General features: G+C 38.2%; 1 long non-coding RNA gene across 2 annotated transcripts; it reads right to left on the minus strand.

Moving 5' to 3' along the window:
- Positions 1-13,016: 13,016 nt before the first annotated feature.
- On the minus strand, positions 13,017-98,542 carry LOC132010165 (uncharacterized). 2 transcript variants are annotated; one of them, XR_009402184.1, is made up of 4 exons: positions 98,290-98,542; positions 43,011-43,055; positions 30,048-30,247; positions 13,017-13,342 (listed from the first exon to the last, which is right to left on the minus strand). It is a non-coding gene; the product is annotated as an uncharacterized LOC132010165 (long non-coding RNA). The 2 variants fall into 2 exon arrangements; XR_009402185.1 differs by lacking the exon at positions 43,011-43,055 and having other exon boundaries at positions 98,290-98,532.
- Positions 98,543-144,179: the final 45,637 nt, after the last annotated feature.

The raw sequence follows: 144,179 nt of genomic DNA on the forward strand, positions 1-144,179 counted from the left end.
CCTATATGTGGAATCTTAAAACACACAAACAAATAAACAACAATAAAAAAGTGAGATCACAGATACAGAGAACACATTTGTGGTTGTCTGAGGTGGGAGTGGGTAAAATGTGTGAAGGGGATCAAAAGGTACAAAGTTCTATTTATAAAATAAATGTCATGGGATATAATGTACCACATGCTGACTATAGTTAATAACATTGTTTTTGAAAGTTGCTAAGAGAAAAAATCTTAGCAGTTCTCATCACAAGAAAAAAAAACTGTAACTATGTGAAGTAACAGATGCTAACCAGACGTATTTTGGTGACCATTTCACAATATATACAAATATGGAATCATTATTTGTACATAACACTAATATAATATTGTATGTCAACTGTATCTCAACAAAATGGATAAAATTCTCAAATTAAATAAATGAATAAATAAATAAATAAATGGGTTATCTTAGAGATAGCTTTATTTTTTCCCAATAGCTGGCAGTGTGAGCAAATATTCAAAGTTATTTTGATCTCTCCCATTTCCTGGCTATATCTACTCCTATTTTCTCCAATTGATCTGGCCCACAACTTCTTATGATACTTGATTGGTCTCATGATGCTTACTACACTATGGGAACAGATAACATGATAACCTTTTCCTGTGTTAGAGAAGGGTATTCCGACAGACCTTTTTTTTTTTTTTTAATATTTTTTAATTTATTTATCAGAGAGAGAGGGGGGTAGAGAGCGAGCACAGGCAGACAGAATGGCAGGCAGAGGCAGAGGGAGAAGCAGGCTCCCTGCCGAGCAAGGAGCCCGATGTGGGACTCCATCCCAGGACGCTGGGATCATGACCTGAGCCGAAGGCAGCTGCTTAACCAACTGAGCCACCCAGGCGTCCCCCAACAGATCTTTTTTAAGCCAAAACCTCTTTCACATTGCAATACTTGGTCCTCCTCTGTGTTTGGTTCTCTCTTCTCATAACCACTACATACCATGACATGCAAAAGGCATATTATAGGGGCAAAACTTGCATCCTAATAACAACTACCAAGTAGTTGGAGATGTGTATTTTGTGCTCTCATTCATAGGCTATTGTAATAAATAGCAGATGATTCATTCCCAAAAGTCAATCTGCAGCTAATGTAGAACTAGATAAACAGGAATTATTTAGGTAAGTTTGTTGAAAACATATTTCTATACAGCATTCCCTCAAAATTACAATTTGTAGATTTGAGTTCTGGTCTGACATTGTGATTTGTTTTAATTTCTTTCAACTTTCCAGGTTATTTTGATCTGCAGACCAACTTGGAAATCATTCATTCATATATATATTTTCGTATATAGCATCTACCAAAATCCCAAAAAGTCTTCTGAGGATCCAGACTCTCCTGATGTCTCAGAACCAATGGTATTCCTTGGAATTTCTCACAAGATCAAAACTGAAATTAAATTATCTACATATAGTCTAGGAGGAAAATTAAAGCCAAACATTTTGAGACAAAAGAAACAGGTTATCACTGCTGACTCTGCTTAATAGATTAAAAATTTTTCATGTGTCAGAAGGCTCCACAAAAGTCTAACCTAGAAGGAAAAAGGAAAGACCTAATAGACAAGAGAAGCATGACTAGAACCCAATACCTTAAAAGGGGAACTCAGTCCAATTCCAGCCAAATGTCCCAATTTAATTCTTGCTCAACAATGTATTTGAAAATATTTTACAGGGCGCCTGGGTGGCTCAGTGGGTTAAGCCGCTGCCTTCGGCTCAGGTCATGATCTCAGGGTCCTGGGATCGAGTCCCGCATCGGGCTCTCTGCTAGGCAGGGAGCCTGCTTCCTCCTCTCTCTCTCTCTGCCTGCCTCTCCATCTACTTGTGATCTCTCTCTGTCAAATAAATAAATAAAATCTTTAAAAAAATATATATTTTACAAAATGCACCATGCTTTTCCATGAAGCCTGTTTATCTCATAAGAAGAACTAAGGATATGAGAGATGGTTTCATCCTTAAGGTCATCAAGGAAGAAGCAGCCTGACAAATTTTTAACACAATAGTTTATAAATGAGTAAATAGAATAACTTTTGACAATGCAACATGGACTTGGGGAGTTCATACTGCTCTCTCTCCCTTCCTTCCTTCCTCATTCTCTCCCTCCCTCCCATTCTTCAACTACAAAAGTGATACATACTTAACAAAGATTTAAACAATGAAGAAGTATATATATTAAAAACAGGAGAATTTCTCCATCTGTCCACCTCATCCTCCCTTGGAGGTAATCATCTAATATTTAGAGTCTACTTAGACTCTTTCTGTATTATCTTAATCTGAGCTACTATAACAAAATACCACAAACAGGTGCCTTAAACAATAGCTATTTATTTCTCACAGTTCTGAAGGCTAGGAAGTCTGAGATCAGGGTGCCAGCATGGTTGGTTTCTGGTGAGAGCTCTTTTCCTGTTTTGCAGCTGGCTGCTTTCTTTCTTTTCCTCCCATGGCAGGAATAACAAGCTCTGGTCTCTTCTTCTTCTCACGAGGACATTAATTCCATCATGACCACCCTCGGAACATCATCTAACATAATTACCTCCCAATACTATCACATTGGAGATGAGTCCTTTAGCATATGAATTTTCGGGAGATATATTCAGTCTATAACACACACCTTCTATTCGTTTACACATTTAAATAAGTATATATTGCTTTTTTTATTAAAAAATAAAAATATGTTATATATATTCTTCTCAAGCAAGTTTAAAAAAAAAGAAAAACCTTAAATATAGATCATGGACACCTTTCCATGTCAGTTCTTGTAGACCTATGTCACTTTGTTAAACAGCTATGTGATATTCCATAGTATAGCATTTCCAAAATTTGTTTAACCATTTGCCTACTGACATTTAAATTGCCTTCAATCTTTGTCCATTACAAATAATCTTGCAATTACCATATATGACCTTATGAGTATGTGACAATATTTTAGAAAATAGAATAGAGTCCTAGAAGAAGAACGAGGAGGTGGTGGGCAGTCCTAGGACACGTGTACTTAAAGTTCTGAAATACACTGCCAAATGGTCCTCGGAGAGCCATCCCATTTTCATTCTTACCCACAAGCCCTTCTATTCACATCCTTGTATATCTTTTACATTAAAGACATATATCACATTATGTGACATAATTAATGTAAATAATCAATAAATGGGATTTTTATGATAAAAAATTGAAATGAAGATTCAACTCCTAATGCATCATGCTTGTCAGTATGTTGCTTTATGATTAACCACAATGGTCCTGTGTTAAATGACTTTTGGTGAATATGAGTGCTGGTGAGAGTATCACATGACACCACACTAACTACTAAAAACTGTAACTCTCAAAATTCTGGGGCACGTTTAGTGGAACAAGAAAGCCAAGGAGAGCTGGAGGTTACCAGTTGGGTCCCTGTATTTTAGGACCATGAGCAGAGAACACAAAAACATGAGTACATCCACACTTTCTCACATTTCGCAGCCAGGGAAGACAATATACCACATTTATTCTGAAGGCCAAAAATGTCACTTGGTGAATAAAATTGAGAAAAAATATTAGCATTAAGGGACATCTGCTGCTATTACAATGAATTACTGGCACATATTCCATTTTAAGATAACTTTACACCCACAACAATGAAACTAATGTACAGACAGAAGACCCAGCAACTGCTTCTACATACCTGTGCCCTTTTAGCTCATTGTTAAAAATCCTTAGCCCCAATTATTCCTTTTCTAAGGTGTTTTTTTTTTTTTAAGTTAGTTACCATACGGTGCAATATTAACTTCAGGTGTAAAATATAGTGATTCAACACTCCCGTACAACACCCTGCACTCACCACAAATGCACTCCTTAGTGCCTATCAACTATTTAACCTATCCCACTTCAAGAATAAGAATAAGAATAAGAATAAGAATAAGAATAAGAATAAGAGAATAAGAATATAAACAAGAACAAGAGTTCTTAAGAGGAGGAAAGGTAGAAGAAGAAGAAGAAGAAGAAGTGGGGCGCCTGGGTGGCTCAGTGGGTTAAGCCTCTGCCTTCCACTCAGGTCATGATCTCAGGGTCCTGGGATCGAGCCCTGCATCAGGCTCCCTGCTGAGCAGAGAGCCTGATTCCCCCTCCCCCTCTGTCTGCCTCTCTGCCTACTTGTGACTCTGTCAAATAAATAAATAAATAAAATCTTAAAAAAAAAAAAAGGAAGAGGAAGAAGATGGAGGAAAATAATAATAACTATTATTATTATTATTTGGGGCTTAATATAATAAAACTAAAGAAAGTCATTAAAAAAAAAAAAAAAACTGAGCCCAGACCTGTGAATCACTGGAATTGCTGCAAAAATTGCCAAAATAACCTCTGAGAAGCAGATGGTTATGAAGGCTTCTGTCCAGATGCCAGAACCCCATATGCTTGCCAATCTGTGTTTCCAGCATGCACCATTATACTTAAAATTATATTTTTCCTTTTCCTGCCATGTTCACTCTACCATAATTAACAAGGCTCTAATACTTTTCCAGAAAACCAGAAACATCACAGCCTGTTCACCTTCCTTTTATAAATAGAAAGGTAAAAATCAAGTGTCAGATACCCCTAAGCCTTCAACGTCATCTGAAGTTCAACTATTTGGGGTTCCTGTTAGTGGTCTTCAGGAAGACTTTTTACACTTGTGGGGTTTATTTTGTTGGGTTTTTTTTGTTTTGTTTTGTTTTTTTAATTTCAGCTATAACCTTTGTCTTCCAGGGCCCTCCAAGCACCTTAGGACAGGCAGGGCCACTCTCTGATTCCTTTCCAAGTTGACTAGCAAACAAACACAAGGAAAACCCCAACAGTTTCTGGAAAGAAACTAGTCACATGTTTTTGTTTTTGTTTTTTCCAGAAATATGAGAGGTTGGTAATGAAACAGATTCTTCAGGACAACAGTAGAATTTCTTCATCCAGCAACACAAGTGAATACATTCCATCCACCATAATGCCAAAACCTTTGGCACCATCCCAGAAGTTGAACTTCTCAATATCAAAAACAGATCACTTTGATTAGTACCTAAGGTTACATGACACAGGGAGAATTAAAATATTTGCCAAATCCAAGTTGACCCTTCGGAGAGTTCAGAGACTCCACTGTTCAAAGGTCAGCCTTTCCAATGATCAGTTTTCCTATTGACTTGTTTACTTGTTCCTGGACTAGACTGCCCACCCCCTCCAGGGCTGGCACCAATGAGTATGGAAAATGTCCAAAATTCCACAAGTTGTCTATTTCTGTAATAGTCAACTTGGCATATTTACAGGGAGTTCCAGTATAGGGCTTTGAAGCTACCAATCATTATAAAGAGCATTCTCTCACATTTTCTATTTCCCCATGAATCTGTGTACCATACCTGTAGTATTGGAAAGGAAATACCCTTAAACATTTAACCTTTTAACAAAAAAGAAACTTAAATTACTTTTGGTGAGTATGTTGGAGTCGTAGCATAGCATGTTGATTTTATTAGTAAATCTGAAGCAATGTTGGGTTGTTTTTTTTTTTTGTTTCCTCTAGGGAGGCATGATGTTTCAGAAAGACTTAGATTACATTGCAATGTGTAAATTTGAATCAGTAGTTTTAAAATGAGCATTATGACACTTTAATTACATTTTAGTGATTAAACCTTGGAAGTGATGCTGATTTAAGTCAAAATAACTTTTGGAGGTGCTTTTCTTGCTTGCAGCTATCTAGAAACGTGACAGGAAGGAAATAAAAAAAGAGAGAGAAAAAAGAAAAGGGTGATCTAACCCTGATAAAAGTAGGTTTAGGGGTTCTGCTTATTTATTCAAATTGGAGCTGATAACCATGATGGGAAGATCTAGTTACAGAAAGCAACATTTGGACACGTTTCAGCACACAGGACACTATGTTTACATGCCTTACGAAAAACCAACATTAAGGATAAAAAATTAACGACAAAGACAACACCACATAATTTCTGTACATTTACATCCTACCTCTCACTGTCACATGAGCTTATGTTTAGTTCCTCTTGGGCCACAAAAAAAAAAAAAAAAAAAAAGATAAGTTTGGAAAGAGTTTCCTTATCAGAAAATTGAAACTAAAATTCAGGGATATTACATGCAAACACTGAAATCCTAGAACATTTTGTTCTCAGCATTTCTCCTTCCAGAGAAGTAGAAACTGCACAAATATAAATGATAAAAAATGTTTACTTTTAAAAACTAACAATAATGCGTTAAAGGTAAAGCCTTCTGAAAACACTGCATTTAGGGGCATCCCAGTGGATGCCAGTTAAGCATCAGCTTTTGATTTCCACTCAGGTCATGACCTTAGAATCCTGAGATCAAGCTGCAGGACAAGCCCTGCATGGGGCTCCGAGCTCAGTGGGGAATCTGCTTGAGATTCTCTCTCTCCCTTTCTCTCTGCCCCTCCCCCACAACTCACACTTGCACTCACATGTGTGTGTTCTATCAAATAAGTATATAAATCTTTTTCTAAAAACTGCATTAAATATATTGGCTTTCTATAAAAACTAATAAAGTGCTAAAATAAGTCCAAGCCTAAATGATCTAAAACAAATTGGAATGGATGAATATTATGCTTCTATTGGAGACAGGTGTTTATTTATGAAAATTTTTTCATTGCTTTTACTATGGACTTCCTAGTGAAGTTTGTAATCTTTGTGCATAAACTTAAGGCTACATCCACTCTAAAATTTTGCCTTTTACAAAGGACACTGCCCATGCTTCTGGGTCTTTGTACATGTTGTTCTTCTGTAGAGAATTATACTCTTTATAATCTCTGCCAGACAGAAAGTTGACCAAAAATGACATTTCTCTTTCAGATGGAATGGAAGAGAATCCATATAGTGACATAGGTATAAGATAATTTTTTATATTATAAAGATGGTAATTCAAATCAGTAGGTTAATTATTTAGTCCATAACTAGTATTTGAAAATTTGTTAATTATTTGGAAAATTAATAAATATAGACCCTGCCTCATGCCTTAATCAAAACTAGATTCCAGAGGTTCAATGGAATGAATTAAAAATACAACTATATTTCAAAAATATTAGAATATTGTTCAGGAAGATAATTTTTATAATATACATGCACAATGAGGAAATTCATGGAAAAAAGCAAATAAACATATGAGAAGATGACAAGCTCAATCATAATCAGATAAATGTAAATTGAAATATCTTATCTTTACTAGTTATCAATATTATAATATCTTATTAATAAATGAGGAAGTAAAAAAAGTCATTCTCAAATATTTTGTGTGAAATTCTAAGTTAGTATAAGGACTTTAAAGGGCAATTAGAGAATGACTTAAAATTCTGAATATGCATACATATCAACCCAGAAATTTTAGTTTTGAGGAATTCATCTTAAAAAATACTTACATATGTATAAAGGCACACACACACACACACACACACACACACATTCATTATAATATTATTTGTAATGGCAATAAAATGAGGACAATAAAAGTCTGCCAACAGGAAATTGGTTAAATCGACTAGAATTCAAACATATAACAAATAAATGGAACCACTATTAAAATGAATGAAATATATCTCTATCTACCACGTTGGAAAAATGTCCAAAATATACTTTTAAGCCAAAGAGAATGTTTCAGAACAATATATACTAAATCTTTATACATAGCCACACACAAAACGTATGGTTTGAATGTTTTATGGTTACATTTATATCTGTTATAATTACACATGTATGCTTCAACCTGCTCAGGTGCTATGTCCTTTTTGAACCTTTCTTGATTCTCCCCTGTGAATGTGATCTCCACCTCTTAATTTAACCCCATACCTTATACACAAACCTACAATTCCACTACGATCACACCCTATAGTTTCTGATCAAATAAAGATCAAAATGTTTTTCAGTGGATACAGGGTATTGAACTTTCAGAAATGTATGCTAATTTGCTACACCCCAAATATTGAAACCATGTTGGAAATAAACATATCAGAGGCAATCTTCCAACAAATACTTGGATTCTCAAATGTCTGCCTGAACAGGCTCGAAATGATACAAGAGGCAGAGATAATGCAGAATGGCCATGGTCACGGCATTCCCCAGTCCAAAGAGAGCAGACAGACTCCTGGAAGGAGGCTGGGGAATCTCCTCTGCTAGGAAGCCTGCCCCTGGTAAGAGTCTCTGATTTTTAAATGTCTAATCAAGTGTGGGCAGGTGGGAGCCAGAGAAGGAGAAAGAGTGGGAACTCTTTGCATGCTCCAGGATCTCTCTGCAAGCAACAGCAGGCCACTCAAACAGATGTTTTAAAGCTATTCACCTAACATCTGCTCCCATCAACTCAGTTGCCAGGCAAGGTTTAACTGACATTAGGATTGTGCTAGTGGCTGTAAATATGAAGATCTACTCAGATTGAGGAGGACTGACCAGAAAAATGTGTAATATGAGGGAGAAGAAAGCAACCATGTAGAGTCAGTCCAAAGTAACTATTCACATATATCTGGTTTTATATTTTTTAAATTAGCATCAGTCTCAGATCCTAGAACATCTCATGCTGAAACATCTCTGTGAAAGGACAGAATTACTCAAGATACCAGATGTCTTCCAACTGACTGAATGGGAGAAGATATTTGCAAATGACATATCAGATAAATTGCTAGTATCCAAAATCTATAAAGATCTTATCAAACTCAAACCCAAAGAACAAATAATCCAATCAAGAAATGAGTAGAGGACATGAACAGACATTTCTATAAAGAAGACATCCAGATGGCCAAAGACACATGAAAAAGTGCTCCACATCACTTGGCATTGGGGAAATACAAATCAAAACCACAAAGAGATATCACCTCACACCAGTCAGAATGGCTAAAATTAACAAGTCAGTAAATGACAGATGTTGGAGAGGATGCAGAGGAGGGGGAACCCTCCTACACTGTTGGTGGGAATTCAAGCTGGTGCAGCCACTCTGGAAAACAGCATGGAGGTTCCTCAAAAAGTTGAAAATAGAGCTACCCTATGACCCAGTAATCACACTACTGGGTATTTACCCTAAAGATACAAATGTAGTGATCGGAAGGGGCACGTGCACTCTCATGTTTATAGCAGCAATGTCCACAATAGCCAAACTATGGAAAGAACCTAGATGTCCATCAACAGATGAATGGATAAAGAAGAGGTGGTATATATATACAATGGAATACTATGCAGCCATCAAAAGAAATGAAATCTTGCCATTTGCAATGACATGGATGGAGCTAGAGGGTATTATGTTGTGCAAAATAAGTCAATCAGAAAAAGACAATTATCATATGATCTCCCTGATATGAGGAATTTGAGAGGCAATGAGGGGGGTTTGGGGTGTACGGAAGGAAAAAATGAAATGAGATGGGATTGGGAGGGAGACAAACCATAAGATACTCTTTTTTTTTTTAAGATTTTATTTATTTATTTGACAGAGAGAGATCACAAGTAGGCAGTGAGGCAGGTAGAGAGAGAAGAAGAAGCAGGCTCCCTGCTGAGCAGAGAGCTGGATGTGGGGCTCGATTCCAGGACCCTGGGATCATGACCTGAGCCGAAGGCAGAGGCTTAACTTGCTGAGCCACCCAGGCGCCCCCCCCATAAGAGACTCTTAATGTCACAAAACAGACTGAGGGTGGCTGGGGGAAGGGAGGTAGGGAGAGGGTGGTTGGGTTATGGACATTGGGGAGGGTATGTGCTATGGTGAGTCCTATGAAGTGTATAAACCTGGCGATTCACAGACCTTTACCCTTGGGGCTAATAATACATTATATGTTAATAAAAAATAAAAAAAATTTGAAAAAGAGAAAAAAAAAGATACAAAATGTCCTCAAGATTTCCTACATATTTTCCTTACCCATCTCTGTAAAAGCCCCTGATGGGTCACTCTGCTCTACCTAAGTTCTCCTCCAACTTCCAACCTGTTTCTAACCATCATCTCCAACTTTAAGTTCAAACACACTAAGATATTTAGAAGCTTAATAAGCCAGCACAAAGTTGTATTTTGATAGATGATAGATAGATATTATACATTTATAAAAATGTACATTTTAGACATACATGATTCATTTTTGTTGGTATATGAAACCCAGTGTGAAAAATAATGGCAGACAGCATCTGAGAGTGATGTTATAAAACAGTAAGGTCATTTTTTTCTGATGAATTGCACAACAACAACAACAACAAACCTCTAGCCAAAGTACAAACTGGAATAAGGCTAAGAAATCTTTTTTGAAAATCTCAGAGGTACCTTCGAATGTAGTGGTTCTCAAAATGTGACCCCAGATAGCAGCATCAACATCACCTGGGAACTTATTAGAAATGCTGAGGGTGGAGCCCAGCAATGTGGATTTAATGAGCCCTCTAGGTGATTCTGATGCTCACTCAAGTTTGATAACTGCTATACTCAGGGTTATGATTTTTTAGGCTCTCATAAGCTCAGCTTGGGGCAAATTGGCTATTTGTGTTTGGCTGAGTTGCCTTACTAGGCTTACTCAGTATCTAAGAGGGAAACACTTGGTCACTATACATACATGCATATATTTTTAAATGAGCAAGTATTTGAATATGATCCGTGATGAAAGTAGACTATGTAATCTAACTTTTCTTTTGATGTATAAATACTTAAATTTGAAGTCTTCTAAAACTTTGACAGTGGAATGCAGTGATTTATACTTAACAAATTATTTCTATTGAAAAAATACATGGTAATTGGGCTTATCCCACAAATTTTGATAGCCATATGTAAATGAAAATCTAGATAATATCTGTTCTCATTATAAAAGAAAGCTATTTGTAATATGTCTCTTCCTTGACTTCAACTCTACTTCTACAACTCTTTCTTGCTGTCATAGTAAATAGATGATTATCTTTCTTGATAACCTCAAATTATTAACAGGCTTTTCTGGAGTAAACAATTAATTTTTGACACAGATTAAAACCCAGAACCTTCTTATTACAAGTATGTTAGGGGAATAGCCTTTCTTCTTCCTATACAGCTTAGTGTGAGTTTTTCAAATCTCCAGATGTTCTAAACCATGGATGAATTTTATATAAAACCATGGTATAAAGTCAATGCTCATATTTCTTTCTCAAGTGGTTCAAAGATTAATCAATAAGATGAAAAGCATAAAAATGTACATGCAAATTATTAGTATTTGCCATTGAGTCTAACTAAATTGGAAATCACAAATACCCCAGGCAACATAATAATCTTGATTATGAAAGAAATGTTGTATTCTATCAACTCCAAATACTTTAACAGAAACACTAATTATATTGTAACTTAATTGAAACGGTCAGAAGTTCAGATGATTATATAGAGAAGCAAATAAAAGCAATAAATTAACAAACATTTTATATAATTACTAGAGTGTTTAGGACGTGATTAAAGTAAATTTATTCTTATTTCTAATTTGTCTTAAATCCCTACATTAATATTCCTAAGATGAAGGCTAAGTAATTGGACAGTCCCATAGCTCTCTCTATTTTAACTTGCTGTTCATCATGTCTCTTCAGTTTAGTTTTTCAACATAATATAAATTTAAAAAGCCATAAATATTACAAGCTATGGGTTAAATTATCCATTTGATTTCTGTTCATATTATGTGCCTTTAAAGACTTAATTAATCACAATTTTCATATTCAAAACCAAATAGCTCAGCAATTACAATTAAACATTTCTTTCAGCTGGGGAACCTGGGTGGCTCAGTTGGCTAAGCATCTGACTCTTGATTTTGGCTCAGGTCATGATTTCAGGTTGTAAGATTGAGCCCCGTACCAGGCTTTATGCTGAATGTGGAGCCTGCTTAAGATTTTCTCTCTCTCTCTCTCCTTCTGCACCTCCCTCCCCATTCTGTCTCTCTCTCTCTTTCTGGTTCTTAAAAAAGAAAAAAAAATTCTTTCAGTGAATATCTCATTTTGAAATGTCAAACCAAAGGTAATATTTCTCTTTAGGGAAACATGACACGTTAAAATGTTTTGCATGATGTGGATTACATAGAAACTTGAATTCCTCTAGTCCTAAACTGGGGGTGGAGGGGAGATCTGCTACCATATGAATATACTTCTTAATTCGGGGGAAGAGTGATAAATAACTTCAAAACATGATTTAATATCTTTCTTATCTGCTTCACGACACCTCTGCCTTTTTCTCATTCAGCAATGCCAGGGCTGGGAATTGGTGGCAGTGCAAAGCAGAAGCTGCCTTTGCAATTTGTTTCTCCTCTTGGCTCCTCCTGCCCTGAGCCTGACAGAAGTTGTCACCAGCCTCTCAGGTTAACAGACAGAAACCCCAGCCTGTTCAGAGACCTCGCCAAGAGCAGCAATGGTCTAGCACCAGTGGATGCAGGAGGATTCCCGGCACTTCCATGGGAGCATTCTGAGCCGAAAGACAAACCTTTATTAATGGCGCATATTAATGATCTTTACGTTTTAATTAGAAATGCTTGAGTTAAGATCACTCACTAAAACCTAAATGAGCAAAGGAAGGCTTACCTCTTGTTCCTCTGCTTTTCAACTGCAAGCAAAAGCAATAAGCTGACCTGAATCAGGTCAGAGCAAATACCAAGGAAACTCATTAGAAATCTGTGATTTAGTCCAAGCTGGAAATACCAGATATTTCCACTTCAAAGCCAGGAAGATATAAGGTTAGCAAAGGGAATAGCCCACAGAGGTCTCTCTCTCTCTCTCTTTCCATTCACTTGCATGTGCATACGTTTTTGACTTTGCCATATCCAATCCTTTCAATATGCAAAAACCAAAAGCCACATGCTTAAATCAATGTCCAAGGGCTTCATCAAGTTTGGATATTTTCCTAAGCAATTTGAAGGGTTTTGTTTGCTTTGTCTAAAAGCACCAAGTTTATACTAAATAAACTCAGATTTATTTCTTGGCTATTGTAATAAGAAAAAAAGGTAGATTTAATACTTTGGAAAATATTTTTGGACAGTTTCCTTTAAACTGAAGATTAATATCTTTCTTTTGAAAATGGAGACAAGCCAGGCAGTGTTAAAATATGATTTTATTGGGGAAGAAAGTTCTATGTGCACCATCATCTCCTCAGAAGCTATTGAACACATGGTAATAAGTTCTCAAATGTGGAGAAGAAAGTGTCAGTTTTAGGCTTTGTACTGAGAAATGGCCTTGAGGCCCCCCTCCAATAGAAATAAATGCATGATAAGCAGCATCTCTTAACTATTCCACAACTATATAATTTTAACCCAGATGTTGCCTCAACTTCCATTCCTCAAATACTTGAAGGAGAGCTTCCTGAAGTGAGGTTTCCAGACATCTGGTGGTCAGTCAAGTGGTCCTCAGATAACATGAAAGCTTTAGAAGAAAAAGCGATGGAATGATTATGTTAGCAAGCATTTCATAAACTTAAGATGTGAAACAATTTGATTTTCACAGAAATCTCATTACATATATAATAATCCTTACCTTCTGAAAAGTTTTTGTAGGAACCTTAAGTGTGTTTATCAATTCTTCTTGCCTCTTCTTCAGTTAACAGAACGCCTTTTTGTCTCTGCTGATAAATTACTCCACTATTTGCAGTACATTTTTTATAATCGTGAATTCACTATTTTCTATTATAAGTATCATGCTGAGTTAATGCCCCTATTTGAAAATTTGGATCAATGACTCAAAAAGTGTTCGATGATGCATAAAAGTAATGATGACAATAATAATAATTTCTATATCTCAGGAGGTCATTTAAATACAAAGAAAATGGAACTCCACTGCAAATATAGATTATGAGTTTGTATGTTTTCAAATATGTGAATCTGCTTTTGTGATGATTTTTCCATAAGCAGATGAAAAGGGAAGGGAATATCTGAAAATGGGAATTTTGGGAGAACGGCAAACTTATTGGCTCCCAGTCTAATTTTATTTTCTATTTTGAAATTTTTTTCCAAATAATGACATAAACCCACAGAAGCTTCATTTCTAAAGATAGCAAAGTGATTTCTTATGAAAGCAACTTGAGTTAATACAACACAAATATTTAATAATGCTTTTCACTATAAACTTAATCTTATCATCTGTCCAAAAAGGGACCAAAACTAGAGGGGCATCATTCACAGTCGCCTTTCCCGTAAGTCTAGATCTTTTCATTCTAATAATGATTTAAGTCTCTTAAACCATTAATAGCCTTAAACACTTGCTCATTAAACTCATGGTCTTCTATTTTAGATTATTGTTCCATTTACAAATAATGACATTTGCCTCTGCCTTTCCATCAGTTCTCATTTCCACTTTTTTTTTAAATCAAATTTATTGCTTGGGCTTAGTCTTTGAGCAGTGTTGAAAAGGTATAGTATTGGCATCTTCATCTTAATTCTTCACTAAGAATGCTTCAAAAGTTACACCATTTTCTATGATGCTTGCTGTAGATAGCCCATGGATACCCTTTAGCACATTAACTAACTTCCCTTCCTCAGGGGTGCTTAGGTGCCTCAGTCATTTTAGTGTGTCTTCCATTCATGCCATGATCTCTGAGTTCTGGGATCAACTCCCATGCCCAGCTCTCCATGGGGAGTTTGCCTCTCCCTCTGCCTTTCCCTCCCCACCACCCCTGCTGCTTGTGTGCTCTCTCTCTCTCTCAAATAAGTAAAATAAATAAAAAATAAAAATAAAAAAAGAAACTTCTATCTCAAGTGAAGAGTTTTTAATATTAATTGGTGTTATATTTTATTAAGTGTTTTTTGAAGAGCATCAACTGAAATAATTATATGATTTCCCCCCTTAATCTGTTTTTTTTTAAGATTTTTTAAAAATTTATTTATTTGACAGGCAGAGATCACAAGTAGGCAGAGAGGCGGGCAGAGAAAGAGGAGGGAAGCAGGCTCCCTGCTGAGCAGAGCCCCAATGCAGTGCTAGATCCCAGGACCCTGAGATCATGACCCAAGTTGAAAGCAGAAGCTTAACCCACCAAGCCACCCAGGCACCCCCCTTAATCTGTTTCTATAGAGAACCACACTAAATTTCCTGATGAAAAATCTGAATTCCTGTTAGAGTCCCTACTTACTCATACCTTCAATATTCTGCTGCAATTTTCCTTGCTAATACCTTATTTGAATTTTTGCATCTATTTATAATTAGAATACTACTAAACGTTTATCTTTTTGTGTATTAAAATCATACTGTTTTGGTGTCACTCTGAAGCGAACTTTGGAAGATTAATTAGATAGCTTTCTATCTTTTTCAATCATTTGCAAGAATTTCTAAAACATGAGAATTAGCTATTCCTTTAAAATTTTTATAAAACTTACAGTAAACCATCTGGCATTAGACTTTTCCTTTGAGAGAAATTTCTGACTACATTTTCAATTCCTTCTACAGTTATTGATGGTTTTAGATTTTCTACTTCTTTTTGAGTCACTGTATTAATTTACATTTTCTTAGAAAAATAATAGCAATTTCATTGGTCCAAATCTGTGAGTAGTATTTTGTTCAGATTTGTTCATCTCCACAGCTCCAGTTAATAGCCCTGTATCTTATATTCTATTATTTTAGTATTCATGTTATTTCCCTCTTGATCAAATTTAGCAAATATTTATTAATTTTGCCACCCATTACTTTTATTGATTGATAAGACTTTTATTCTACATATACTTAAAATTTTACATGTATTAATTCTTTAATATTTATTTACTTATTCATCTAATATATAAGAATTGGCATAAATTCCAGTTGTCCCCTTTGATAGTACTATTCACTTTGATCCCTTGATTAGTATGGAATCTGCCTGTAAAACTGCTTGATAATGGTTTTGTGAAAAGGTACTTTGGAACCATTTAAACACCCTGTTTCTGATCACGCTTTTTGTCTGTTCATTCATTTATTTGTGTCATCATGGATTCATGGTTTCCTATTTTATCAATGGGCTATAATCTACTAATCATTTTGATACTCAAATTGAACTTGGTTTCATCAGTGGGAACCTCTCTGAAAAAACTTTTGAATTCTATTGTCTGTCATAAGAATAAGAGTTTATCAAACTTCCCCTGTATCAGGCCTGAAAGGGGCATTTCTCAAAGAGTCCTGGATCCTTTTTGTGGAGAATGGTTGCTCCAGAGTACTCTCAGCAAACAGACCTAGGGAATATATGTGTGTATACACTTAACACATTCATAAACACATATGCTCAGTGTATTTCTAAATATAAATCTATGTTTATTTTTATAGTTATCTACCTTCTTTGGATCTATATTGAGAGTCATTAATTCTCTAGTGTCAAATCCAATCTACAGAATCCACTCTAGTTTTCTCTATTGCTATATTTGTAATGGTTTTCCAACCATGGGAAATGGACTCCCATTATCTTTATTATATGTGTTTATTTAATCAACTCCTCTCTATATCGCCAGTGTTCCATCTCTGTCACTGCCCATTCCCTTTCTCAAAGCCAATGTGGATATTCTCCTCATCCCAAATGGGTCTTTACTTGCCATGACAGCCACTCCACATACCATACACACACACACACACACACACACACACACATCCTCAAATAGCTTGGACTCTGACACCTTAGAGAAGGCCACCCATCCACATGGATTTCTTCAGGTTCTGACTAACCATGTGGGGCCACTTTTATAGGTAGAAGCCCTTCTTATCCTTTGAGAGCTCAGACTGCCAGCCCATTCTGGACCACCAGGGCTTCCCATTTCAAATGACATCAACCTCATCTGAATTATTTATATTCAACAATATATTGAATTATTATATTTATCAGCCTCATCTGAATCATTAAGGAAGGAAAGAGAAACAGGAAGAGAAAAAAACTGCATTCTATTGTACATTGATCTCTCATAGATATTATTAAGAACTTGAGAAAGCTTTTTACAAGGAAAAGTATTTTTTCATATAGCTCAATCAACAAATATTTTTTGAACACCTGTTGTGTCCTGAGCTGAGGTAATATGAAAGAAGTGTGAAAAGGTTCTCTTGTCATGTAGTTACTTGAAATTAGATTGGAAACTGAATATGGAACAGAATAATAAAGGTTCTTTATATTCTCTATAACAACAGAAATAGAAAAAGGAAAATATATAACTATTAGACTCTCAAATTGTCATAATACATAGTTTGCTTTGAGGTAACCTTTTCACACCTGATGTCTATGCCTTTTCTTCCAACTGCACTGAGGCTCACTTAGCACCGAGCTTTTTATTAATGCTTCAGAATGGATGGTGGTAAGTTTCACTCTGTTAAATTATTGGAACAGACACTATTATTATTTTGGTAGTACTGTCATCAGAACTAAAGCATAATATAGTCAGTACAATACAAAAAAAAATCATCACTTAAAAAAATAGAAGAAAAAGAACTGGATTGCAGAGTAATTCTTAAAATGTGCTTGCTGTAGGTTGGTCTGACTCAGAAATGCAATTTATATTTTAATCATTTCCACAAAGGTCTACATTCATTTTAGAAGTATAGAGAAAAAAGCATAACTCCCTGTTCTGGCTGAGAGTATGGAGGTTGTGATGGTGGAGCCATGTAGTACTCGGCAGGAGTATTAAAAAACAGAAACAGGTACCCGCAGGGAGAGGAAAAAGCAAAGAGCCAAAGGAAACAAAGGAAGAGAACAGTCTGCCGGGTGGCCCTGAAGGAGCGGAGAGGAAAAGGAAGTAGCTGCTGCCAATTGCTACTGTCACCACAACTCTCGTCATTTTTGACGGTTCAAAGAGAACTGTTATCATTCATGTCTTAGTCTCCACGGATATTTTTTTAGAAGTGATTACCATGTTACCATGGCTGAGAGCATGACATCATAGCTGAAGGCCAAACACTGACTAATGTCCATAACAAAAAATGGCAGCTGCTATTTTTTTTAATGATTTTTATTCATTTATTTGAGAGAGAGAGAGAGTGAGCATGAGCAGGGGGGAAAGGCAAAGAGAGGGAGAAGCAGACTTCTCACTGAGCAGAGAGCCCGATGGCTTGAGAAAGCTTTTTACAAGGAAAAGTATTTTTTCATATAGCTCAATCAACAAATATTTTTTGAACACCTGGTCCTGGGGGCTCCATCTCAGGACCAGGATCATGACCTGAGCCAAAGGCAGATACTCAAACTGCCTGAGCTTCCTGGCGGCCCAATGACAACTGTTATTATTTTTTTTAAAGATTTTATTTATGTATTTGACAGACAGAGATCACAAGTAGGCAGAGAGGCAGGCAGAGAGTGATGGAGAAGCAGATTCCCTGCTGAATAGAGAGCCTGATATGGAACTCGATCCCAGGACCCTGGGATCATGACCTGAGAGCCAAAGGCAGCAGCTTTAACCCACTGAGCCACCCAGGCCCCCAATGACGACTGTTATTAAGATCACTAATTGTCCTCAGATACTGCTTTTGTCAAGATAAGTGTGCAGAAATGATTATGGAAGCAATTAGCCATGCTTTTCAATTTCACAAGTATGTTCTAACTTTACTCTCTTGCTTTCTACAGGAATGACTGAGACTCAATATTTTCTTTTTGAGAGGGAGGAGGGAAGAGGGAGAGGGAGACTCTCAAGCAGACTCCCCGCTGAGCAAAAACCCAATGGAGGCTCAATGTCATGACCCTGAGATCATGACCTGAGCCAAAATCAAGAGTTGGACACTTAACAGACTGAGCCACCCAGGTGCCCTGAGACTCAATACTTTTAAGTAGTATAACATAGGATCAAGGCACAACCTTAATTAGGCTACAAAATATTCCCCCTTTAGTCAAAGAGAAAACAAAAGCTGATTCCTGAATGTGCTGGCTGTCCTTCCTTGCGATAGACAAAAACTCCCACAGGGTCTTCAGTTACTACAAATGTACATTCATTAAATGAGATCTTTGTAAATGCTGCCTACACTCTGCCCCTTTCTCTAGAACCCCTCCTTGTAGCCAACTTCTAGGACTCTGCCCCTTTTGCCTAAATTGTTCAGTTAAGTAGAGACTGACCCAAGCTGGATTAATGGGATCATCCCTCCTGTGAGTTTTCAGTTAGGACTCAGGGACTCTAATCACTTAGCTGATGACACTGAATTTTTAAGAACATCTAAATGTAGGGACTGCGGAGACATGCATGTTGGTATTTATGGTTTTTGCATGAAAAAGCAGAGAAAAATCACTTAAAAGTGACTAGGAGGTCATGGAGAAACAGGACCTCTCGTCTCTCATGTTTCAGTTCTGGATCTACATTCAGTCCTTCCAGTGGGGGAAATGCTATAGCTCCCTTGTAACCACCCCCCACCTTCATCCTGCCTTATATTTAATGAGGTTAGAACTGGACCTCATGGAGGAAACCTTGTGTTCCTTTTAACTGTCAGTGGTTTACAAGTCCTCCCTCTCCCATGGTGACCTCTTGGACACACTGGTGGCAGTGTGTCCATGGAACACTACTAAGATTTTTTTTTTATGTACTTGCACATGGCTACCAATGGATTCCTGAGCACTGATTGCAGACACACATTGCTCAAGCCCTCCTTTCCACCCAAATCTAATAACATCAGTCCTAGAGCAGATGATTCAAGTAGCAGCACCCAAGACTGGGATGGTCTATCAACAGCTCAGAGCATCTCCGCTTGAGATACTTACTAGAGCTCTCCATGTTTGTTTCCTACACAAGTCCTGAGAAGTCCAACTGATTTTATTAATGCTATGGAATATGTTAGTTAATCATTTGACTGAATATGCTAATTTCCAAGTCCCTCAAAGAAAAGCCTTCACAGGCATTGATTTAATTATGTCAGAGACACTGTGCATCATGTTGTCTTAGAATGAATGTACAAGAGATTGTCTTAACGAAGCTATGCTTTCTAGCTTTCTTTTCCCCAACCCACTTTTATGATTGGACTCTTAGTTTTATTTTACTTTAAATGCTTCATTGTTGTTCTTTAGTTCCGTTTTTATTGTTTTATTATTGTTTGTTTGTTGTTGTTTTCAGTTTTTTCTATACTTTTTTATGATGAATGCCCTCAAATTACTCTTGGGTAAAATAACAAAAGAATAGTAGTGAAGCCAACCGTGAGAGAATAGTATTTTCAGGTTCATCCATTTCCCTGATGAATTGGCCAGAGATGTGGAAGCACCATGAGATGAGGCATCACGCAGACAAGAAGCTACTGGACTCTCTCCTTCCTACCATTAATCTTAATGATACTACGTGCTTCCATGTGCTTGATCCTCTTTCAGGATCTTTTATACATGTGAACAATTAGTGAGCATTTACTCTCTATCCAGGAAACAGAAGTGAAGAAGAAAAATTCCTTGCACTTGAGGAATTTATAGTCAGTGGAAAAGATACACATGACGTCAGCTAACAAGACTATAAGAAAGAAGGAAAAGAGTTCTAGGAACATAGGTACATTTGCATGGGAAGATAGAGGAGAAGCAGCTGGGTCATGGAGGGGACTAATGAGGAAATGGTACTTAAATTTGGCCAAAAAGGAATACGTTGACAACAACGTAAGGGACAATCTGAGCAAAAAAGGGACAGATGCCTAAAGCTTCATCTTTTGTTTGAGAAAGACTGAAAAGGGAATCAGGAAAATCTTGATTTTTTTAGAATTTGTTAGAAGCGTGATCTATTTGGAAAGCTATGTTAGGGTGTTGAGACAGAAGATCTATCAGATAATGCAGCCTTCCCTCAGAAGACTCAGCTTTTGTCATTTCAAGTGCTTCTGAAATAAAAAATAATCTAAAGGGAAGGAATAAAATGATGAAACCCAAGCTGGAATTGGTGGAAATAAGGGTACAGAAAATATAGGGTAGGCCTAGGAACTGAAACCTACTATTGCCATTTTTGCTTTTGTTGGGATCCAACACCATTTCAACGGTGAGCTAAATAGCTAAATAGCTAAATAGCTTCATATTCTACTAACTGAGCAAGCCAGCTGAAACCTGTTTTTCAAATATGGCTTGTGTTCCTTATAAATCTGTGCTTGAGATAAAAAATCTCTAAGGTAATAGCCCTCCTCCTCTGGTGTACCAGATGATCAATGTATATCAGTACTGGCATCCCATGAGGATTCTTAATCTTTCTGAAGCCATATGCCATCTGAGAGTATCAACAAACATAAATACATAGAATTGTCATCTCCTTTGATAGAGCACGCATCCCTATTTTCTCTAATATTTTATGACAAATTTGTATATAATTAAAGGATGGACATTCGTTGTTATAAAATCACTCCTTAGTTTTCCATTTAAAACACTTCATTTCTTATAAACTAGACATGAAAACTTTTTTCTACCACAAAGAGATGGTTTTAATCCACTACAAAACAGATTAACTCCAAAATAATTTATAGTTTTTGCCCCAAGAGCTGCGTCTCTCTTTGTCCTGGAGGATATATATTTAGCACACCACATCTCTTCTTGTCAGAGTATGTGTGACAATATGCTACGAGGAGACACATAACTAAACCTGTCAAAACTAAGCTACTGACAGCACATTTGTGTGACAGGGCAAATCTAGGTTGACGTACTGTGATAACAAACGCAACCCAAAGAACCATGGGGCAGCTCTTCTCACACCCAGAGGATCGTATCTTGCCAAAGCACAAAGCAATTCTTACATGTCGAGATGAACCATAATTTTTAAAGGAGGTTATGGGATGGGCTTACACTGCAATTTTTCACTTGTACTCAGAGGATACCTTATAATGTTGTATAAGGTAAGAAGCGGTAAAACGGGGAGGAGAGAGAATCGCACCATCGAACAACTGGCAAGACTACGTAATCCATTCTGTGCAAAGGCATTTGCCCTTCAGTCATCTCACACTCTCCTCCAAGGCCGCCTCTCCCGCGGCAGGCACAGAAAGCAGGCAGATGTGCAAGGAAAATCAGTGCATGCACAAGCAAGCTCAAGGAGTTTCGGTTTAGTTCTTATCATTTATTTTGCTTCTGGAAACTACAGTGAAAAAACACACATGATCTTATCGACTGGAAATCAGTGAGATCTTTGGCCCCCTCTTCACACCTTCACTTGTACAGCTGCCTCTGATCTCTCTTATTAAAAAAAAAAAAAAATCAACAGAAAACTTCAGAGGAATTGATTACGAAAGGGTTTGAAGGCAGATATAAGAATTATCCGTTCTTACAGAGAATTTGTGTGGTGACACATTTATGATGTGTCCTTACGGAGAAGAAACTGCTATCCAACCAAGCAGAGATTGGAACAGGATGAAAACGTAACCTCATAACAAAGTCCTATGAGGCCCACTGTTCTGTTGCCAGCTGGGCAGCTCCCTTCTTCTGTTGAGGAAACAAACAACTGATTGACAGAGGGGCTTCTGGACCCCTGTCTAGAGCTGGACTAAAACAGATCCGAGAAGACAGGGCTCTGCCCACTGTCGAGTGTGCTCTCAGCGTCACCAGGCTGCATGGGAATCCCCTACCCGTCATCCTGTGCCTCAGAGACTCTCCAGACTTAAATAAAGAACATTCCACCCACAATGTATTACTTACAGGCCTGGGGCTTCTCCAAGTTTATCAGTGGAGGCACCAGATGCTCCATTAACCCCCTTAACTCTGAGTTCTTCCCTAGGCGTAACAGGGTTGACTTTCAAAAAGCATTAAGTACATAATCACCGCCCCAGTTACTTGGTGGTCAGACTTACACCCACTCAACAGTTGGGAACAGCTCATCCCTGTATTCAACTATAAGAGGTCTCTAAATGACAAGGAAAGAATCCCTTTCCATATGGGAGAGGCAGTGGAGCTCTTATAAACATTCATTCGACCAGAAACTACTGATTTAATACTGTACCTAATATGAAGGTTATTGATACAGTAAATTTGATTATGCTTATGCTAAGCATGCCCATTCTACCCTAACAAAGAGAAGCGCACATTAGGAACGGCAGAAGTTGACTGGAGCAGAACCAACTGACGTAGGAAGAAGCGATGTTTGAGAACAAGAAAGGAAAGAGGAAAAACATCCAGGCTTGGTGGATAAGAATATAGGGTCCAGAGCCAGACTTTTCTGGGTTCAAATCTGGCTGCTTTATGAATTGAACCAGGTCCTTAACTTCTCTGTGCCTCAGTTTACTCAGTTAAAAAGTAGGAAGAGTAGAAGTACAGGCCTCATCTGTAGAAGTATTGGCCTCATCCTATCATCTGGTTGTTTTGAATGAGTTTAGATGAGTTAATTCCTGTGAAGTACATTGAGCTCTATTTGGCCCAGAGTAAGTTTGTCGTAATTATTAGCTGTTAGTTAAGTTGGTTATCAGGGAAGCACAACAGTTAAGAGAATTTGAGTAATAGCAAAGGATCTTTCACATCACAGTAAACCCAGAGGGGGATCTCTGTGTTATAGTTTATGACAGACAATAGTTAGTATTTACAGTTCCTGAGGACTTCCATTAAAGTTAAAAAAAAAAAAAAAAAAGTCTGTTTTTGCCCTTAACATTTAGTGAACATTTCCCTGTGAAATTAAGCATGAAATCCTTCATCTGGTCATATCTTTTGCCAGTTTCCTATTATCAAGTTCTTTTCAATTTCTGATACTAATAGATGTAGTGAAAAGAAAAAGATCAATATTGAAAACAAACAAAAATGCATTACCCAGGGCTATTTTTGTATACCAGTGGGGATGGAGACAGTTCTTCATTTAGAAAAATATCTGGAAAAGTCTCTTTGGACATGAAAAATACTAATCCATTCATGCTCTGAAAGAAGAAGAAATTTCAAAAAGAAAGGTGAGCTGCCTTGCGCAGGAAAGTGAAAGGAATTTTTGTTTTTCGCTGGTTGCCTGCGGAGAGTATGTGGGGCTGGGGAATGAAGAGCCTCCCTACGGAGAAGGGCTCTGGCCCTTTAGGTAGAACACATGAAGTATGCTAGGGCTCTACAGAGGACATACCAGCAAGAAATTTCCCAAGGTGTGAGATAATTTTGTCATGGTAAAGACTTTTTTTTTTTTTTTTAAGAGTTTATGTATTTATTTGACAGACAGAGATCACAAGCAGGCAGAGGCAGGCAGAGAGAGAGAGAGAGAGAAAGGGAAAGCAGGCTCCCCACTGAGCAGAAAGCCCAGTGCGAGGCTTGATCCCAGGACACTGAGATCATGCCCTGAGCTAAAGGCAGAGGCTTTAACGCACTGAGCCACCCAGGCACCCCTCTAGTCATGGTAAAATGTGACATTGACATTAAATCTATTTCTGGTACCATGTTGTATTTCCCATTGGTCATCCCTAGGCCTGATTACCTCCAAACAATACCTTCATATCACTAATAAGATAAGGAATTGAAGGAAGATCCATGTCTAGGGTGGAAAAAAAGAGGGTCACCAAGAAAGGTCAACAGACAACTTTCCTAGCTGTGAGATCTTTAGGAGAGTTACTAAACCACACCGTCCTTCAGATTTCATCTTTTAAAATGGCGATAACGCCACTTTATGTCATATAATTGCAAAGAAAAGGTTAAATGTTAGAAAGTGGCTAGCAGTAGTATGTGTTCAATAAACATTAACTATGAAAGTCTACTCCAATGAATCTTCTTGTACACATCCCTAATTGAATGTATTGCCTACAAAGTTTCCCAAAGAATATCTAATTAGAAAAATTTTGGTTTTTCTTGTTCTGCAGATAAAACCTGAGATGGAGTCAAGAATTCAAGCTAATGCACAAATACTAGAACAAATATGTGAGTAACTACATATAGTACATAATCTTTCCCATTTCCTTTCTGTGAGAAATATCCATGTAGAATAAACACTGTGGAGATAAAGAATAGACTCCTACCAACGACTGTACTTTGTTATCAGTATCCTTTGGTTATACATTATTTTTCAGCCAAGCAAAAATTATACAAAAGAAGACTCCTGAAATATCTAGATCTATGCCTAATTCTACTTACTTCTAAAATACAGTTTTTACTGGGGCGCCTGGGTGGCTCAGTGGATTAAAGCCTCTGCCTTCAGCTCAGGTCATGATCCCAGGGTCCTGGGATTGAGCCCCACATTGGCCTCTCTGCTCAGCAGGGAGCCTGCTTCCTCCTCTCTGTCTGCCTGCCTCTCTGCCTACGTGTGATCTGTCTGTCAGATAAATAAATAAAATCTTTAAAAAAAAAATACAGTTTTTACGAATAAGTTATTTTATTTTATTTTTTAAAAAGATTTTATTTACTTATTTGAGAGAAAGAGAGAATGCTCAGGGGTGGAGGGGTAGAGGGAGTGAGAGAGAGAGAGAAGCAGGCTCCCCACTGAGCAAGGAGCCTGATGTGGGGCTCGATCCCAGGACTCTGGGATCATGACCTGAGCTGAAGGCAGATGGTTAAGTGATTGAGCCTCCCAGGAGCCCCTTTACTAATAAGTGTTCAGGGGAATGTTAAATCATACACAATATATTCAATTTAATAAGGCAGAGAAGTAGGCCACCTTTTAATTTTTATTTATTTTTTATAGACTTAATTTTTTAAAGATTTACTTATTTATTTATTTATTTATTTGAGAGAGAGGAAGAGAGTGTGGGGGAGGGGGACAGAAGAAGAGACTCTCAAGCAGACTCCCTGCTGAGTGCAGAGCCAGCCTCTCGGGGCTCAGTCTCAGGATCCTGAGATCCTGACCTAAGCCCAAATCAAGAGCCAGTCACTCAACCAGCTGAGCCATCCAGGTGCCCCAGGCCACCTTTATAAAGAGAGCTTATTCAAAAGATAAATATGTGCTTTGAAGAATAAGTTTCAGTTATTCCGAAAATTTGGTTATTTAGAATAAAGTCATCTCCTAAATGTGCCAGCTAACTTAAGTTCTAGTTTATTATTCTTCTGAGCTCTGTGCATTTCACTCTCTTAATCATGATAAAACAACTTGCAGAAAGTTTGTTCAGCTATTTATTCTTTCACTGGCTGCAAGTGTTCTTTTACCCATTCATCATGAGGTCAGCAAATATTTACTGTGCCGCTACTCTGGGCCAGGAGTTGGGCCTGTATGATTTCAGAGAGTCTGGTTTCACTGAACACAAGGTTACATATATATGCGTCATCCTGCAGTTATGTCGAGGGTTTGTCATTTTTGATTGCCAAACGTCATGAAGGAGAGCTTGGGAAGATTTCCACAAGGTCATACAGGACAGAATAAAGAAAGGGCCTCAGTGGGGACATGTCCAAGCCAAGCCTGCAAGGCAGAGGCCCCACCCTTTCATCCTTCTGCAGACATACGTGCCTGGATACACCAGGGGTGAAGGTTCAGAGGAGGACCCCTGCCAACAAACTGATTTCCCTTAGAAGGCAAATATGAAAAGAACCTTGTCAGAGTGTGTGTGTGTGTGAGAAAGAAAAGAGAGAGCATAAGGATGTGGAAGAAAGGAGAGAAAGCAGAAGTGAGGGTAAGGTGATAATCAGAATACAGGGGAGGCAGGCACATCAGATTAAGTTTTAAAGGTTTCTGTAGTAACATCAGAAAGCCAATCATCCAGCTCTTGGAGCTCATGGGAAGTTAAGTTCAAGCACAGGCCTCCTGCCAGAGGGAGAAAGCACCCTGTCCTATGGGATGCTGAACTTGAGTGCAGGTGTTCTATGGAGAGAAGCAATCGTCTCTTCCTCATGTCTGACTCCTCCTCCAAGTAAACAAGAAACCCCAAAATAATTTTTAGACAATTTGAGATCTTCCTGTATGCCAAATATTATGCTAGGTGTCAAAGACATCAGAATAAATAAATTGAATAAAAGCCCCTGTTGTCACGTAACTTGAAATCTAATGGGAGATACAACCAGTACAATTAAAACTATCATATTATTATGTGAGCACATTATCGGTGTTGCCCCAAATATGCAAAAGATGGTTTTACTTTTATCTTGATGTATAATAAAAAATATATGACCAGCGCATCAGATTTTTGCAAATATTGCTTGGGATCTGGCCAAAGGAACAACTAAAAAAGGGGGGGGTTAGTTAATTGTTAAAACATGTTAAGTAAAATAAAATTAAACAGAACCCAGATATAACATTAAAAATTGCTCATATTGGTATGTGAATTACAAGTTTGGGAAACACCCCTTCCTGCCACTGAATCGTCACAAAATTCTGTGAGGCAGGCCTTAATATATATTACTGTCAGAAAATGGACTCCAGGGGCGCCTGGGTGGCTCAGTGGGTTAAGCCGCTGCCTTCTGCTCAGGTCATGATCTCAGAGTCCTGGGATCGAGCCCCGCATCGGGCTCTCTGCTCAGCAGGGAGCCTGCTTCCTCCTCTCTCTCTGCCTGCCTCTCTGCCTGCTTGTGATCTCTGTCAAATAAATGAATAAAATCTTAAAAAAAAAAAAAAAGGACTCTAAAATGTAGAACACTCTAGGCTTCCTCAGGACATGAAGGACACACTGCCTGGTGTCACTGTCCTGAACTGACATCGGGAACACCAATGATCATCAAATATTCTAATTCATGTTGGATTTTCCCAAATGCTCACCCCGTGTAATTAACTCTCTATCCCACAGAGCAATCTGGAGCTGTCACGCCCCACCATGAAAGGAGGGGCAATTTGATTCTCCCTCCCCCAGGAATCAATCGCTCAGCATCAGTAACATTTACACCGCCTGTGTCTTTGCATCCTCAAAACCTCAGGGCAGTTACTTCAAAATCAGGAAAACATCTACTGGTAATCGGTGGCCCCATGGAGAGGTTTTCCACCACAGGAAAAAATTGATGAGAAGAGGAACTAAATATGGACTGAGTGAAAACTGCTGAGCTGGCTTCTACCCATGAAAGTCATTAACCAAGTTGGATTAGTAAACTCTTCCAAAGCCACATCTGCCCTATTAAAGCTTGAAGGGCCATATGCCAAAGTGAAAATTAAATAAAGCAACAAAAAGACTGTGCCCAAATGAATTTGGTTTTATTTTTACTACGCAGAGTGAGGCTCTGCACTATAAAGCAACCACAGAGAGACCTTGCCAAGTCGTGGCGGTTTCCCAGAATGCATTAAAAACTCAGGAGTCTCCACCATCTCCACTAATGATGCTAGCTACTGGATCACAAAATGACTTCTCTTCTGTTAGGGAAAAGCCCATTTAGTGAAAATTTCATCAAGCACTGTGAAATTTGCACATCAATTTCAGAATAGTCTGTTAAATATGCCTTGTTGTAATCAAAAAGCTTTATTCCTGTCCTAATCATCTCTTTTCCTTCCAATGTTACTTAGTATTTCATTGCATATAAAAAAGAAAATCTTGGCTCTACATTTGGTAAAGGACAAAAGATATATAGCTCCACAGAATTAGATCCTATACTCAAGTGCTGTGATTGCAAAGAATGTTTTCTGGGTTTTTCACTGCTGGTGGAAGGCAGCATCAGAAACACTTTATAGATAAGTTTTAATATTGCCAAATGTTGAAGTTTAAATTATTTTAAAATTAATTTTTTTGTCTAAATATAACTTAGTATAAATATAACCTTCACCAGTTTCGGCAGATGACAAATCTGGATTGTGAAATCTTTGTTTTGCCTTGCTTTGCTTCTTTCATCTTTTTTTTTTTTTCTTTTAAGTATATGCAGTAACTCAAACCAGACCAAAAATGTTCCTAACAATCTGTTTTGGTGAATAAGAATAATAAAAATGATTTCTAATTAGTACAACAAATGTGCTTATTCTCAAGTTCCCAAAATGGTTTGTTCACCAAATTATAAAGACACTTTTAAAGCAAATTATCCTTCCCAATCCTTGTTTTATAATCAGTAGAAAAATCAAGTTGGTAGATTATTACATAAAAAAGCTTCTAATACAAACATTTGGAAAAGTTGGATGAAATACAAGAAGTTCATTTTCTCAGTACATAGAATAACTTGATAAGATAAAAAGGCAGAATCTCAGGTGCTAAAACTCAAGAGAGTTCTGAAAACCAATGGTGTGTGTGTGTGTGTGTGTGTGTGTGTGTGTGTAATAATACTGGAGGTACTCAAGGAGAAAGCATCAGTACTATTAATCCAGAGACTTGAGTTGTTACGTTCCTGTAGGGAGTGAAAAGTAGTGTCATTGGAACCGTGCTACTTGAGACATCAGCAAAAAGTCATAAAATTTGAATGGCTGGACATTCCATTAATTATTGGCTTTAGAATATGGGGGGAGGATTATCAAATACTAATGGAGGGACCCACTCACAACTCAAGGTACACAAAACTAGCGGAAAAGCCAACGGTGCTAAAACTCAAGTTTGCAACCAAAGTTAACATAACACATGGAAAAAAGTGTATCCAAGCAAGAATCAGGAGACATGACAAACAAGATTTGATCCCATAGGATTTTATGTAATAGAATAATAATTCAGTTTCTAAGTAAGCTGGAGTCATTTGTGCCAGACCAGTATTTTTTACAGGAATAATAGAAAAGGTTGAATAATAACAAGAATATCTTGGAGAGATATTTGGAGATATCTCTTGGAGAGATATTTAGAGATAGTACTGGAGGACTACAGGTCAATGAAATCCAAGAGGGTCTGGATTTTGGAGATGGTAGAACCATGGAAAAATGAGATGACTTTTTGCAGCAGCCTTTTCTCTGGCTTAGTTGCTGATTTTGGGAACCAGATGAAAAAGTGAAGAGTTCAAATTTGCCCATGCAGAAATATCCTTCTAGAAGTAGAAAAACCATCATAGATTTTAGTGGTCTAAAAAGATGGAGAGATAAAATTGGAGACTTGATGGTTTTCTCCTCTAGACATTTGCCAAATTATGAAGCTACATAAGAGAGCACACTGAAGGTCTGCCAAAGACAGAGCTCAGAAAAGCAGAGCAGAATTGTCTGGGAACCCATGATACCAAGGAGGCAAGGGCTAAGCATCAAAAATTTCCAGGAAGAGGAGCCTCAGGACATAAGATAGGCTCCCAGTTGAATGCTTTAGAGGGCTATGACCTAGAGCAGAGATGAATGAGAGGTAGACTGAGCTCCATGAAAACTGCAGCCCAATTTTGAATCAACGTAGCTTCTGATTGAATTCATGTGCTCAGCTCCACTCTATCAGACTTGTGAAGGAAGCAATAAATCCTGATGGAGGAATAGAATATACTCTGGATCTCTACGATTTAATTTCCACAGCATTAGGCATTCAGTCAAAAATAACTTACCCTTTTAAAAGTAACTGTCTGGGGCTCCTGGATGTCTCAGTCAGTTAAGCCTCCGACTCTTGGTTTCAGCTCAGGTCATGATCTCAGGGTGGTAGGATGAAGCCCCGGGTCAAGCTCCCAACTCAGCATGGAGTCTTCTTGAGGTTCTCTCTCTTCCTTTCCCTCTGCTTCTCCCCCACTCTCTTTCTCAAATAAATAATCTTTAAAATATAATAAAAAAAAATACATGTCCATTTTCCAGTATATACAATAGTAGTATATTGCACATCAATACATATCTATAGAAAATAATACCCCAAAATTTCATATTAGAGTTGTTTCAAGAGTAGAAACTGGCTGAAAAAATAATGTAAGGGATTAGATTTATATATAATATTTAATTTTAAAAAATTCTGGACAAATTAGTGAAAAATTAACCTCTATTTAACCTTCCAGGAAGTATGAGTGTTTTATGTTTCCAATGTTCTTTATATTTGCATTTTTTAAATAGTGATGAATATGTACTAATGGTAACTTTCATTTTATTCCAATTCCAATTTATCACAACCCTGAAATTAAAGGAATCAAATTTAAGTAGTTATTGACATAAGAAGCCAAATAATATGCATATTCATGAATAGGACATAAAATTAAACATAACAATACAAGTGATTAGAAAAAATGCTAAGAAAAGGAATGATTAAATTTGACTGTGTGTCATAATGCTAGATATTTTTATCCAAAGTATTACTCAAAGTTTATGGAACTTTTGTAGAAAATCTGTCTAAGAATAAGGGCTCAAAAACTTTATTATCTAGCAATGTATTTTTATATCTACCATAAATTAGCAATTTCTCTAAAATAAACTATAATAATTCAGAATTCCACCCTGCTATTTCTGTTGCTTTATCATTCATAATAAACATTTGTTTTTTGTGGGGGAAGACTATTAGAGAACCTCCAGCTTTTTCTCTCTCTCTTTCTCTCTCATACCCTCTCATGGCCCTGCTCTTGAGACTTGATGCACACCATTTTGTTCTTTTTGTGTATGACAAAAGATGTGGAGAAAAATTTATTGACAAATCAAATTCTAGAATATTCATGCCAAGTAAATTCCTTGCCATTGTCAAACTGAGTCTCATGATACTTGGATCACACCCAGGATTGTTACACCTTTTGAACTTGCCTCAGTTGTCAAACTCTCCCTATTTTAAGATCTGACTCTAAAGTTGGTTAATTTTCCTCCAAGTTCAAATTAGAAAAAGAAGTCTAGAACTAGGTGCTAGCTCCTTCTCTTTAGCTTCAGGATTTTCCGGTAATTTATTCATAAATAAACAATAATAAATGAAATAACTCTTTCAATTGCAATATATGTTGCCTCCAAAATCCAAGTTATAGCAGCCTGTCCTTTATCTTTACAGAGACTTTCCAGCAAGACCCAGACTGCTGGACCTCAGAAATTGTAAGAAGGCAGCAAGCACCTCTGTTTTCATAGAATTGAACTCCAGTCTTCTGGCACGCATTTTGCATTTGTCTTATCAAGATTTCTTGGTAAGAAATTTGCTCATGGTTTGCAATGTTGGTGAAAGAGGAAATTTGAGGGGCTTTTACATGGTTCCTAGTATCGTATCTGTCACTCAAAGATTTGAAAAGGCACTGTTAAAATTTGCTAAGTATATTTATAACAATTATATACCCAGAACTTAAGAGAATAGCCAGACAATAGTTTTGAGGCATGAATGAGGCATCAATGAAGTTGGTCAAAATTCCTTTCATTTGATCTACTTAAGCCTTCATTCTGACTGGTGGACAGAAGTGATACCTGGAACCCAAGGATTCATGTCTGTTCAAGTCCATTTCCAACAAAGCCTGAAAAGTCTGGTCATTTCTCTTTTCCCAGTATGTAGTTACTTGGGTAAATGGCCATATAACATTTTGGGAGAGACTTTTTTTTTCTTTTCTTTTCTTTTTTTTTTTGTACATGCTTGTGAGATTTGCACCTGCCCTTTCCTCAAAAAAGCTATCCGTTTTTTTCAAGGGCTCTAGTCTGTGAATAGATGAAGGTTTGAGATTTGGGTGAAAAGCCACGGCTCTTAAGTCAGATTTCTTTTCACTAGACTCTTCTTTTTAGGTTAAAAAAATCAAGTAGGATACTGGTAGACTTCTTATTTTGGCGGGGGGAGGGGGCGGGTGGGACCCAGGGATCAATAATCAATTACCCACCACCATATTTGACTGTGACTTAAAGCTTCTGATGACCACATCTAACCTTTAATCAGTTATTGTAGCCATGTCTGTGCCTCTGACATTTAAGGGCTGCTAGGAGGGATCTACCACTCCAGGACCCCATCTTAGCATTTTAAATGAAGCATTCCATTTCAATAGCAGTGTCTCCTACTAGCATCCCAAGTCAACAGAAAACAGTTTCCAGAACACTTATCTAAAATGACAGGACAGCTCTCACTAATGATTTTTTTTTTTTAATTCCAGTAAAGCTAACAGACAGTATTATATTAGTTTCGGGTACATAATATAGTGATTCAACAATCCTATATGTTACTCAGTGCTCATCAGGATAAGTGTAAACTTAATCCCCTTCAGCTATTTCACTGATCTCCCCACCCACATCCCTCTGGTAACCATCAGTTTGTTTGATACAGTTAAGAATCTGGTTTTGGTTTGTTTCTTTTTTTTTTTTCCTTTCTTTATTTGTTGTGTTTCTTAAATGTCACATATGAGTGAAATCATATGGTATTTGTCTTTCTATCATTGACTTATTTTGCTTAACATTATATTTCTAGATCTATTCATGTTGTCACAAATGGAAAGACTTCATTCTTTTTTAAGGGTGAGTGTGTGTATATATATACACACATACATACATACATATACACATACCTCTTCTTTATTCATTCAACTATTGATGGACATTTGGACTGCTTCCATAACTTGGCTAGTGTAAATAATGTTGCAGTAAATATAGAGTGCATATATCTTGTCCGATTACTGGTTTTATTGTCTTTGGGTAAATACCCAGTAGTGTGATTCCTAGATCACAGGATAGTTCTATTTTTAATTTTTTTTAAAGATTTTATTTATTTATTTGACAGACAGTGATCACAAGTAGGCAGAGAGGCAGGCAGAGACAGAGAGAGGGGGAAGCAGGCTCCCCACTGAGCAGAGAGCTGATGCAGGGCTCGATTCCAGGACCCTGGGACCATGACTGGAGCTGAAGGCAGAGGCTTTAACCCACTGAGCCACCCAGGTGCCCCTATTTTTAATTTTTTGAAGAACCTCCATACTGTTCTCCAGAGCACTGCATCAGTACGTGTTCTCCAACGGTGCATGAAGGTTCTTTTTCTCATATTCTTCCCAATACTTGTTGTTCCTTTTGCTTTCAATTTTAGCCATTCTGATAGGCATGAAGTAATATATCACTGTGGTTTTGATTTGCATTTTCCTGATGATGAGTGATGTTGAGCATCTTCTCATGTATCTGTTGGCCATCTGGATGTCTTCTTTGGAGAAAGGACATTCATGTTTTCTGCCCACTTTTAAATTGTATTATTTGTTTTGTGTGTATGTTGAGTCACATAAGTTCTTTACATATTTTGGATATTAATGCCTAATCAGATGTGTCATTTGAAAATATCTTCTGTTCAGTAGGTTGCCTTTTAGTTTTGTTGATTATCTCCTTTAAGGTTTAGAAGCTTTTTATTTTGATGAGGTCCCAATAGTTTATTTTTGCTTTTGTTTCCCTTGCTTTAGGAGACATATCTAGAAAAATTTTGCTATGGCCAATGTCAAAGAAATTACTGCCTGTGTTCTCACCAAGGATTTTTATGGTTTCAGGTCTCAAATTTAGGTCCTTAATCCATTTTGAGTTTATTTTTGTGTATGGTGTAAGAAAGTGGTCCAATTTCATTCCATTGTTTTGCAGGTAGCTGTCCAGTTTTCCCAACACTATTTGTTTTTTTTTCTTCCATCATTACTTGTTGAAGAGACTGTCTTTTTCCCATTGCATATTCTTGTCCCTTTTGTTGAAGATTAATTGACAATAAAATTGTGGGTTTATTTCTGGCTTTGTTACTCTGTTCCCTTGATCTGTGTCTGTTTTTGTGCCAGTACCATACTGTTTTGATTACCCAAGCTTTGTAGTATATGTTGAAATCTGGGATTGGATTACTTTCAGATTTGTTCTTCTTTTTTAAGATTGCTTTGGCTTCTTGAGGTTTTTTGTAGTTCTACATGGATTTTAGGATTGTTTGTTCTAGTTCTGTGAAAAATGCTCTTGATATTTTGATAGGGGTTGTATTAAATCTGTAGATTGTTTTGGCAATAGGGATATTTTAATATTTTCTTCTAATCCATGAGCATGAAATATCTTTCTACTTGTTTCTGTTGCCTTCATTTTCTTTCATCAATGCTTTATAGTTTCCAGAGTACAGGTCTTTTACATCCTTGGTTAAGTTTATTCCTAGATGTTTTATTATTTTTAGTGCAGTTTAAAATGTTTAATTTCTTTTTTTTTTTAAGATTTTATTTATTTATTTGACAGAGAGAGATCACAAGTAGACAGAGAGGCAGGCAAAGAGAGAGACAGGGAAGCAGGCTCACTGCTGAGCAGAGAGCCCAATGTGGGACTCCATCCCAGGACCCTGAGATCATGACCTGAGCCGGAGGCAGCAGCTTAACCCACTGAGCCACCCAGGCACCCTAAAATGTTTAATTTTAATTTTAATCTTAATTTCTACTTTTCCACCAATGCATTTTTGAAGAGTCCTTTCCAAAGGACTCTTGGGAAATGCAGGGGAGTAAATGTATTGTATATGAGCAATCCATTTCAAATTCTTATTTCTATAAGTCTTCAGATTCCTTCCTAAAGCCCCAACTTTCACACAAGCGACCTGCTATGACTGTGAATTTAACTGCAAAATAACAGCCAGTGCAGGATCAAAATTTGAATTTGATTTTAGGTATCTCAGCCCTCTGACACAATTAATAATATATTTTTCTTTAGCAGAGAAATTCCACGGTGTACCTTCTCTCTCTTGAAGAATGGATTTCAGATTTTGAGTTTGTAATTCTTTTTAGGTTGTCAAGCACCATTAGAATCAAACACTTGTTCTATGTTCCTTGAATTCTTTATGTTCCTGCATATGACTCTCTGGCTATGGCTCTGGTTCCCTCAAAGACTTGCCTTATGTGACTACTTCATTGCAGGTGCCCGCTGATGAAAATTAGAAAGCTGTTTCAGGCTGCTTGTGAAGAGCCTTTTATATTGGCTGGATTTCAGAGCTTTTGGCCTGATTCAGACCAGATAACCAATTCCAGATACCTATTTACTGCAATTCTGTTTTCTAATAAGACTTCTGGAGTCATACTCTATATAAGTCAGGGTTATTGGTTGCAAGCAAAAGAAGCCAATTCTGATAGATTAAGAAGAAAATGAGCTTATTATAAAGATTTGGACAGTTGACGAATTTTTGAGAGGGATGGAGGAAAAGGCTAAAGGTTAAGATTCCAGAAATTATGCCCACAACCATATCAAAACTGGCCCAATGAGGGAATAGTCACTGCCACCAACACTGAGAACTTGATACTCAAATTTATATGACTGCCAGTGATAAGACTTTATTTGCATATGATACTAAACACACTTCTGTGCCAGGAATTCAGTCCTGGAGGCAATTCATCCCTAAAAGCCAAAGGTTTAAGTATTGAACTGACTAGTGTGGCTAGTAAAAAGGATTCTTCATGGAGCCTCCTTTTCTTATGTTGCTCACTTCTGAATCACAGTCGGGCACCAGTGAATTTAATCGGATTTACCTACATCACACCCTTGTGCCTTAAGTGCAAGAGAGGCTGACAAAATGATTTTTCTGGTTGAGGATTCAAACAGAATCATTACTTTGAGGAAGCAGAATACTTAAGTAGGAAATTCTGCAAACACAGAAAGGCTTTCAAAAATGCTAGATAATCAGAAAATATAATAAATATTCACTATTATTTATGTGCAATCTTTTGTTTTTAATATTCCTTTGTGAATAATTTTTGTCTCAAGTATATTAAGAATAATATAGAGTCCTGACTTCGATTTTATTTTGTTTTTTGGTGTTTATGTTTTCTTTCACTTTCTTGTTTTATTTTTCTTTTATAATAATTTTATACTACTCAAGTTTTCTTAACATTTTTTGGTCAAGTAGTTTAAAATTTACCCTTAAATTGACTTTCAGAAATTGAGCTGTTATTTCTCTATTACAATCAAAGAAAAGAAACCTCTCATCAGCAGGATAAAAAAAATTAGGCTATATTTACTTCTGTCATTCTATACTCTTTGTTTTCATTAGAATAATCTGGAAATTTTATACTCAAATTATTTTCTTTTTTCTTACTGTATCTTTTCTTGATAAAATAACATCTTGACACATTAGTTCATAATTATGGAAACAGTTTTTTTGAAAGTCAAATTTTCTGTATAACTTATACGTTTATTTGGTTTCATTTATTAAGTAGCTAGAGAATGTTTTTTGGTCATTTTTTTCCAGGAAGGCTATTTAGGCTGTCTACTTTCTAAATTATTGCTGTCTAAAATTCCTTTATAAAGCCTTCACTTAAGAATATAAATTCATAGGTTATAGAATACTTTGGTGACAATTATCCTCTTAAAGCTGAAGAAACTATGCCAGTGTTTCCCTCATTTAGTGTTATGGGGAATTTAATGGCACAGTGTGTGGGTATGTGTGTGTGTGTGGTTTTTAACTCCTTGTTAGGAAATTTGTTTTAGTTTTAAAAGGCTGGGAGGGAGTTTCGCCATCTGCAAAAAATGTGTGTAGGTTTTCTTTTTGTTCTGGATATTCACTTTTTACCAAGATTTATTCTCTGTATGTCATTTTTGTTAATTTTGCCTGCTATTAAAATTTGAAAGTTTGGGGCTCCTGGGTTTCTCAGTTGGTTAAGTAACTGCCTTCGGCTCAGATCATGGTCCTGGAGTCCTGGGATCGAGTCCTGCATCAGGCTCCCAGCTCTGCGGGGAGCCTGCTTCTCCCTCTGACCTTCTCCCCTCTCATGCTCTCTCTCACTCTCTCTCTCAAATAAATAAATAAAATCTTAAAAAAAAATAAAATCCGAAAGTTTGACAAAATTCTCTGTCAATGATGCTATAGGGAAATTGTCTCTCATATATTGCTCTTTTGAATAACAATGCATAACTTCTCTGGCAGATAATTTGTTACTGTTTAGTGAAATTATTTATATATTATCTTCTCACCAGCAATTCTACTTCTAGGAATTTTCCCAAAGATACCCTGGCAAAAGTATGAAGTCATTTACACAAAGCTATTTATTGTGAGATTATCATCTTGTAAAAACCTAAATGTCTTTCAATAGAGCTAATTAAAGAAAATATGGGTATATCTACAAAGAGTGGTATGCAACTCTAAAATGGAGTAAGGGATATTTCTAGATGTTAATATGGAGAGACCTCCAAGAAATATAGTTTAAAAAAGAATTAAAAAACAAGGTGGAGAAAATTGCATACAGAATGCTATCATTCAGGTCAGAAAGGAAGGGTACGACCATTATTATATATTCTCATAAAAGGAAACAATACTAAACTAAACTATAAAATGAAAACTATGGTTTCCTTTAAAAGGAGAGAAAGCATATAAAGAGTTTACATTTCCTTGGATATATCTTGATTTTTATATTTTACATAATTATAAGTAGAAATATTTTTAAAGTAATCCTTAAAAAATGAAAATAAAATTTGGGGGAATAAACAATGTATATTTAGTTGATGGCCCAGAGATTGGTCCAATGGATTTAAAAGAACAATAATTTGTATATTGCTAGCAGGATATATCTCAAGAAGTAAAAGAAATTAAAAACAGATTTTTTTGTAATCATATGGAGGTGAAAATGTTGGCATTGTTGGGGTGAATCTGCTGTGGGTATATTTTGGGACAAAAATATGAATGTGATACTTTTATTCTATAATTCTTCCATATTATTGAGAAGCAGGATTCTCAGCATGAGAATGGGGAGGTACAAATATAATATTGAAATGATGAGGTAAAATCTCTTATAATCTTGAATTGCAATTAAAAATGCCAGTGAAAATTTGTAATGTATTCTCCCTCTCTCTCTTTTTTTAGATTTTATTTATTTATTTGACAGAGAGAGAGATCACACGTAGACAGCAGAGAGATTGGGGGAGGCAGGCTCCCTGCTGAGCAGAGAGCTCAATGTGGGGCTTGATCCCAGAATCCTGAGGACCCTGAGATCATGACCTGAGCTGAAGGCAGAGGCTTAGCTCACTGAGCCACCCAGGAGCCCCATGAGTTTTGCTTTGAAAAAAAGCATTCCCTAACTCTGAATACCAAAAAGGCCAAGAGAGAATGGCCAACCCATTTATAACAAATGTGCTTAGTACCTAGATTACGTTAACCAAATATTATTTCCCACTGAAAGGAATCAGGGCTCTTTTGGAGAAGTGGCTGATTTCATGCTGCAGCAAATTTTTACAAGATTTACCATGATACTGTGTCATACCAGAAAGCAAAGAAACTCTCTAACACTACTACGGTCACATCAAAATACTCAAAAGTCAACCTAAAGAGGCTCATAGAGAAGATGGAGATTTTTAGGATTAATAAGATAATAAACAAAGTAGTGTGAAACTCTTCATAAACGTTTAAACGTCTATGATATAAAAATCAAGTTTATAGGATGTTACTCATAATTTTATTTTTAAAAAATATTTATTTATTTATTTATTTATTTATTTATTTGAGGAAGAGAGAGAGATTGAGTGTACAGTTGGGAGGGGGAGAAGGAGAGGGAGAGGTTTCAAGCAGACTCCACACTGATTGCAGAGCCCAATGCGGGGCTTGATTTCATGACCTGGAGATCATGACCTGAGCTGAAACCAGGGGTCAGCAATTAACCAGCTGAGTCACTCAGGTGCCCCTTACTCAAGCTTTTTTAAAAAAAAAGAATTATACATTTATTCTGCCTTTCCTTTACACCTCTGCCTCTGGGTAACCAGATAGCAATGAGGGAAATTTTTTAGAGAAGTATTTTAGCTAATAACTGCAGAATAAATAGTAAAATTATAGTATCACTATTTTCAAACCATAATGGATCTAGGCATTGATCATCAACTGTTTGTAATATCACAAAAAGACAAAAACCCAGACACTATATGCTTCTTGATAGAAACACAATGCTATTCATGAAGTGGCCTTGCAATACAAAACAAAACAAAATGAAAGAAAGAAAAAAGGAAAGAACACAACCTTTTTTTTTTTTTTTCCATTCAACCTTCTAGGTCCATATATTAACATTTAAGAAATTCAGAGGTTAGAAGATCTTTTATATTGAACACACCAGTAAAGTAATTTGCAAAATTCAGGCCAGGAAACTGTAGGATAAAAAACAAAAACTTTGCTTCTTCAACAAATAATCATAAAAACAAAGAGGTAGATTGGAAATCTATAAAAAAGGCACTTCAGACACATATTAAGCAATTCCTCTGTGAGGACCTCCTTCGGAACTTGATTCAAGTAAGTGGCAAAAATATTTTATAATATTGAGACTAATATAAATTCAAACAATATATTTAATATTTAATGATATTAAAGAGCTATTAAAAATTAAATTTTAAGGGTTGCCTGGGTGGCTCAGTAGGTTAAGCTCTTCCTTCGGCTCAGGTCATGATCTCAGAGCCCGCATCGGGCTCTCTGCTTAGCAGGGAGCCTGCTTCCCCCTCTCTCTTTGCCTGCCTCTCTGCCTACTTGTGATCTCTCTCTCTTTGTGAAATATATAAATAAAATATTTTAAAAAATTAAATTTTAAGGATGATAATGCTTATACTTTTAAACAGTTTCTGTTTTAGAAATAAAACTGAAATATTTATAGAGGAAATGATATGGTGTTTGAGATTTGCTTCCAAGTAAATTGGAAGATGAAACTGGTTTGGATGTACATGCAAAGTGATTAGCCAAGGGTTAATAATTGTAGCTGGGTGAAGGGTAGATGGGAGTTCAATAACCTATTCTGTCTATTTTTGCATAGGTTTGCAATTTTCAATAATAAAAAGTTCAGAAGTATCTTCTGTTTAGTAAGTCCTATAATTGTGAAGATGTGAGAGTCTACATTTGAGGTCAACTAATTTAATATGTGTTTGATTATGTTTTTCTATTTTGCCTTAGTTCTTGACAATTAGAATTCCTCTTGTATACTCTTTGAATCTACTGGATCTGTCTTTATAGGCTTTGTGTTTTCTCTTATTATACTCTCCTCTTCATAATGGCTTTTTCTCTGATTAAATTTTTGAGATTTCACTTAACCCAACACAAAATTAAATTAGACTTTTCTTCAGTATCCAAACTTTTACTCATTACTTTTATTGCACTATTTTATTTACTATTGTATTTGTCATCCCCACAGCAACTGACTTTTTTCTCAATCTCATTAAGAATATTATTTCTATTAAGTAATAATGGTAAAAATATTTTCATTAGATGCTATGTTTCACATAAATTTTCATACATTATACTTTAGATTATACATATTTAACAGACAAAAAACCTGGGGTTTATAAAACCTTAGTAACATCACAGAGATGTAGGCTGGATTTGGTTGAGCTCACTTAAGGATCTGGGACTTGGATTTGGTTGGCAGACAGGGGTGAAATAACCTAGCTTCATTCTACTTTGTTCCATGTGTCTCTCCTCCTCTTGCTGGGACCTATGAGCCAACCCAAACGTGGTCATTTCATGGTAATGGAAAAAATGCAAGGGGACAAGCAAAAACATGCACGGTCTCTTAAGGCCTATTCTGGGAACTGACACATCATCAATTCTTACATCACATGCTTAAATTTAGAGTCAAGAGGCAAGGAAACTATCCCTCTCTTTTAGTGGGAGGAATTTCAAAGCTACAGAGCAAACTTCTCTGCATATGAAATGACAGAGCCAGAACTCTGGACAAAAACCTGTGCCTTTCACCACAATCTGACAATGAAATTTATAAAATGTTTTTGCATTATCTTTCTTCCAAGGAAAGAGGCTCTCATTGATGCAAGTGACTGATCTGCTTGTTGGAATCTGTTAAATCTTTCACACACTTGTGATCTTTTTCCCTCTTTTCTCAAAAAGAAGAGTAGGGACATATAATTTTGTACAGTGTTTTGAACTGGGATGGTCTTTTAAATTTTGTACACGTGTTACTTTTCTTTTTTTTACATCAAGTAATTAGACATATTCCAACATATCTCATAGGATTATAAGAATTAAATGGAACATCTGGAAATACATGGCACAAAGTAGTAACTTAATTTTCTCTTATTATGTCCCAAGAGTCTTTCTCCTCCAGCATATAAACATGAATGATGCTTTCTCAGTGTTCCTCATATTTTCATCAACACTACCTTCCATTCATTGTCCCTCTCATGCCTTTAATTATTTTTCAGTCTGACTTGCCCAGTCTCCATGTCTTAACCACCTTGAAAAACTGAGCTCTCAGGCGACACTAGTAATCCAATTTTAATAAATTCCCATGCATTCCTCAGACAGCTAACACGCCAGTAATTGCTTTTAGGCTCACCAGTATCTTCCATACTGTCACATCCAATGATCACATTTCTTTCCTCGTAGTACTCAAACCGTTAAAAGTATTTTACACAACTGATCACTTACTCCTTCTAGAAACACTCTTTTCTCTTGCCCCATGACTTCATACTCCTTGAAGTTTCACCTTTACCTCTCTGGCCATTTACTTTTACTCTCTTCTGCAATTTCTTCTCCTCTACTCGATCTCTAAATACATGAGTTCCCCAAGGCTCACACCTGGAATAATTTCTGATTTTTGTAATGTGTTTCATGCTTTCCAATGGCTTTAGGCAACTTCCAGATGCTGAAAATTCCCAAATTTATATCTGAGCCCAAATCTCTCCTTCAAAATCATGCTCTTCCCTGACATAACAAAGTACTTAAGCATGTCCACAGATAATTCTTGACTTCTGCTGCTGGCTCCAAACAATTCTGACAGCCATCTCTTTGAGATGTAGCCTGAACTAACTATCCAAATCCCCTATTTCATTTCACTTTGTTTTATTGTATTAACAACAAGAAAAAAAAATCTGAAATAATCCTTTCCCCATTCATTTACAACTCTCTTAGTTTCTGTCTCTCTGGCTATTAGTATAAGCTTCATGAGAGCAGAAACCTTGCTTGTTTTGCTTGCTGCATTATCTTTAGTAGTGAGAATACTGCCAGACATATAGTAATAACTTAGTAAATATTTTTTGGATGAAATGATGAATGTTGTCTTACTTTGGTTGGCTTTCTGAACAACAAGTTGAAATATACTAAAAAGTCTATTAATTATTAACAATAATTACTCATTTATGCTGCTTTATGTTTTGCAAATATTTTCATCTAAAATGTCTCACTTAATGATCATCACAACCCTGGGAATAGGGATTATTATTCTCATTATAAAAGTGAAGAATATTGTGACTGAAAGGGCTCACTCACAGATGTGAAGCTGAATTTTGATTCTAGGTTTTCTGATTCTTAGTTCACTGATATTTCTATCACATTTACCACTTCTTCTTATGGCATCAATAAGCAAAGATAACTTTAAAAATGTATTATTTTAAAACATTTATAAAATACACATTTTAATATTCAATATTCATTCATATAGATAGAAACCATGATATCAAAGGGTTTTTTTCTGTTGCTGTATTTTTTTAAACTTCCCCAAAATGAAGGATGTGTTTAGAGTACTATACTTGGTGACTTATGGCATCATTTCTCACCTGCAATTTTTTTTAATGATTCAAAGAGAAAAATATCATGAATCAATGTTACTGGATCTAAATAATGACAAAAATTATAGTCATACTAACCATTATAATATTAATGCCTTTGTATGATAATTCATATATTTTCAGTGTGCTTTTATAATACCTACCCTTTTGATTTTCCAGAGACTATAACATAAGATTCTCCAGCTAATCTAAACAAAAAAGAAGTTATTGGAAGGTTATTATAATCTTGAAACACAAAGAAATGGGAAAACATTCCATGCTCATGGATTGGAAGAACAGATATTGTTAAAATGTCTATACTAGCTAAAGTAATCTGCAAGTTCAAAGCAATCTTTATCAAAATAACACCAGCATTTTTATAGAGCTAGAACAAAGAATTCTAAAATTTGTATGGAACCAGAAAAGACCCCAAATAGACAAAGTAATGTTGAGAAAGAAAAGAGAAGTGGCAGACATCACAATTCTGGAGTTCAAGCTGTATTACAAGGTTGTAATCATCAAGACAGGATGGTACTGGCACAAAAACAGATGCAAAGATCAAGGGAACAGAATAGAGAACCCAGAAATGGAACCACAACTATATAGTCAACTAATATTTGACAAAACAGGAAAGAATATCCAATGGAAAAAGACAGTCTCTTCAAGAAATGGTGTTGGGAAATTGGAAAGCCACATGCAAAAGAATGAAACTGGACTACTTTCCTACATCATCACACAAAAATAGATTCAAAATGGATGAAAGACCTAAATGTGACACAGGACTCCATCAAAATCCTAGAGGTCACCACAGGCAGTAACCTCTTTCATCTTGACTGTAGCAACTTACTACTAGACATGTTGCCAGGAGCAAGAGAAACAAAAGAAAAAATGAACTATTAGGGCTTCTTCAAGACAAAAAGCTTCTGTGCAGCAAAGTAAACAATCAACAAAACTAAAAGGCAACTGACAGAATGGGAGAAGATATTTTCAAATGTCTTATCAGATAGAAGGCTAGTATCCAAAATCTATAACGAACTTACCTAACTCCCCCTAAAACCAAATAATCCAGTTAATAAATGGGCAGAAAAGATGAATAAACATTTTTCCAAAGAAGACATCCAGATGGCTAACAGACGCATGAAAAGATGCTCAACATCACTCGTCGTCAGGGAAATACAAATCAAAACTATAACAAGATACATCTCACACCTATTAGAATGGCTAAAATTAACAGCTTAGAAAACAAGAGATGTTGGGGAAGATGTAAAGAAAGGGGAATCCTCTTGCAGTGTTGGTGGGCATGTAAGGAATGCCAACTGGTGTTGCAGCCACTCTGGAAAGTAGTATGAAGTTTCCCCAAAAAGTTAAAAACAGGCCTAACCTACAATCCAGCAATTGTACTACTAGGTATTCACTCAAAGGATACAAAAATACGGATTTGAAGGAGTACATGCACCTGGATGTTTATAGCAGCATTGTCAATAACAGCCAAACTATGGAAAGATCCCATCATTATCAAATGATGAATGGATAAAGATATGGCATATAGATATATAGATAGATACAGGTAGAAAGATATAGAAAGATATAGATATTAGTCAGCCATCAAACAGGATAAAATCTTGCCCTCTGTCATGACATGGATGGAACTAGAGGGTATTATGCTAAGTGAAATAAGTCAGAGAAAGACAAATACCATATGATTTCACTCATATGTTGAATTTAAGAAACAAAACCAAGGATCGTTGGGAAAGGGAATGAAAAATAAAATAAGATGAATATTGAGAAGGAGGCAAACCATAAGAGACATTGAACCCTAGGAAACAAACAGCGTGGCTGAAGGGGAGGTGGGGCTTGGGCTAAATGGGTGATGGGCATTGAGGAGGGCATTTGTTGTAATGAGCACTGGGTGTTTTATGTAAGTGATGAATCACTAAATTATACTACTGAAACAAACAAAAAAAGAAGAAGAAGAAAAGGAAAAAAAAAAGAAAAATTCTTGCAACACAGTTTGAAGGTAGGAAGTCTAGTGCAGGAATTGTGTAGGAAACAAACCAGGCTATAACATAGAAAATTAAGCTATTACAATACCACCACCATTGATGAAATCTATTTCCAAGTACAACCTTACTGACCAAGATTGGGGCATCCAAGTCACCTCTCTTGGGTCATGTGCTCTCCCTTGGCTAAGGGGAGTTATTAACACTAAAACAGACCCACAAGACCATATTTAGTAGAGAAGAATTAATTATTTAAGAGTGAATAGGAGGCTGATTAAAATTAAAAATATATATATATATATGCTGTATTAACAATGAAAAAAATTCTTCTATAGCCCACATCTTTGCTACACAATATCTGTATATCTGAACAGTCACATATACACTGCCAACAATATTCCTGTATGACAAAATTCATCAATTCTCCCAAAGAGACAATCAAAGTTCATCCAGATCCAAGTTCAGTTTCTGTCATTGTCCTTTTCCTCTTCTAGTTCCTTCATAATCCGATCTCAATATTTTATAGCCTAGAAACTAAATGGAAAATTTAATCATCTTTTATAAAATAGTGGGATAAATGAAGGAAAAAAAGAGATTTTGATTTAAAATGGAGAGATGGGTATGTAACACACAAGGAAGAAAATAATGGTAAAGGTTAATCCCATAATTTCTGCTACTGGTCATGAAGCTTTTTCTTATTTCTTTCTTCTACAGATTCTCATGGCCTTTAGCTAGTATCCCAGCTGGTAGAAGTTATTTGTTTTATAATGCAATCCAAACTTCCATTCTGAGAGATTTCCGTGCTTGACAGTATTGTATATATAGGAATGTAATATTCTTACATTAACTGTTTCTTCTAGCCATACTAAAACAAGTTGATACCCCAAATAGTCTCCCAGGTTCCTACCATCCATCTTCCTGTCCCCACCATATTGCAGAGACCCTAGTGCCCCTATATAAGCAGGGCAAATAACCCTATTAATGCCATAATTTTGTTTTTTACAATTTTCTCAGTTCCATGACAAAGACAAAATTACTACATGGTAGTCTGGTAGTCCCAGTGCAATGAACGCATTGCTTTGTTCCCTGGTGGAAACATCCCTCAAATGGAAACAAAACTGAAACCTGAATGGCAAGAGTCATAGTGTCATAAAGTGAACATCAGTCCCCTCCACATATTTTTCTTGATTACTAAATCCATATTTTCTGACATTAGGGAATCACACTTTGTATAACATGTGCCAAGTGGAATCATAACTGAATATTTAATAGTTTATTAAACTATTTTATGACTCCAGTTAATTCTATGGACATGAGACTTCGCTTTATTTTTTTTAGTTTAGACCAAATACCTTGGTTAAACATAATGAAATAAAGAACATCATTACAGGGTATTGGGAATTTCATCAATATGCAGAGTCATGACATGAAGAGTAAACAAATGCAAATTCAGAACAATATCTATACCAGTGGATATAAACAGCAAGCAGTTCCAAGCATCATTAATGTGCTACCATGGTCACAGATGTACAAAATTATATTAAGACCCCAGGTTAGTGGCTGCTTTCTTGAAAACTGGACTCCCAGTAGTTATAATCACCACATTGGCCTTGGTGAAAAGTATGTGCTCTTGGATGTAAGCATGGAGTCTATCCTGCCAACATGACTACTTTCTTTATAAGCTCATAGAACAAACATTAGAATGGCAGTAGTTAAATGGCTGGCTGAAAATCAGAGTGGACATCTTATCCATCTGATTTTTATGAATTTCCTTTATGATGGAGACTCAGATGAGCATTTGGGGACTTAGTCTGAGAGATTCACCTAATTTTTTTTTTTTCTAGAACTTCTTATCACTGCTTCTCCAATTATACTCTTCCAATTTTCCAAACATGTGGCCAATCCATTAGTTATTGCCCATTAATTCATATAAATCTTCACTTTGTGCCATCATTCCTTCCAGGAAAAGTAGAGCACTGTAACACTGGCTGCATATAGAACAATTATACAATATTAGGCTGGTTATTTCTTGGAGAAGAGGGTTGTCAGGTAGCCGCAGGAATGGAGGGGTTGTGTTGGGCATTTGCTGAGCTTTTTTCTTTTCATTATGCAAATTCCTTTCTAATATTACCCCAGTAATCTTGAGAAACTATTTCCAATTGAACCTTTTTGGATAAATTAAAAAAAAAAGAAACAAGAAAGATGTGAGAGTAGTCTTGCAACTTCATATCTTTTCAAGTTTATCATGGTAAGAAGAGTACATGGGAACCAGATGGAGAAGCTCAAACCAAGAATAAAGAGTACGCATTTGACCCAAACACTTCCTGTACTTTATGAATAATCCTCAGTATAGTAACTGGCAGTTGGACCATATCTACCTTAAAATACAAAAATCAGGAGAATGGAACTCTAAAATGTAAGGAATCCTGGGTGCCTGGATGCTCAGTTGGTTAAGTGACTGCCTTTGGCTCAGGTCATGATCCTGGAGTCCCAGGATTGATTCCCATATCAGGTTCCCCGCTCAGTGGGGAGTCTGTTTTTCTCTCTCTGACCCTCCCACTTCTTGTGCTTTTTCTCTCTCTCAAGTAAATAAATAAAATCATAAATGAAATAAAATAAAATCTAAGGAATCCTGACAACCATATTCCAAAATAATTGCCTTTTCTACAGTATGATGTTGATTCTCAACTATCCTTGTCCATTATTTTATCTATGGATAATATTTGATTCTTTTTTCTTTCAATTTATTTATTTGACACAGAGAGAGAGAGAGAGAGATCACAAGGAGGCAGAGCAGTAGGTGGGTGGAGGGGAGAAGCAGACTCCCTGCTGAGCAGAGAGCCCAATGTGGGGCTTGATCCCAGGACCCTGAGATCATGACCTGAGCCGAAGGCAGAGGCTTAACCCACTGAGCCACTCAGGTGCCCCTTGATTCTTTATCATTGTATTTGCTTTTTCCAAAACTTGGAGATACTCCCATAGCTGGGGATAGTGGAAGTTGCCTACTTCTAATAATTTCTTATATTTCTGGAAATTTATGCATACATTTTTTGACATCAAAATGAATTATATTTCTAATTTGTTCTGAGAGCACTACCATGTTTCTATGATTTAGTAAGAACCAAAAACCAAAAGTGACCTTTTGGATTTTAGTTCCAATAGCCCGAGATAAAATTTTTTTTAGGAAAGTATGTGATTGAACCTCCATAAAATAGGCATTGCATTATGATCACCCACGGAAGTGTATTATTAAGTGTGCACAAAAGATGCAGCAGTTCTTAATGCTCCTGGGCATTCAGTCATTGGTTAAGAATGTATGTTGAAATATTCAAATTGTAGGTCAGATTAGTCTTAGAATCTAATGAGCAAATTTTTGTATCTATCATTTTTATATTTATCTTCATCTCTCAATTATAGATTATTACTTTCTTCTGACATTAAGCCATCAGCCTTAAAGTTAGCTTTACATTCTAAAAATCTGTTCAATGACTGTCTTTATTATAAACTGCTGGGACTGCTAGAGAAGAATACATTTTCACCACTTTCCCCTTGAACATGTGATCTGTTTCTAGGAAGATGAACCATTTTCTTTTCTTTTTTAAAAAATTTTATTTATTTATCTGACAGACAGAGATCACAAGTTGGCAGAAAGAGAGGGAGGGAGGGAAGCAGGCTCCTCACTGAGCAGAGAGCCCAATGTGGGCCTCGACCCCAGGACTCTGAGATCATGACCCGAGCTGAAGGCAGAGGCTTAACCCACTGAGCCACCCAGGTGCCCCAAAGTGAACCATTTTCAAATTCTCAATGATTCAGATCTGCTTCTTTGTTCTGAAATAGCTACATGCAATCAAAATGAGGAAAATTTTTATCTACAAAATGGTGACATTTCACTCCAAAAAAATTTCATCATCCACAAACAACTGATTTTGTACATGAAAGCTGAAAATTTAAAAATTTCAAATAGGCTCAAATTATTAAATGGTTAGACCTCAGATCTCTCTTTCTCTCTCCCCCTTTTCTTTATTAAGATTTAACTTTCATTCCTATAAAAGTAATTGAGGTTTGCAGTTTAAAAAACAAAGAAGAGAGGTGCCTGGGTGGATCACTTGGTGAAGCTTTGGACTCTTGGTTTTATCTCAGGTCATGATCTCGGGGTTGTGAGATGGAGCCCCATGTCAGGCTCCGTGTTCAACGGAGAGTCTACTTGAGGTGGGAATTCTTTCACTCTCTTTCTCTCTCTCTTTCTGCCCCTCTACACTCTAGTAAATAGATAAATCTTTAAAATTAAAAAATAAATAAAAAGGAAAACAAATACACTAAACAAAATGATAAATTGCTGTCTCCTGCCTTCTATCTCCCCACTCCTGAGTCTCCTCACCAACTGATTTCCACTCAGAAGTAACCACTTTCATTATTTTTAGCTTTTTCTTAGTGTATTTACATCCATGTTTCAAAATAACATGACCATACTGCTATGAATTATTTAATCCTCGCATGGAAAAGAAATATTAGTTGTCTTATGTGCCATTCAGAATATTTGAGTGCACACATGCACACACACACTCAAACACTCTTCCCTCATCCTCAACCTCCAATTGTGGTTATGGTTATATCACCTTTTTGGGTTAAATTAGTATTCACTGTTATTAGACCAGGTAGATATTGCTCACAGGTAACCTGCTAAGTTTGCTACTGATCCATTTTCTTTTTTTATTTCTTCCTTTCTTTCTTTCTTTTTTTTAAGATTTTATTTATTTATTTGTCGGACAGAGAGAGAGATCGAGAGAGAGAGAAGAGGCAGATAGAGTAGCAGGCAGAGGCAGAGGGAGAAGCAGGCTCTCTGCCGAGCAAAGAGCCCAATGTGGGACTCGATCCCAGGATGCTGGGATCGTGACCCAAGCTGAAGGCAGCAGCTTAACCAACTGAGCCACCCAGGTGTCCCTCCATTTTCTTTCTTGTATAAATTTTGCTTCCCTGCAGATATGCTTGCCATATATTTTGTACTTGCTTTAAAATCTATGTTTACCTACAATTTATCCCAATTGCTCCAACTTCCTCTAAACACATTTACCCAATGTTTTAGCAACATTATCTATTCATTGGACTATCCCTACTAAATCTTTTATCCATCTACTTGAAATTGCATTATTTGATCTACAGATTTTATCCTAAAATTTCCTCTAATCAATTTCCTTGCAAATCCCCTTTATCTTTTTTAGCAGCACTCTGAGAAATGGTGTTTGGGAGGTAAAAGAGTCAAGATTTTACAGGTCTGACAAACACTGTTATTCTACATCCATGATTGATTTTTAGTGTGGCTGGGTTGCATTATCAGTTATAAATCATATTTTCTCATAATTTTGAAAATATTATTCATTTGTCTTCTAGGTTTCCAGGTGTTGGCAAACTTTCTTCTATAAAGAACCAGATATTAAATTTTTAGCCTTTGCAGTCTGTGTGATATTTATTGCAACTATTCATCTCTGCTGTGGTAGCTCAAAAGTAGCCATAGAATATTTGTAAACAAATGGGCATGACAGTGCTTTAATAAAACTTTATTTACACAACCAGGACACAACTTGTTAGTTCTCATTCTAGATTCCAATGTTACTTAAAGCCATTATGATTTCTAATCATTTACATGTCACTTTTTGTGTGTGTGTGTCTTTTTAGAAACTTGGAGTTTTAAAGATTCTTTGGTTTGGACTTGAAATTTGAAATACCCAGATGATATATTTTGTTAGGTGCTTGAAATTTCTTGATGAAACCTTAAATGGGTTTTCAAACTGTAGGCTCTGAAGAAGATTCGTATATTTTGATCATTTCCACCCATCTCCTTTCTTTGCTCTCTCCTGGAATTAGAGGAATATCAGACCTCCTGAATTTATCCTTTTTAACTTGTCTGAATTATTTTCATTGTACTTCCTAGAAAATATTTTAAGATTTATCTCCTAACTCTTCTGTTTGACTTTTAATTTATGTTACTTTTTTTTTTAATTTCTAGGAGCTCTTTTTAAGTTATCTGACTGCTTTTTATTTTATAGTCCCTCGTTCATATTTCATGTGTACAAACTACCAGGGTTTTAATTAAGGTAGGATTGTGTGTGTGTGTGTGTGTGTGTGGGTGTGTGACAGAGAGAGAGAAAGAGAGAGAGAGAGAAGAGAGTGCTGTTTCAGGCTTCTATAAAAGAATGCCGAAGACTAGGTGGTTTATAATTCTAGAGATTGGGAAGTCTGAGATCAAGCTGCCATAAGATCCACTGTCTGGTGAAAACCCACTTCCTGGTTCATAGATGGCTATCTTCTCACTGGATCCTCACATAATGTAAGAGCTTTCCGAGGTCTCTTTTATAAGGGCACTAATCCGACTCCTGAGAGATCCACCCTCACAACATAACTGCCTCCCCAAATCCCACCTCCAAATATCATCCCATTGGAGATTAGGTTACAACATACGAGTTTGAGAGGAACACAAATATTCAGGTTATAGCAGTGTGTGTGTTTGTGTGTGTGTGTGTATGTAGTGTGCTCACACATGTGCACATGGGTTCTTCTGTCCCTGTTGTCTCCGCTTCTTCTGACTTTATCCTCCCCTTCTCATCTTTCCCTTCCCCTCCCCCTACTCTACTTTCTTTCTCTGTTACAAAGCTTTCCTTGAAAGTTAAGTGATTTTTGCCTATCTCTTCACATTAAAAAATGATGCACTAAAATGATCATTGGAAGCTCGGTATACATGATTATCTTGACAATTGCTGGGCTTTAATATAGCATGATCAAATTAAAATGCAGCAATTTCATTGACAGCCCCCAATTCAGTATATAAGACTTTTTCTTAGGCTAGTCATTTTCCCCAGAAAGGACTTTTCCAACCTCTTGCCTAGGGAAATGATCCAACTGAGAATATTCTTAAGAACCAAGCAGGGAAAGAAAGTCACAAGGCTCTCACAGTTCAGCATGTAGCTTTCCCGGTAATTCCTGCAGTTGTAGTGTGGCCCATCACAGCGTGCCCTGGGTGTGGTCAGTATTCCTCAATTCAGGACTTGTCTCACTCAGTATCCATAGTGAGAAAACTTTACCCCAGGCTTCATGGGTTGGAGAAAGTCAATCATGTGCAATCAGGAAGGGAATCTAATGGTCTGATGCTTTCAAGACTTTCATCAGTTCTTCCTTTTTTTTTCAGTCCAATCCTATATCCAGTCCTGAGGGACCTGATACCATCAGCTCTTCAGCATTTCTAAGCATCCATAGGACACAATGGTTAGTTCTTCCTGACTCTCCCACTAGCAGACATAGATTCAAGATTCCTATAGTTTGATATGTCAGTTACCATTTATCCACCAGCTTCCCAGAATTTACAAATTTTGTTTATGTTTGAGTCTACTGCAGTTTTCTTTTTTATTCTTTTTTTTCTTCTTCTTGTGTTTTTTTTTTTTTTCCCCTAAATCTTTTTTATTCCTTAGGTGTCATTTTAGTAGGATTTCAGGGAGGTCTAGACATAAATTGACATGTTTACTCTAACATGTTCCATGTGATTGTATTCCCAATCTTAAGAAATTCACACCTACACCAGCTATTTAAACATTCCAAAGAAAGTTCTGGAGCTGGGATGGCCCCACAGAGTTGCCCTGAATTAGAAAAAGAGGACTGGGTTTTTATTCATGAGCAGTGCCCAGTCAGTGGATGCCAGATACCCTGGGGAGGGGACATATTCTTGAGCAAGACAGCTGAGGGCAATTCCAGGACAGGGCTTGGAGCTGAAGCCTGCTAACTTAGATAATGGGGACCTGGGCAGTACAGAGGTATCTGCTACATGCACCTTTTAGCAAACTTACATTTGACTATTTGTACCAATAAATAAAGTTGAAAAAAAAAAAAGAGGATCAAGTGATTTATTTAGCTAAGAGAACTGATAACTTCTTTTGAGACAGGCAAGACTATAAACTCTTTAATTGTAGAGACTATATATAATTCATCTCTTTGTCTGTAGCATATAGGTTCATATTGGTTCATAGTTAATTTACACTTAATATTTATCTATAATTAGTTGCCATTAGCAAATAGGTTTTTTTTTTAAGATTATTTATTTATTTATTTGACAGACAGGGGCCACAAGTAGGCAGAGAGGCAGGCAGAGACAGAGAGAGAGGGAAGCAGGCTCCCTGCTGAGCAGAGAGATGGCGTGGGGCTCCATCCAGGACTCTGGGATCATGACCTGAGTGGAAGGCAGAGGCTTTAACCCACTGAGCCACCCAGGTGCCCCAGCAAATAGGTCTCAAGAATTAGGTTCTATTCAAAACTTATCCCTGGGGTGCCTGGGTGGCTGAGTCAGTTAAGCATCTGCCTTCGGCTCAGGTCATGGTCCCAGGGTCCTTGGATTGAATCCCGCATCAGGCTCCCTATTTTGTGGAGAGCCTGCTTCTCCCTCACCCTCTGCCTGCTGCTCTGTCTACTTGTGTTCTGTATCTCTCTGTCCAATAAATAAATAAAAATCTTAAAAAAAAAAAAACCTTATACCTAACATTGACATTATCTTTTATAAAAAATAAAACATTTTTTCCTGAACAAAAAATTCAGTATATGTGACAGTCAATTAAAAGGAGATTGTAACAAATAGACAAGTTTGATCCATGAGACACATTGAACATTGAAATGGAAAGGTCACAAAATGTCATCATTGTCACAAGTAAGAGACAGGATAGAAGAGATACCATGCTATCTCTGACGCCCACAACCATGTCGATTTATTCCTTGACAAAAATTAAGTCAGTTTATTTAGGGAAGTAATCTAATTGTCAAGAATGTCACAGGGATACTTTCAAGTCCATAAAAGGAGTATCTTTTCACCTTCAATAAAAGTTGGGAATGGAAAAGAGTTGGGATTAATGATACTAAAAACAAAAGTGATATTTAGAATGCAGGAATAGATTCCCTAAGCCATTATTACATAGAGAAATGGCACTGCAGCAAAGGTAACTCAGCTTTCAACCATCTGCCCTCTATTGGCCAGTTTACTACCTCTGGATGCTGAAGAGCCCCAGATCCCCCTAGGCTTGTCCAACTCATCTACATAGGCAAGTTGACCCAGACTCAATGGTCTCATGTTAAACTAGCAAATAGCTGGAAGAAAATGAATCCCTTTCAACATATACAGTTCAGAGTCATATTTTCTCATGGTGATGGCTTGGAGAGAGTGCTGCTTCCCAATTTTGTGCTAGATGCTTAATGTTATGCTGCATCAGTCAAATCACATTATATCAGGTTACAGAGCAGGTCAGCACAAATGGTCGTGTTCAAAGAAGTCTCTGTCTTCCTGCCAAGTCGTTTGGCACTGTTCAAGTTGTCATCAATTTGAATTACTTGTAGATCATTTCAGGAGATATTAAGATAATTATTGGCTGTTCTCATAAGAGTAGGAAGCCAGCAAAGCACTCACTGAACTTCTTATTCATCTATAAATTGTGGAACAGACACTTTATATCTTAAAACAATATAATTCATGTCATGTTAACGTATGCACCATTTCAGTTTATATTCTATTATCCCACTCTTAAATTATATAATATATTTAGGTAATTTATCCATTGATATTAGAATGCATGCAGCCTTGTTGTATTTAAGATAATTTCTTGTAGCGTCTTGCTGAATTTTTCCACATATAGTTACTAGAGGATATATGGCACCTTAGTCAAGTTGCATTCCAGAAACAATTGAAAATTGGGTTTCAAAATTTACCTCTTTAGAAGAAGTATGTGTATAACAACAACTGATACTACAGAAATACTCTCCTTTTATAGTGAACTACATTCCAAGAGTTTGTTCAAAGGTTGGTTGCCTAAAATGATATTTCACACAGAAACAATACAATTATGAATCCCACAATATGGTTATGGTTCAATAATGCATTAATAATACCTTATTTACAATGTTGATGCTGTGAAGAAAGCCATTCTAGCCTAGAGGAAGCTTTAAGACCTCATCTTCTGGCATGATGTTCTAGCAGGGAAAACACTCAATCTCTATACTTTTTTTTTTTTTAAGATTTTATTTATTTATTTGACAGACAGAGATCACAAGTAGGCAGAGAAGCAGGCAGAGAGCGAGGAGGAAGCAGGCTCCCCACTGACCAGAGAGCTGGATGTGGGGCTTGATCCCAGGACCCTGAGATCATGACCTGACCTGAAGGCAGAGGCTTTAACCCACTGAGCCACCCAGGTGCCCCTCAATCTCTATACCTTTTTAATTGACTTTTCCAGGTACCAGCAGTAGGAGCGTGAGTAAAGAATCTCAATTATTGGGGTGCCTCTATCTCTCAAGCTCTCTCTCTGCCTGCCTCTCTGCCTACTTGTGATCTCTCTCTGTCAAATAAATAAATAAAATCTTAAAAAAAAAATCTCAATTATCCCCAGAAAATCAAGGTAATGAGAAACAGAATGGAGACTAGCTTCTGGTGAAGGTGATTCATATCCCTAAGTCAGTAACTTTTACATGAAAAATGGAACTAGTTATTTCCTCTCCCAACCTTAACAATTATTCCACAGTTTCCTGCTCTACTCCTTTGAACTTCATCTTTCTGTCTCTTCTCTTCTGATTACTTATTCTAGTTTATCAAAGAAAAGTAGTTAAAAGTACAGATGAAAGTCAGACTGGGCTCAAAATAGGACTCCACATTGGAAGACAATTCTCCATGGGTTTCTATCTGCACCATCTCTCTCCAACTAAGGCAGTGACAGCCTGTATTTGGGAATATTTTTCAAAACTTTGTATATAGTGAACAACCTTGGAAAACAGAAATAGTCCACGTGTTTCTGAGCAGAGAACATATTTATTTGCTGTCCACTATATTTGCTGTCTCCATCCAGGGCAAATGTTGAACAAAGTTGCATGCAACCTACTAAAACCACCTGAATCTATGTCCACATTACATTCCAGGGATTTGAGGGGCAACGGTAACCTACAGGAACATGAACCCATGCTGCCTGTTCTGTCCTTTGTCTTTGACCCAGGAGTCTCACGTCTTTACCAGCATCCATGAAAATAAGAAGCTAATGTGTTATCTTATAAGTAGGGTAGGGGCACCTGGGGGGCTCAATAGGTTAAGCCTCTGTCTTTGGCTCAGGTCATGATCCCCCAGGGTCCTTGGATCTAGCCCCATATTGGGCTCTCTGCTCAGCGGGGAGCCTGCTTCCCCCTCTCTATCTGTGTGCCTCTCTGTCTACTTGTGACTTCTCTCTCTGTTTAATAAATAAATAAAATCTTAAAAAAAAAAAAAAAAGTAGGGTCAATTTCAGACCTGACACTCTGACACTTAAAAAGCATGTAACCTTAGAAATAAACTTTCAGTTTTCACATGGAAAGGATGAGGTTAATGGTAGTCTTTACCTCACAGGATTCTTAGATTCTTAAATAAGAAAATGTGCAAGAAATACAGGGCACCTGGGTGGCTCAGTTGGTTAGTGTCTGCCTTTGGCTCAGGTCATGATCCTGGTGTCCTGGAATCAAGCTCCATATTGGGCTCCCTGCCACTGGGGAGCCTGCTTCTCCCTCTCCCTTTGCCTCCTCCATTCCCACTCATGTGTTCTCTCTCTACTTTCTCTCTCTCTCAAAAAAATACATAATCTTTAAAAAAAAGAAAAAGAAAAGAAAATGTACAAGAAACATTTAGCACAGTTCCTGGAACTGTAAATGCTGAAAGGCAAGTTAACTGTTATTGATTTGTGTGTGTGTGTGTGTGTGTGTTGTGTTTTAAAACATTTTTGGCTTAAAAGTATTTTGTTCCTGGGCACCTGGGTGGCTCAGTGGGTTAAGCCTCTGCCTTCAGCTCAGGTCATGATCTCAGGGTCCTGGGATCGAGTCCCACATTGGGCTCTCTGCTCAGCGGGGAGCCTGCTTCCTCCTCTCTCTCTCTCTGCCTGCCTCTCTACCTACTTGTGATCTCTGTCTGTCAAATAAATAAATAAAATCTTTAAAAAAAAAAAGTATTTTGTTCCTCTTTTATGTGCAATTCATCTTTTTGGAAGTACATATTTATCTTTTCCTTTGTTTTAACCATGTGAGTCTTTGTATGGAGGTGGAAGGCAAAAGCATTCAATAAAAGACAATAGAACCTAAGAAGCCTATTCCTACATGCCACCCAGAGATCTGCAGAGGCGAGAAACAGAGCTTACTGTTTTTGCTCTCATAGCTCACACAGCTTTGGGTTTAGCTCCGGATATGAATACAGAGAAGGTGTTGTCGAATAGAAAAAAGATCTCAAACGAATGAAGTGAGAGCACCTTTCTACGGGTGCCCAGGCACTGGCAGTCTCTCCTTACTCCCCCGGGTGATGTAACGTTCAGCTAGTTGAAAATTACTGTGCTAGTCAAAAGGATTTGTCTTTTTTTCTTCTAAGATGGCGGTTGAATCTTGAGTGGACATTCCTGGAGAACTTTAAACAATACGCTCAGATATCTATGCCCACCCCAAAAGTTCTGATTTAATTAGATTAAGCGACAGGATATTAAAAACCTCAGGTGATTTCAATCTATAGCCAATGTTCTAAGCAAAAGTTGTATCTAGAAGCTAGACTTCTCCTTCTGAATATTCCAAGGAGGTACAGCAAGAGGTGTAATAAAATTGTGAACTATTGAAGGGATGAACCCAGCTTTTCTCATACTTCAAAATTTTTAATGTCCAAAATCAAGTGAAAGACTCTCCAAATCCTCGGTCCTAATCAACTGGCTTTGCTTTCAGTGTGGTCAAATGGTGCTGCAATTCTTTCCCAACACAAAAACTAAATGGTGGCATACTGTAAAATAAGCATTGTGTATTTCTGTGCTGATGATTCAAACAATTTCCGTAGCCAAGTGTGCTATAGACATTAGTCAGATGAGTTGTATAGACAAGTCTGTAGTCGATCCTCATGATCTGGGAAGGTTGTGTTGTTCCTGAATGAAAGCATCTTTGTTTTTTACATCAGCTCGTCTCACTCATATGTTTGTAAAATGTAATACTATCCAGGGCAGGAAACTCAAAACAAGATTGTTACTGAATTATCTGCAAAATAAACAGTTTCATCTAAAACACTCAGTTTCAGACCACCCATAGACAAGACTTTTACAGGGATCCTTCAAGTAAAACATGGTTGTTTAAACTATAAAAATGTAGTTTAAAAGCAAATTCTGTTTGAAAATGATAAAATCCCATGAAAACAATGCAGAATAAAGCATTATTTAAAAACGTAATTGAACGGCCTCACAATTCTCCTCCCCAAAATCAAATATTTTGATCAATACAAGTGAATCAATATTTCATTTTATTCCTTACTGATAACATTAAAAGGGATAGGGAATTAACTTCTGAACAGTTTAGGTATTTATACAGTGGGACACTTTATTGATATCGTTTCACTCTCATGCACCCAATAGCCCTAATAGGTATTGTTCTTACGGAGGCTCACGGAGGTTTAATTGCCTGGAGTAAGGCAGTGAAGGTAAGAGTGGATTTCATCAGCCTCATGTAAAAATTTCGCTCTTTCCCATTACATTATTTGGCATAAACAGTGAACTCAGCCACAAAGGTGTTATGCACTGGGTGGTAGCCCCTCCCCATTCGCATGCTGAAGCCCTGAGTTCCAAGTGACAGTATTTGGAGATAGGGCCTTTAAGGAGGTAATTCAAGTTAAATTTGGTTATAAGGGTGGAGCCCCAATCTCAACGGACTGATGTCCTTTTAGGAAGGAGAAACACCAGAGACATCTTTCTCTCTCTTATCCTCTGTGAGTGGACAGAGAAGAGGCTATATGAAGACACAGCAAGAAGGTAGCCATCTACAAACCAGGAAGAGGTCCCTCACCAGAGGCCAATCCTATTGGCACCTCTATCTTGCACTTCCAGCCTCCAGAATTTTAAAAAAGTAAATTCCTAAAATGTAAGCCACCTGGTATATATTTTGTTTTGGTTGTAAGAGCAGACTAATACAGAAGGAAATGGTTCTCTAATTCATTTATAATCCCACTCTGCACATCAGACTCATGAACTGTTGACCAGTGAAGAAATCCCTGGACCAGATGGGGGAAAATCTCATACCTTCTCCTAAGTGAAACTGGACATGCCAAAAATCCTCTGAGCCCCAGCTTACTTACTTGTAAAGTGGAGATTCTACTATCTGCACAGATCCCTTCCAAATTATTGTGAAGATGGAAGTAAGAATGCTTTACAAATTGTAAAGAACTAAACAAGCATAAAGGAATAGCATTAGTAAAATTCTAAGTACATGTGCTATATACCCAGAAAATACTGACTTCCTCCAAACAGATGAGGAAAATATTTATAGTATCAGGGTATTGAGTAGAGTTACACTGAGAATACATTTCAAATGGCCTGTTCTGACATACAAAATTAAAATTTCTCTGTCAAGTGCTTACTCCCTAGATAGAACCCAAGAGATGGCTTAAGATTCCCCAATTAACTGGCTGTAGGTGTGCAGATTTACAATCCCTCATTATATGCCACTAGCTTTTACATTCCCTTACTAGTTTTTTCAAGGGTTTTCTCTTCTACCTGCAGCATATTTTAGGGGTTTTAGGAATCAAAAGATCTGCGTCCTTATCCCAGAAAAACTACATTCTAACTATGGATACTGGCATGTTTAACCTTTGTGAACACAGCTTCTTTATCCGGAAAATGAACATGTTGGGCTATGTCTTGGGTTGCCAGATAAAATATAAGCTTCCCAGTTAAATTTGAATTTCAGATTAACAAAAAAATATTTTTTAAGATTTATTTATTTGAGACGGAGAGAGAGTGGGGCAGGGAGGGGCACAGAGAGAGGGAGGGAGAGACGTAAGCAGACTCCATACCGAGCACTGAGCCCACCATGGGGCTCAATCTCACAACCCTGTGAGCTGAAATCAAGGTAGATGCTCTACCCACTGAGCCACCTGGGTACACCAATTTAAGAAAAAAAAATAGTAGAAGTATATTCTATATTTTTATTTATTACATTTGACAACCCTGACTGAGTAACTTCTCAGGTCCTACATTCCCAGCATGATATTAGTTCAGAACATAGAAAATAATTATAACAATAGCTGCTTTATTTGGGATTTACTCTATACCAGGCACTATTCTCAGGGCTCTGACATATATAGTCTAATTCAAACTTCAACAATGCTCTATTGCTCTATATGGTAGTATGAAGGTCAGAGCCCAATCCACAAGGCTACCCTCACTGCCAACAATAATTCAAAGTTCAGAGGTCCTCAAGACAGCCCTTAGTTTCAATAACTCACTTGAAGGACTGAAAGCTATCACAGTCACAGTTAGAGTTTCCTATAAGCTAAAGAATGCAAATTACAATCAGCCAGGGGAAGAGGCACATAGAGCAGAGTCAGGAAGGTTACTGCACCCATTGCACTTCTAGCTGTCCACTCCCTACAGAGCCACGGCCAGTGTTAACTCCACCTGGCAATGGTGTATGACAGTATGCACAGAGCTTTGTCAACCAGGAAAGTTTACCTAAGTTCTGGTGTCTTTATTTGGGCTACATCAATTGTCACATAGCTGACATTAGTCTCCAGTCTCTTTATAGAGCAAGCTAATACTGTAGGACCCAAAGTCACTACCATAAATCACATTTTAGACTATCTGACATGGCTCAAAACCCTCAGGTAAATGAAGACACTCTTATTAGACAGGACATTCCAAGGACCTAGAGATAAGTCAAGGGCAAAGGTCAGACCTCTCTTTGGGCAAGGTTAAATTCTAGTCTAGAATTAGGGATTCTTATGTATTTGGCAACATCCTTACTAAAACCCAATAGTTATCACTTACATGTATCTTGCTACCAAAAGAGTAGAGAAAACTGAGGACCACAGAAGTTATAGGGAGGCGGAGTCACATAGCAAGTCAGTGGTTATGCCATCTTCTCTATAAACTGGAGGGGTGGGGACAGGGGAGAGGAAAGGAGGGAGACAAAGAGAGAAAGAGAGAGAAACTGCTCCAGATGACAGAAGATCAACCAAAAGTTAACAATGGAAAGCACTCAGCTGGCATCCAAACACCAAGTAACTAAAAGTTTAATAGCTTAGGGAAGATTTTCTGAAACCAAATGGGGACTTTTTTTTTTGCTATTGTTTACATTTTACATTTTTCTTTAGACAACACATCTATCAAATGGTCTCCAAAAGGAGCATTTTGTTTTTGGAGTGGATTTTTGTATTATTACTTTGTTCTTATTGGGTGATATGGTAAAAGAGTGGAAGGAGTAGGAATAGGAGTTGGAATAATACAAAGGTTTTTTGTGTTTTTGTTTGTTTGTTTGTTTGTTTTTGTTTTTTTCCTCCCTTCTAGCTTTGAAATAGCCTAACAACATCATACCACTACCTATGTAGTCGTTCAACTGCCAGTACACCAAGAACACCAATTAATTAGGTTCAGACATGACCAATCAGTACAGATGCTGGCCATAGGTCATGGATTTGGAAAAATAAGATATGAAACACTGGCTGAATGTCATTGTTTTGTAATTCCTGAGTCCTCATATTCATTGAGCATTATTATGGACTGAATGTTTGTGTTTTTCCTCCCCTGAATCTACACATTGAAATCTTAACCCCCCAATGTGATGGTGTTTAGAGGTAGAGTCTTTGAGAGGTAATTAGGTCATGACAGTAGAGCTTTCATTAATAGGATTTGTGTCCTCATAAAAAGAGACACCAGAGAACTCCCTTGCCGTTTCTGCCATATGAGGGCACATCAAAAATATGGCCAACTATAAATCAGAAAACAGGCTCTTGCCAAGTTTTCCTGTACCTTGACCTTGGACTTCCTAGCCTCCAGAAACATGAGAAATAAGAATATGTTGTTTAAGCCACCCAGTCAATGGCATTTTTCTGGTAGGAATGTAAACAGACTAATCAAGCACTTAGTTTGAATGGGCCACTATTTTACAAACACACTATAGAACTTAGTCCTCCCAATATCCCATTTTATGGATGAAAAAAACTGACATCTCAAGAGGTTAAATAACTGCCCAATATTTCACAGCTAGTAACTGGTGAAGTTTGAATTTGCACCCAGTTTCTGCAACTTCTGAATCCATAATACTAAGCACAAAAAATTACCTCATTATATGGTGAAATAATAAGATATATTGGCTATTGATAGGACATAACTGATTGTATGGTTTGGCTTGCTTTGTTATGGTTTGCTTGGACTTAGTTTGGTTTTCAGCCAACAGTCAAAAAAAAAAAAAAATCAGGATCAATATTTTAGTTTAAACCACTTTATCTGTCTGCCTCAAAGCAAAGATGTTTCAGCACATTTAACTTATCAACAAAAATTCCATAGATAACATTTCACATAATAAAAAGTTAAAATATTTAAACAAATTATAATTAGCACTTATAAAGTACTTCTCACCTTCAAAGAGTTTACCAGCATTCAACCTATTAATTTTCTCAGGCATTAACAATTATTCTCACAGGGGACTGATGAGTAAACTCCAGAATGAAGAAGATGGGCATGGGAGAGCTGTGCCTTGTGGGAGCAACCATCCTCAAATCACAATAGATCTTTGTGCACCTGGTTCTCTGCAAAGGTTGTACAGCGTGGAAATGCCACATTGGCCTTCCTTCCTGCACCACGTCCAGCTGGACTGAGACTCCTGAGGAGGGAGACAGCTGGTTAAAGCTGCACTTTCCCTACAGATGGTGGGGACATTCAGTGCTCAGCTCCATAATCATTCCAACATGTGGATGAATAGGAAGGATAAACTCCATTGAAATAAAAAGTATTACTGCAAGGCAGGACTTAACTTTGAAACTAAATATGGAAACAGTTTAAAGAATTGCTACATTAAAAACAACTCAAGTATGCAGAAGTTAGTTATTTGGTAGAAGACCAAATCAGCATTCTTTTGGTTATACTTAATATCCACCCATGCCTGGTATTACTTGCCTATGCTGCTTCAGCATATTATAGAAAAAAAAAAAGTGCTAAGAGTCAGCAGAAGATCAAAGAAAATAACATGGAGATGAGGGCATGTTATTAATTACACTGTGGTAACAATCCTGTAAACATGTTGATAAAAATCTAAGCCAAGTGTTGAATGAATCTGAAAGACTTTATTTTCCCAGTGTTGGCTTAGATAACAGTTTACCTGCAATCCAAGGATAATAAGATCAGAATATTTATGCATCATCCTCTGTGTGGGTCAGATATCTGGGTCTCTAAATTAGTAGGTGGGGAATCAAATAAATAGCAACTGAAAGTAAAAGATTACAAAAAAAAAAAAAAAGACATATTCAAGGGTCATTAGCAATAGCTCATCTAACACCCATGTTTGGATCTATGGGTATTAATGAACTGAGTTATAGTGGACATCTAAAATCCGAAGTTCACAAATCACAGACATGTCAGTTCTCACAGACACATTAAGTTCACACATAAAATCTCCTGGTGAGATTGTTCATCATAATCTGGTCTCCAAAACCTAAGAATTGCCATCAAAGAGTAACTAGTCTGAGTTGTTTGGTAATATCAACGTTCATTCCAGAGAACATCTGTTAGCTATGGTATTTCTATGGCTTCTGAAGGAATCTAGACTATTCCTTTTCAACACAAACGAAGTCAGACTAACGTCTTATGAAGCAAGTGCACTACATATGGCTATTTTAATCAAATGGGCCACTTATAATTTATTTCTGTTATTCCCTATCAGCATTCACTCTAGTAATCAGTACAAAATTGGCTCAGATAATGATGATAATGGTGAGGTTTCATCAGATAAATAGCAATGGTTAAAATTCTATGCCAACTTGCTACTAATGTTTGTATATGGGAAATAAGATTTATTAGAGATTCAGGGTTGAGGATAAGTGAACCTCTTCATTTGAGGGGCAGAGATCATATCATCCAAATTCACCAGAGATTTCCCGCAGCTGCTACAGCAACCCCAAACCAATCAAAAAGAAAGTTTAGCTGGTTTTAGTCCCATCTGGACTCTGAGATTGAAGCCAATGAAGAGAGGTAAATATCACCATAAAATGAAGACCCCCCCAGAGTCTTATTAATTTATTTTGGAAATGGCCAATTGGTTTTGAAAAGGAAACTAAACTAGAGAGACATTTACTATTTTGGAAAGACATTTACTGTAAAATTTGTCAACCCTGTATTTTCAATGGGTGTGTGTGTGTGTGTGTGTGTGTTGTTTTGCTTTGTTTTAAAATACTACTTTCACTACATATGTGGCATGAATCCTACTTAATTGGAAAAGGCTTCCCGGCTACAGTAGTGGCTGACATTAAAGCCATCATTTAGTCAAATAGCACTAACCTCCTGGGAGAGAACATGGCATTGGAGGAAGCCAGAGCCTTAATAGTGGACAATAGCAGCTGCCTTACTGAGAACAGAGGCAGGAGAGTGGCTGAATACAGATGTTTCAGGGGATCAAAACAAAATTCCCTCATGATAACAAAGTGGAAGTTCCTTAAATTGTAAGAGTTAAATATGCAAAATCCAGTGATTCAACTTTAATTTTCAAATGGCATAAAATATGTTTTTCAAAAGCAAAACAATATTATGTCCTAAAATTTAAACTTTAATTTACACTAAAATTCTCTCCTAAAGGTTTGCAGAGTATATTACTTTTAGAAATTATTTCTTTTGCTAGAAAATTTTTCCTTCTTTTTATTCAGGTCACCCTTTCTCATGCCCAGCCCAATCTTCAGGTAATTACTATTAGCAGCCCAGAGTTAATTCTTTCACATCTTTCCTTATAGATTCTGTTTGTACATTTCAAATGGCAATTTATTGGAATATAGAGAAAAATGATTGGAAAAATAATAAACATTTAAAAGGATTTAGTTTTTCTTGACATTAAAAAAATATAGATTTTTTTCTATTAAAAATATCATAAATATAAATGAGAAAACTTCCACAATGGCACATTCTAAAACAATTGTGCTAATATTCCAGAAAATTTCTTTCTTGAATTATTTCTCTTCACAGATTAAGGTTGTTTTCTATGGTTGATATATCTATATCTGTCTATCTTCTCTCTATCTAGTTTTATTACATAGTTTTAAAGCCTTATTAAATTTACCTAAAGCTTTCAATAAAATTAAGAATTACGTTTAAAGACACTTGTAAAAATCTGCTTAATAGTCTACTGAATGGATGCATCATGACGTGGCAGGATAAGAATCCACTTAGCACCAGTATCCATGTGCTTCTCTTCAATCCCAGGTGTCTTGGCACTTAGATCCACTATATTCTAGCCAATGGAACATAGAGGAGAGTGATGTTGGTTACCACTAAGCCTGTTCCTCACCTTTTCCACGTATTTCCCTGTGTGCTCTCTTCCTTATTCCCTCACTGGATACAAAGACCAAGTTGATAGCCATTTGTATGTCTTCTGCCCATTTTTTTATATGCTTGTCTGTTTTGTATTTGTTGAGTTTGAGGAGTTCATTATAGATCCTGGATATCAACCTTTTTTGTCTGTACTGTCATTTGCAAATATCTTCTCCCATTCCGTGGGTTGCCTCTTTGTTTTTTTTTTTTTTTAACTGTTTCCTTGGCTGTGCAGAAGCTTTTGATTTTGATGAAGTCCCAAAAGTTTATTTTTGCTTTTGTTTCCTTTGCCTTCAGAGACATATCTTGAAAGAAGTTGCTGTGGCTGATATCGAAGAGATTACTGCCTGTTCTCCTCTAGGATTCTGATGGATTCCTGTCTCACGCTGAGGTCTTTTATCCATTTTGAGTTTATCTTTGTGTACGGTGTAAGAGAATGGTCGAGTTTCATTCTTCTACATATAGCTGCCCAGTTTTCCCAGCACCATTTATTGAAAAGACTGTCTTTTTTTCCACTGTATATTTTTTCCTGCTTTGTCGAAGATTATTTGCCCATAGAGTTGAGGGTCCATATCTGGGCTCTCTACTCTGTTCCACTAGTCTATTTGTCTGTTTTTATGCCAGTACCATGCTGTCTTGGTGGTCACAGCTTTGTAATAAAGCTTGAAATCAGGTAACGTGATGCCCCCAGTTTTATTTTTGTTTTTCAACATTTCCTTAGTGATTCGGGGTCTCTTCTGATTCCATACAAATTTTTGGATTATTTGCTCCAGCTCTTTGAAGAATACCAGTGGAATTTTGATCGGAATGGCATTAAAAGTATAGATTGTTGAGGCAGTATAGACATTTTAACAATGTTTATTCTTCTGATCCAAGAGCATGGAATGATCTTCCATCTTTTTGTGTCTTCTTCAAATTCTTTCATGAGTGTTCTGTAGTTCCTCGAGTACAGATCCTTTACCTCTTTGGTTAGGTTTATTCCCAGGTATCTTATGGTTCTTGGTGCTATAGTAAATGGAATCGATTCTCTAATTTCCCTTTCTGTATTTTCATTGTTAGTGTATAAGAAAGCCACTGATTCTGCACATTGACTTTGTATCCTGCCACGTTGCTGAATTGCTATAATGAACTCCTCAAACTCAACACACAAAAAACAGACATGCATATCAAAAAATGGGCAGAAGATATGAACAGAGACCTCTCCAATGAAGACATACAAATGGCTATCAGACACATGAAAAAATGTTCATCATCAATAGCCATCAGGGAAAGTCAAATTAAAACCACATTGAGATATCACCTTATATCAGTTAGAATGGCCAAAATTAACAAGACAGGAAACAACATGTGTTGGAGGGGATGTGGAGAAAGGGGAACCCTCTTACACTGTTGGTGGGAATGCAAGTTGGTGCAGTCTCTTTGGAGAACAGTGTGGAGATTCCACAATAAATTAAAAATAGAACTTCCCTGGGAGCCTGGGTGGCTCAGTGGGTTAAGCCGCTGCCTTCGGCTCAGGTCATGATCTCAGGGTCCTGGGATCGAGTCCCGCATCGGGCTCTCTGCTCAGCAGGGAGCCTGCTTCCTTCTCTCTCTCTCTGCCTACTTGTAATCTCTCTCTGTCAAATAAATAAATAAAATCTTAAAAAAAAAAATAGAACTTCCCTATGACACTGCCATTGCACTCCTGGGTATTTACCCCAAAGATACAGATGTAGTGAAAAGAAGGGCCAATTGTACCACAATGTTTATAGCAGCAATGGCACGGTCACCAAACTGTGGAAAGAACCAAGATGCCCTTCAGTGGACAAATGGACAAGGAAGATGTGGTCCATATACACTATGGAGTATTATGCCTCCATCAGAAAAGATGAATACCCAACTTTTGTAGCAACATGGATGGGACTGGAAGAGATTATTCTGAGTGAAATAAGTCAAGCAGAGTGAGTCAATTATCATATGGTTTCACTTATTTGTGGAGCATAACAAATAGCATGGAGGACATGGGGAGTTAGAGAGGAGAAGGGAGTTGGGGGAAATTGGAAGGGGAGGTGAACCATGAGAGACTATGGACTCTAAAAAACAATCTGAGGGGTTTGAATTGGCGGGGGGGTGGGAGGTTGGGGTACCAGGTGGTGGGTATTATAGAGGGCACGGATTGCATGGAGCACTGGGTGTGGTGAAAAAATAATGAATACTGTTATGCCGAAAATAAATAAAAAATAAATTAAAAAAAAAAGACCAAGTTGAAGACTCAGGAATCATAGAAGACAAAAAGAATCAGCCTTGTTGAATTACTACACAAAAGGCCATTTACCCAGTACCTGATGGGACCACGACATGAGCAAGAACTAGAACTTTATTGTATTATCTCATGCTGGTGGTTGTTTGTCACATCACCAAGCCTACCCAAACAAATGCATAGCTTACCTTAAAACTTTATCTTCTAGAAATATTGGCTATATGTTGTCATGGAGGTATACTACTCAGATCTCCTCCAGGAGGAACTACCCCAGCTACTATCCCTTTGGCTCTGCCATGGTGTTCACACCAAGGCCAGGGTTCTCCAGAGCTTTTCCCAGCCAGTGACAGACAATAAAGTGGGAATGAGAACCAGGGTATTCCTACTCAAAGCAGGAATCCTACAGCCTCTCTCCAAGAACCCCCATCTTTATAGCCAGGATTTTCTAAGAACTACACTCCAGTCTGAGGCTCAGCTATCCAATCCTTTGTTTCTTCTCTCCCATCACAGGTGTCAGAACTATAGCTCAGTCTGAGGGTTCTCCAGCTGCCGTTCCCCTTTCTCTATTTTTCACAGGAGTTTCGGCCAATAAATTTCTTACATGTATAGTTTCATCTTCACATCCTTGTCCAGTAAGATCCAAACCAATGTACATTATTTCAAAAATTTTTACTACTATATGTAAAATTGTGATGAAAAGAGTTATATATGTTTTCTGGAATTTCAGATAAAATTCTTAAAAGAGATTCTTCAGTAAGTAATCGGAACATTTTTAAAAATACTTGACACATATTGCCAAATAGTGTCCCAAATTGTTATCATTTACTACAAATAACAAAAATGCTTGCATTATCACATTCTCAACAGAATTAAATATTTTAGTTTTTAAAAAAAATAATAAAGACTTTTTTGATAATTAGAAGGGCAAAAAACATCATTCATAGTTGTTTTGTTATGCATTTTAAAGCCAGGGAACTTGAACATAATTCTAGATATTTATATATTAATTGTATTTCTTCTTTTATAAGAATTCTGTTTGTATCTTTTGCTCATTTTTACCTCTTATAGACTTAATCATTCTTAATAGTTGTAAAATTTATTTTTACTCTCTGAAATTCCTAGTCCCTCCTCAATTTCCTTTAGAAAAAACTTAAAACTAACTTTAACCAAAGATATAGTAACAAAGCAAAAAATGTTTCTTTGTAAGTACATCAAGGTTAAATGTAGCTAATGATAAACTATCAGTATTTTTAAATAACACCCTTTCTATTAGCTCCTCTTTTACCAGAATGGCAAAATCTATTTTTTGGCAAATTTTAAATGTTAGCAATGAAATATCTGTATAATTACCTATCATGGAAAAAATAGACACCTCTGCTAAAGATACTTAAGAAAATATATTTTTTAAAACAAATTTTGTTTTCCTTTTCCAAATATACCACTGTTGATTATTCTTACCCATCTTCCATGTCTCCAAGGAACAAACTCAGTTGTGATTAGTCTTTAACTATATCTTTGGTTGAAGAGATTATAAGGAAAAAGATTTAAAAAGATGACAAGGAAAAAGGCTCAAATTTTTATACAAAATCTTTGTTAGACCACTGAAGTAACATATGCCCTCAAGCGTACACATATACACACACCCTTAAGTCCTAATGTTGATATATATAATTATAGAAAATAATGTTACAAACACCTTTGTAACCACCAGCAAGTTTAAGAAACAGACACATAGATCATGTCAAATCCTCCTATAATTTCTGTAACTTTCCTGTCCATTCCCCCAGATAGCCACTATTATGAATTGAATGTTTATTATTATTGTGCTTATTTTTACTCTTTCACTACACATGGATCACACATCAATAAAAATATATTTACACTATTGGAATTTTATGTAAGTTGTATCATAACCTGCATAACCTTCTGCAATGTAATTCTTTGCCTCAAAGTTATATTTTGAGATTTATTTGTCTTGGCAGGTGTGGCTCTGGTTCATTTCAACTCTAGGTAGAAAATTCCTACTCCAGGTGGGGTCTGTAGATCAGCACCACTGTGTCACCTGGGAGTCTGTTAGAAGTTCAGAATCTTAGGACCCACCTCAGATCTACAGAATCAGAATCTATATTTTAACAAGATTTCTGTATGGTTTAGATGTACTCTAAAGTTCGAGAAATACTAGTATTCAATACTATTCTATTAAGACTTTCCAGTTTATCCATTCTCTGCTAATGGATATTTACGCTGTTCCTAAATTTTTAATATGCCAATTTGACATTTTTCTTGTTTTATGTTTTTAAGAAAACTTTCCCATTCACAAAACAATAAATGTTTCATGAGTAGTCTCCATTTAGGCATATAAATGACTTACTGAAGGTGTAATTTTTTTTTTATCCCAGAATGAAATGGATTAGTAACATGTATAAAATCCTGCAGCTATTGTCCAACATCAACACAATGTTCAGTATCATAAATTTTTATGGTTTCGTCACCCTCACATCCATTATATTAGAAACTAAACTTGCAAAGATAAGAATGAAACATCTGCTAAGGCTACGGTGTCAATGGTGGGTATGCTCCCTGACAAATCCTACAAAGGTCTGTGGCTCCACTACCCTCAGGACCAAGCATCATCAGGGATGAATTTACTAAGCCTAGTGGCCATCCCTCACACCCACACCCACATCCCTCACACCCACCATACACATACATCAAGGTCCTGTCACTTCCAGGGTGCTGTGTCTCAGCCTTCCTTCACTGGGTCAGCTGCAACCCTTCTGCTTTCCTTCTTAGGGTTTGAGGCATCAAACTCTTGGGCAGAGCAATTCCCCACTGAGAGTAGAAAGTACCATCTGAGTTATCTCTTGCTCTCTGGGTCAAATCTGGTGTGCCTGAAACTCTGTTTTTCAGGGAAGTCCATTAATTCTCCTTTGGAGACAAGGAGAGTTCAAACCTGGGGAAGAATCCCAACTTAAGTCCTTTTGTTTCTTTAGATAGAAAATATAAGAAAAATAATGTGAGGTGTCAATTCATTTCTCCTAACTTACTCTATTTTAAGCTTAACATTTGCTGTAGTTGAAAGATTTGATTCAGGGTCAACCAACCAAACTCTCTTCAGGACCGAGTGCCCTTAGCCTTGAGTCACTACATTTTGTTTTAAACTTCTCTTTTCCATATCAATGCCTTCCCTTTTATAAATTAGGAATTGGGCTAAAAGGAATTTAAATGGATTAACCAATGTCTCCATCTTGCTCTGGAAAAGATGGAGGCAGAGTTCTTCTGGAGAATATCACTTTAGCCATGGTCTCACTGGTTTGAGGCAGCATAAAGTCCAAAAGGACTCCTCCTTCCTGGCACTATATGGGATTTCACTCAAAATGCTGTCTCACCAATGAGGTTGTATTTACACCACCAGTGCCTATTACCAATGAATTACAAAGCAAATTGAAAAAAAAAAAAAAAAATAGAACATTTGATGCCTAGGCAAAGTAGAAACAGATCAGAGAAATTGTTAAGATTGAGATTGTGTGAAGGCAAAATCCAGTTAAGTCAACAATAATTAAACACTTGTTAAAGTGAACAAGTTAGTCAATGGTGGAGCTGACAAAATCCTGAGTCTGGCTGCCCAGGAAACTCAATTCTCTAAACGTGCTCACTGCCTAGTACTCAAATGTGCTCACGTGCCAAGTACTACATACTTTTACCTCAGTCACCCTATAAAATCATCTGATAGGGTAAGGTAGCAATCATCATATTACATATAAGTAATATATGTAATATGTAATATGATAAAACTTACATTTCAAAAGGATTATATACTTGATAAATAATCTGTTTGCTTGAGGGGGGATTTCTGGTTGCAGGTCCAGCTCTCTTTCCTGTGTACCTCACTAAATAATCAATAAAAATACCAGGCAGTTATCAGCCCAACGTAGTCAAATTAACAATAATCATTAAGATCACTTCACCTTTTGGTCCTTTTCTGCTCCGTTAGACTCAGTCTACCAAAAAGAAGCTAGGAGACACACTCTGGAAAATCTGTTCCTATCCGGACACAAATTCTGAAGTATTTCTTCTGGCACCACTTTTCTCATCGGGTATTCACAGGACACTTTCATCTCGGGCGCAGCTGGGACAACAGAGAACTCAAGATTCCAGACTTACACTCTGTTCTATTGTGTTATAAAAAAGAATTTCTCTGTCTCTTTCTTCTCGATCTTTTTCTCTTCATTCTTTTACAGAAATACCCAAATAAGGCTATTAATATTCTCTACACGGGCCTTATCATGAAATTACTAATCATTTTTACTGGGATCTTTGTCCCTGCTTCCATTCACCATAGTACTTGGGCACAAGTCAAATGAGGGCTCAGACATATCTAAGGGACTAGTTGTCATTCAAACTCATTTCACCAATATTCTCATTCATATGATGAGCAGGTAATATTCATTAGTCAGGCTTATTGAACCCAGATTCTTCTTTTATCAAGGATCCCCACATAAAGGGGTTTCTGGACATCCCACCCCACCAGTGTTTTCCAGGAATGTCTGTCCCACCAGAAGCCAGCCCCAAGAGAGCCTCATGAGGATAATAAAGAGACACACTATTTTTTGTTTTCCTGCCTTGAGTAAGCCCTGGGTTAAGTGTTATATTTATATTAGTTATTCTTTTCATAAACTTTGAGGTAAGTATTAGTTATCTTCATTTTTTTTATAAGGAAACTGAGACTTGGAAACTTTAAACTGCCTGAGACTTTACAGATCGTAAGTAAATCATTATTATTTTACCTCAAGTCCTTTTGTCTCTGAAACCTACTCTATGAGTTTGTGTTTCCCAAAAATTCTTATGTTGAAGCTCTAATGTCCAGTGACTCAACATGACTGAATCTGGAGAAAGAGCCTTTAGGAATTAATTCAGGTTAAATGAGGTCATAAGGGTGGGACCCTAATCCAATGGGACTATTGGCCTTATGAGAAAAGGAAGAGGTTCCTCTCTCTTCTCTTCTTTTATCTCTCTTTCCCCTCCCTCTTTGCATCCCCTTCTCTCCCTCCATCACAGGAGGACACAGCAAGAGAAGGAGACCGTAGGCAAGCCAAGAAGAAAGGTCTCACCAGGAACCAAATCAACCCAGACCTTGATCTTTGACTTTCCAGCTTTCAGAAATGTGAAAAATAAATGTCTGCTGTTAAGGCACAGGCCTGTGACATTTTGTCAGAGAGCAGCCTGAGATGACTAAGACACTCATTCTCTTACCTCTGCGTCTATGCCTATATCATATGTGCATGTGTGTGTTTCTCAAGTAGATTCCAGACCATTCTATCCACCCACACCCACAAGACTGATTTACCCTTATGTGCCCTGCGCTGTGTGTGGAAAATATAATGATGAGAAAAAACAGCCATGACCCCCACCGTCATGGAGCACACAGTCTAGCTGAAGAAGTAAACAGGAATCAAATCATCAGACACATAAATAACCATATGATTACTAATATTGGGCTACCTGGCCCCCAAGTCCATCAGGCATATCTATATGAGCATAAAGGCAATTTGTAAGTTCAAGAGCTATTTTCCCTAGAGATGCCCTATTCCCTAGGTTACTTAATAGATAACATAATATTTTCATTAAAGGGAGACCTGTTTCACCCAACTGTACCACTCAGATTCATCCAACTCTCAGGGTAAATCTGGACCCTGTGATGTAGCAATTAGGCTCAGAATGAAAATTACTCTGGGAGAGGTAGTACATGACTGTACAGGCACACTGAGGTATAAAATCCAAAAGCAGACATTCTTGAGAGAAATTTTGCCAACAGAATATGTGCAACTATTTCCTACAGTATCATTTTGCCTCAGGCTTGTCCTGAAGGAGAACTGTGACTTCAGAAACTCGATATGAGTTTAAAGTCTTACTAAGGCAATTGTATTGCCATTTTATAAGACTTGTGTACATTTCAGATAGTTTCCACTGCCTTGGGAAAAAATATTAAAAATGGAGCTTGGAACACTTCTTTTGAAGGAAAACATTCATGCTATTAGACTGTTTGGGGAAAGGTTAGTTATGGCAGAATGATTAGGGAAATTTAAGATAATTGCGGCTCAGTGCTCCAGTTTAGAACTTGAGGTTGGAGTTTGAAAGGGCAGGGTTGGCAGAAACTTTATGACATCTTAAATAAATTATAAAAGAGCAGTTTCACTATGTTGAAAAGAGCATTATTTTTCAGAACCAGAGAGAGTCTCTCTCAAGAACACATCATGCCTTTAACTACTATAGGGTGAGGGAGTAACCTCATTTCCAAGACACCTGTGGAAATGACAAGGACACCTATGGAGGGAAGTGGCTGCTGGTCTAGGTCCCCAGGATCTTTAAGAAAAAGAAGCAGAAAATTTGATTAGGTAGGTCATGGAGCCTTGGCTGAGGCCAGCATCACTTGTAATAAAGGGCCTACGGATTGGACAGGGTGATCTTTGTCTTCCATGGGCTATAATTCTGTTTCCTTTGGAAGGCTGGAGAGGAAGTTGGAAAGAAGCTCTCTTTTTCTGACTATGATAGCAAAACACCCAGAGATCTGATGGAGAAAAATATTGTGGCCTCCCTGTCCTTGGAGTGGAAATGATGTCATGCCAGAGACAGTACTTACTCTTACAGTCAGTCACCTTATGCTGGACAGTTCTTGAGGACAAAAACCCATATTTAATAGCATGTCAGTTGATAGGTTTCAGTAGGGAATAAGGATACTGCCAGTGGGCAGAGAACTCATTAAAATAGCTTAACCTACACATCCAATCACGGGTCTCTCCTGCTGAGACTCCTTGAATGGCCTCCTGACGCCCATGGAATAAAACTTAAACTCCTCAGCATAGCATATTTCTAAGTAACCTTTAAAAAAAAAAAAAAAAAAAAGACTTTATGTATTTGACAAAGAGAGACCCTTTGAGAGAGGAACACAAGCAGAGGGAGTGAGAGAGGGAGAAGCAGGCTTCCCATCTGGCAAGGAGCCCAATGCCGGGATTGATCCCAGGACCCTGGGGTCATGACCTGAGGCGAAGGCAGACGATTAATGACTGAGCCACCCAGGAGCTCCATCTAAGTAGACTTTTATCTGCTTCTGCTTCTTCCTATACCCAATGATCAAGGATGCCCCCATACTCTCTACCATACTGTCCTGCCTCTGGGTTTTTGTTCTCACATTTCCTCCCTCCCACCCTCCTCTCAACTTCTGGGGGCTTATTTATCTTTCAGGTCCTGACTCCGGTGTAATGCAGTCATCCCTGTCTGACACTATGCTTGTTCTTCCAGGCAGAGCAACTCTACAGCCCCGTCCCTGCCTCCATTACAGCTCCTCTTAGGTCTTTGTGTAGTCATCGTTTGGCTTGTCACAAGACTGCAAGGTCCCTAACAACATGACCCATGCTGTAGTCTTCTTTCTGACTTACTAGTTGGGTGACTGTGGGCAAACTACTTATCCCCTTTTATCTCAGTTTCCCTGCAGAAAGTGAATAGTTATGCTCTATTTCTTTGTACTTTGAAAAATGAAGATAATTGTCCAGCTTGGTGATGCTGAGTATAAAGAGGCTGTACATAAAATTCACAACAGAGAAGGTATAACAGAGAAGTTAGAACTCAAAACTAAAATAAATTAGGAAAACTAAGCCCCTGAGATCATTGGAAATATTGGGAAGGACCACAGGGTTGGGGTTCAAGGAAATATACTTAAATTTTGAGGAGACTGAAAGATTTAAAGTTATCCATCCAAAAAAATAGCTATATATACCTGTATTCCCTAATACTATACTATTGGTTAAGTCCTCATGGTTTCCATCTTCAAGCTTTGCCCCAGGAGTTAGCTCTAACTTCTTTCATGCCCTCTGTCAGATTACGTTCCACAGAAAAAAAGACACCAGTAAGGCTTTCACAAAACTCCTCTGGGTACTGGGTACTGGGTACTGGCACACGACTCAGCACTAATTCATTCAGATAGCAATCTCTTCAAAGTATACCCCAAGACTGTAGCCTAAAAATACCCCAGACTAGAAACCTTGAATCCCAGCCTCACCAGCTCATGTAACATCCCTAAATCTCAATCTAGCATGATCTTTGTATAAGTGGATATCCTATTCTGAGATGGTTGTGCTTCCAAATCCATGAGGATGTCCACTTTAGCACTCATGGTATCCTAAGAAGGATTGTTGTCACTTTCATATTACAGTGTCTGAAACATCCTTGGGTTAGTCATCTAGTCAAAATACTAACCCTTGATATCTCTGAATAAGAAGGATACTGCTAATTCAATTGTTCCTCCAGTCTCATAAATATTATATGATAATTGAGGAAGACTTCACTGTCCCCTTTGTATTGGCCCTCTATGACCTAAAGTATAATGGCAAAACCTCCTTCATCTCCACAAAAATGCAAACCATTTTGGGATGCAATCTAGGAAAAAAAGAAGTTCTTCCCCAGAAATTTTTTTTTTTTCAATCCGTAATGATTCTTGACTATTTTCTTCATCACCTTGGAAATTTGGTGCTTTGTTCAGGTTTGAAGATCATTATCCTTTCCCAATCATGAGGAATTGCTTCTTGCTAATGTTTCCAAGTAAACAATATCTGAAAGTATTATGTACCTGTGGTTAACATCCTCTAAAATAATATTTTGCTATAAAGAGAAAAGATGGGTGGATAGTTCACCTTGAATGCTTATGATGGCGTGAATCTTGAAGCATGAGGGCAGGTGAAGTCAAAGTCTATCACCTGGAAAGAGTGGCAGAGAGGCGGGAAGCTTCACAGAGGAGAATTTACTTTCATGAGTCTAACACAGTCTTGGATTAGTATCTTTAGCTTGCTGGGTTCAAACTGCATTTTGCCAGCGCACTGAAAGCACACTTCTATCTGTGGGGGGCAGGGGATAGCAGGGGCATCCCATCTCACATGAGCTAAGCACATGCTATCATTAAATAAGATTGAATATTGTTTCTTTCTTACATATAATAATTCCAGACGTGAGAACTAGGACTGTTGTAGTGGTTGCACTATCATCATGGGCCCAAACTCTATCTCTACCCCACTATTTTTCCATTGACTTCTACCATCAAGGTTGCCTCATTATGCAAGATTACTGCTGGAGCTCCAATAATTATGTCCATAATACAAAAAAGAAACAAGAAAGAGGTATAGAGAGAAGGAAAAAAAAAAAACAAAAACAAAAACAAAAAAAGAGGTATGGTAGTTATTGGTCTGCTCTTTAAGGAACATTTTGGAAGATCCACTCAACAATCATTACTTACAAGTCCTGAATAACTGAAAAGGCAGCCTGGATATTTAATGTTTTATTAATTCCATCTGGAATAAAATTGGTGTCCTATTAGTAGGGTAGAAGTAGAGAATGGAGATTATTTGATAACTAAAATCTCTACTGCAGATGTATGAATCAGAATATTAAGTTATTGATTTATACCAAGAAATATTACTGCATTATATTAAGGAGTAGTCAGAATTGGGATGGAAAGTCAGATCAAGCCATTCACTAGGACCTGGCTGCAGGTATGTAGAAAGCCGTTGCCAAGAACTGATCCCAATCAAAACAGGTGGTCACAACAGAACAAGAGAGAACAGAAGTCAGAGCCAATAAATAAAAGAGAAAAAATGAGGAAAGGAATGCCAGGGTAACAGAATAGCAAGGAAGCAGAAACAAGAAAAGAAATCCAGATCAAAACTCAAAGAATGTGTAAAAGAAATACATTTGCAGCACTAAAAATAATTCTGCTATAATAAGGTTTCTCAGACTCAGTGTTATTGACATTTCAGACTGATTCTTCATTGTCAGGATCCGTCTTGTACTTCAGCATCCTTAGCCTCTACCCACTAGATACCAGTCATCATGATCCTAAATGTTTCCAGATAATTGTGTAATGTCTTCTCACCTGAGGAGAACCATAGCACCCTGTTGAGTACCATAGTGCTGGAAACTTTCCTTCCTCTTCCAGCAGGTTTTGTAGTTCCAGCTCAGGAAATGTCTTAAAGGCATCAACTTACTGCTTATATTTCCTGTATCTTATCTCAGGAGATGTGACTCTCAAAAGCACTGATTGTGCATCAGGGAGATGGAAGTGACATAAGAAAGGTGTCACTAGGGAAGGGGTCAAAAAGTGGTGTGGAAGCAGGCTCTGGGATTCTAGGCAGCTGTTAGAAGAAAGAATAAGGTGGATGTATAGCAACATGAGTATAACTTTAAAACATGCTGGTTAAGTTTTTTTCAAAATTAAGAAAGATTGATATAGTTTAAAAAATGTTATAATACAAACACACACATCATAACCCTACAGATTTCACAAGAATACAGACTACTGCAGTACAGGTATCAACCATATTAGAAGGAATGCCTACACAGGGGTGGGGACTAAGACGGACAATAACAGAAAATAAAATTAAATTAAGGATGAAACCTTGTATAGTACGCATCATTATGCCATGAACCGAAGAGTATAATTAAATTAATCCTTGGCATTTTCTGTCCAATAAGGAAAAAAAAAGAAGAAACACATGATACCATATACCTGAAATTCAGCTTTTCTTTTCTTTGTTCTTTTTTTTTTTTTTTAAAGATTTTATTTATTTATTTGAGAGAGAAAGAGAGAGAGTAAGAGAGAGAGAGAGAGCATGAGAGCTGAGACGGTCAGAGGAAGAAGTCCTCCCCATAGAGCTGGGAACCCGACGCTGGACTTGATCCCAGGATTCTGGGATCATGACCTGAGACAAAGACAGTCGCTCAACCAAATGAGCCACCCAGGTGCCCCTGAAATTCAGACTTTCACTAGATGGTTAGTATCTTTAGCTTGCTGGGTTCAAACTGCATTTTGCCAGCACACTGAAAGCACGCTTCTATCTTTGGGGGGCAGGGGATGAGAGGAGAATCCTATCCCACACGAGCTAAGCACATGCTATCATTAAATAAGATTGAGTATTGTTTCTTTCTTACATATATGACATATTGTCATAGCAAAGGCCTTCCTGGCACCAAGCAAGCTCATCCGTTTGTAGATAAGTTATGCAGTATCTTGCTGATACCTTCCGCTCCTAGGCTTTCAGTTATATGAATAACCAAGACTCATGACAGAATGTGAACTATACTTCTTAGTATAGTTCTGAGCTCCATTTTGATCATTTCAATAATTAAGCCATTTTGTCGCTATTCTTTATGCGGGATCTGCATTCTTCCTCCCTGAACTGGACACAGAGCAGTGGCATATCACTTTTTGCCTTAATAAGTAATTGTTACCACGAAACTTGTTCTCAAATAATAGGGAATGTCTATGGCTCAAACTGTCGACCAACATTAGCCCCTCCAAGGTGAGTAGGTGGTCATAGAGATGATGTTTCAGCCACAGATGACTCAGGCGATGAAGCCTCTCCTCCACTTCCTTATCCCAGAGTGGTGCTGTTCTTGCCCTTTCTGGAGCTATTCATTACAAATGTCCAAAATGATTGAGTCAGGAGGCATTGTTCCATGGCTTTATCATAAACTCAATATGCAAGATAAGCAAATGAGGAAGATCTCCAAGAATGTCAGTGCTAACCTAGAGGTTAGAGAAACAATTATAAAAGAGTGACATAAACACCCACAGCTGGTTTTTATGGACCTATGGTGATCTAAACCTCTGAATGGTGGCTGGTTGTGGCAGACGTCAATATGCACCAATCAGATTCCTTCAAGAAAGGACTCGCTGCTCATTTGCAAAGGCTATGACTAGTGGATAACCCCCAGCTTATATCTCCTTTAGGATCTCCTTTAAGAATTATCCCCAAAGTCTTACTCTAGCCCAGAAAATGTTCAGTGAGCAACAAACAAGGCAGTGGTGTAAGGGCCAAGCCATTCCTGCCCAGTGTGAGACTCCTCCAACAGACCCCCTGAGCTGGAATGTTCCCCCCCATTGCATTAGCAGAGTTTTCTCAGTCCTACATAGTTATCGGATCCCTCCCTCCTGCCCAACCCTATTTCCTCCCTTATTATTTCTACAAATGTTATCCACCCCCTCCCCAAATCCTTTAAAACTTCTAACTCCGTCTCAGATCTGCTGCCTGAAGAATCCAACCTGTGACACTAGTGGGGCTGTGGAAAATTATCATTGATGCATTTTCATATTCCTAGAGAACTTGGTTCAATCAAGGGGAGATCAAGCCTGCAAAAACCCTTAAAATCCTATTAAATGTGTGTGTGCATATGTGAATTTTCCTAAAGGGGTCTTAGCTTTAAAAAAGATTCTTAAAGGCATCTGTCATGTAGAATGATGATTGTCAACCTTCTCAATGACCACTCTTGCCATCATTTCTAGCTGAGAACGGAAATGTCAAAATAAAGACTCTAGTATTCAACTTCCCTACATCGTGGCATAAATAGGTAGTCGTGTCACTAAATAATAAGAGAGGATATTCATCCTCCTTCCACCAACATAATGGCTGAAACTTCACCAGACATCCTAGAATGTGAGGTAGAAGTCAAATGTTGAAGATGACAAGCAAATATATTAGAAACCTTCAGCCTTGACAATCATGAGAATGATAGTCTAGTTACAGATTGCCAGGTTTTCAGCAAGTAGAAATAAACTACTACTTTATTTAAATCATAGTTTTTTGGGGATTTTCTGTCACTTCCAGCTAAATCTAATCCCAACCAGCCCGAGGTCCATGACCCCCGAAAAGTTAAAAACTACACTACAGTTCCTCAAACCATCTACTTTGTAAACTTCCTGAGGTCAAAACTCTCTCTTATTCATACTGTACAACATTGTACCTGCCATCTAGTTGAGATTCAATAAATATTTTGATCTTGAAAAATGTATGGGAAATGTGTAAGCCCCACGTATTGTTGGGAGCAGCACATTTCAGCTCAAGACTTTCCATTTAATTTGTTTCTCAATTCAGTGAAAACCTCCAAAGCTATAAATCCCAGGAGGGATTTTGTCATCAAACTGTTGAATGCATCCCAAGACATCTATTTTAACCTCAGAATCTGATCTTGTTCCAATATTATTTCAGGGTTGATTTAAACTATACAATTATCCAGCTTTTTAAAATGGAATTGCCTTTTTATAATGGAAAAGATTCTCCCTTTATTGAATCTCTGTGAAACAACTAAGCAGATGACAAGCAGTCTGTCTCAAGATAGGGCTTCGCCTGGGAAATTACCACACATTAGTGAAGGACCCCTTTCTCTACACTGGTCAAATCACAGCAGCCTAGGAACTCAAAAGAGCTAAAATAAGAATATTGAAAGTTGATATTTTATGACCATCACAGCCAAGAACACTTCAAAGTTTTTATTTTTTTTTAATTTTTGGTATTCACCCATAACTTCAATCATTTCCCACTCTTCCTGCTAAATACTCGTCCTAGGTTACATTTGAGGTATGAAATCTCCCTAGTTTTCTACTAGTTACCACTAACATGAAACAAGTTCAGTATGAACCAAGAGTCTGGCTAGTTTTGCGTCTTACAGGGAAAAATCTGAAATTTGAGTAAAGTAATCATTTCCCTCAAAGGCTTTGTAAATGAGTACTTTTCCTTTTATGGTAAGTCATTCCAGTCACTCCTCTGTTCGCTGGCAAGTCTAAACAACAACCTAACCACTTTTGTACTTTGTTCAATTCTTGGATAAGAGAAGTTATTCAAGGACACGGTTCTAACGCTTGAAGTTCCATCGCTTTCGCCAGAATGAATTACCACCTCTGTAAGAGGCAGAAAGAAAGTTACAACCCCTGAGGTTTAAACTTCCTTCCATGCCACCCCGGCCACTGCAGAAGCCTCTTGAGGCTGACCAGCTGTGTCAGCAAAGCCACACGAGCCCCCGTGAGCTGACACTGCCCAAAGGCTGTGTCAGGGCTCCCGTCCCAGAGCATTGGCTGTTGTGTCATGTTTGGCCACGGTGATTCCTGTGCTGACACACACTCGAAAATGTGTCCACTGTGCCAGTGGCGGCCTCTTGGAACCTCACATGGTGCTTGTGACCAGGCTGCAGAAATTGCCAAAGGAAGCCTTGCACTTCAGTAATAATTTGAAAAGAGAGAGAAAATTGCCCAGAACTCCGACCGTGGACCACACCCTTGGAGACACAGCGTGGAGTCAGGCTGACTGGATTTGAATGTCAGGTCTGTCATTCTTCACTGCCTGAGCTGCCCTAAGTAACTTGCCCCTCCAAGCCTTACTCTCCTTATTTGTAAGTTGAGGATAATATGACCTAGCTCTTAGGCCTATTATGAAGGCAGAAGGAAGCAAAATTTGGAAAGCGCTTAAAACAATGCCTGGCACATGGTAAGAATTACGTGTTAGTTAAATACATTTTGTGTTTAAGTTTCTTCCACTAGGAGATGCATCCAAGTCCTCGTTTCTCACACAGAACTGGGTCTTTTGAGTCAAAGTATGGCTTCTCGTGAGATTTTCGTTTTGCTGCTATTCTCCAGGATAAAAATTCATTGTACATAAGGGAAATCCAGTTTAGCTCATTTCAGCAGATTCTTACAGCACCGTCAGTGACAAGGCCCAGCAGCTGCCACAACGGCCTCCTTCAGGGATGCCATAATCTAACAGAGGAACTAAGAAATTGTGTCATCTTAGGCAAGTCACTTAACCTTCTTCTCTGAGCCAGGTTGCACTTGTCCCGGATTATAACTAATCTCCGAGATATCTTCCAGGTTCTCAAAATCAAATAATTTAAAATAAAAGGCTGACAGCAAAGAACTAAAGGAGAAATGCCAAAGTGCTGGGGGGCCCAAGGGAGGGAGAATCAGCTGCTCGTATTTCTCTTGGTTCAGCTGAAATATCATGCACGCGGTCTCACCTTGCGTTGTTGTCCTTTCTCTACTAATCCAAACCATTGAAGGCATGCAGATGAGGGTCAGGGAGAGTGTTCTTTAGGATAAACTGGTACAATTTAAATTATGAGATATTTTCAAATTGTAATGACTGAGCTTTAAAATGTGGAGTTCATCAAGTAGAAGTGCCTTCTTGGCAGACTAGGGGAAGGTTTTGCCCCTCCCGTGAGTCATGCAGGTCTCTATCTGAAGGAATCTAAGTTGCTCTGTCTCTGGCTCCCATCAACTTCAGCAAGAGCTCTGGTGCACTGGAAACTCCCCACCAGGTCACACATGGTCAACCACCAGCCCACACCACTGTCCAAACTGCTTCCCCAGGAACTGCTGTTAATCTGTTCAGTGTGTCTCCTTAGAACTTTAGCACTTTCTCTCAATTTCGGCAATCTGTCCCTTAGCTGGGACTGGTGCCTTCAAGTCACCACAGCTCCACCAACCACCCAAGCTACCTTGTGTCACTTCCACATAGAAAGTACTCCTCCCTGGAGCTCCCTCAGACTGCACAGTCCTGCACACTTGCACTCCTGGGTCTGTGAGGGGTCCAACTGCATAGTCATTATTGCACAATGGGAGGAAATTGGTTCTCCCATTCGTGTTAAAAACTACTGGGAAGGTCCCACAGAACAGTGTGTCTTAGGTCTGAAAGTGTTATAGGTTTTGGTAAAACAGTTCTGTTGGGTGTTATACAACACACTTTGTCCCAGTGGCTCCAATGTGCTATCAGTGGCTAGGTGAAAATCACGATCCTGTACCAGCTGGGCTACTCCCTTCCAAGACAAAAGCCCTGTTTTTCAGACCCTGCTGACTTTGGCAGGCTTCTTGCCTTTGGCTGAGATCTCTCTGGGGAGGTCCTGCCCTCTGCACAGACTCCTGTCAGGACATTCACCAGGTCCCCCACATGCCTACAGGTTTCTTAAAGTTGGCAGTGAACATGGTTTAAGTCCTTTCCCAGGCACATCCTCGATTCTCAAGAAAATAGGCTTCAAACAATACTGCTCCAGATTTGAAGGGAAAAACAAAACAAAACAATATAAACTAAATCTGTAGATAAACCTCTAGAGAGGTGGCTGGCCAAAATTAAGAGGAAAGAAAAATGTCAAGAAGTGTGGCAGCTTGCTAGTTATTTGTCCAAAATCCTTCCTTCCCTTCTTCCAAGTTATGAAAGCTTACCTGGGCATGGGATTGCCTGGCCACGACGACTTTGGCCAGGGCCCCCTGTACCCAGAAGTCACTATGTGGCTGGGTTCTCATCCAAAGGACACGAGTGAAAATCATTGTGTAACACCTGTGCCATTTTCTTGAAATGAAATCTAGACTGCCCTCCAACACTTCCCACTGACAGTAACCAAGTTTCAATCCCGCTGAAGGGGACAACACCCAAGGGAAAATGAAGTAAAGTTATGCAGAAGAGGGATGGAAGGAAGGAAGGAAAAACAGAAGAAAGGAAAGAAAGGAAGGGAAGGATGGAAGAAGAGGAGGAGGGGAGGAGAGAGGCATAGAGGAAGGAGGAAGGAAAGAGAGTTGCTTTCTTCACCACCAGAGTTGTGGGCCTAGAAGAACATCTACCACAATTTCTTTTTTTTTTCAAGATTTTATTTATTTATTTGACAGACAGAGATCACAAGCAGGCAGAGAGGCAGGCAGAGAGAGAGAGGAAGGGAAGCAGGCTTCCTGAGGAGCAGAGAGCCAGCCCAATGTGGGGCTCGATCCCAGGACCCTGGGATCATGACCTAAGCCGAAGGCAGAGGCTTCTCTGAGCCACCCAGGTGCCCCCCCCAACCACAATTTCCTATAAAGAGACAAGGTTAAGCATACTGTATTATATTTGAAAGCTGCCAAGAGAATGGATCCTAAATGCTCTCACCATATACATACACACACAGTGCGCACACACATGCACACATGAGAAATTATGTGAGGTTATAGAGCTATTAACTCAACTTGTTATAGTAATCATTTCAAAATACACATGTGTATGAAAGCATCACACTGTACACTCTAAACTTACCCATTATGTCCGTTATATCTCAATAAAACTAGGGGCAGAAAGAGACAATGTAGAGTCACTACTATGAAGATCAGCATGAGCTTAAGAATGTCTCCTGAGAGAAGAAAACCTTTCCCCGGAAATCAAACATGTATGCTTTTGGTTCTCAAATTCCATGTGTGAATCACCTGGCGAGCGTGTTGATACAGATTCAGAGCTCCATACCCCGGGATTCTGATTTCAGTCAGTCTCTGGTAGAGGTCCTAGGACCACATCCTTAAAACTCTGCTCCCAGCAGTCACAGCTGTGCCATCAAACACCCAAATTTGTTTACAGTGCCTAGAAAAACCCACAGCAGAGTGAGATCAAAGAACTGAAGAAATCTTGAGGACAGTAGAAATCTATAAAAAGCCTCAGGAAATAATAGACTCATTTATTATCTTCCAGCCAACTTTGCTTATAGGATGTTTTCTGAGAAAACAGCACTTCCTGTACTTCCTCATAAAAACTATGTTCAACGGGGTATGAATTACTATTTCAATCCTTCTACTATTTGCTTGTTTACAAGTTCTTCTCATGATAAATACTACAAAGAAATTTCACTACATTATCTCTCCAAATTATTTTACCTTCCTATTTATGGAAGCCTAAATCAGTGAAGTTCCCTCCATCTCTTTCTGCCTCGATTTCTGTATCATTCATGGAAAATAAAACTGCTTGGTGCTAAAAGCCTTTTGATCTTAGTACATATTACAATCAGAGACTTGGTAAATCACAGATTTCCTACCGGAGCACCTATTTTGATATGTGTTGTATATAGAACTTGTTAATAAGAGAGACTGCCAATTCAGTACTTGCCTCAACTTCTAAAAGGCAAGTACTACTTCTAAGGCAAAGTAGACCTAAATCATTGCCTGTCTAAGGCAGAGTGGTACATGTTACCTCGAGTAGAGGTCCTTCAAGTGTGGAACTGCAGCATGACCTGGGAATTTGTTAGAAATGCAGTCAACTCCCAGCCCAGAGCTACGGGAGGACGTGGGGGCAGAAGGGTAGGAGAGGACTTTTAGGAACTTCTGTTGCTTACTAGTGCTTACTGGGTTTGAGAACTACCACACTACACTCCTCTCTCCTGTGTTTTCCAAATGGCCCATCACTGTCCCTTACTATTTCTGCTGTCAGTCGCCCTTTTTCCCTATCCCAATTCAACCCCTTAGCGTATGTCATCCGTGCTGTGGAAGAAGCCTCTGTCTGGTCTCCCTGGATTTAATCTTGTTCCTTCTCTACCCACCCTCCAGGGAGACTCCAGAGTCATCCTTCTAAATGTTAATTTGCCCGTGAAGTTTCCTAACTAAAATCCTTCAAATGCCTGCAGGATAAAATCCAAATGCTCTGTCAAAAAAAAAGCCCTTTATTATCTGGCCCTCCTTCAAGGCTATATGCCTTGATAAGCAACACCCCTTCACCTATTCTAATGTCTCTTGCTTTTACATATGCTGTTCCTTCTGCCTGGAATGAAATACTTAAGCTGGAAACTTTGATACATAAAGTTGTTTGGGTCTATTCCTAAAGCAGAGTTTCTTCTTCTTAATCTTCCCCACTCCAACCACTACTGAATGAAAGAAACCAAATGATGTTGTTCACTGGTAAAACCAATGAAGGAAGGAAGGAGTAAATGAATAACAAATAAGGAGAGGAGAGAAAATATCCTGCGATCTGAAGTCATGTACAACCTGGACTTCTATCTCCTGCTACCTTACTGTCCAGGTTGCAAACCTGTGGCCAGCAATCATATACTACCCCAGGACTTGTCTTATTTCATCAGCACAACATTCACATTTTTTTCAAATGTATTTAGATAGGGCATGTGCCCTCTTTCCAGCATTTAGTCCCTTCCATCCATTTTTGTCTTGCTTCTACCAGACCCACACATTCATGTTACCATCTTGGCTCATGAAGGTATATGAGTCAGCCACCAGCCTTATGCACTTTTCCAGACCATTGATCCTTTGCTCCTGTTTCTGGACCATAGCTCTCATATTCCAACCCAGCAGCTGCCCAGGTCCTCCCTTCCACCACCGGCTTATACGCAAGTACACATTCTAGAACTTATGCTTATATGCAAGTACAAGCTTATACACAAGTACACATTCTAGAACTCTTAGCATCTCTCTTTGGCACACATGGTGACCTGTCTGAGTTTGAGACCTCCTGTTTCTCTAGGTTGATGCCTTCTCCTGGTCCCAGCTCAGGGTTTTCATATTCCCTGACACATGTGGGGTGAACCTTAGGGCACACATACCAACTCTGACACATTCAAATCATGTGCCCTCAGAATGCTCTATCGCTAAGCTTCAGTTTCCTTGTCTGTGAGTGAAAAATCATACCCTCATTGTAGATTTATTAGAAGAATTAAGTGAGAAATTATAAGCTAAAATATGTTGTGTAGTTTTTCAGACTAGCAGAGCCTTATTTAATTCTATCTTCTTCAAGCTGGTTAAGGCAATGCAGTGCCAATAATATAACTAAAAAGCATCTACTATGTGTTGCTCTGTTCAAAGACATATTTCAGTGAATTCTTCCAAAACAACCACCATAACTGTGAGCTGGTACTATTATTCCCATTTTACATAAAGAGAAATTGAAGCTCAGAGAAGTTAAAATATTTGTCCATTAAAATAAATGTATGTCAGTAAGGAATGCTACAAACAATGAACTTTTTTTTTTTTTTTTTTAAATCATCTTGCAAGGAATTAGAAGCTAATAACCCCAGGGTTGGGTCAATGAATTTGACCAGGTAGGGGCACTAGGTCAGGGTCACAGGCATCTTCTTGTTCCTCCTTCTCAGTCAGAAGATAGCTATGACCATTTTATCCTTTTACAGATCCAATTCAGGAAGAAGGAGGGGCAGTGGAAAACAGAAAATTACTTTCTCCTCATGTTGTTCTCTCATTTTAGGAAGATATTTTCTAGAAATGCCCTGGGACCTTTCCCTTACAGCTGAATGGACATAAGTGGGTCACATAGCCCAGTTGGAAGGAAGGCTGGGGAAGCTAGAATCTTACTTTCTCAGCCTTTCTGTGGAATGTTGGAGAAAGCTAAGGAGCTTGGGCATGGGTTTGGATGGGCTGAGGCCATGTCTGCCACCAGGAGACTGGAAGAACTAGGATTCTAGTACAAGCCTGCTTAACTTCAAAGTTTGCATCCTTTTCGCTACTCTATACTACATCTTTTGTTATATAAATGTAAATTATTTTACAGAAATTTAATATATTAATAAAAAATCCAAACTACAGTTTTCTGCCTTTCCTTTCTAAACTCTTTCAAAGAAAGCCCATTTACTTCTCTAGTGACCTATGATAAAAATGGCATATTATAAATATACCATTGTGCTATTATGGAAGAGGGTATAACACTCTTGAAATTTGTTTTCCCTTTGATATAAAAAATATATGTGATGTTATAAAGCAAGAGTCATCAAATTGGCAATAGACTTCAGATATATTTAAATGAAGAAGGATAGATTACATGTTTTTCAGAGATCCATTTTTTTATTTTTTATCACAAATTCATGTAACCTAGGTAACATGTTTCCACTCTATCTTTCAACCAAATATGTCTTCAACATTTTCAAATTTTAAGCCAGAATCTTTCTCTAAAGAATTTTTTGTATGTGTTTGAGGACCAGAGTTGCATTTCAAATTATTTCAGAAATCTACTAATATTCATCAAGACGTGAGTATACAGAAGACTAGAATATTTCAATCTAATTCCTCAAAGAGACATATTTACTTAACTCACTTACACTGTTGAAATGCAATTCAGATCCAAGTTTAATTTCAGAGTTAAAATTGCCATTCAGTTTTGCAAGAAATAATTGTATTTGCTTTATTAAAAGCAGAAAGAAGTAAATTTCTGTTTATTTAAACCTTCACAAGAAGTTAGTTAATTTAGGGCATAAGAGAATCCTCCTTTTAGTCTAAAAATCATCATATTTAACTATACTCGTTGTCAGTGAGGGAGCAGTTTCTCTGGTTTTATATTTCACATTTTGATTCATGAAATCACCTTCTCTGTGTTATTGGTATGAAAGGAAGGGGTGGGTTATAAATATTGTGTTCAGATTAGTCATCTAAAAACAAGACATTTATAAAAGAACATTAAAACAATATTATCTGCAGGGGGGCTAAAAATGCCCCCATTAAAAGAAAAACAAGGTTTGTACTGAAGATGGTTACAAAATACTAGATGAATGCTAACTATGGTTATTGATCTCAGTACTCAGTACTCAGTATTGAGCAGTACTAAGTTCAATGCTGTTTTCCTCAGAAATGCCTGCAGCAATCTGCAACAGAAAAAGAAGAGTAGCTCCATTATACAGGAGTGCATTGTTTGAAGACGGTGGGGGGAGGAGGGGTAGGGGTTGGGGGTCAAGGAATGCTAGAGAGAAGAGAAAAAAAGTGCATTGTTTTGCACAACAAGAAGTGTAGAAAAGGCAAGATGGCACTTAGATGATCTCCTCAGGGGCCCAGGTCCACAAATCTTCATGTACAGGCCTTCATCCTCACGATCAGAAAGTAGCAGCTTCACTGCCCGGTAACTATTCTCACTCTGGGTGAGATGAGATCTGGCCAGCAGTCCTAGAGGCACCATTCTGAAATTTTATGACACGATTTGAAAACCATCAATTCCAGTCCCCTCATTTTTCAGCAAAAAAACCTAAAACACTGTTAGATCAAAGAGGTTGCGCTAGGTGGCCCAGTTGTTATTTTCAGAACAAGAACAAGTCCTTGTAGTCCTTGGGCCAATGCCATCTCTCCTGCACCCACCACTCTATGGCTCTCACGTGGGCTTCCTTTGGAATGTTAGTGATGATGGTGCTGGGGATCTGTCCTCATCCTGAGGGGGACAGGGTAGGAAAGGGTCCAGTCACTGATGTCTAACAACCTTCCTAGTATGATACCAGGTGAGCAGGAATTTCTTCTCTCTCATCATTCTCTAAAATCCCACGTGTTTCTATTGCTACAGAGTCAGCTCTCTGCTCCTTGGAACCAAAAGGCCAGAGCATATGGAAACCTTGGTGAAGAGAACAGCAGCCACAGTTGTGATGACTGTGATGGTGATGGTGAAGGGGGTAGGAAGTGTGGAGGAGAGAGAATCCAATTTATTTTAAAATATGGATGTTCTCAGTATGTATTTATTAGCTTTGTGCCCCACATCGATGCACAGGGACAAACGCAAAAGCTCTCATCTGACATCCTTTTACTACGTAAACAGAGAAGAGCGCTCATAATTATCACAAAAGTATACAGCTGGCCTAACAGCTCAGCCATTCCCGAGCAGGTTCCGTAGCTCTGGTTTGACCGAGATGAGAACTGAATTCCTGTTATCGAAAGAACTGGGTCACGCAGCTCGATAGGATGACTGTTGACCGAGAGTGGAGCCATGCCGTTAGTCAGAGCTCCGCTTGAGGAAGCTGCGACACATTCTGCTCTGTGTGACGGCAGATGGCCTCAGCATGCCTTCATGCTTGGTCAGATGTTATTAATCTGTGACCAGAGGAGCAGGTGGCAACTCGAGTCCGTGCGATTTCCTTCAGAAGTCACCCGAGCTACGGAGACGTATGAATTGTCTCAACGTGTTAGAATCTCCATAGAGCTTATTTTTAATAATTGTGCTTCTTAAGCAAATGGAAATGAGGGAAGGACATTTTATCTCCATTTTCCCGGCATCTATGAAAGACTCCATAGAATATTTAAGTGAGTAATCACTCACTTAAATACTCACTGGACAAAAGTAATTCTAAAATAGAACATTAACTCCACATTTAAAAAAAAAATTCATTAAACCTGAGTAGTTCATTACCATGAAATTCATTTGATTATATTTTATAGCATGAATAGGAGTTTCCCCAGTATAAAGCATTCAGCCCAACCTTTTACAGATTAAGGTGCATTAGGAATGTAAATTATTCTAAGCCAAAGACTATTTCCTTTCCAGGTCACATCTCTGCAGCCCTAGGATGTCACCCTAGCACCTGAGAGATCAACACCTCCGTGAGTCTTCCTGGAGAAAGGGTCCTAATAGGCCTCATCAGTCCATGTGGATATATTTCTGTAAAGCAGTTAAAAATACCAGCATCCCAAATTAAAACCTTAAATTTATTACCTACAGTTATTAAAATGCCTTGGTCAGAGGCCGTTCAGCATCCCCTAAATAGCTTTCCTTTCTTATTATTATTTGTATTAGTGAAAGCCATTTAAAAAGGAAATCCCATTTCAATTTATCTTTGTGTTTAGATTGTTGTTCTAGCCTAAGAAAAAGAAAGGAAAAAAAGCTAATCCCTTTATAAATGAAAATTGCCTTCTTGTGTTCTGAACTAATTCAATCTAAATTGTTAACTCTGCAGAAGGTGCATTCAGAAGAGAGAAATCTCATCCCAAGGGCTAGAGGGGTAACAGGTTTATCTTACTTATGCATCTGGTGCCCTAATTCACGAGGACTCTGAAACTCTGGACTTCCCACTCAGCTCACAGCCAGCAGCAGCCCCCTTTTATTCAATAAATTCTGCAATGGCAATGCAGTAAGATAATAAGCTCAACCCAGTGGAGTGTCCAAGATAAATACGGAGCCATGGCATAAACCTTTAGCAACTGGAAAGGAGCAGCTGTTCAATATCACGGAAAACTGCCTGGGGTTGAAGTTTGGGATGTAGGAGGAAGGGGGCCTAGAAAGACAACAACTTCACTTCACCCAACTTGCGAAGTGAAAATGCAGCATTCCAAAGCAAACAGCTCTGAATCATAAGTATGGAGTCTGGCTTTCCTACGTGCATGATGACCAAAATCTGTTTATTTGTAGGTGTCAGATTCTCCTCTGCAAAAACAAGCAAATGACTGTTACGGTTTTATATTTAGAGCAAAATGCTGAATGCTCTCTTAGAAGAATCCACCAAAGGTCTGTTCCTCCATCTTGTGTCAACAGAGTGCCCCCAAATAGATGCCCTAGGTCACTTCTTTTCCACTCCTCATGTAAAGCAGCATTCTATTTGGAATTCAGAAACCAGACCCTGACAGGAGTTTTAAACAGCATCAACGTGTCTCCTGTCTACAAGGGATTCATTCCTTGCCCCACTTCCTCTTTGAGCTTAGTCCCCAACACAAACAATTAGAAAACCACACTGAACCAGATTGTGGCAAATGATTTCATCGTAATTTGCTTTTTAATTTCAGTTAAATTGAAGGAGGCGATATGGAAGTCAATGCTAGCATTTTCCCCAAGCCTAGGCCTTGAGTGAAGCATCCCAGGCAGGTTTGTTCCTGCCTGAATATTTGTTTTGTAGCCCTTGAGAAACTTCTGTCCAAGTAAAGCTGTTCGACAGGTTCATGTTTAAGAGCTTTGGTAAACTCCACGCTTAACCACAATTACAGCACCTACTAAAAATAATTTACAGAGACACACAAAGCCGGAGTGTGAAGGGGAGAATTTGGCCTGTCTAGCTAAATTGCTCTCCGGTTGTTTTAGTAGATCCTGCCTGAGAATCCCAAAGTACAGCTGAAGATCCTGTTGGGTCAGACTCTGGCATGTCTGAACTGTGTTGTTCACCAACTCCCTCCACTATCTATGTAATAGTCAGGAGAGTCATAGATAGATAAATGGATAGATAGATAATGTCATAATCTATCTATATCTATATTTCTTAAATTAAGCAATTGTCCTATATGGTCTTACTGTCCCTTATCTTTCCAGAAATAGAAACGTAATTGGTTTCTACCTTTGTCATCAGAATAAATTGTGTGGCTGAAGGGATTTGTGTTCTAATGGTCATTTTCAAAGAAAAATGCAATATAGTCATCTTAAATAATTCAGGAGTCATGTAATTATAATCATTTTTACATAGAAAACAAAACAGAAACCACTTAGATAATTTTGGTTGAGTCATACTTCCACTTTCCACTCTGGTTAGTGGAAAACGATAATAATATACCTAGAATTTATTTTGCCCCCATGGATGCTAAAAAAAACCTATATTTCAGTACCTTCTATGCACAGAAAAAAGAAAATTACTTCCAGTCTTTTGAGTGCTTACATTATACAGATGTGCAAAGAAATTGCTGCTCCCTTAACTTCTCCATAAAGATTTAGCTTCCCTACTGGATGCCACCCAAAAAGTGGCAGAAAAAATTGTCAGTCCAGTAATTAGTCCAATAGACTAATCCCGGGCCAACCCCATCACTGAAACATCAACTTAGGCCACACAGTCTCACTCTAATAAGGCTGTTCTTTACCCTTCTTCCTTCCTTCCTTAAGTTGGCAGTGGGTAAGTGACAGAGACTGATAAGCTATTAGAGCAGCAGGTAAAGGGAGTGGCGCACATGTATTTGTGTTCCTTGTGTAGTTCTCCTCATTGTTGAACCCTCTAACGACCCTTGCTAAACAGTAAAGATTAGTCCACCACTTATCTACCTCTTCATCCAACTAGGGTTCCACAAGCTTCTCAGCTGACCCTTGGTGATGGGCATCCTGAGGTGTCTGGCCCAGGCAGTTGGCACCGTAGGCCTTGGTTAGAGGACCACTTCACTCTTAACCATGATCATCCTCCAGACTCAGACACCAGATTGCCTGATTCCAGATCACTGCTTCCCATCTGAGACCTTGGATAAATTATTCAATATCCTTGTGTCTGTGTTTCCTCATCTATATAATGGGGAGGGACTAATAATAACAGCATCTACCTCTCAGAGTTGCTATGAGGACGAGTGAACAAAGATGAAGTATTTTGAGTGGCACCTGGCACATGTAAGTGTTATGTAAGTATTTATTACAAGTGCTATCGTTGTTGTGCTAGGAAGGTATGCAGTCAGAGTCAGCTTACGTTTACATGTGCCATGCAAACATGTGACAACCTCTAGATTCTATGTGACAACCAGCCAAAGGAAAATGCAGATCTTTGCTATGCTAGGCCATGCAGCATTCTCAGTTGTGACCAGCCCCAGGTTAGTAGTAGAGCAAGCTGAGATCTTCTCCTAGAATCCCAAAATGAATCAAGGAAAACTCTGCCCACATCATTTGGTTAGGCTTGCCTGATCGCCATGCCCGGGCCAAAGCCAGAGAAAGGAGCCAGAGCTCGGAGCCAGAGCTCAGTCTCACCTCATCTGTCTTGCCTCTCCCCCTCTTCTCCCAACAATCCTCAAAATGCTATCAGGAACTTGTCCCTCACTTGTCCCTCCCATCTCCCTTCCCTTGTGTCGTATCTTCCTCTTCCAGACTCCAGGTTCGTTGGCTATGATAAAAGGGTGAAAGAGTGAAGGAGAACTTACTAACATTGAGACCTAATTAAGAAGCTTTCTAAAATATCATACGTACCACACTAGTTCATAAACCAAAATATAGCCAGAACCATCTTCGAATCGTCAGGGATAAAAGGAAGAAAAGTACCAACAACTAAGTGGGTCTGGGGTCTGGAATTCAGAGAAGTAGCAGGAATTCAGGATATTTCAGCCCATGGAAGCGATTTCCTGAAGAGATCTCTCCAGGTCTCCTTCCAGGGATTTTTGGGGAGAAGGAAACATTTTAACTAGAAATAAAGTACTGATTCTAGATAATTATAAATTAAGATTTTCTGGGAAAAATTGACTGTAAGATGCATCTTTCAAAACTATCATGAACAGGGGCATCTGGGTGGCTCAGTGGGTTAAAGCCTCAGCCTTCAGCTCAGGTCATGATCCCAGGGTCCTGGGATCCAGCCCTGCATCGGGCTCTCTGCTCAGCAGGGAGCCTGCTTCCTCCTCTCTCTCTGCCTGCCTCTCTGCCTACTTGTGATCTCTGTCTGTCAAATAAATAAATAAATAAATAACTATCCTGAACAAAGCAGGAAACACAGCACCTTAATGAGAAACAACCTGGAGTCAGGATTCTTTATAGACATTTTCTACAGGGAAGGCCAATTTCTATAGTTGATGACCAATAACAAATTTTTTAAAATGATACCCAAAAAATTAGTCTAAAAATGGAGACTCCCTCAGCTCCTGGTAGCGTCGTCCTATGATCTAAGAAGGTAGACCACATATACAGGTTTAAGACCTTCCTGTTCAACACTGCAGTACCATGAAGAACCATGCTGTTCTGATACAAAAAAAAATAATAATAAAAAATAAAAATATTGCTTTGGGACTTCTCTAAGCTACTCCAACTAAAATATAAAAATAGAGAATATTCCATGGAACATACAAATCTAGAAATCCAGACATCTCCAAGCTTCCTAGCTGTAAATCACCATGCGAACCATCTATGAACAAGCCACAGTATCTCCTTCAAAGCAGACGTCCCTGCTCATGGTTTCAGGTATAAACTACTCTGTCTCTTCTATTAACACTGCAGCCACAAGTGGATTCTGTATTTAATTTTCTGAGGCTCTGTGTGTCCACGCACAGGATGAAAATGGTAAACAGGCTCAAAGTCATGAAGAAAACTTTGGTGACTGTAATTGTGTTGCCCATTTCTGTCTGCAAGGTCATTCATTAGCTGCAATTTTATGAAAGTAGCAGGCCTAACTCATTAAAGCCATTGGTGTTTTTAAAATGGAAACGGTTCATAACAATTTAACAGAAGAAAAAAGCCCTGGGGTCATGCAGAAGTTTCTTCATTAAAAGAAAATTAACCCTGAATTTGTAGCACCAAGATTTAATAAGCAATGGTAATTCTTGCCCCAAATTTATCAGATAAAAAAAGTACCATATGGCTTGATTATATGTGGTAATTAGGATAGAATTGAGAAGTAATGGAATCACAGAACTTTTAGACCTGAAAGAGATGTAACAGATTATTTCATCCAATCTCTTTAGTTTGTTCCTCCCAACCCATGCCCCCATGCCTCCCTCTCCCCACACACACATTTTACAGACAAAGCAACTGAGTCCCAGAAAAAAAAATTCCTTTCTCTAGGTTACATACTTAAATATTATAACTAAAAGCCTATATACTCATTTTAGCACAGAAAATGACAAAAGAAATTCTAGTGTAAATAACAATCTAGAGCAAAGGTTTGTATTATATAAGATAAAGAGGCTAATAACCTTAACATATAAAGAAATTTCTATTGGGGCGCCTGGGTGGCTCAGTGGTTTGGGCTGCTACCTTCGGCTCGGGTCATGATCTCAGGGTCCTGGGATCGAGCCCCACATCGGGCTCCCTGCTCCGCAGGAAGCCTGCTTCCCTCTCTCTCTCTCCCTGCCTCTCTGCCTGCTTGTGATCTCTGTCTGTCAAATAAATAAATAAAATCTTTAAAAAAAAAAAAGAAATTTCTATTAATCAATAAAATGTTTAACAGCTCAAAGGGAAACTAGAGAAAGCACATTCATAGACAATTGAGAAAAGCATCCATAAGAATTCTTGATAAATGTTCAATCTTAAAAAAAAGTAAAGAAATGCAAATTGAAATAAGAAAAGTTCATGATCACCTATCCATTGATAAAAGATTTTTAAGTAGGTTAATATTCACTATTGCTGAGGGTTATAGAGAAGGGTTCTTTTATATGCTGCTGGTACAGATAAAATTTGGTACAGACTTTCTGAACAGCAGTTTAGTAATATATCAAAAGCCTTAAAAATATTTATGTCCCTTGACCTACTAATTCAATTTCTAACCATTTATCCTAACAGATAATTAGAGATGTACACTAGTAATTATATAAAATGCAATATTATAGGAGTGAAGAGTTGAAATCATAGAAATGTCCCATAATAGGGACTGTGTAAATGTATTTTTTACATTCTTTCAATTGAGTATCACCCAGTAACATGTCATATGACAAAGTAAATTTCAAACCACAAAAAAACAATTGTAAAAATATCAGATTATAGAAGAAAGGTACAGTGTGATTTAAAACGTTGTCCTGTCAATAAGAAAAAAAATATAAAATATATGGAAAAGAGATAACAAAATGTAAGCAGTAGCATTCTAAATATTTCTGCTTTGTTTTCCACAATTTTTCAAAGTTTTACCAATAATAAGCATGCATTACATAAAGACAGAATCCAGGCAATTTAAATGCCAACAAAGCATCTATTAAAATAAACCTGACTTATTTTTCAATGTGGAAGTAGAATGTTGTAATCTGCAGGGACCCTTCCAAGGATATCATTCTATAGTTGGAATCTGAGCCTTCAGAAAGCCACACTCTCTCTGTTAAACTGCTTCAATGAGAATAAGACAATGATCTCTCCCTCCCTCTCTCTCTCTCTCATCCACACACACACACACACACACACACAGACACACACACAGAATTATTTTCATACTGCATTTAACCTTTTGGCAGTGTGGGGGGGCGAGGAGAAGGACCCAGTGTCCCTTTAAATCTTAAGCATCACTTTGTAACTTCCATCCCTGAAATAAGGTCACTGGTTTAAATGCCTTTAGCACCTGATTAATTAGTAATCAGGACAGAGTAGATAGTTTTTCTGCTTCAGAGCCAGTAATTATCATTCCTGACACAGAATTCAACTTTTGGTAGGCAGCAGGCACGCTGCTGTCACCATTATACTCTGCTCCACACTCCAAATTTATTTTAAGGTTCTGTTTGGGAAAAAAAGAAAGAATCCTTGTGAAGATTTTACCCAAAGCAGCCTCTTACTGGAGTCATTTTTTTTTCTTTCTATCAGATCCCTACATTATACAGGTGAAAGAACTGATTATTTGCTAAAAGCAAAGAAATTGCAGAACACTAGTATGTATCTCAGAGAGATATTAAAGATTTTTGAAACTCAAATCATGATTATTAAAACAAAAAAAAAGGGAGGGGAAGAAAAGACTTTCAAATCCTAAAGTACCATGAAAAAATTAGAAAATCTGGCTTTTCCCTTTTTAATTTTGAATGTTGTACCTACAATCAAACACATGTACATCTAAAGCCTCTTAATTAAGGAACCTTTTGGGGAAACACCTGTAATGAATGGCAAGTATCAAAAGACAAGAAATAACCAGTGTTGGTGATGATGTGAAGAAAAGGGAACCCTCACGTACTGTTTGGGGAATGTAAATTGGTGCAGCCGCTGTGAAAAACAGTATGAAGTTTCCTCAAAAAATTAAAAATAGAAACAACATACAATCCAGTAATTCCACTACAAGGTATTTACCCAAAGAAAACAAAAACATTAATTTGAAGAGATAAATGCACCTTTACATTCATTGCAGTAGTATTTACAATAGCCAAGATATGGAAGCAACCTAAGTGTATATCAATAAATAAATGAATAAAGAAGATGAAAACACACACACAATGGGCTGTCACTCAGTCATTTAAAAAAGAAGAAAATCTTGCTATTCATGATAACATGGATGGTGGATCTAGAGGGTATTATGCTAAGTAAAATAAGCCAGGCAGAGAAAGCCAAATACCATATGATTTCATTTATATGCAGAATCTTAAAAATAAAATAAAGAAACAAAACAGAAACAGACTCATAAATACAGAGGAAAAGACTGGTGGTAGCCAGAGAGAAGGAGGTGGGTGGATAGGAGAATAGGAAAAGGAGATTAAGAGGTACAAATGCGAGAAATGAGTCAAGATGGAGGAGAAGTAGCAGGCTGAGACTACTTCAGCTAGCAGGAGATCAGCTAGCTAGCTTATCTAAAGATTGCAAACACCTGCAAATCCATCAGCAGATAGAAGAGAAGAAGAACAGTAATTCTAGAAACAGAAAAACAACCACTTTCTGAAAGGTAGGACTGGTGGAGAAGTGAATTCAAAGCTACGGGAAGATAGACCCCGGGGGGAGGGGCCGGCTCCTGGCAAGTGGAGGAGCAACAGAGCACAAAATCAGGACATTTAAAAGTCTGTTCCACTGAGGGACATCACTCCAGAGGCTAAACCAGGGCGAAGCCCATGCGGGGTCAGCGTGGCCTCAGGTCCCGCAGGGTCACAGAAGGATTGGGGGTGTCTGAGTGTCGCAGAGCTTGCAGGTATTGGAACGGGGAAGCCAGCTACAGAAACAGAGCCGACAGTAAGCTCACAGCTTGGGGTTACCTTGAACTGGTGGCAGGCTCGGTGACTCCGGGGCACGGCCGGAGGTCAGGCAGACAGGAGTTACTGGGCGCTGTTCTCTGAGGGCACACTAAGGAGTGGGGCCCTGGGCTCTTGGCTCCTCTGGGCCAGAGACCAAGAGGCTGCCATTTTCATTCCCATCCTCCGGAACTCTATGGAAAGCACTTAGGGAACAAAAACTCCTGAAAGCAACCCTGAGAGGATTACTCAGCCTGGCCCCTGGTAAGGGTGGTGCAATTCCACCTGGGGAAAAGACACTTGAGAATCACTACAACAGGCCCCTCCCCCAGAAGATCAACAAGAAATCCAGCCAAGACCAACTTCACCTACCAAGGAGTGCAGTTTCAATACCAAGGCGAGCAGCAGAATTCCAGAAGAAGAGAAAGCAAAGCACGGAACTCATGGCTTTCTCCCTGTGATTTTTTAGTCTTGCAGTTAATTTAATTTTTTTTCTTTTTCATTTTTTTTTATCTTCTTCTGCTAAAATGTTTTTTTAACTTTTACCCTTTCTTTTAACATTTTTAACTAGTTTATCTAACATATATATTTTTTCGTTTTTATACTTTTCTTTATTCATTTTCTTTTTAAAATTCTTTTCTTTTTTTTTTCTTTTTTCCTTTTTTTTTCTTTCTTCCTGAACCTCTTTTTATCCCCTTTCTCCCCCCTCACGATTTGGAATCTCTTCTGATTTGGTTAAAGCATATTTTCCTGGGGTTGTTGCCACCCTTTTAGTATTTTCCTTGCTCCTTCATATACTCTTATCTGGACAAAATGACAAGATGGAAAAATTCACCACAAAAAAAAAGAACAAGAGGCAGTACCAAAGCCTAGGGACCTAATCAATAAAGACATTGGTAATATGTCAGATCTAGAGTTTAGAATGACAATTCTCAAGGTTCTAGCCGGGCTCGAAAAAGGCATGGAAGATATTAGAGAAACCCTCTCGGGGATATAAAAGCCCTTTCTGGAGAAATAAAAGAACTAAAATCTAACCAAGTTGATAACAAAAAAGCTATTAATGGGGTGCAATAAAAAATGGAGGCTCTCACTGCTAGAGTAAATGAGGCAGAAGAAAGAATTAGCGATATAGAAGACCAAATGACAGAGAATAAAGAAGCTGAGCAAAAGAGGGACAAACAGCTACTGGACCACGAGGGGAGAATTTGAGAGATAAGTGACACCATAAGACGAAACAACATTAGAATAATTGGGATTCCAGAAGAAGAAGAAAGAGAGAGGGAGCAGAAGGTATACTGGAGAGAATTATTGGGGAGAATTTCCCCAATATGGCAAAGGGAACAAGCATCAAAATTCAGGAGGTTCAGAGAACGCTCCTCAAAATCAATAAGAATAGGCCCACACCCCGTCACCTAATAGTAAAAGCCTTAGTGACAAAGAGAAAATCCTGAAAGCAGCCTGGGAAAAGAAGTCTGTAACATACAATGGTTAAAATATTAGATTGGCAGCAGACTTATCCACAGAGACCTGGCAGGCCAGAAAGAGCTGGCATGATATATTCAGAGCACTAAACGAGAAAAACATGCAGCCAAGAATACTATATCCAGCTAGGCTATCATTGAAAATAGAAGGAGAGATTAAAAGCTTCCAGGACAAACAAAAACTGAAAGAATTTGCAAACACCAAACCAGCTCTACAGGAAATATTGAAAGGGGTCCTCTAAGCAAAGAGATAGTGGTAGATCAGAAAGGAACAGAGACAATATACAGTAACAGTCACCTTACAGGCAATACAATGGCACTAAATTCATATCTCTCAATAGTTACCCTGAATGTTAATGGGCTAAATGCCCCAATCAAAAGACACTGGGTATCAGAATGGATAAAAAAACAAAACCCATCTATATGTTGCCTACAAGAAACTCATTTTAAGCCCGAAGACACCTCCAGATTTAAAGTGAGGAGGGTGGAAAAGAATTTACCATGCTAATGGACATCAGAAGAAAGCAGGAGTGGCAATCCTTATATCAGATCAATTATATTTTAAGCCAAAGTCTATAATAAGAGATGAGGAAGGATACTATATCATACTCAAAGGGTCTGTCCAACAAGAAGCTCTAACAATTTTAAATATCTATGCCCCCAACGTGGGAGCAGCCAACTATATAAACCAATTAAAAACAAAATAAAAGAAACACATCAACAATAATACAATAATAGTAGGGGATTTTAACACTCCCCTCACTGAAATGGACAGATCATCCAAGCAAAAGATCAACAAGGAAATAAAGGCCTTAAACGACACACTGGACCAGATGGACATCACAGATATATTCAGAACATTTCATCCCAAAGCAACAGAATACACATTCTTCTCTAGTGCACATGGAACATTCTCCAGAATAGATCACATCCTCGGTCCTAAATCAGGACTCAACCGGTATCAAAAGATTGGCATCATTCCCTGCATATTTTCAGACCACAATGCTCTGAAGCTAAAACTCAACCACAAGAGGAAGTTTGGAAAGAACCGAAATACATGGAGACTAAATAGCATCCTTCTAAAGAATGAATGGGTCAACCGGGAAATTAAAGAAGAATGGAAAAAAATCATGGAAACAAATGATAATGAAAATACAACGGTTCAAAATCTGTGGGACACAACAAAGGCAGTCCTGAGAGGAAAATATACAGCAGTACAAGCCTTTCTCAAGAAACAAGAAAGGTCTCAGGTACACAACCTAACCCTACACCTAAAGGAGCTGGAGAAAGAATAAGCAAGAAACCCTAAGCCCAGCAGGAGAAGAGAAATCATAAAGATCAGAGCAGAAATCAATGAAATAGAAACCAAAAAAACAATAGAACAAATCAATGAAACTAGGAGCAGAACTGGTTCTTTGAAAGAATTAATAAAATTAATAAACCCCTGGCCAGACTTATCAAAAAGAAAAGAGAAAGGACCCAAATAAATAAAATCATGAATGAAAGAGGAGAGATCACAACTAACACCAAAGAAATACAAACTATTATAAGAATATACTGTGAGCAACTTTACGCCAACAAATTTGACAATCTGGAAGAAATGGATGCATTCCTAGAAACATATAAACTACCACAACTCAACCAGGAAGAAATAGAAAGCCTGAACAGACCCATAACCAGTAAGGAGATTGAAACAGTCATTAAAAATATCCAAACAAACAAAAGCCCAGGGCCAGACAGCTTCCCGGGGGAATTCTACCAAACATTTAAAGAAGAACTAATTCCTATTCTCTTGAAACTGTTCCAAAAAACAGAAATGGAAAGAAAATTTCTAAACTCATTTTATGAGGCCAGCATCACCTTGATCCCAAAACCAGACAAGGATCCCATCAAAAAAGAGAGCTATAGACCAATATCCTTGATGAACACAGATGCGAAAATACTCAACAAAATACTAGCCAGTAGGATTCAACAGTACATTAAAAGGATTATTCACCACGACCAATTGGGATTTATTCCAGGGCTGCAAGGTTGGCTCAACATCTGCAAATCAGTCAATGTGATACAACACATCAATAAAAGAAAGAACAAGAACCATATGATACTCTCAATAGATGCTGAAAAAGCATTTGACAAAGTACAGCATCCCTTTCTGATCAAAACTCTTCAAAGTGTAGGGATAGAGGGCACATATCTCAATATCATCAAAGCCATCTATGAAAATCCCACCGCAAATATCATTCTCAATGGAGAAAAACTGAAAGCTTTTCTGCTAAGGTCAGGAACATGGCAGGAATGTCCATTATCACCACTGCTATTCAACATAGTACTACAAGTCCTAGCCTCAGCAATCAGACAACAAAAGGAAATTAAAGGCATCCAAATCGGCAAAGAAGAAGCCAAATTATCACTCTTTGCAGATGATATGATACTATATGTGGAAAACCCAAAAGACTCCACTCCAAAACTGCTAGAACTTGTACAGGAATTCAGTAAAGTGTCAGGATATAAAATCAATGCACATAAATCAGTTGCATTTCTCTACACCAACAGCAAGACAGAAGAAAAATTAAGGAGTCAATCCCATTTACAATTGCCCCCAAAACCATAAGATACCTAGGAATAAACTTAACCAAAGAGGCACAGAATTTATACTCAGAAAACTATAAAGTACTCATGAAAGAAATTGAGGAAGACACAAAGAAATGGAAAAATGTTCCATGCTCCTGGATTGGAAGAATAAATATTGTGAAAATGTCTATGCTACCTAAAGCAATCTACACATTTAATGCAATTCCTATCAAAGTACCATCCATCTTTTTCAAAGAAATGGAACAAATAATTCTAAAATTTATATGGAACCAGAAAAGACCTCAAATAGCCAAAGGGATATTGAAAAAGAAAGCCAAAGTTGGTGGCATCACAATTCCAGACTTCAAGCTCTATTATAAAGCTGTCATCCTCAAGACAGCATGGTACTGGCACAAAAACAGACACATAGATCATTGGAACAGAATAGAGAGCCCAGAAATAGACCCTCAACTCTATGGTCAACTAATCTTCAACAAAGCAGGAAAGAATGTCCCGTGGAAAAAAGACAGCCTCTTCAATAAATGGTGTTGGGAAAATTGGACAGTCACATGCAGAAAAATGAAACTGGACCATTTCCTTACACCACACACAAAAATAGATTCAAAATGGATGAAGGACCTCAATGTGCGAAAGGAATCTATCAAAATCCTTGAGGAGAACACAGGCAGCAACCTCTTCGTCCTCAGCTGTAGCAACATCTTCCTAGGAACATGGCCAAAGGCAAGGGAAGCAAGGGCAAAAATGAACAATTGGGATTTCATCAAGATCAAAAGCTTTTGCACAGCAAAGGAAACAGTTCACAAAATCAAAAGACAACTGAGAGAATGGGAGAAGATATTTGCAAACGACATATCAGATAAAGGACTAGGGTCCAGAATCTATAAAGAACTTAGCAAACTCAACACCCAAAGAACAAATAATCCAATCAAGAAATGGGCAGAGGACATGAACAGACATTTCTGCAAAGAAGACATCCAGATGGCCAACAGACACATGAAAAAGTGCTCCATATCACTCGGCATCAGGGAAATACAAATCAAAACCACAATGAGATATCACCTCACACCAGTCAAAATGGCTAAAATCAACAAGTCAGGAAATGACAGATTCTGGCAAGGATGTGGAGAAAGGGGAACCCTCCTACACTGTTGGTGGCAATGCAAGCTGGTGCAACCACTCTGGAAAACAGCATGGAGGTTCCTCAAAATGTTGAAAATAGAACTGCCCTATGACCCAGCAATTGCACTACTGGGTATTTACCCAAAAGATACAAACGTAGTGATCCAAAGGGGCACATGCACCCAAATGTCTATAGCAGTAATGTCCACAATAGCCAAACTATGGAAAGAACCTAGATGTCCATCAACAGATGAATGGATAAAGAAGATGTGGTATATATACACAATCGAATACTATGCAGCCATCAAAAGAAATGAAATCTTGATCTTGCCATTTGCGACAACATGGATGGAACTAGAGCGTATCATGCTTAGCGAAATAAGTCAAGCGGAGAAAGACAACTATCATATGATCTCCCTGATATGAGGAAGTGGTGATGCAACATGGGGGCTTAAGTGTGTAGGAGAAGAATAAATGAAACAAGATTTGGATTGGGATTGGGAGGGAGACAAACCATACGTGACTCTTAATCTCACAAAACAAACAGGGTTGCTGGGGGAAGCGGGATTGGGAGAAGGGGGTGGGGTTATGGACATTGGAGAGGGTATGTGCTATGGTGAGTGCTGTGAAGTGTGTAAGCCTGGTGATTCACAGACCTGTACCCCTGGGGATAAAAATATATTATATTTTTATACAAAATTTAAAATTACAAAAAAAAAGGTACAAATTCTCAGTTATACATAAATGACTCACAGAGATGAGAAGTACACCATGGGAAATATGGTCAATAATATTTTAATAACTTTGTATGGTGATTGATGGTGACACACTTACCGTGGTGAATATTGAGGAATGTATAGAATTGTCAAATCACTGTGTTGTACACCTAAAACAAGTATAAAACTGTATGTCAACTATACTTCAAGAATAATTAAATAAATAGATAAAAAAATAAATATACGTGTAATAAGTCAATTGCCATCACATTCAGAGTGCAGGTAACCAAACTACCAACTATAAGCCCATTTTCTCATTCTCAATGTTGGGTGCTAAAAAACACAAACAAACAAACAAACAAACAAAAAAAACTAAGATAAACACAACAAAGAAAATCTTAAAATCCCTTTCCATGAAAGGTGGTCACAGCTCATAGAGCCATATCGTCACAAACAAAGAAACAGACCAAGGGCATGGGTGATCCTTACTCTGGTGTTCAGAGTCGCATTCTAACTACAGAGTCATACCTCTTGTGCTCCACTGCCATTTGCTGCCTTCAAACTGGAATCTTTGGATATGAGAAGCCAGGCTTAAGAGACTTTTTTTTTTTTTTTAAGTAGTGTAAGTAATTTAGGATTCTGTGATACAAAATTTCCTTTACAGGGTGCCTGGGTGGCTCAGTGCGTTAAAGCATCTGCCTTCGGCTCCAGTCATGATACTGGGGTCCTGGGATTGAGCCCCACATCGAGCTTTCTGCTCAGTGGGGAGCCTGCTTCCTCCTCTCTCTCTCTCTCTCTGCCTGCCTCTCCACCTGCTTGTGACCTCTCTCTCTCTGTAAAATAAATAAATAAAACCTTAAAAGTTTTTTTTTTCCTTTACAAGGATCTAAATTCAGGGATGACTGGCTGGTTCAATGGGTAGAAGAGGCGACTCTTGATCTCAGGGTTGTGAGTTCAAGCCCCATGTTGGGTGTAGAGTTTACTTAAAATCGATAAATAAAATCTTAAAAAAAAAACAAAACAACAAAAAACAAAAACAAGAGTCCAGATTCGTAGATCTCAGAAATGACCTTTACCCATTCCCTTCAGATGCTGATGCTCTTGAGGGAGAGCAGGAAGTGAATGTGATGGAGAAGTCATGGCTTGATACCCAGAAACAGTACAAGTCCTAGGTCAGAGCTGCAAGGCAGTACAGAGGCCAGACAGGGGAGAAATGTGCTAAGGGATAGTGCAGTGACTGTGCTTTTGTGTTGAGTTTGGACAAAGACAGAGCATAAGATAAACAGGTTGTCTTACACTCTGGCATGGTATTAATAAGAATCACTCTAGAGAATCCTGGGAAGGTTGTTAAAAAGAGTTGCTAGAAGAAGTGTTCTAGTGGGAATGATCTAGTAGATCAGAGATCTACTCAGGTAGCCAGCATATTCTGCCATGTATATCCAGTTCTCTGAGTTCCAGGAGATTCCAGGTGTCCCTATGGGTATAGCCATGTGACTATTTCTGGTTAATAAGCCATAAGCTTAAATGAAATGTGTCACTTCCAGGATGGAGGATTGAATGGCCAGTGGGAGATGCTCAACTGTTGTGGGGTTTTTTTTGTTGTTGTTTTTGTTTTTTTTTTGTTTGTTTGTGTTTTTTTTTTTGGTCCTTCTGGCATGGTAGCTGGCCACATTCAAGATAGGCAGTTGAGAGCAAGTGAGGGTTAGTCTCTCAACCTTCATCCCTAAGCAGTTATGATGACTCTAACTTCTGAAGAACACATGATTGAATGAGGAATAAAACTTGATTACTTGAAGCCACAGGTATTTGGAGTTGTTTGTTATCTCTGCATAACCCAATATCCTAACGATATATGCAGTTACTTTCAAATGGATATAGCCTAGATAAAGCTTTTACTGGTCACTCAAGAAAACAGACATAAATTATAAAAGTCATAAAAAGACGCAAAGGCCATAAAAAATCCAAGAAGAGTCAGAAGTGAAGAATGTAAAAATGATAGCAAAGCAGCCTTGAACAGATAGATTTTGGGGGGAAAATCTGCCTGAAGAGGAAAGGAGTGAACCAAGAGCTACAAGCATAAATCCAATAAACAGCAATTCCCTTATGTTTCCTAGAGTTTTTCAAGTAAAGTAAAAACAGCTCATAGAATAATTAATTTTCAAAAGTGCTTAGAAATAATCTCCTTACTTTTGGTACACCGTTCTGTAGTAAATGTGCCATTTCATCATCTCGACACTACTGTCACTTTTTTCTGCGAACTGCCAATTGAAAAGCTATCGGATCATGGTTTTATTATACACATAAAATAAACACACAGCCAACTAGTTAATCTTTCATCCTAAACCAGCTGTTTCTCAAAAAAAAATCAGATTAAAATATAAAAATATGAAGGACATAGATTTCCATAAAACATTTAATTTTGCTTTTCCTTGTTAATAGCAAGAAATTCTCTGTGAATTTTGAAAGATCAAATATGTACTGCTTAAATCTTGTGGTGTCAGCATAAAAAATATATTAGAATGATGATACCTTTGATAGTCCCATTTCATAAGTGGAGAAAGAGCTATCCAGAAGCATCATGAAACCAGTGAAAATACATTTACGGATCCATTTTTGAGTATTATTCAAAACTTCTGAAAAGCTTAACATTCGTTGGTCATTCAATACATATTTATTGAGCACCCACCATCTACCAGACATTGGGCTAGGTGAGCAAGACATACTCAAAAGAGTAAGGCAACCATCAAGGAGTGGTTAAAAAGATACAGTGGTAAGTCCGGGTCTTCAAGTATAGGGTGGAAACAGTGGAGGCACACAGAGAGCCACATAATCCAGGACAAGGGGCCGAGGGAAGGCTTCCTGCTAGTGATATCTAAAATGACAGCAAACAAAGGAAGCCGAGAGCAAGAACTTTCCAGAAAGAGCTAAAAAGAGAGCCTTAAAAAAAAAAGCTGAAGTAAGAGAGAGTGTGGGCCATTGGTCGGTAGCTTGGAGTCCTCACCGGCCCATGGAGACTGCCCAGAGGTGCAACCGAACAGGTAAATTTGCAGGATTCAGATCTGGAAACTCCTTTTAAACTACATACAAGGAACTGTGCTTTTGATTAAAAACCAGGAAGCCCTTGAAGGATTTTAAGCAGAGAGCCTGCTGTGGTGGTATTTGGGCTTCAGCAAGGTCACTCTGTCTGGGGTCTGGAAAATGCATTGCACCAGGCAAGCCTGGCAGCAGAGTGGCTGATTGGGCAGCCTTTTAAATAATCCTCGTGAGGTGCTGTCTTCCAAACTAGGATGTTGGGCGTAAGGTAGAGAAAAGTGCACAGACTGAGAGGAAAAAGAGTCAAGAGAACGTCCACAGGTCAGAGGACAGGAAGAATGGTCAAGGACATCCCCCAGGTGCTCTGGGCTCACTCGTCTGGTGTGGGATTCTAGATGCCCCACTTACTATTTATTAGGTGACCTTGAGGTCCTTTCTCAACCTCTTCTGCAATAGTTTTCTCACATACCAAACAGGGGTAAAAATAGTACCTATAGATTATTTTGAGGTTAGCAGTTCCACTAAGTCCTAACACAAAATAAGCCCTTGATAAATATTAGCTATTAGGTTGCAAAGGAAATGAAATAGGATTAGGATTGAAAATGTCCATTAATTTAGTGACTTTGGGGAAAATAACTCTAACATGGGAGGGGGAGAACTGAGGCACGTTGCAGTGATCTGAGGAGTAAAAGAGATAAAGGAGGGATTGGCAAATGTGGATAAACACCAGAAGAAAGATGGATAAGAGGCAAAATAATAAGGAAATGTGAGGAAATATGAGGCCAAAAAGGGACTTTAAAAAAAAATGTTTAAAGGTGACATGTGTAAGGATTTGTGTTGATAAAAAATAGACAATAGAGAGAGAACTTAGAATTTTCCAGAACAAAAGGTATATGTGATGGCATAAGCTCCACAAAAAGGAGAGAGGAAGGGGGACCCAGAGCAGAGCTGGGGGAATCAGCCACACAGGAAAGACAAGAGCAGCTCTTTCAGATTCCAAAAGGATCTTTCTGATACTCTTTTCCAGACAAATTGTTTGTATTTGTCCAATCAAAGAATATTTTTATTCAACACATCATAGAGAAGAGGACACGAAGACATATGACACGTAGGACTTAACTAAAAAGTCACAGAAATGTGAGTGAAGTGAATGAACCTGGACTTTAGGTTCTTTGCAGCTCACACCCTCGTCCTCTGTATGTCAGTGATAAAACCAAGTGAAGTCACTGTTCAGAGTCCTTGTGAGGTCAGGAAGAAGGGGCGAGGATGGGTTAGTGAACAATCAGGAGGATTCAGAAGCAATAGAGTAAATAATGCCAGGCCAAAAAATATGCAGATATTCAGAAATTAAACTCAGACAGCAAGGATTTACAATAAAAAGAGAACACAGTATTTGGATATAGGTGAAGGCTAGGCCAAGAACTAAGGTAGATTCTTACACCAAATACTATCTGTGTAGAATACTAACACTTCTTATATTGTCTCACAAAATGGTCTGCTAGGCTCTGTTGCAAAGCCAAAGATCTTCATAGGCCTAGGCTCACAATGCCTTCCAGGGTCAACATTAAATCAGGAAAGACAGTCATTGAAACTTAGTATGCATAGTCATTTGCAAAGCTGTTAGCAATATGACAAGGCAAGTGCTACTGGTATGCAATTGATTTTCTAGACCACAGTAGATCTATGTCAAACCTCACACCCGCATTCATGATTGTTTCAGTCTCCTTCATAAGGCAACATACTAGAAACCTACTTGAATGAGCTTGGTTTATGTTTTTCAGAAATGTGTCTAATAGATCATGCTGTGAAATATGATGGGAACATGCAAATATCCTTTAAAATTATAAAAATGACACAAAAATAATAACAGTGCTTGAATTTTAAAATATCAAAGTTTCCCCCCCCCAAATGTTAGGTACTTCACTATAAACAAATTTAGAAATCAAGTTAATGATATGCTTGTGGAAATATTTAAGGAGTAAAGTGTCCTAATATGTGCAGCTTCTTTTGAAATGCAGCAAAAAAATAAGATGCCTTGATGAACAGATAGAAGGATGGATAAGGGAGATATGTAATAAAGCAAAAATAGGAAATGCAAAATGTTAATGGCAGAATCTAGGTGATAGATATAGGATTGCTAACTTCATATTAGTTTAATTTTTCAGTGTATTTTAAAATCATTGTACCAAAATGCTGTAAAAAAAAAAAAAAAAAAACTTGTGAGTAACTATTTCATTCAAGTTCTTCGTTTCATCAGCTACCCTCCTCTCAAGGGCATCATTTCATACATTTGGTCTGTCTTACACCACTTTCTCATTTTCTCTCTGCTTGTTCTACCTTTCACCACTTTTAATTGTATGTATATGTGTTGTAAAAATAGAAATATATTCCAATTAGTCTTATAGAAGAAAGGCTTTATATACTACTCACAATTTTCAAGCTACAGAAACCTAACTCCTTCTGACTCAGGCAATGTGGAAAATTCACTTATCTTATAAGTCCAGCTGCAAGGGGTGGGGAATCTGGAAGCTTCAGGGATAGCTGGATCCAGGAGCTCAAATTATGTTGTCAATTATCTACCTTTATCTATCCCTGCCCTACTTTTATAATGTTGGTGTCTTGCATGGCAAGATTATTTGAGAAGCAATTGTATGAGGGGTAGGACAATAGGACTCTCTGAAATGTCTATTGTAAAAACCTCCCCTATTCTGGAAGATCCCCCCCCCCTTGAATCTGTGTCTCCTTGTAGCTATCACCGTATCCCTTGCCACATTTTTCAGAAGCTTCCTCTGTATTCATTTTTCTTCTTCCAAAACGCAAAACCACTCCTTGGTTCTCTGCAGTATGGATTCTGCTGCCAAAACTTCACGGAAAACTGCTCTTATAAAAGTAAACAATGACATCCCCATCAAAGAAGCGGCAAAAAAGTTTAGTTCTTACCTTACTGGTCTCTCTGTGCAACATCTAATTCTACTGGCCACTTGCTTCTTTGCTTACTTTGTACTCTCCCACTAGCAGACTTGAGATGGGACTTGGGTTCAAGTAGTTTATCTGAAAGATGATCTCAAGAAGCATCAGTGAGGAAGTAGAAAAAAAGTGAGACACAGGAGAGAAAAATGCCAATAAAAAGGTGTTAAGAAAAAAGGCCTTCCTCAGTTTTCATCTGGACTGTGACCACAATGTCCTAATGGGTTACCTTGCCTGGGTTTTGCCTGCCTGAATCTATCCCTCAAAAAGCAGTCAGGGAAATCCTGCATATCTGACAGTCAACTCCCCGCTCCAAGTCTTTTCCTCTTTCCAGGCCCTACCAGATAAATCCTGTCTCCTTGGCCTCCCCCTACTTGACCTTTATTTGCCTTTCTTGTCATTCCTTGCCATGGTCTCCACCTATAGTTTTGTGTTTTGTTTTGTTTTAAGATTTTATTTATTTATCTGAGAGAGAGAGGGAGAACACAGCAGGGGAAAGAGAGAAGCAGACTCCCCTGCTGAGCAAGGAGCCTGATGCAGGACTCAATCCCAGGACCCTGAGATCATGACCTGAGCTGAAGACACACACTTAACCAACTGAGCCACCCAGGTGCCCACCCCCCATAGTTTTACATTCTAGTATTCAATAACTGTGAGACACCAGGCACTTTTTCATACCTTCTTGTCCCTGCCAAGGTGACATTCCTCTGCCTAGAGCACTCTTCCCACTCTCCATGCCTGCAGTGTCTTACACAACCTCCCTGACTGGACCAGGCAGGCTCCCTCCGTGTCTCATTGTATCTTGAACAAACTTTTACATTGGCACCATTCATGCTATTGTATCAACACAATCTGCTCTCTTCCATCTTCTATACTAGACCATGGGGACCTCAAAGATAAAGGTCATTTATTATTTAGTAAGCACTTAATAAATAATGAGCTGAACTGTAAAAATACTAATAGTACCATTACTGACAGCTCTCAGTTCAAATGTATAAAATTGATTATCATTTGTTTTTGGACATTGACAAGAGCTATTTCCTGAGGGAGTGAGGGAGTGAACAGCAAGGAAGTCTGTCTGACTCTGCATAGGAGTGTTTTGGAGCCAGCCAAATGCCTATGGGCTAAGTTGCTGGAGCTGGTGAAGGGGGGAGGCCAATAATCCCACTCTGTGCTCCTTGGCACTCTGTGGTGAACTGGCTAGGGTTTCCTAGATCTGGAATTGGCCTAAGCCCTTAGGCTGAAGATTTGTTTTTATAGATAAGTACTGAGAATTCAAGCTGCTCTTCCGTTTACCTACTTGAACTGGATGTTACTTAATTCCACAACAACGGCTGATTTGATAACATTTGTTGAGATTCCCAGAATAGGTTGTTAGTAGAAAAATTTTTAGCCAGTATTCATCATTCATTCATTCAACTCGTATTTTGTTTTAACTCATTCTTTGAAAAATAAATAGTAAAAAAAAAAAAAAAAAGAAAAAAGAAAAAAATGATAGAAATCACTGCCATCCAAAACATCGTTCTTCCATGATGAAAATATTCTGTATCTGCGTGATCCAGTATGGGAGCCACTGTCTGTATGTGGCTACCAAGAAACATGGCTAGTACAAGTGAGAAACTGAATTTTTAGATTTAATTTTAGTTCATTTAAATAACCACATGGGACTAATGGCCGATGGATTAGTGCAAGATAGAGTGTAAAGCCTTTCTTGCCCTTTGTTTCCCCTCAACCACCAAGTCCTCCTTCTCAGAGGTGTCCATTATTATCAGTTTCTTAAACATATTTTCCATGATACTCTACACATTTATAAAATATGTGTGTTCACAAATAGTAGCATACAATTTCCACAAAACACTCTGAATTCTGGGTTTTCCTTTAAGATATTTTTCCTTTAAGATATTTCCGTATCAGAGTATACGATTGCCTCATGCAGAAGTACTGCGTAGTATTCCCTTTTGTATATGTGCCTTAACTAGTCCGCTATTCATGGACATTTTGCTTGCTTTAATATTTTCCTGTGAAGACCACTTATAATGAGCGTTTCACAGATCTCCAAGACCATCCATATAGTTCATGATCCATTAGAAGAACTTTCAGATTTTAGAATATACTTGTGCTCACAGCTAAGGTTTATTACAACAAGAGGATACATGACAAGGTCAGCAAGTGGAAGAGACACAAGCAGAACCTGAAGAAATCCAAGCATAGGCTTCTTACCATCTTTTCTCTGGTGAGAAGACACAGACAGACTGTGCTCCTTCCTTCCCCAGCAAAACATACCGTAACATGCGTGCAAGGGTTCTTCCCGGGGAAACCCACTGGAGACTCACTGCTAAGGTTTCGCTGGGGACTGGTCACATAGATAACCCCTGCCTAGCAACTACTGAAGCTCCAAATTCCCATTTACAAAGCAGGTGTTCAGTACTTCAAGTGGGTAAAATAGCCTTGGCACTCTGGCAACATTTTGTATCCGTTCAGGGAGCTGCTTACCAGCCAAGTTACCAGAAGCCAGCCAAAAGCCAATCTTATAAGCAAGCCCTTCCAAGGTAGCAGCTTCAGACTTGTTATGTGGGTACATAATGAACATCTTTGCACATACCTGATTTTTTCACAGGTGCAAGTATATCTGTAGGACAAACACCTAGACACAGAAATGTCCCATCAAAAAGCATGAACATTTCTAATATTAATAGATATTGCTGACCTATAACAATTTACACTTGTACTTGCAAGGTATTGGAGTTCCCTCTTAATTGCCAGAAACACAGTGAAATAACTATTTAAAAATACTATGTACAAAGCAACACTAAGTACTGGGAATAGAGCGTTAAAGGAGGCAGAGGTCTGGCTCATATTCCAGGACAAAAGGCAGAAATAAACAAGTAAATGAGTAAGTGAACAGAGTAATTCCAAATAACAGAAAATCATATGGAAAAAAAAAATGTAGAATTAGATCACAGAATATATGGGGCAAAAGGAACTACTTTGGATTTAGTAGTCAACAAAGTTCTCTCTGATAAAATGATCACTGAGATAAGCTCTCATTTATTTAAAAAAAAAAAAAAAGAGAGATCTCAAGACTGTAGGCAGAGGCCTACCAGACAAGCTTAAGGGAATAGTTCATAGGCCAGAAGGCAGGAACAGAAGAAAAGTCTCTATGACCACAACATAGTGCTGGACCAAAGGGGAGAATAATTCAAGTTAAAGTCAAAGAGAAGAGTAGGGGCTTTCTGTTAATGTGAGAACTTTCGTTTTCATTCTGAGTGGTGGTAGGAAAAGTAACTTCGTGCATGCAGTCTTTTGATCCCCTTTTGGCTACTAAGAATGGGTCTTGGGCCTTCCTTAAAGAGTATTCACAGCCTCAGAGCCTGTGCCGGGCTTATTACCTTGTGTGGGTTTATCTTTCCCTGTTTCAGACTCAGTGTGTACTCTCTTGGTCCGCTTACATGGTTTGGGGGGGGCATGTGGCAAGTGGTCACCCCATTACTATACTTGTCCCATCTAGCGAGGGGATAGGAAGCACAAGCCAACTGCCCAGCATCGGCTGTGTTGGAGGGATCCACTGGTCATCTGACGCCCGTTACTGAAGTTGATCTTTCTCTGTTTCTTCCCTGTGTGAGTCAAGTGTCGCTGCATCCAGGGCTTGCCTGCATTTTGTTTTCCTTGGCAACCCTGATATGAGGATGCCTGGGGCAGAAGTGTTCAGACTTCTACCTCTAGTGATAGGTAACAGATGCGACTTGCTCATCCAGTCCAGTGTGAAACTTTTGGAAGATTTTAAGTAGGGGAAAAGAGTGTTCAGTAAGCAACTGTGTAGAGAATGGATTTTAGAAAAGTAAAAAGAAAAAAGAGTTTGGAATTTATTATGGCATTCTGGGTGAGAATCGATGGTGATTAAACTTCCTTAGTAGCAGGGAAGGTTAGAGGAAATGAAGCCACCGAGAGTGGGTGAGAGTTTGGGTGTGTGTATGTTGGGGACAGAAACCAACGTGATCTCTGTCCCTGTGTCAAGTAGTCCTAGGACCAGGCATATTTTCTTTTCCCTATGTTAAACACTAATGAGAACAAGCATAAAATAATTCAGCTAATTGCTTCTAATTGCTTGAGAAAACACTTGCTCCTTAAACACAGCATTGTGGAACCAACTAAATAATTTACCCAAGGAAACGAACTATGTCAACTACTACCTCAATGTACCTATTTATCCAAAGATATTAGGTCATAAATTCCATCTATTCTCAACCAGGTTCTTGCTTTGTTAGACCCACCTTATAAATCACTCAGCCCAGGCCCTAAAACCCTCTAAATATCCTTTCTGAAGTTCCAGAAGGTACTGGGATAGAAAGAGGAAGAAGCAAAGAGAATCTTCCAGAAGATGATTATCCTACCACTATTTCTGTAGTTTCAGAGTCTTATTATGAGACCCTGGTAGAGTGAGTCCTCAGTTAACATTCAAAATGCTTGGTCTATGGCAAACCCTTTGACTTAAACGTCTCAATGCCCCAAGCTCCTATTCTTCTAAAAAATGTACAAATATAAAGTTAAACCCCAGTATACCTTCAAAAAAGGTGAAATATTGTATGTAAAACATGGACTAGCTTGAGGGGAAAATTGAACTTTATGAAATCAAGAAACGGTGTTATTTTCTGATTGGAGCGAAACTTTTAACTCACATTCAACCATCTATCTCTTGAAGTAGAAGATGAGATTTTCTGATTCCTTGGGAAGTGCCTGGAAACCTACCTAATTATGGTTTACATGAATTTAGATTCTATCAAAATAGGCGACAGAACTAGCATCTGGGTGTTAATTTTCCTTCAAGTAGTAAGAAATAGATAATAATTCCAGAGACAGCAGGGCCTTAAAAATAGACATAATCCTAAATTACACAGAATAATGATATATACAACAAGGAGTACACATATTGGCAGGTAACCATATAAAGCTTTATTCAGGTTATGCAAAGTTCAATTTTAAAATATTACTTTTCTCTGAGGAACCCATCCTTATTATCATAGGTGTATTAAAGTTTGGGGGTGACTTTGCAATGCATCAAAATCTTTGTTCAAAAGGAGAGAAAATAACTACACTTCTCTGTGGTTTGAATTTTTTTTTCTGTAAATATTTCTCATCCTGATACATTGCATTGACCAGATGCTACACCAAACCAGTATAAATCTTTTCAGTAAAAACACAATAGTTACTCAGAAAAATGAAGGCATACAAACAGTGTATTTGGTATACCATCTTGCAAAATCTAAATATAGAGCTGGGTCAATTCCTTTAGGTCACTAAACAGAATGGCTGGCAAATCCAGACAATTACTTTTTGTATTTTTTTCCCCTGAACACTTTCACCACCTGTCTTCATGTCTGACCTCTCCAGTCATTTCAAGCAGTTCACAAAAGGAAAAAGGAAAAAAACCTGGCAAGCCCATATGCCAAACTAAATCATATCCAGGAGACCAAATGCCTGCTGAATCCAAGAAATGGTTATTTATAGACCTGTAATTAGTGATTAAAACCCCAGGGAGTATTTTGTTTTCCTTTTAACCTTAAACTCCTCTCAGCTTCTATGTATTCTCTTACTAAATGTGATGCTGTACAGCTCTGCCATTTCTTAGGAAACAACCCAGTAATCATTGTGGGAAATGTACACTTCACAGTATGTCCTGTTCGCCTCATGATTTTAGTGGTCAATTATTCTTCAAAATAAGATCAGAGCCTGATTTTCCCTGGTTGGCCATCAGAAAACTCACCAATGTTTCACCATGTAGAAACTAGAGCTATGTTAAAAATAAAAAGTGACTTTTCATTAGTACTGATATTTCAATATATTTAAGCCAAAATGGTGTTATTTAAAGAATTGGGTGTTCAAATAGGAAAAGCAGAACCAGGTTTACAGTATTATCAGATATTCAATGACTGAGAAATGAGTAATGTTGGACTAAAAGTACACTTATCTATTATCCATTGTTCTGAGTATTTAGCAAGTCCAGGAGTATACATTTGCTTAATTAAATTTGCCCGGTAGAAACAGGCATTTTGCTTCTATCAGTAAGAAACAGACCCAGAAAGCAAAACAAAAGATCCCATCCATGCAAAGAATTTCAAATGATTCATGTAGATCACCTCGCTCCCAGGAAGGGGAGCATAAAGTCTCTCTGCTTAAGGTTGGGTAGTGCATGGTGGCTTTATTCCAAAGAACCCACCATAGAAGGGGCAAACAAAAGAATAACTTTGCAGTGGAGAAACCTGACAAATATCCTGTCACCTAGGTGATCAAGGTCAGTACCAACAGTGATGACTCACGATGACAGCGTGTGCCCCCAATAGATTATGAGACTGTACTTCACCCAAAACCCATAACCCCAGTCAAATCATGAGAAAAACCCAAATTCCAGTAGAGGGACAGCCTACAGAATACCTGACCAATACACCTCAAAACATGTAAGGTCATCCAAAACAATTACAGTCTGAAAAACTGTCACAGTTGAGAGGACCCCAAGGACACATGACAACTAAATGTAATATGGCATCCCAGATGTAATTCTCTAACATAAAGAAGACATTATGTAAAAATGAAGAATATCTGAAGAAAGTTTGGACTTCAGTTAACCATGAATCAATATTGGTTCATTAGCTGTAATACAATAATATAATACATTAATAATAGGAGAAACTAGAATGTATGGGTACTCTCTGAACTACCTTTCTAATTTTATCTGCAAATCTAAAACTCATGTAGAAAATAAAATGTCTTTAAAATGATAGTATTGCATGGAGCACTGGGTATTATACGTAAACAATGAATCTTAAAACACTACATCAAAACTAATGATGTATTGTATGGTGACTAATATAGCATTAATAAAAATTTTATTATAACATTATGTTAATGTAAGTGAGCACCTGAGGGCCTAGATTTTGGTTTCTAGTCCTAAAGGCTCTTTAAAGAAATGGCTGATTCTTGGATTAGAACAAGAAATAAAACCTGGAGCATCTTGTAACATGAGAAAGTAAGAAAGCAGTCACACACAGACACTGACAGACAGATGCACAAGAACCAGCTAATAGCACTCCTAACAGACAAAGCTGAAAAAATTAATCATTTAGTTTTTACCACTGTTACAAGGAGGAAAGAAATGAATATTGATTGCAGGCTGTTTGGGAACCAGGCACTGTGTTAATGCTGAGCATTCACACTACATTTACTCCGACCACGACTCTGTGAGATAGATGTGATTACCTTAACTTTACAAATGAGGAAGTTGAAGGTCAACAAGTTTAGTTAACTTGCCCAAGGTCACCCATGTCTCAAGGACAAAATCAGCTTTTTTTTTTTTTTAAATCAGCTTTTAAATTATAGGATTGCCTATACCTCCTACATCCATACTTTTTTCACTATCCCCTTCTGTCTTTCATTCAAATTCAACTTATTTGGTTATGAAAATTTGTCCTAAATCACATACTGTTAAATAACCCATTAAAGAGTCTCAAAAAAATGGATGGGAGAGGGGAACCTTACTTTAGAATTTATTATGATCATTATTCTATTAGCGGGCATGATAGACAAATTACAAACAAACATGTTGCAAAGCGGAGGAAATGATAAAGCCATCCACCCCAATCAAGGGGCCCACAGGTTAACTGTTCTTGGAACTGTAATTTGCATCCCAGCAGGGACATCTAATAGTCTGCCCCTTAAAACGCAGAATGTTTCTGCTTCATTTCTGCGGACGTTGCCTCAAGGAGAATTAGTTTGTATTACAAATTCATGACTAAACAGTTAATAGAAACTTGGCATGACCTCCTCAGAAGAAAGAACCCAACATACCTTGAAAGGCTGCTCCCATCAAGCTGTCACTCTAGAAAGGCCAAGAGGGATCTAGCTAAACAGAGCATCCCCGGGGACTGGCATGGAGATGCACAGTGAAAACACAACCCAACACAGCATATATACGCTGCCCCAATTGGGATTCCATTACCAACCACGCGTCTCCACTCCTCTCTTTCTTGCCTGTCCCTACCAGCCACGTCATGTGTTTCCGGCTTACCTTCTTACCCAAAGGAGAACCTCAGTATCTAGATACTGACCCCCTGACTTGTCACTTTTGTGTTTAATCAATATTCTTCCACATTGTTTTTGTTGAAGCTATTTCTTCTTTGTAGATAAGTAACTCACATTGGTTGTTTTGGGACTGTAGGAGTTTTACTTAAATGTTTTCTTCCTTTGACCTCTAGACCTAGTGGTCCATTCTAACCACATTTTCAAGTTCTAGCCTAAACATCGTCTTGGGAATTCTGTAGCCTGGAAAGTCCTAGAGAATGGTCAGGTCCATGACTTATCCCATAATGTATTTTTCTCACTTGGGGAGTATATCTCTTCAGACCCCTTTTTTGTCCTACCAAATCATGCTTTTTATTATTATTTAGTCAGTTTTATGTGCAGATCATTTTTGTTATGACTATATTGACAAGCACTTTTTATATTGTCTTAGAGTCATACCATGCTATTTCTCTATTTTCTTTGCATATAGAAACTCTAATCATTGAAGAGTAATTAGTCAAAAAATATCAGGCCTTATTACACTGAGAAGGCATCTGAGGCCTTCCAAATTGGGCTTATAGACTCTGGGAAACTTTCATAAGGCCACAGCTCATGTTTAAAAGGTTTGATATACCGTAAACCAATTTGAGTTTCCATATCAGAGAAAAAGTCCTGCCATTTGGGATAATTTCTTGGGAGTAGGTGAGGGCATTAATTAATAAAAATTACTAATCTTTCTGCAAATAAATTATGAAACAATTTTAAACAATTCCTTTTCCTTTCTTAAAAAAATGTGTGACTAACTTCTAAATAAAATGTATATTTTGCCCTCCTTACAGAAATCAGCAACAGTATAGGTGACAAAGTTTTATAATAAGAGTTTGAAAAATATTATTTCTAATGTTTTCCCACAGTAAGAGTCTGGGGCATATTTGTTCTTATGTGGTAACTAAGAAGCTGACTCTGTATAAGTTCTGGCAATTTGCCTCTCTGGACAAGGGTGGGAAAAGCAAGTATTCAGACTGGGAAAAGCCATCTCCAAGGTAACCCCCATGTTTACCCTTCTTTGGGGAAGCTGTATGGGAGTAGGATGCTCTATGTCTAGGCAGATGACTGGCAGAAAGAGTTTCAGAGAGGGGTCAACAAAGCCCCTTCCCAGCAAATGCCTCAGGCAGTCATTAGCTTATTAGACTTCTTTGGTAATTAAATGTCTGTGTAACAGCCCAAAGCCACATGCTAACACAAAAAATGAAAGCTCTGGGAATTAGGCCCTGTATCTTATGGCTGACAGAGAGAAATAGCCAAAAAGAGAGACAGGGTTGAGGCAGGGTTGGAAGTAGTTTCAGAAGGGATGGGACAGAGCTCAGAGTTTCTCTCCCTCTTCTCTCTCTCTCTTTCTCTCACACACACATAAGCATCCAGTATTCTTAATTAAATCTGGATTATTTGAGAATCTTTCCCTGTCCTGTCACAAACTGTTTTAGAAGGGATTAAACACAATGCTAAAGAGGAGATTTGGGGTTCAAAAACCACTAAACAAACATCACATTTTTAATATAATAGGTTAAATTAAAGCCTGCTGCCCAGTACAGAAAAACCTGGGAAATGTACATATGGGGTCTTACCATAGTTAATATTAGATTTTGTACAAAAAAGGTAGAACAAATAGCCCAAATGTGCCAAAGATATCATTGTATGTTACTTAAGCCCCACTTAAGAGAGCTGCTAAATTAGAAAAAACAATTTTAAAGGATTTTTTAAAAGATTAAGATTCTGTCATTTTTCATCAAGGAATGTGTTGTCTGGCAGCCAGTAAAGAAAGCATATTCTATAATCAGAGCAGTAATGGGGGCCCAGGGAAGGATAGAACCCATATGTTTAGAAGTAAGAGTAGGATCTTTATAGATGAAGCATATTTGAAATAAGCAACAAAAGAAAGGAACAGTGAGTATTCACAGGTGGAGGTAGGAGAAATAGTCTCTAGGGAAAGGAATAAGAGCTAAAAATCAATAATAATAATATAAAGCATATTAATATCCTATATAATATATAAGAAAGTATATATGTTATATATAATACACAATTAATAATGTGTTATATATAATTATATGTAATATGTAATTAATAATAGTGGTAGTAGTACACTGAACTGGCAATTTGTTTAAAACAGTGACTATCAAAATATGGTTCTTGGACCAGCAGTACCAGCATCATATGGAAAATTGTTAGAAATGTAAATTCCTCCAAAGAAGATAATCAAATGACCAGCAGGTACATGAACAGAGCTGAACATCACTCATCATCAGGGAAATGCAAAGCAAAGCCACAATGAGATACCACCTCACACCTGTTAGACTGGCAATCATCAGAAAAGACAAGAGATAACAAGTGTTGGCAAGGGCATGGAGAGAAGGGAACCCATGTGCATGGTTAGTGGAATTGTAAATTGGTACAGCCATGATGGAAAAGAGTATGGAGTTTCCTCAAAAAATTATAAATAGGACTACCATCTGATCCACCAATTCCACTTCTGAGTGTTTATTCAAAGAAAGAAAAATATTATCTCAAAGAGATATCCAGAGCTCCAGATTCATTGCAGCATTATTTACAAGAAGCAAGACGTGGAAACAACCTGATAAATGAATAAATTAAAATGTGATATATATAAAATGATTATAGATAGATAGATAGATATTATACAGCCATAAAAGGGAAGGGAATCCTGACATTTGTGACAACACAGATGGACCTTGAAGGCATTATGCTAAGTAAAATAAATGAGACGGAGAAAGACAAATGCTACACAATCTCTCATACATGTGGAATCTTAAAAAAAAGCCTGAATCATGGAAGCAAAGAACAGATTGGTAGTGGCAGGGGAGGGGAAGGGGAGAGTGATACATTTATTCTCCTCGTAATGGTTTCTATTCGTGCATCCTTTTAATTCTCTTATTTCATAAATGTTATTTTTATAAGATCATTCTAGTTCTTTTTTTTGAGGTAGCTAGAAATCAAGCATGTACATAAATATTTCCAGGTCTGGGACACAAAAGATGCAAAGCTGATTATTTCATAGCAGACCACATCATAATGAAGGGATGTTAGTATTCAGAGACTAATAATTTTTAGTTACTTTTAAAATAATTTAATGTATATACTGTAAGGAATATGTAGGAATAAACATTGACCTGAGCCAAAAGAACTGATACCATGATATTGCCTAAGTGTAGTAATCTACCCAGGTTTTCTGGGATGGAAAAAAATAAAAGTTCTCAGTGGTAAGAAAGCTCCCTAAGCTAACAAGCCAAAAGTAGAAGACCATATCACCTGTGGAGAGAGTTTGTTACACTTCGAAAGAAGCAGGGGATAAGAGTTGTGGCTTTGAGCTTGAAGGGGTTCCCATTGATCTCCCCTGGGACAATCTGAGTCTTTAAATAAATAATAAAAGCAATGGATACTAATTCACTAAATAAAATAGGAATCCATGAGCCTAAAGCTATAATAAATGAATGAATAAGTAAAAGAATGAGTGAGGGTCACCTGGGTGGCTCAGTCAGTTAAGCATCTGCCTTTAGCTCAGGTCATGATCCCAGGGTCCTGGGATCGAGCACTACATTAGGCTCCCTGCTCAGCAGGGAGGGAGCCTGCTTCTTCCTCTGCCTCTGCCTACTGCTTCTGCTCACACACTGTCTCTCTCTCTCTCAAATAAATAAATAAAATATTTAAGTTGCTTTTTAAAAAGAATGAAAACTTTGATAAGAAACAGTTACCTCAAATTGCCTTTGCAAAAATTACTTATTAATTGCAAGATGAAAAGAATAGTTTTATGGTGCAGAAGGCTGTCAGGAGCCACTTTGATCAAGTGATCAAAATGAAAATCATCAGACATAGAAAATATTGAAATTATGTATCTGACCAAAAGGATGCAAGGAGAAGAGCCCACGATCTATTCTGGGATAGGCCCGACAAAGATGCCCGCATCTAATCAGAAGAAAAAAAAAAAAAAAAGATGGCCCATATGAGGGGCTTTTACAAAATAATTGGCCTGAAACTCCAGAAAAGACTGAGAAACTGTCCCAGACAGAAAGACACATGATAATGAAATGCAACATGTGATTCTGGACTGAATACTTTTGCTATAGATGCATTACCGAAAAAAAAAAACTGAAGAAACTTGAATGGGATCTCAGAATTAAATGTTCATAATATGTCGATGCTAACTTCTCAGTTTCGATGGTTGTATTATGACTCTCTGTGAGAATGATCTTGCCTGTAAGAATTACATGAATAATTATGCAGAGATGACCAAGTGTCACGGAGGCAATTTACCCTAAAGCCATTCTGTAAAAACAAAGTTCCTTTACCATGCTTGCACCGTTTTGAAAACGTTGAGAACATTTCAAAATAAAAACCAGACATAAAAAAAATAAAACAGAAAGTTTGGCTTTGGAAAGGACTACACTCTAGGCCAATGCTTGAAATCCAGTTTAAGATTACAAAGCCAATGCCTATCCCAGACTTTCCCAGACTTCTGGTTTTGCTAATAAGCAGGGAAGGAAGTTGCAGCGGGGGTGGGGGCTTGAGGGGGGCGCAGAGCAGGAGGAAGCTAATCTGAGTCATCAAACTGAGGCAAAGTTCCTGGAGGGCAAGTAGCCAGTCCCTGGACTCATCAGGCAGGAATCAACATTCTATTCCTGTGTGGCGTCCGGCGAAGACTGTGGGAAATCTCAGGCACAGACAGAAGCCCAGCAGCCCACAAAGAGCAGCACACAGAAGTCACACAGCACACATAGGAAGAACGGTGAGAGGCTGAGCCCAGGAGCATTCCTTCAGCTCTTCCCCTCTGTTCACTGTAGGACTCTTTTTATTAACAAAAAGCTGGGGGACAAACTTAAAGGTCCTTCAATAGGTGACTGGTTAAGGAAGCTGTAATTCAGGAGTACAGTCCCTCGCTTCACAACTATTTAAATGGATGGGACCTAACGATCTATTCTGACTACAGTCCAGGGAGCAGACAATTCGTCTACACCATCATGTCTTGCTCTATCCCCCGTGCCCGAAAAGAGCAGGGCAAGCAGCTGTTTTTCAGTAAATATTTGTTGAGTATATAAAGGAATAAATATTAATTTTTTTAAAAAGTTTGCAAAATAGTATGAATAATAGTCTAATCTCATCTGAGTTTTATGTAGATGTCCCAAGTTCTCCAGTTTTTATCCTTTTCCTTGAAGTATTCAAATCTAACTACTCTGGCCCTAATCACTTTTAACTTGTTTGTTTTGTGTTGGTGGGGGCATATTTCTAGGGGAGGGGGGCTTACGCTGTCTTAGAGGCTGCCTGTCACCTCTCAGTCCATTTCCCTGCTCAATCCCCTGCTGGCCCTCCCTCCAGCATGTCTCTGTCCTGCCCTGGACCATGTGGCACAAACATGGGCTGTTCCCTTCTCCATTCCCTCTACATCCATGAAGAAAAGGCTGTTGTTGTTGTTGTTTTTTTTTTGAGATTTTATTTATTTATTTGACAGACAGAGATCACAAGTAGGCAGAGAGGCAGGCAGAGAGGGTGTGGGGGAAGCAGGCTCCCCACTGAGCAGAGAGCCCGATGTGGGGCTCGGTCCCAGGACCCTGGGATCATAACCTGAGTGGAAGGCTGAGGCTTTAACCCACTGAGCCACCCAGGCACCCCGAAAAGGCTGATTTATACAGTGTATTTTCATTGGAGATCTGTGAACAAGGAATGGTTATCTCAACTTAGTAGAGAGTACAATTTGAAAAAAAAAAGCATGGTGCATCACTCATGATTCCTAAAAGCACGGGGCAGGATTTCTGGTACTTGCAGACTTCCCAGTTCCCAGCATCTGCATGAAACCCCTTCACCAGCTCTTTCCTGCAGGGCATGGACTCCCATCTCCTATTTCCCCATAGCCTGGGGTCTCCATGGAGAGACCCATGCGCATACTCATGTAGCTCCAACAGTGAAAACAGCACCTACTTGATAACACACAGCAATTTTGGTTTCTTCTGGGACTGAAGCACTCTCACACTCTCATTTAGCTAATCCTTTTCACAGCCACTAAACTAACCCGCCATTATTTTCTCCCATCAATATGCAGAGATCTCCCTAAAACAATTTTTCTGCCCTCCTAGATCAATCTACTCAGAGTGAAGGCTATTTTGGAAATGGTAAATGTTCTCACCTCATTGTGCATAGATAGCACCAGAAAGAATCTAAAGCAAACCAGTAATGGTAGCTGTACCAGGCAGATGAAGCACCAGGGGCTGACACTGTAAGTACCTACAGGACAAGGCAAGCAACAAAACCAGTGAATCAGGCGGACATAAGAAATTTCTTCAAGAGAAGCAATGAAGTTCACAGGAACATTTCTATGCCAGACATGTGCCTAATTTACTTTAAAAGTTATGAATATTCATACTCAGGTTACCTCAAGGCAGGCAAATTTCCCTAAAATTAGTGTATAGAAACTTGCTTCAATTTTCCTAATTAAAGGATAGTCTTCTACTCAGATTCCTAATTAGAGCCCAGTAGAACCAGAGCTGGAGATTTTTATCACAGACATCTGAGATTCAGGTATATATGTAAACTCTTCTGACCTTTAAGTAATAGCTCGTTTTAAGAGACATGCTACAATGACAAATCACCCAATTTTTAAAAATGGCCAAATAATCTAAACAAATATTTCTCCAAAGAAGAAATATAGATGGCCATGAACAACATGAAGAGATACCATTAACCATCAGGGGAAAATAAATGGAAACTACAAATTGAAATAACATACTTCTTCACATTCATCAGGATAACTAAAATCAGAAAGTCCAATAATAAGTGTCGGGGAGGATGGAGAGACACCACCAGTGGGAGTGTAAATCAGTGCAGCTGCTTTGGTGAATAGACTGACAGTTTCTAAAACTGTTAAACACAGAGTTACCATAAGATCTGGCAGTTCTACTCCTAGCTATATACCCAAGAAAAAGGAAAATGAACATCCACACAAAAACTTGTGCAAATACATTCACAACAGCCAAAAAGTAGAAACTTTCTAAATGTCTACCAACTGATACATGAAAAAACAAAATGATGTCTATCGACACCATGGAATATAATTTGGTGATAAAACAGAATGTAGTACTGATACATGTTACAATGTGGATAAACCTTGGAAACATTATACTAAGTGAAAGAGGTCATCCTCAGAAGATCACATATTGTACAATTCTACTTTAAGTAAATCCCCAAAACAGACCTATAGAGACAGAAAGCAGATTAGTAGTTGCCAGAATTTGGGAGGGGGGCGGGTGGGGAAAAATGGGAGGTAACTGTTCATGGGTACACGGTTTCTTCCTGAAATAGTTAAAATGTTCTTTAAAAAAAAAAGATTTTATTTATTTGAGAGAGAGAGAGAGAACGTGCACAAGTTGGGGGAGGGGCAGAAGGATAAACAGACTCCCTGCTGAGTGCAGAGCTCCATGTGGGACTCGATCCCAGGACCCTGAGATCATGACCTGAGCTGAAGGAAGATGCTCAACTGACTGAGCCACCCAGGTGCCCCAGTAATTAAAATGTTGTAAAATTGATTGTGGTGATGGATGCGCAACTCTCTGAATATACTAAAAACCACTGAACTATTCATTATAAATGGGTGAATTATATGATAGGTAAATAAGCAGAGGGAGAGGAGAAGCCAACTTCATGCTGAGTGTAGATCCCAGGGCAGAACTCGATCTCAGGACTCTGAAACCAAGAGTCAAATGCGCAACCAACTGAGGCTCCCAGACACAACTACTTAAAAGTTTTTAAATAAAAATAGTGAAATCTAGTCTGGTTTCATCTTAAAGATTGGAATATAAGCTTCATGAGGATGCAGATTTAGTTACTGGTGAATCCTGGCTCTCTGACCTAGAGTTGCACTCAGAAATATTTGGGAAGGAAGGGAGGGAGGAAGGCAGGGAGGGAAGGGGAGAGGGAGGGAGGACAGACAGACTAACACAGAGGGGCCTAGGGCTAAACTTGCAGGGGGGGATTCAGACAAAACTATGGAACCTGCTGCAGGGCTACAGAGGCTAAGAGTCAGGCACTTTGGGACCTGCATCCTCAATTCTACCTCCTTCATTTAGGTGTCAGTGTTTGCCCAAGCCTACCCTCAATTTGAAAGCCAGACAGTGTACTAAGGGATGAGTAATTCCCCACAAGGCAATTCTTGTGCCCTGATTTAAATAATTTCGAATGACATCAGTGTAGCAGGTCACCTACACATCGACATGGATCAGCACACTGAATTAGAGGTCAGGTGGCAGAGAACCAGAACAAGCCTCTGTGTGCGAGGAGATGACGGGGTCCAGGGCATGCTTTTTGGTGGACCCTGACAGCTTGTGCAGCAGCGGGCAGTGGGGTCAAGGGTGGGAGGTACCAGCAAAAGCAGCATGGGATTTTGTCTGCCACTGGACAGTGCCTATGACTTGGGTCCCTCATCTGTCAAGACACTCAAGAGTGTCACAGCATTGCCAGGAGGGGAGTGTTCCTGTAAGGCAAGGAGCTGACCACATCTGCGGTTGCTCCTTTGCTGATTTCACACTCCGCGCAGCTCACCTCCAAGTCTCACTTCCTTTCGTCCCCTCGCACTCCACCTTGTTCCTTACATTAACTTTCAGAGGGACGCTCTGACATTTTTCACTTAGCAACAGCATCACAGCAGTGTCTAAAGTAATATCCAACACGATTCTGCTTTCCAGCCCCACAAGCAAAGAACCCAGCAATTGGGGAGAAATTTCCAAGAAGACACAAAGAAATCAGTACTTTGCTTAAAAGTGGCCCTTTGAGAGAAACAATGCCTTATATCTGCGATGTCCTTTACACATAACCAAGTGCTTTCCCCGTATTTACCCCATCTGACCTCTTTGAATCCTACAGGTATTAGCATCTGGAATCTGAAGCTCCAAGAAGGAAGAGACTGAACTGAGGGTCTACACTGTACAGGATTTAGACGTGTGAACCCATTTAATGCTTATGACAGCTCAGGCAGGAAGGGAGTTATTACCCTGTGAGGGTTTTCTTCTGACTTTGGTAACCGAAATAAGAGGCAAACTCATTAGTCTTTAGAGAAAAGGGTATTACGTGTCTTCCCAATTGCCCTTCCTGAAGAAGAAGGAGGGGTTGGAGGCTGAGCACAGTGGCTGTGCAGGTGGACAGGGAAGGGTGGATGGCCGGACAAATGCTTGCCGCAAGACGTGCCTATTTTACTTCTATTAGTTGAGTCACACTCAGGCAACTATCAGAATTTTCTTTTAGAGAACTGTCCCTTAAGTATTTTGCATTGTCAAGGAGACAGACTGTGGTAAATTGTGTGGTGTAGACAAGTGGTAAATTGTGTGGTGTAGACAAGTGAATCTCACCCTGGACATGAGGACCTAGGGCCACATACAGTTGATTGTGTAGAAGCTATGCAGTTGTATGTGGTGGCCCTGTAAGGATCCGTGTGTGTGTGTGTGTGTGTGTGTGTGTGTGTGTGTGCAGGGCCGGGGGCGGGACAGGATGGTAGGACTGTGATCATACTTGAAATATCTACTGACTGAGCAAATACATGTAAGTGGGATTCAAGAACACCTTGGAATAAGAATGCAGCATGCTTTAAATTTCAAAAAGCAAAATGAGTCCGAAGAGATAGGAGAGTTGGGAAATTAGGATATACAAAGAAGTACTAGTATAATGTGGGCTGGAAAATAAGCCTGAAATCATTCAAAGCAGAAGGAAGCCGAAGCTAAGGCTGAGACACAGGCATGAATTTTGAATTTGGGGGTTTATACAGAGTAATGCCATTTCTGGCCTCTCCTTTTTTTTTTCATGGATTTCTCTGGCCATAATCTAATACAGTCATGGAAGTACCTACTTGGAATGAAATTGTCCCTCATAATCTCTTGGACAAATAACCATGGAAGTTATTCGTGTTTTCCATCACAATGTTTCTAGGCCTCTTAGGTAATTCACAGTTGAAATGTATGGACCAGGCCAGATCATCTCTAGCACACTGCTTATATTCTTACTAGGTGGGAAATTCTAAAGTGAGAACTATAAAATGCATACTGATTTTGATAACTATTCAAAGACAAAATTGTATATATAAAACTAATATTCTTTTTAGCAAGATCTAGTTAAATGGATCCTGCCATGTCTGGAGTATTTAACCCCTCTGGAGGAAGCCTTCCATTTTACTGCTAAGTACCTCGCCTATTCATTGTACAATTGTCCTGACAAGTACCAGTGATTATTTCTGATTTTCCAAAGAACATGAAACAGTAGTGGAAGGAATGATTCAATTCTTCTCAGAGCACAGGGCAAACTTTTTAGCTTCATAGCTTGACATCTGAGATTACACACAGGCAACACTCAGTTTCTGATAACCTCAGGCTCACAATACTTTAATATCCTAAAAAAAGACTGTGTGGTTTCCCAGCTTTAAGACAGAGGTCCTAAAGAGGAAAAGAGTGGTGAATTTTTTTTGTGTGTCCTGGTGATCCAAGGAAATGGAGACGGGTCCAGAGGGGCAGGAATTGTGTTGTTTCACAAGAGAAAGTAGAATGGAGAAAGAATGATGATGTATCAGTCAGCTCCTGCTTCAATAATGCAGCTTAACAAATATCCCCAAATGCAGTGGACTGCAACATAAGCATCATTTTTTTCTTTTACACAGGTATTTAGCTTGGCAAGCGTATCAGCTCCAGGCTGTGAGTTGGCTCCAGAATGCACATGGGGACCAGACCTACCCCAGATGTCTTTCATCTTCCTTGGAAAAGTGACTACCTAAGGCAGGTTCTTCCTGACACTCAGCAATTAATTGCATAAAAACAAGAATCAAATGTGAGAAAATGTTGGCACTTCTTAAGTATCTCTTGAAACATAAGAAGCAGAAAAAACATACCATTCATGACTTGAGAAGCATAGTTCTCTCCAAAGTTCCTAACCTCACACATTTGCTCCCAACTTCCAACATCTACTTTCATGATGCGTTTCTCAATTTTCTCTACTCCTTAAAATATACTGACACATGGCTCAATTTGTACCTCCAAAAATTTCAATATTAAAGAAAAGAAACAAAGAAAGAGAAAGGACATACTTTGATAATAAATAGGAGACCTCTCTTTGTAAGTTTCTCATTTTCTGTGAGCTTCAATCTCTACCAAATGCGATTTTTTAGTGTAGACAATATTGGCAGCCTAAAAGCAGAAAAGCAACTCTGAAGGGAATGGAATTCCAAAGTCTTGAGTGCCTTGCTGAGAGAAATGCTAGAATTACACAGATTTAGCAACATCTTTTCCATAAATGAAAATCACAACTAAGAGAGTTTCTAAAGGCCTAGGCTGAACCCAAAATAAATATGTTAAGAGATACTTATTGGGGAAAAAAAAGAAAGAGAGAGATACTTATTGGGATAACTGCCCTGAGAAAGAGATTTCACTTTGAAGCTGAATTTATGTTCTCTGAATTTATGTCAAGATAGGGAGAGATAACAGGAACAGGAGTGAGGAAGGCCAAGAATCATTTATAGGACTCCATTTTTTTCTTGGAGTAATCACAGGTGCTATTAGAACTCTATCCCCATCTCCATCAAGCTCTGTCTCTTCCACACACTCCATGGGTTTAGGCTCCCTGAACACGGGTAAAGAGGAGGGATCAGAGGGAACGAGCCAGCACAGCCCATTCAAGGGTGCCAGGTGCTCTGGTCTACTTGGATCATGGGAAGAGGCCAGGTGCTGCGTTAGCCCTCCACAGAAGTAGTTCGCCTGTCAAACAAACAAACACGCTTCTGTGAGTTTCTTCCGAAAACCGCTTACCTCAGGTGATGCCTGGCAGGGCGTGCTGGCAAAGCCACCTGGTCCTTGTCACCTCTGCTTGTGCTGTTCAGTGTTGGAGGTGTTACTGTTGTGGGCCTCCAGGCTCAGGCAAATACCTCAGCCTGCAGACACAGCTCATTCTTGTGGTAATCACCTGAGTCATATCAGCTGCTGGAGGACAAGGAGGCTCCCAGGCCTGGATAGTCAACCTGGGAGGAGGCACCTGGTAGGCAGCAGACCCCATTCTCTGATATGGGAGCAAACCGAGTGCGGAAGAAGTAGCCTCATGTGACAGAGGGAAACAATGTTCACGCTCTCATATTGTTGCCCTGAAGCTGGAAACTAGTTCCCTGATAAGGTAAGCAAAACTATGTCCTAGTCCTTTAGGACAACTTTGCAGGATATGGATGAGGACAGACCCCTGGATCAGAGAGAAAACAAGCAAGAGTAGGCAGCTGGATGATTTCTATGCTCTGGCTGTTTTCTTGGTTTCCTTTTTTCAAGTTCTCCCTCAGGACTGACTAAAGTAATCGTGTCTTTTCGTGCCAGCTTATCTCAATGTTGAAACTTTCCAGAGAAAACGGGACTTGCCCCAACCCGGAGCTGCACGTAGCAGCAGTGGTCATGGCATGAGAGTGCCTGGGAGGCAGTGGGGTCGGAGCTGCTCTGTTCAGGTGCATTCCCCCAGTGCAAAACTGGCTATGTTCTCATTTTAAGGGAAGGAGTTCTCTCTCACAAGGGATGACATGTTATTTGTTGTATAGGGAAGAAGCTCTTTTGGAAGCCAAGAATATGGTCTCTGGAATAAGACCTATTACTCAGTGTGGTCCCATCACTTACAGCTCTGTGATCTTGGATGAGCTTCTTAATCATCTAAACCAGTTCTGTCATCTATAAAATGGAGATAATTATTGTAACTTACAAGGTTGTTGTAAAAATTAAATAAAGTAATGCATGTAAATTTCTTGGCCCGAGGCCTAGAAGAACGGAATATATATTTATCGTCATTACTATTATCATTATCATTACTCCTTATGTTTTCTGGAAATTTGGAGAACAGAAGCAATATTCTCACTCAAAAAGATGTAGGATGAAAGGAATTGCTAATTCTTCCTTCTCCTTCTCCTACTTCTTTCCCCCAATCATAAGTGAACTGCTGATTCCAAATAATTTAATAAAGGTCACCCTTTCCAGGGTGGGAGAGAAGAGCTACTAAACGTTAGTGAAGATCTGTTGTAAGACCAGTCCGCTCCTGAGATGAGCAAGAAAGAAATCAAGTGTTCCTTATGCCTCGAAGTGCAGAGCTAGGGCCTTACCATTGATTAAATTCTCGGGAAAAACAAAATGAAAAACAAATATCCCTTTCACCAGCACTAATATTTACTTGTGGAGGACAAGCTTTCTTTATTAAGCATACAGTTTAAAAGCTCATGATTCACAGTGCATAGCAAAGGGCTGTCCAGAGGAAAACTTAAACTGGAGACGTTACAACCCCCACCCATGGAACTGAAACTCCTCTTTTCCCATATGCAAAACAGTAAGTTTCACAAATAAGAGAAGTGAGAAATGATCTAAGGGGAGAGATGTTTAACTTTGAGGATGGGTATTTTTAGATAAGGAGAAAAGACAGGGGTGTCTGGGGCATGGGAGTGGAGAATCTGAGCCCAGGGGAGTCAGGTCAGAAGAAAAAGGAAATGTCACCAGAGATAACCCCCAACATATTTTGTATGGTACCTCAGACTTCATCAGGCTTTCCATGTGAGAACCAGTAGAAAATCCAAAATAATTCCACTAGTCTTTTGGTAAGGAGAACTACTTACATCTGCAGAGTATGGAATGCCAACTGTGGTGAGACTAAAGATATAGGGAGGAAAGACCAAGGAAAGGGGCCTGCTTGGTCCTGTCGTCTCCAAGCACAGCAGAGAGGCAGCGGCCAACTATCAGGTGAAATGCATCTTGACTGATTTCACTCAGCATAATCTCTTCCAGTCCCGTCCATGTTGCTACAAATGTTGGGTATTCATCCTTTCTGATGGAGGCAGAATACTCCATAGTGTATATGGACCACATCTTCCTTATCCATTCGTCCGTTGAAGGGCATCTTGGTTCTTTCCACAGTTTGGCAACTGTGGCCATTGCTGCTATAAACATTGGGGTACAGATGGCCCTTCTTTTCACTACATCTGTATCCTTGGGATAAATACCCAGGAGTGCAATGGCAGGATCATAGGGAAGTTCTATTTTTATTTCTTGAGGAATCTCCACACTGTTCTTCAAAGAGGCTGCACCAACTTGCATTCCCACCAACAGTGGAAGAGGGTTTGGGGAGAAAGAGAGAAGGGAGTTGGGAGAAATTGGAAGGGGAGGTGAACCACGAGAGACTATGGACTCTGAAAAACAATCTGAGGATTTTGAGGGGGGTGGGCAGGTCGGGGTACCAGGTGGTGGGTATTATAGAGGGCACGGATTACATGGAGCACTGGGTGTGGTACAAAAATAATGAATACTGTTATGCTGAAAATAAAAAATAAATTAAAAAAAAAGAAATGCATCTTGAAATTCCAGGTGATCAATGGTACAGGTTAATGAAGTCAATAAACTCAGGAAAGGCAGGAAGACTCGATGGGTCAGAGAAACACTGGTTGTGAGGGGTAGGGGAAGATATTAAATAGTGAGGAAAACTGAAATGAAACAATAGCTATTACAGAAATAATAGTGAGCCAAAGTTTGCTCGACCAGAAGAAATCAGGCAAAGAAAATTATGTAGGTAGTTTTACCAAAACTTCTAGTAAGTGATAGCAAACTTACAGAAATTGTTTCAGTGATCAGAAAAAGTAAGATAGTGCTTAACTCATTTCTGAATGCCAGTATAACCTTAATACAACAGCTGGATAGTGACAGCAAAATAAAAGAAAATTTCTATCTGTCTCACTTATAAACATAGATTCAAAAATACTAAGTAAACAATCGCACATTAAATTTATGGTTTTTTTTTTCCAGCATGTTTAAAAAAAATAATGAGAATGGTTACTTCAGTCTTAAAGTTTCAGGTTTTTGTCAAAAGGAAATAACTCTAGATTTTTGTAAGTCAGAAACTTCCAGTTTTTGACAGCCTGACCAGATACTTCATTCCTTAGTACAAAGATCAAGGGAACAAATAAAGTGCACCTAAACAGGACCTTAAAACCACTTGCCTGATGCTTCCTTCACCATGCTCAGCCAATAGAAACAGCAAGAAAGGCATCACCCCTCCTTTAAGTGCATTTCCTCCAAGCCTTATAGAACATACTCATTTATACACCACTTACTAGAACTTAGTGAAATGTCCACCCCCAACCTGAAATATATCTGGGAAATGTGGTCTCTGTTCCAGTCAACCCTATTCTCAGTTAAGTCAGTAGATCCCCTACTAAAATAGATACATAGAGAGAGATGTACAAATAGGCAGGCAGAAAATGGGTAGAAACACAATAGTGAAAATGTGAGAAGGGGCCCCGAGGTGGCTCAATCAGTTAAACAACACTCTTGATTTCAGCTCAGGGTGTGATCTCAGGGTCCAGAGATCGGGCTCCACCCTCCAATCAAGCTCCATGCTCAGCACAGATCTGCTTGTCCTTCTTCCCTCTCCGCACCTCCCCACACTCACATGTGCCTGCTCTTTAAAATAAATAAGTGAAATCTTAAAAAATGTAATTTAAAATATTTCAACTGATAATAACAATGATACGGTACATAGGAATAAATCTAAAAATCAACAACAAAAATATGTGGTCAAAGATGGAGAAAATTATTAAAGATTACTAAAGAATGAAATAGAAAATTTGAGTAAGTAGATATATATAGTAGCCATGGGTAAAATGACTCAGCACAGTTTATTCTCACCATAGTAATCAATAAATTCAAAGCAATTTGAAAGAAATTTGAGCTGGATTTTTAATGAAATTATCATGTTGAGTCATAAAATCCATGTGGGAGAATAAGAGGTCAACAATCAATTTTAAAGAGGAATTAAATGGCAAGAATTATCCTACCAGATATTTGATAATAATTAAGTTGAAAAGGAGTAGAAACATAGACAAATGAAATGGAATACAGAAGCAGAAAAGGATCTGAGCATACAGAGAAACTTCATATCTGGCTGAGGGGGAATAACAGAACATACAAATCAGTGAGTGTTTTAGGTTTCTCCTGAGAAACAGGAGCAGAAGTATCCATGTGTACATCCATACATCTATATATCTCTACCTATAGTTCCACTGAAATAGATTGACTTTCAGGAATTAGGTCACATGGTTGTGGAGGCAGGCAGGTCCCAATCTTAGTAAGTAGGTAGGCCAGTGGGCAGGAGACCCATGGAAGAGTGGACGCTGCCCTTTGAGTGTGAAGGGCAGTCTGCTGACAGAATTCCCTCCTTTTCCGGGGAAGTCAGTCTTTCTCTGTTATTGGATGAAGCCCACCCACCTACATTACAGAAGGTAATTTGCTTTACTCAAATTCTACTGATTCAAATACTAATCTCAGATTTCAAAGTACCTTCACAGAAACATCTAGAATACTGTTCAGCCAAATTCCTGGGTCCTGCAGCCTAGCCAAGTAGACATATAAAATTAACCATCACAGTGGAGTAAGAGAGACCTATTCCAAATTTGATGCTAGGATAAATAATTATCCAGATGGGGCAAAAAAAATTAGATTCCCACTCCCTTCGCTCCAAAAATTAATTCTAGATGAATTGAAGAATTAAATGTAAAGCAGTAGAACTCTCAAACACTGAGAAAAATATAAAATATTTTTGCTGCCCGAGGCTTGAGAAGAGTTTATTAAACACAACAAAAGCACTAATTTGTGAAAAATCAGAAGCAACCTCCTACCTATCAAGGGGAATGGATTCTTAACATGTAGGATATTCAATCTTCTTTCAATAGTATATTACACAACAGCTAAAATGAATGACCTCTAGATCGTAGAATACATAACATGTATCAAGTAGATAAATCTCAGAAACACAATGTATACAAATGTTGGAAACATGCAACCCGGTGTTACATACTACATATAAGTTATGTGGATGTACATACATACATTAATGGAGTCACGTATCAAAAAGGAATGAGATCTGGGAGTGTGACGAGAAACGCTTCACTTGTGTGATATTTTGTTTAAGAAACAATATGAAGCAAGAACATAATGTAATTTGATAAAGCAGTGTGATGGGGACATAGGTGTTCTTCATGTTGTTTGTTATATTTTAAATTTTCAAAATAAAAGTAAGAATTTATTAGAAACCTATAATTTTTAAACCACCTCTGTCACAAAAAGGCCAATATCTATTCCCAAAACATAATATTTTGGACAGAGTATTAAAAATGTAAAGCGGTTTTCTGAGTTGGTGAAATGACTTCCATTTAGCTCACTCTGAACATCCTTAATTTCCACTAAGAACACATTCTCTTTAATATCACACAACTTGTAGATTCTTAAGAGATGCTTTGGTTGATAGAAATTTAGAGACCTGCCAAAAAACAGAAATAGAGTAAATTGTTAAAGGAAGAGATAAATACCCATAGTTTTTGGCCAACGGGAAGAAAAAATATAGTTAGTCCTTTTAACAAAAATTTGTGATATGTATTCATTTTATTTGCATATACATTAACTACTATAACTGGCATGATATGTAACAAAACCTTGCTAATATTCTCCAGTTTAATTATATGTGCTAACAATTAAAGAAATGGCCACTTTCAACTTTAAAATACTTGAATTAATATAGTGAAATAGTCAAAGAAGACTCTGTAAAACTTAGCTTCCTCCTCTCTTCATCTCTTGTGTGGACCTTAAGATTTTACCTGTGTGTGTGTTTGTGTGAAAACCATCAAGCGAGGCATCCCAACCAGTAGAAAAACCACAGGCTGAGAAGTGAGAGACAGTTGGGATCCATTCCAAGCCCTACCACTTTCTACACGTGTGACCTCACTTGAGAGATTTCCCCATATTGAGCTTCAGCTTCCTTGTCTATCAGATCTAAATAATACTTACAACCTCCCTTACAGGGTGAAGGATCAATGTGTATGCTCATCTGTAAAGTGTAAACAGCAGTCATACCATATATGACAGCAAGTTGGAGTGGCTATCACCAGCTTTCACATGCAGATGTGTGTATTTCCACCCATGTTTAAACTTGGCAATAGCTTTAATCCAAGCAAAGTGAGCACTGTCCAAGTGAAGAACATTGTTTAGTCATTCAGAGTCAATGATTTAGAAGTAATCCTTTTTTTTTTTTTTTAAGATTTATTTATTTATTTGAGAGACAGGGATCACAAGCAGGCAGAGAGGCAGGCAGAGAGAGAGAGGAGGAAGCAGGCTTTCAGCTAAGCAGAGAGCCCAATGCAGGGCTTGATCCCAGGACCTGGGATCATGACCTGAGCTGAAGGCAGAGACTTTAACCCATTGAGCCATCCAGGCGCCCCTATAAGTAATCCTTAAAGGCACTTGGCAATATTGGGAAAAATGAAAAATCTTAGCCTATGCTAATTCTCTGATTTGAAGCAATACCTTTCACAGAAAGACTTGCTCATCTACAAATAAGCCATAGTAGGTACTTTGTTAGAAGCACTAAAAAAAATGAAATGATTTCCATTTCTGCACTCACTTTCCTAAAATTCTACTCTCTACAAGTCTCTATGTCCTATCATGTTCATTGTGGCACTAAACATGAAGGGAGTCACTGAGCTTTTCCTTCAAGAGAGAATTTGCTCCAAAAAATCTCAGGTCGCTGATAGCACCCAGTGTACTACCTTGTTCACTGACCATAGCATTCAGTTCTGAGCATGGGGGATGTGAGAGCCCAACTATTTCCACCCAACATGGGCCTTCTCTGTGGTCCATCATCACAGCAGAGCTTTCTGTTGGTCTGGCCAAGATTTTCTCGGGGCTGCACCACAGTGCAAGTCTCTTTCTACCCAGTTCTCCCGCCTTCCTAATCTCCAGTCAGAGTACACTTGCTGTGTACCCCAATCCAAAGGCTTCCCTGCCTACTTCTGCTCTTTCTCACCTTCATCTTTCACTCCAGGAAATCTCCTGTACTTCCTACTGTTTTAACTTCTGCTTCCTGGAGAACCTGAACGGACATTAAGAGAAATAAATATTGTTGCCTCAAAAGGATTTGGAATATAGAATATAAATCTAGTAATATACATACATATGTAACCCATATAAATTATATAACAATGGAAACATGTAAAACTTAAAAGCACATTATTATCAGTCTACTGAAAAACAATAATAATTTATTCCTCCCCAAAAAAGCTAATAAAACTCAACGACTTAATGGATATATTTCTCAGTCTTTCTGTCTTTCTATGATATGCTGAGAGCAATGGGACAAGGTGGGACATTAATTCAGAAAAAAAAAATCCAACCTTTAATTATTGGATCCTACTATTGCTAGCAAGAATAGCAGCTGTAGTTACTCTGACCAATGTTACCTGACACTATTGAAATCCTTTCCTTTTTGAAGAATTATACGGTGTAATTGACTCTTACTTTTCAATGCCAAGAGACCATTCTTGAGATTTATTGATGGTGAGCTGAACTGATACAAGTCTATACAAGCAAACTATAAAAGTGGTGTTTGAGAAAAATATGGCAAGATAGCCAACATCTTTATTTATTCTACAAACATTTGCTACAGCTTATGGGCAAGGCTCAATGTTAGTGCTATGCTATTGGAGAGTTATAAAAATGAAGCAAATATGCATTTCCTCAAGGAGCTTAAGTCCAGTTGGGGAATTCAAAATTATTTGGATATTTCCTTTTTCTTTGGATAGTCCTTTTTAAAGTCCTACTTACAAATTTGGAAATATTTGAAAAGCAAGGAAAAGTAGCCAGAAGAAAACTACATTAAAAATAAACTTGAATACAAAACATTAATTTATTAAAAAGGCAAAGATAAAATGATATGGGAATTCAGGATAAGAGGAAATACTTCCATCTGGGTTGAGAGCAGAGAAAGGGAATATCATAGAAAATTTCACAAGGAAGATGGAATTGAAGATGGGAGGTAGAGGATTTGGGCATCAAGCACAGACAAAATGCTATGACTGCAAAGAGGGAAGTAACAATGTGAGGCAAACACAGCAGCAAAGACACGAGGAGATTATAGAGGGTGGGGTGGGGAGGACATTAACTCAGGTTTTCTGGCACAAAAGATCAATCAAGACATGTAGTGAGAAGTTGGGTAGGAGAGGTAAATTGAGGCTGGAGTTGGAGGGCCTTGAGGGGTACATGGAAGGCTCTTATTTTATACCATATGTCCCAGGATTGGGAACAGGAGAATGCTGAAACAAATGCACAAGTGTGATTTTTTTTAAAAGATTATTTATTTGTTTGTTTATTTTATTTTAGAGAGAGAGGAGGGGGGTGGGTGGGGTGGGGAGAGAGAATGAGAATCTCAAGCCGACTCCCCACTGAGCATGGAGCCTGATGTGAGGCTTAATTTCACAACCCTGAGATCATGACCTGAGCCAAAATCAAGAGTCAGTTATTTAACCAACCGAGCTGTGCAGATGCCCCTCAAGCGTGATCATTTACAGTAAATGAGCACCAAATTAAAATATCAAAATTGTCTTGGACTTCAATGTCATAAAGAGGCACTTTTTTATCCACTTGAAAAAATAATGGCAATAAAGAACAAGTGACTTAGCCTGCCTGAAGAGAAATAATGTTAAAGAACTATGCATTTCGTTTAGTTAACTTTGCAATATGTATTTCTACACCAGCTTTTGCCCTGGAAAAAAGCTTTTCCATTATCTTTCTCCATAAAAATGGTAAGATTTTCATATCTAATGTTTATGTGCAGAGAACACAACATACTCAAAACTTCACTTAGCTTTGAGTAGCAGATTTAGGTTCTGGATTATGTCAGTTAGAAAGTTTTAAGCCCTTATAGATAAAAAATGGAAGGAAGGAAAGAAGGGAGGGAGGGAGCAAGCCCAACTCAATTAGCTTAAACAATAAAGAATTACCACTTTATGTAGCCAGGAATCCACGGCAGAAATTTTCTGAAGCTCATTAATTCAACAGCTCAACAACATCATCCAGAGCCCCCAATATCCATCCTTCTGCTTTGCCACCCTCAGCATGCAGCTCCCTTTGGGCTAACACCCATCATGGTGACAAAGTGATTGGGCACTAGTCAGTTCTAAGCACTAAATCTTGTTCAGCAATGTGCAGCTGAAGAAAGGAGATATGTGTCTACTTTCATGAGCCAGAGAACCGATACAAGAAGCTCCGCGTCAATAGACTTTTCCTTCCCATTTCATTGTTCCATTGCTAGTTTGAGTTGACAAGCCCCTTCTTAAGGCTGAGACCCATGAGGATTAGCTGTGGGTCAGTAATACAGGAGTGGACATCTAAAAAATCAAAGTCAGCCACCAAGAGTGAAAAGCCTTAGGCTGACAACCAACACCTGCTAGAATCATGTATCACTATACTGCTATATGACTGTGTATGACATTTAACATCTCTGAGCCACAATATCTTCATTTTACATAAGCTACACATGTTATTTTTTTCCTTTTTTTTTTTTTAAAGATTTTATTTATTTATTTGTCACAGATAGAGGGAGAGAGAGAGAGCAAGCACAGGCAGACAGAGAGGCAGGCAGAGGCAGAGGGAGAAGCAGGCTCCCTGCCGAGCAAGGAGCCCGATATGGGACTCGATCCCAGGACGCTGGGATCATGACCTGAGCCGAAGGCAGCTGCTTAACCCACTGAGCCATCCAGGCGTCCCTTTTTTTCCTTTTTTTTAAACTTAAGTACAGTTGAAACAATGTTACATTAGTGCAGTGATTTGCTGAGTCTACACATTGTGTTGTGCTCACAACTGTAACTCCTATCTCTCACCGTACAATGCTATTCCCTGTCCTGCAACTTTCATCCCTGTGACTTATTCATTCTGTAACTGGAACTCTGTACCTCCCATTTTGCCTTTCCCCTCACCCATCTCCTCTCTGGCAACCACCAGTTTCTTCTCTGCATTTTATGGGTCTGTTTCTGCTTTTTGTTTGTTTGTTCCACTAAGTGAAATAAGCCATGTGTTACTTTAAATTTTACCGTTATTTATCCCTCATGAAAATTTATCTTTCTCTTCAAAACTCTTCTTTTAGTTGTATATCTTGTTTTTGTTTTGACTGAAATCCAGTAAATTAGTGAGTTAATGTTGCAAAGGATTTCAGATAAAATTATGATGAGCAGAAAACGAAGTGGTAAAACAAAGTATTTGCCATTCATACACAGAAAGGGGGCTGATTTCACATATATGTAAAAAAGACAGAAAGAGAACTCCCTCAAGTTGGAAAGGAAAAAATCCGATTATAAAATGGGCAAAGTTTATGAAAAGACAGATACTGAAAGAAGAAATACAATTGAGTTTTAAGCTCATGAAAATGACAAAAGTGCAGTTGTGATGAGACCATTGATCGTGAAAGCTATACTGACATGCCATTTTTTTACCTGTTGGATTGGCAATAGTCCAAAAGTTTGGCAATTCCTTCTATGGGCAAAACTTCAAAACAGCAGGAATTACATGTGTTGCTTGCAGAACTGGAGACCGTGGACATTCCTATGCGGGATAAATTGCCTATAGCTTTCCAAATCACAAATGAACATGCCCTGTCCCAGAAAAGCCAATTTCAGGAAATTATCCTGCCTTTGTACCTTTGATAGCAAGGTAATTCATTGCAAATTTATTTTTTAAAAGATACTGAAAATTCTAAGTGTCCATCAATAGAGGATTAGTTAAAAAAATAACTATACAGTGTCAAAACAAAAATAAAATATACTATATACATACAGAGAAATGGTATGAACCTGAGAAGAAGAAAGACTGAGGTGACAATATATATACTAATGTGAAAATATCTCAAAGAGGCACAGTAAAAGAATGCATGTAGTATTCCATTAGCTCCAGAAAAGGAGAAAGAGCTTAGAAACAAAATACATTGATCACATGTACGAAAGGGATTTTGACAACTGGGGGACAGAGTTGAAAGAAAGATCTTTTTTACTGTAAATTATTTTCTGTTTTTTTGAGTTTTTAACTATATGGGTGTACTAGTCAAAGGTAATAAAAGCACTTTTAAACTATTATGATAGGTACTTTCTAAATTTAAAAGGTTGTTTTATATGATAATTATCTTTCTCTGATTGACTTATTTCACTTAGCATAATATGCTCTAGTTCCATCCTGATATGAAGAATTTGAGAGGCAGGGTGGGGTGTGGGGTCGTGGGGGTAGGGAGGGAAAAAATGAAACAAGATGGGACCAGAAAGGGAGACAAACCATAAGAGATTCTTAATCTCAGGAAACAAACCGAGGGTTGGTGAGGGGTGGGGTGGGAGGGAAAGGGAGGCTGAGTTATGGACACTGGGGAGGGGATGTGCTATGGTGGGTGCTGTGAACTGTGTAAGCCTGATGATTCACAGACCTGTACTCCTAGGGCAAATAATACATTATATTTAAATTTTTAAAAAAGTTAAATAAATAAATAAATAAATAAAAGGTTGTTTTATACCTATCTCACCAAATGTCCTAGTATTCGTCATAGGTGGAAAAAACCCCAACCATATATATATATATATGTATATATATATATATATATATAGTCTGTCATATGATCTGTATATATGACAGATCATATATATATGATCATATATATATGATCTGTCTTTTCATAAACTTTGCTCATTTTATAATCGGATTTTTTCCTTTCCAACTTGAGGGAGTTCTCTTTCTGTCTTTTTTACATATATGTGAAATCAGCCCCCTTTCTGTGTGTGTGTGTATATATATATATATATATATATATATATATATATATTTGACTTTTCTAAATATATATGTATTTAGAAAAGGTTCTAAATATATATATATATTTAGAAAAGGTATATTTGTTCAATTTAAAAGAATATATAAATAGCCCTTCTGACTTAAACAGTCTTTTGCTTACTGATTATTGACTGTTCCTAGGAACAACACATATGGGAACATATGGGATAGCTGATGATGGTTCATAAAACTACATCTCGAAAGTGATTATGTATAGAAATCCAAACTTCAGTATCCTGCCATCAGCTGCTATGGCAGACCTGTAGTCCACTCACAGAAGAACCTTCAGGTCAGGAAATGTACCAGTCTATTTCCCCGTTTCTCGGTTCATCTGCCACAAGACGGCAAAACATGACTTGACCCTTGATAAAGATCAACCCTGAGCTACACTTGTATCATTAAGGAGACTGGACTTTTCTTAAAGATGGGAATCAACACCACAATTTAGGAGAGTACACGTAATATTTATTTCGAATACTGGGCAACGAGAAACTCCCCTGATTTTAGGTATAGCAAGCTCTTCAGGGAAACTCTAAAACAGTGGAAGTGTTGTCCAGAACAATCTAGTCATCCTCTGCCAGAAATGGAACTTCCATTCATACATTTCCTGTTGCATGCTGCCAGTGAAAATTTACTTTGTATCCTTCATAGCCTCCTATTTACAAATGAACTCATTTGCATATTATCTACATGTACTTCCTTAGTGATAAAGTATACACATTATGAAACTTGCACAAGAAATAGCAATTTTTAAAAGCTCAAGAGGGAAACATATATAAAAGTTCTAATCTTTTCTTCCATACTCCAATATCATGTACCACCTTTGGTGTGAACACTCTAACATACCCAAAATTAAGTAATTTAGCTATTTTGTCAAAATTGTCATACTATTAGACATTATTCTTTGTGAGTAAAATTAATATCTGTATCTAAAGAGATCTGGAGACTTATTTATCCAAAAGAATTCATGATCTTAAACTGCACAGAAAGCTGTATTCTACATGCTTTGAATAAAATAAAGATTAAGAATTTCTTTTCCTTGCCCCTAACAAGCATAAAATTTAGTAGGGATGATGAAATCCACACTTTAATGTAGAATCCATATTACTATGAAGTGATAGTGATAACAACAGTATACTCAAATGCCTTCAAGTTTAGAAGGCACACAAAAGATCACTCCAATAAGAATCCGCAAGAAAGACTTAACTAAAGAGGCTAGGTTACATCTTGGCTTTGAACCATAAGAAACTTTTCAACTGATAAAAAAAGGATATAGGCAGAGCTGTCATTCTCCTTGGGGAGAATGGCAGGAGCAATATGGTAGTAGGACCAGAGGTCTCCAAAGGATAAGGAGAGGTAAGCTAGAAGTGTGAACTGAGAGTCAGGTTGTAGAGGACCTCAAATTATTAGCTAAGGCTTTTTGGTATTTATGTAACACACACTAAGAAAGTCCTAGAGAAAATGTGAAGGAATTGAAAGAATTCTAAGGTAAGAGTTAGGACACCTGGTTCTAGTGCCACTTATATTCATTTGATATCAAGAACATTTCTCAATTTCTCTAAATCTCATTCCTTTCCTAGATAAAAGCTTCCTTCATTATTAATATGTTGTAATTCATCAAGGACTTTTGAGCCTGCCTTGGCTTAAGCTGGACTCTAGTTAAAAGTATATCATAATAGCCAAAGAAAGCTCTTCAGGGAGGTGTCAATGGAAGAAGGCAGTAGGGTCTCTAGTATTAGAACACTGTTAGGCTATAGGCTTTACTTACAGAATTGTTCAAATAGAATTGGGAAAGAAGAAAGAATGTGAATGACATTGCCAAGATTGAGTCACTGGGTCACACTGAGTGACTGGAAACAGGACACTGTGGGGGGGAGAAAAATGCAAGAGTATTAAAAATTGTTAGCTTACAGAATGTTAGCACCATTCACAGAAATTGGGATATTAAATCATATGTATTCTAGAAGGAGGAGGTGAGAAGAATTTGGGGCTTATTCAGTTTAAGTGGTCAGAAGATTGTTGAGATCAAAATGTCCAGCAAGGAGTTGGCAACTTGAAATTAAAATGATTGATGTGAGAGTCATCCCCTAAGAAGGAAAAATTGAAAATCAAAATATAATAAATAAACGTTTTCAAAGAGTTTATAAAAACATAGGAAAATGCCAAGAAAATATTTTCAATTAAAAAAAAGTTATATATATTTTTGGTGACTATGAATGCTAGTATAT

The sequence above is a fragment of the Mustela nigripes genome, chromosome 2 (genome assembly GCF_022355385.1).
Source record: "Mustela nigripes isolate SB6536 chromosome 2, MUSNIG.SB6536, whole genome shotgun sequence".
NCBI classification, from domain to species: Eukaryota; Metazoa; Chordata; class Mammalia; order Carnivora; family Mustelidae; genus Mustela; species Mustela nigripes.